The sequence below is a fragment of the Pleurodeles waltl genome, chromosome 7 (genome assembly GCF_031143425.1).
Source record: "Pleurodeles waltl isolate 20211129_DDA chromosome 7, aPleWal1.hap1.20221129, whole genome shotgun sequence".
In the NCBI taxonomy this organism is placed as follows: Eukaryota; Metazoa; Chordata; class Amphibia; order Caudata; family Salamandridae; genus Pleurodeles; species Pleurodeles waltl.
Genome location: NC_090446.1, coordinates 928,161,012 through 928,305,190, shown reverse-complemented (window position 1 = coordinate 928,305,190; position 144,179 = coordinate 928,161,012).

Sequence of the window (144,179 nt, the reverse complement as noted above, 5' to 3'; positions counted from 1 at the left end):
CAGTATATACTGTAACAGTGTATTTGGCACCCAACAAATGATGTCTCCATTCTTTAAAGGCGTCACAAATCGCCAGAAGCTCTTTTTCAGCAATGACATAGTTCTGTTCGGCTTCGTTCAACTTCCGAGACATATAAGCTACAGGATGAAGTTGACCAGTGTCTTTATTTCGTTGTGATAAGACGGCTCCTATTGCTACATCTGAAGCATCAGCTTCCACTATGAAAGGTTGATTCGCATCAGGATGAGTCAAGACTGGGGCAGTGGAGAAAGCTTCCTTCAAAGTCGAGAAGGCTTGATCAGCTTCTGGGGACCATACAAACTTTTCTTTCTTTCTTAGTAGCTTAGTGATTGGAGCCACTGTCTGGGAGAAATGATTTATGAACCTCCGGTAAAAATTTGCAAACCCCAGGAAACATTGTACATCACGAACAGTCTTTGGGGTGGGCCAATCAGATACGGCTTTTACTTTCTTTTCTGCCATCACCATACCTTGAGGGGTAAGAATAACCCCTAAAAGCTCAACTGTGGTAACATGAAACTCACACTTGGTTAGTTTGCAATATAAATGGTGTTTTCGAAGGGCTGCAAGAATTTTCTTGACATGTTGGACATGTTCGTTTTCATTGTCTGAGTAGATCAAAATGTCATCGATGTAGACTATAGCAAACATGTTGAGGTACTCTCTAAGAACATCATTCAAGAAAAATTGAAATGCTGCTGGAGCATTACACAGACCAAAAGGCATGATGGGGTATTCAAAAAGGCCATATCTTGTCTTGAACGCTGTTTTCCATTCGTCACCCTCTCTCATTCTGACCAAATGATAAGCACCTCGAAGGTCAAGCTTCGTGTAGATTTTTGCTTTCTTTACTTGTTCCAATAAGACCGGAATTAGGGGCAAAGGATATTTATTCTTGATGGTGACTTTGTTCAAACCCCTATAGTCGATGCAAGTTTGAAGTTCTCCATTAGCTTTTGGAACAAAAAACAAAGGTGAAGCTGCAGGAGACTTAGAGGGGCGAATGAAGCCATTCTCCAAAAATTTATCTAGGTATTTTAGTAAATGTTGATTTTCTTGTTCTGACAGGGCATAGACACGACAGTTGGGAAGTATTGCACCTGGGGCTAGATCAATTTGACAGTCATAAGATCTATGAGGAGGTAGAGTTTCTGCTTCTTTCTCATCAAATACATCTTTGTAAGATGAATACTGTTTGGGCAGCTGAATTTCTTTCTCCGCGGCAGTAGCTATGTAAGAGTTGCAAACTTTTGGTACTTGAATCTTTTGGAGACATTGTTTGTTACATAGCGCAGATGAGAACACGATTTTTCGTTCTGCCCAATTGATCTCTGGATTGTGATGAGTTAACCATGGCAAGCCGAGTATAATCCCATATTGGGGAGCATGGATCACGTCAAAGATGATTTTCTCTTTATGTTTCTTTCTTTGAATCTTATCTTCACAAATCATCGACAAGGGGATAATCTGAAGAGTTATCGGACCTCCAGTCAAGAGTTTTCCATCGACTGCCTGGATGATTTCTGGGGTCTTCTTTTCAAAACATGGGATCCCCCATGCACTAACCAATTGGACATCAACAAAATTCCCAGTAGCCCCCGAATCGACTAGAGCTTTTTTGAAATAGATCTTTTTCTTGACCTGAACTCTTATTTCCAGTTTAAGATGTCTAGATTGTGAAGGGTCCACGGTGACACCCAAGAGCAACCCTTCTCTGCATCTTGGGTGTTTTAGTTTTCCAACTCGACTGGTGCATTGGCTGCGACCTTCTGAACTGGACCTTGCTTGTTCTTTGGTTTGATTGGACAATCTTTGGCAAAATGACCTTTTCGCCCACAATAAAGACATTGTCCAATTTTTCTGCGCAGGTTCTTTTCATCTTTGGTCAAAGGTCTTCTGATGGTTCCAATTTCCATCGGTTCCGGCGTTCTTTCTTTCGGAGTTCTTGAGTCTCTGTTATCATGAACGCGCCATGAATATTTTTCAATCTTTTTGCGCGTTCCTTTACCTTCTGCTAAACGATGATCAAGTCTCAAGACAAGATTTATTCATTCTTGACAGTCTGTAGGTTGTGGATCGATTTGCGCTAAGATATCTTTTAATTCCTCTTTGAGTCCCTTGTAAAACAAGACCGCTTGTTTTTCTTCAGGCCAGGATGTCTCGGCAACCAGCCGGTTAAAGTTGGCTAAATACGACACTAGGTCTTGATTTCCTTGGCGTAAATCTAATAATTCACGATCTGCTGACTGTGTTACAGTTCTACGATCAAAAACTCTCTCAAATTCACGAACAAAATTTCTCCAGTTATAAAACAAGGGACTATTTTTACGCACAAGAGGAATTGACCAAGTAGCTACATCCCCAGACAGATATGATAATAAGAAAGCTACTTTGGACTGGGCATCGGGAAAAGTATTTGGTCTGCAGGTGAAATGTAGTTCCACTTCAACCAGGAAAGATTACGCTTTCAAAGGGTCACCTTAGAAACGTTCTGGGGGAGCTAAAGGAATTGCAGAAGGAACATTTAGGGAAATCGGATTACTTCCAGAAGCCTGAGAAGAAGTACCTGGCCAAGACACACCTGTGGGACTTTGTTCCTTCTTCTCTACCTTATCTTGCAACTGACTCACTCTCTCTGCTAAGCTAGTTGTCAATTCTTTGGAGGATACCACCTCTGCTTGGAGCTGGGTGATAGCCTTGACTAACTCGTCTAGCGTGGCCATGCTGAGAACATACACAAGCCAGGAGGATAATAATTAGTGGGCTCACTATTCTGTCAGAGTCACCAGATCCTCGGGGTCTGTGCACGTTCCCAACACGTCCACCACTGAACAGCTTCAAGACTCTGATAGATAAATCACAGAGACTGAGAGAGTCCAAGAGGGGAAGAGGGGATTAGGAAGGGAACAGCTGGGAAGGAGACCTGTAGTAAGAAAAAGATTAGAGCACACAATATGAAAATTATATCTCCTGAAATCAATACTAGACTATGATTCTAAGCCTAGTCACTCTGAAAACATGAACAATCTAAGAATTAAGTTTAAAATGACTAAGTTTCAAGATGGCTGGATACCTGTAGGGGAATCAAGATGAATTAAATGAAAACTTTCTTATTCAAGTACCTTCCTTTACATGAGCATCAGAAAAAAACATTCTGACTAAACTTTAAACCAGTCATATAAATCCTGTTTTGAGAATGTATACTAGGACCATACAATATTGCATCTAGAAACTCTGGCCTTCTGTGTACTCTTAAAATGTTTCAACACAAATTGCGCATATTGCAGATATTTATATATATATATAGTAAATATAAAAGGATTGTGCACCATGAATAACACAATATGGATTCAGGAAACAAATCACATAACTTGTCAACTCGAATATTACATAATAAATATCTTAGAATAGTAGCATACAATAAACAACATGAATTAAACTCGAGGAGAGAATCGTGAGTCTTGCCAATTCGAGTGTTACCATGTAAAATACCAAGAAATGGTAGCACGCAATGAATATCAAAGTCAAATCATCATTAATCGAATCGCAAGTCTTGCCGATTCGTAAAACACGATGTAAATGTCAAGGAATAACAGCTCACAATAAATAACAAGATCAAAGTACAATGAAACAAATCTCGCGTCTTGCCGATTCTTAAGCCACCTTGTAAATGTCAAGAAATGGTAGCGCACAATGAATAACAAATTCAAACCTTTATGAAATTAATCGCACGTCTAGCCTATTTGTAAACTACCATATAAATGTCAAGAAATGGTAGCGCGCAAGTAATCTGTTACTCATTTAAGAATTTAAACAAGAATATGAAAATTCTAAATAACGGTGTCGGGACAGTCCAACCACCGTCTTACCGCCTAGAACAATGATCACCAATGAAGGATTAGGGCAGAAGACTGGAAGATCCAAATAGGCCGCCGGGACAGGAGCTCAGGAAGAAGCTGCTGCTCTGCACCGGGACCTCTGAATAGTGAGCACTGGGAGTTGGGCTGGCTCTCTTTTATAGAGTCTTGGCCCAGCCCAGAATCACGCCCAGGCATGTTGCAGGGAAAGTCTCTGAAAACCTGCAGCAATACATTGCAAAGGAACAGTATATGTAAGCATATTAAAAATAAGTTTTCAGCATTGAACTCTGCAATGCAAAAGGTTAAATCACAACATATCAGCACAATGCATAAATTACTTTGTTTTGAGAGTGCTGGGTTTTTGCATTTTTGTCGCCAATAGAGCGCGTGTTGCTCTGGTGTTGACACGGCTGTTCAGTGGTGACAGAGGTGGTGCTGCTGCTGTTGGTGGTGGGGGGAGGCTCCAGCCCATCCCCTACAGCCTTGGATGGTTGCCCACTGCTGCTGCTGGTGGTGGTGGTGGGGGGAAGCTCCAGCCCATCCCCTGCAGCTTCGGATGGCTGCCCACTGGTGCTGGTGGTGCTGGTGGTGGGGGGTGGAGGCTCCAGCTGATCCCCTGCAGCTTCGGACGAATGCACCACCATGGTTAGTGGTGTGGTCTCCGACTGAGTCCCAGCACCAGGCCCCTTGTCCTTACTGCCTGCTGGTGCAGGCCCCTTGCCCTTCCTTCCTGCAGCTGCGGCTGGCTCCTTGCCCTTCCTTCCTGCAGCACTTGGACCTGGCACTTTGCCATTCCTTCCTGCAGCACTTGGGGCTGGCTCCTTGCCCTTCCTTCCTGCAGCACTTGGGGCAGGAACCCTTTTAGTCTGGCTGGTGGCTGGGAACCTCTCCCACCTGGAGTTGCCGGGGACACTACTGTGCCCGTGGACTTGGTGGCTGAGGTGCTTGCCTGGGTTTTGACCACTCTGGCCTGCCGTGAAGGACGGGGGGAGGGGTAGGGAAGAGGTCAATGGTGGAGAGGAAAAGCTTCTTAGGGACATTGGGGTGGGAAGAGGGAGAAGGTTTGGGAGTGGAGGAAGAGGGAGTGGTTGTAGGAGGTGTCAGTCTGCTGTGTTTGGGTGCAGATGCATGGGCTGGATGCTGTTGTGATGTGGATGGCTGTTGGGTGTCTGAGTGCTTGCGTTTGTGTACTTTGGGAGGAGGGGCCACAGACACAGTGGGAGAGGACATAGTGGACGTGTGCATGGATGTAGGGGTGGTGACTGCCAGTGAGGTGTATGTTCTGATAAGTGTGCTGGTGATGGGGGTAGTGGATGAGGATGTAGCGCATGCAGGTGTGAGTGTAGATGCAACTGGGAGGGAGGTGGAGGAGGAGGAGGGGGCCACAGTGGAAGCAGTGGATGTTGGTATGTCTGCATCTGGATGGTGTTTGTGTGAGTGCTTGTGGGATGAAGTGTGGTGCTTGTGTTTGCATGTCCACTCTTGTGTGTTGTCCTGTGTGCATGCTCGTCTGCCTGTGTGCTTGGGATAGGTTGGGGTTGAGGGGAATGGGATTGGGTAGAAGTTGGAGGGTGGAAACAGGGACAATGGCTGTCATCAGAGAGGAAGCCAGAGCCTGGATTGATCTCTGTTGAGCCGCCAAGCCAGTGTGAATGCCATCCAGAAATGCATTGGACTGTTGCATTTGGGATGCCAGCCCCTGGACGGCATTCACAATGGTTGACTGCCCAACAGAGATGGATTGCAGGAGATCAATAGCCTCCTCACTCAGGGCAGCAGGGCTAACTTGGACAGGGCCTGAGGTGCCTGGGGTGAAGGAGATGCCCACCCTCCTGGGTGACCGGGTATGGCAAACTCGCTGAGGGGCTACTGGGAGGGCGGTGCTGGTACGGGGGTGGAGGCTGTACCTGTAGCTGGGGTAGGCACAGAGGTGTCCACCACAACCAGGGAGCTTCCATCGGAGGAGGTATCAGTGTCCGAACTGTCCCCTCCAGTCTCCGCCGTGGTGCTCCCCTCGCCCTCCGTCCCACTGGTGCCCTCACCGTCGGTGGACTCTACCTCCTGGGTCATGTGAGATGCAGCTCCCTCTGTCGCTGGTGCCTCTGTTCCTCTGCCAGATGATGCTAATGCACATAAGGACAGGATGACAAAACAAAAAGGAGGTGGGAGAGACAAAAGATACACTTGGTCAATGGGGGCACCAACACCACGGTTGGCGTACACAACACACTCACACACAGGAAACAGCCCTATGCAGTAGTCAATGCACTACCAGTTACAATGTAAGTCACCAGGCCATGGGTAGGGACACATACCGCCAACTGCAGCATACCTGAGACCCACACAGCCCTGCCCAGTAGTGGATGCCTACTAACTAGGTTGGAGGAATTTCACATCAGAACCCTGCCCAACATGGGACCTACTCTGCAATGTCAGGCCTGGCCTAGGGGCACCCACAGGCCCACATCCCCCACCCGGATACCACCCCACCAGGCCTAAGTAGAAATGAGGGGCACTGTACTCACCGCTTTGTTGCTGCTGTGATGCCCCCAAGTGCCCATCCAGCTCCGGATAGGCCACCACCAGTATGCGGGCCATCAGAGGGGTCAGGGTTCGACGGGCACCCCTTACTCGTTGGGAGGCCATCCCCAGCTGGGCCTCTGCCTCTTCCGTGCCCAGCATCTCAGGTCTTTCCACCATTTCCGACAGTGGGTTCTCCGCCTGCCGTAGACCCCCAGGGTCCATACGTCCATGGCGATGGCACGCCATATACCCTTCTTTTGATGGGCGCTGACCTGCAGAGAAAATACACACAGGGAAAGGTATTAGTCAGACCATCCTGCCTGTTCCACTCATGGCCCACCATGCCCCTTCCCATACCCATTAGCACAAAAATGGCCCAGCATACATGCTGCACGCTGCCCAGGGCCCATCCACCAACCCCCCCTACACGAGGTCTTCCCACACAGCATTCCATGCATTCATGCCCCATGCATCGTACTCACAGTGTACTCATCTGTTGGTCTGGAGACCCATAGAGCAGTCGGTACTGGGGTAGGACCCCATCCACTAATCTCTCTAACTTTGCCGAGGTGAAGGCAGGGGCCCTTTCCCCAGTCACAAGCTCCATGATAGGTTCCAGACATAAGTCACAGCAGCACATGCAGTGTAGGTCCTCTCCTGTTGAAGGTGACATAGCAAGTGAGTGAACAGATAGAAAATGGCGGTCACGTCCACATCGGTGCGTACCGTCACCGCCGGCGTAGATCACCATTGGCCACGGTACCCCTTAGGGCCCAATGATAACCAATGAAGATTTGCACAGTGGTTCCCAACCGCCTCCCGCAAAGGCGCACAACATCAGCGGAATTACCTCATTTCCACCTATCCCTCCATACTGGACAGGCAGGCACCATTTCAGGTGGGGGAAGACCATGTATCCTAACTGCGTCACAGTTCACAATTTCACATTCTGGACATATGCCTCCAAAATATTGTAACAATCACAATATGTATTGAACTGTAGTGGTTGCAATGTACAGATAATGACCAGCTGCTCACTATTTTACCCCATAGATTGCAGCCACTGCGGATGAATAGGAGATGGGGATATCCCCGCTGTGTACATGCCCCTGGTGGACTTGGCAACAATGGAAGACAGGCACATTATCCTCACCTATAGACTTGACAGGGCCACAATCACAGAGCTGTGTGCCCAATTGGAGCCTGACCTGATATTTTCTATCCATCACCCCACTGGGATCCCCCCTCTTGTGTAAGTTCTATAAGTGCTCCATTTTTTGTCAACAGGTTCCTTCCAAGTGACAGTGGGCTTGGCAGCAGGAATGTCACAGCCAGTGTTCTCAATAGTGCTTACCAGAGTGTTGGCTGCCCTGATAAAACACATGTGCAGCTACACTGTTTTCCCCTAAGTGGAGGATTTGGCCACAGTGAAGGCTGACTTCTATGCAATGGGACATATCCCCAAAGTCATTGTTGCGACTGATGGGACGCATATTGCATTTGTTCCCCCCCCCCGGCAAAATGAACAGGTCTTTAGAAATAGTAAAAGTTCACTCGATGAATGAGCAGATGGTGTGTTTGGCGGACCAGTACATCTCTCATGTCAATGCTAAGTATCCAGGCTCAGTGCATAATGCTTTTATCCTGAGGAATAGCAGCATCCCAAATGTGATGACCCAACTCCAGAGGTACAGGATGTGGCTAATAGGTGAGCCATGGTTCCCACCCAGTGGATGTGGGTGCATGTGTATGGTGTGGGCTATAAGGGATAGTGTGTGGCTAACACTTGTCCCTTGATATTTGCAGGTGACAGGTTACCCAAACCTATCATGGCTACTGACCCCTGTGAGGAATCCCTGGACAAGGGCAGAATAACGTTACAATGAGGCACATGGGCGAACAAGAAGGATTATTAAACGTACATTCGGCATCCTGAAGGCCAGGTTTCGGTGCCTCCATCTAACAGGTGGATCCCTGTGCTGCTCACCCAAGAAGGTCTGCCAGATCATTGTGGCATGCTGCATGTTACACAACCTTGCCTTGAGACGCCATGTGCGTTTTCTGCAGGAGGAGGAGGCTGGAGATGGCCGTGTGGCAGCAGTGGACCCTGTGGACAGTAAAAATGAGGAGGCAGAGGATGAGAATGAAGACAACCGAAGTGGTCATTTGTCAAGACTTCCAATGACACACAGGTAAGACAATGTTATTTTACATTTCATTGACAGTTTGATATGTGACCTTGTCACTGGCAGGTTGTGAATTCCTACTTCTATGGCCACTCACTGTACCCGTTGACATCTCTTTTTGCAGATGTTGGTGCCCCACTATTGCTCCTGGTGTGTTCACTGCAGCCAACTACAGGTCTTTCCTATGTAAACATCACTGTACAGTGCAATTGCAATTTTTGAACCTTGTTAAACAAATGCATTTTGAAATAATTTGACATACTCCATACTTTTTTTTTTCTAAGTGTGTTTCTTGCAGTGCTCTGATGAAAAGGGGGAAGTGCAATGGGCTGGGGTGATGATGGAGGAAAGTCCAGGTTAGAGTCCAGTCTATTTGTGGCACAGGTGCATTGTCCAAGAGGGCATAGGAAAGGGAGCAATGGCAGTGCAAGGTGGACAGGGTGACAGAGTGGGACACAAGGGTGACAATCAGGAGAGCCTTATTTTCTGGAGGGGGTCTTGGCAATAGTCTCTGGCTTCTGCCTGGATCGCAGGGAATGTTTGCAGAGTGGTTCTCCTTCTGCAGTAGGAGGGATGCTGGTGACCTGTTGGTCCTGTAGCTAGGCCTCCTGTCCACTAGCGGCAGCAGAGGTGGAGGGCTGTTCAGTAGTCTGGCTAGTGTCAGGAGCCCACTGGTGTGCCACTGCCTCCCTCATACTGTTAGCCATGTCTGCCAGCACCCTTGCAATGGAGACCAGGGTGGTGTTAATCAACTTAAAGTCCTCCCTGATCCCTAGGTACTGTCCCTCCTGCAGCCGCATTTTCTCCTGCATCTTGTCCATGAGCTGGCCCAGCGTATCTGGGGAATGTTGGTATGCTCCCAGGATCTCAGTGAGTGCCTCCTGGAGAGTCGGTTCCCTGGGCCTGTCCTCCCCCTGGTGCACAGCAGTCCTCCCAGCTTCCCTGTTGTCCTGTGCCTCTGTCCCCTGAACCGTGTGCCCACTGCCACTGACCCCAGGTCCCTGATTGTCCTGGGTTTGTGGAATGCCCTGTTGTCCCAGTAGTGGTGGACTCACTGCTGATTGACGTGTCCTGGGGACAGAGGTATGGGCCCACTGGGTGGGAGCAGTGGTGGTGTTTCGTGATGGGGGAAGCTCTGTGGTGGTGTGAGACTGTGCCTGGGTAACCAACTGTCTGGAGGTCCCTGATGTGCCAGGTCGGTCATCCAGATCCAGGCGAGCAGAGTCGCTGTCATCACTGTGGGCCTGGATGTTGCTGGCACCTCTTCTCCGGTGACATTGGCTGGGGTACCTGTGGGGATGTAAATGCAGTGTTATTGTTTCTGTGTGTGACATATTGTGCATGGGTGGGTTGCCCGCTATGGTTGTTATTGCCCTGGCAGCTTTGCCTTGTGTGAGTTGTTATTTGGTGGGCTAGCTGATTGTCTCTAGTATGCATGCTGTAGTGATAGGTGTCCATGTAGGTCTGTGAGTGGTATCCATGCATTGGTATGGCATGCAGGGCTTGGCATTGGGATGAGTGGGTTGTAATGGTGGGGTGTGTGGGAGGTGGTGGAGTGATGGGAGTGAGGGTAAGAGTGGGGGTATGTGATGGCATGCAGGTAAGGGGGGTGATAGTAATAGAGAGTTGACTTACCAGAGACCAGTCCTCCTGCTACTCCTGCAAGGCCCTCAGGATGCATGATTGCTAAGTCTTTCTCCTCCCATGTTGTTAGTCGTGGGGGAGGAGGTGAGGGTCCACCGCCAGTCCTCTGTAGTGCGAGCTGGTGTCTTGCTGCAATGGAACGTACCTTCCCCCGTAGGTCGTTCCACCTCTTCCTGATGTCATCCCTTGTTCTGGGGTGCTATCCCACGGCGTTGACCCTGTCCATGATTCTATGCCATAGCTCCATCTTCCTAGCAGTGGATATCTGCTGCACCTGTGCTCCACATAGCTGTGGCTCTACCTGGATGATTTCCTCCACCATGACCCTCAGCTCCTCCTCAGAGAATCTGGGGTGTCTTTGTGGTGCCATGAGTGTAGTGTGAGGGGTGTGGGTGAGGATGTGTAGGGTGATGTGTTGGGGTGTGTGATGTAAGGTGCGGGGTGGTGTATAGGTAATGGCAGTATGTACCGTTAATAGTTTACCGCCATTGAATGTCCACCATGGTGATTCATGGCTCATAATGTTGTGAGCGTAGTCCTGTTGGCGTAACGGTGTGGGTTTGGATGCCGACAGTTTATCACTGACCTTTGGGCTGGCGGATTTGTGTGTGTGGCTGAATAGTGACGGATTGGTGTGTGTGTGTCACAATATGGTTAGCGGATATCCGCCGTGGCGGTGGTAAGTTGGCGGCAGTCAGCATAGCAGTAAGTGGGATTTACTGCCAATGTCATAATGAGGGCCTATATGTTGCAATGTCTGTTTGAGCAGTACAGACATATCAATGACTATGACATTCAAAGATGAGGGGGAGCAATTGGGAAAGCTACAACCATGGATGCAGACAAATGGGGCCTAGTCAAATTCCTTATGCAGATGTTGCTCCCTTTTGAGGTTTTCACACAGGAAGTTAGCAAGTAGGTCAGTAGGATGGGTCAAGCTATCCCATTGTTCCATCTACTACAAGACCAGCTAAAGAAGATGACTAAAAGATACACTCTCAGAGGTGTGAGCAAAAACCCAGAAGCGCATGCCTTGGTTGAGAGCCTAAACTATTGCTTGACTTGTAATGCAAGGCTGCAAAATGACATTATCAAGTCCAAAGAGTACACCTGTGCCACCCTACTTGATCTACGCTACAAAAAACTGTTCCACTTTCATTCCTTTTTGTGAAGGGAATGTTTCAAAATACAAGAGGTGAATTGTTGAGAAAGCCAGGGAACTGGAAGAAGAATGGCTGGAACTACTCTGCAGTTCTGGGGTGCAGTCTTTAACTGCCAGAGAGGACAGTCTTGTCTCACAGCAGCAACAAGAAAACCGGCTACAACAGCAACAAATGAATCAGACCCAATCTCGGCTTTGGCTTGGTTTCAAGTAGCAGTTCTTAAATCCAGTGCAGAGGCGAAGGCAAAAGAGGTCAAGCAAATGACAGCAACAATGACCATTAAGAGGATGTTGAAGGAGTATCTGGATGACCCAAAAGAGGTGTATGTGGATCAAAACCTATTGGTGTATTGGTATGAAAAGATGCACAAATGACTAGAGCTCAGCAGGCTGGCAATAAAGTATCTGGCTTGTACTGTAACCAGCATGTCTGCTGAATATGTGTTTAGTGCAGCTGATGCAGTTGTTACAGTGAAAAGGACCAGTCTCTCACTGCAGAACTTGAAGAGATCAATCATGATAAAAATGAACCAGAATTTTATACCACTTGATTATACCGTTACTAAAACACCACAGGAGGCGGAAAAGGATGCTTGGTCAGAATCAAGGCCCATATTTATACTTTTTTAGCGCCGCATTTGCGTCGTTTTTTGACGCACAATCGGCACAAACTTACAAAATACAATTGTACAATTGTATTTTGTAAGTTTGCACCGATTGTGCGTCACAAAACGACACAAATGTGGCGCTAAAAAAGTATAAATATGGGCCCAAGTGTGTTAGCTGACCAACTTCTGGGTGAACCATCTGAGTTTGAGGATGAACGCTACTTCCCAGACTAAATATGCCAGTGCCACCAGGGATCTTTTAAATTATTTCTCATTTAACTTCTTTCTTTCTCTGCACAAAAATAAATAAATAGCTAGTGGAACATTATGTTTGTGTCGGATTTATGCTGCCCCACCATTTTTTAGTCACATTCACATTTATGGACGGATTGGAGTTGGACGGGTGTGCAGTGAAGAAGCCCCCACAGACTGCCAGTGCCAATGCCAAATTCCAATGTGTTGCTGCTATCAAAGAGGTAATAATATTTTGTATCAACCACCGTGCTTGGGCTGGGAGAAGTAGCTGCTAACTACTGCACCATTGAGTGGTGATATATTAAGTGATTGTGAGTTATGATTAATGATGTATGTGGTGGCTGACAGTGAGGGAGTGAGTTCAACAAATGTATAACTTGATTTTGATGATTTGCACTATTTGGGGACTGATGGGAGATCATTTTTTCCTGCCAGTGATAGGCCTTTCAAACTTAGCAAAATTTACCTGCAGGGTCCACTCTTTTTTTCTAGTTCCTCAGAGACTTTGTTACCGAACACAAATCTACACAAAATACTCCAATTCTGTTTCTCTATGTGTTCCTCAGCAGCAGTGATATTTGCAGGTCTGCCTTGCTAAGTTTGGTACTGGGACAAAGTTACTCAGAATCAGGAGGAGGAGGATGGAAGGACTCATAGCAGGACTACCTCACCAGCTAGAAAGTTATTGACTTCACAGAGAAATGATGATGATGGCAAAGACTTGGAGGCCTAGTACTCACTCAGCTCCGTGGACTAGAGAGAGGTTCATTAATTTGGGAAATGGCGCTGAGTGTGTGTTTGCTGCATTTGTGGCTCAATGTGAAACTCCTCTTTGTGTTCTTGCTCTGCCTCTTCTTGGTGTACTCCTGACTCCTTGTGAAGCTTACCTTGCTTCCTTTTGTCCTCCTCTACTCTGTAATACAGGTACTGTTTTTCAATATGCAAGCCTTCTCCTAGTTCTCTCCTGCACAAACAAAAGTTGATCAAAGCTCAGCACTCCCGCTTACGTACCGGACAGGTTAAGCCAGGCACCTGAGTGACGGGCATTCCAAGAAGAATGGAGATGCACCACCCAATTTGGCACCACAGTATCATTTTCCTTTTTGAATATCCTAATTCTTAGTCCATGGTGGGTTAACTTCAATCCTCAATAATTTGTATTTTTCAAACCTAGAAGACATAACATTTAGTGATACACTATCTTGGGCAGAAGGACTGCTTGCAATGCATTTAACTGAAATATGTCATACTTAGCCCTTCATTGTTTTCGTCCACAACAGATTGATTATGGTGTGCTGCTCTGTGTCCCAATGAATATTGTTGTGGTTTCTTTTGTGCAGTGTTTGTCTTACCTTTCCCCAAATCCTCTTTCCCATCCATTTATCGAGTATCTAACCCTCTCTCCCTAGGCTGCATGATTTATTGAGCTGTGACTTAATTTTACACCATAAATGGAGCAGACACTTTCTGGGGTGGATGTGGTGAAAGCAACACCAACTCACTGCATGACCTTTCATTACCTGAGCAATATTCCACACCAACCCCATCAACATCATCATTAAGGCCTAAGTTGTGTGTTTGTAAATCCTTGATCTTGTCCATCCACTCCTGACTCTTAACCCACTTCTCCTGACTTAAGGATTTCATTTCCTAGGTTAATTTTTCATTAAACACTAGCTTCCCATTATTCTACAGAAGTTGATATTGCTAGTCTTTATTATCATAACAGGACTTCTTTGTTGTGTGTGAAATACTGTCATTGTGTTATTGTGGTCTCAGCTGTGATATAATATATGACCTTCTAACTCTCTGTTTTCTTTCAATCTAGTTGACAGTGATAGATAACCCTTTGATTAATCCTGCAGTGGGAATTTCCATGGGAGGTTGTGGTATCTTGTGTCTACCCGTGAACGCACTAGCCTGCTACTACTACCACCCTCTTAAGACGAGATACCACCTTGGGAATACCCTGCAGTAAGAAGACTGAGATATCAGCCCTTGCTTCATCTATTTGGGTAAGAAAAGAACTATGGATTGAAGTGAACGTGTTTAGTTAGTAATTAACTTCTATTGTAAAGATGTTTTTTACGTGTATGTTAGACCTGACATGCCTTAGGGTGGTCACCCCTAACTTTTTGCCTGCCTCCCTCCACTTTTTGGACTCTGTTTTTGCTGGCTTTTAGACTCTGTGCACTTTACCACTGCTAACCAGTGCTAAAGTGCATAGGCTCTCTCCCTTTAAAAATGGTAACTTTGGATCATACCCAATTGGACTATTTAATATACTTATAAGTCCCTAGTAATGTGCACTGTATGTGCCTAGGGCCTGTAGATTAAATGCTACTAGTGGGCCTGCAGCACTGGTTGTGCCACCCACTCAAGTAGCCCCTTTACCTTGTCCCAGGCCTGCCATGGCAAGGCCTGTGTGTGCAGTTTCACTGCCACTTCGACTTGGCATTTAAAAGTACTTGCCAAGCCTAAAGCTCCCCTTTTTCTACACATAAGTCACCTCTAATGTGTGCCCTAGGTAACCCCTAGAGCAGGGTGCTGTGTGGGTAAAAGGCAGGACATGTACCTGTGTAGTTTACATGTCCTGGTAGTGTAAAACTCCTAAATTCGTTTTTACACTACTGTGAGGCCTGCTCCCTTCATAGGCTAACATTGGGGCTGCCCTCATACATTGTTGAAGTTGCAGCTGCTGATCTGAAGGGAGTAGGAAGGTCATATTTAGTATGGCCAGAATGGTAATACAAAATCCTGCTGACTGGTGAAGTTGGATTTAATATTACTATTTTAGAAATGCCACTTTTAGAAAGTGAGCATTTCTCTGCACTTAAATCTTTCTGTGCCTTACAATCCACGTCTGGCTAGGTTTAGTTGACAGCTCCTTGTGCATTCACTCAGACACACCCCAAACACAGGGTACTCAGCCTCACTTGCATACATCTGCATTTTGAATGGGTCTTCCTGGGCTGGGAGGGTGGAGGGCCTGCTCTGACACAAAGGACTGCCACACCCCCTACTGGGACCCTGGCAGACAGGATTGAACTGAAAGGGGACCTGGTGCACTTCTAAACCACTCTTTGAAGTCTCCCCCACTTCAAAGGCACATTTGGGTATAAAACAGGGCCTCTGCCCTACCACCTCAGACACTTGCTGGAGAAGAAACCTGAACCAGAACCTGCATCCTGCCAAGAAGAACTGCCTGGCTGCTCAAAGGACTCACCTGTCTGTTTTCTACAAAGGACTGCTGCCTTGCTGTTGGCCTGCTGCCCTGCTGAACTCTTGTCTGGCTGCCAAAGTGCTCTCCAAGGGCTTGGATAGAGCTTGCCTCCTGTTCCCTGAAGTCTCAGGACCAAAAAGACTTCTCTTTTTCATTTGGACTCCCAGTGCGCCGAAAAATGTGACGCACAGCTTGCTCCGCGGTGAGAAAATCGCTGCACGCCGACGCTGCCCGACGCGACGTCTAAGGGGCGACCGGAACTTCGACGCACGGCCTCGCATGGACAACGCCGCCCGGTTTCCAGAGAGAAAATCGACGCGACACCTGCAGTGAGAAAGAAAATTCCACGCACAGCCTCCCAGAACGACGCACAGCCAGATAACAAGCCGAGGAATCCACGCACAGACCCTGGGACATCTGGTAATCCCGCGAACCATAGAAGGAGTCGGCCCGTGTGCCGGAAAATGACGCACGTCTTTCCGAGTGAAAAATAATGACGCAAGTCCGTGTGTGAAGGGGCGAAACCAACGCACACACCACTTTTCCACGCATCTCCTCCTCTGCGGCCCTCTGCGGAGATTTTCCACTCCAAACCAGGTACTTTGTGCTTGAAAGAGACTTTGGCCCTCATTACAACATTAGCCGCCCGCCAAGTTGTAACCGCCGTGCGGCCGCCAATGCGGCCACACTCCCGCGGTGGCCATTTGGACATCCCCGCTGGGCCAGCGGGCGGAAACTGAGTTTCCACCCGCCGGCCCAGCGGGGATCTCGGCCGCAACACAGGAGCCGGCTCCAAATGGAGCCGGCGGTGTTGCGGCTGTGCGACGGGTGCAGTTGCACCCGTCGCACTTTTCACTGTCTGCTATGCAGACAGAGAAAAGCTCCATGGGGCCCTGTCAGGGGGCCCCTGCACTGCCCATGCCGGTGGCCCCGCGACTCCCCTTTCCGCCAGCCTTTTCCTGGCGGTTTAAACCGCCAGGAAAAGGCTGGCGGGAGGGGGACTCGTAATCCCCTGGGCAGCGCTGCCCTGGCGGATTACAACCGCCAGGGCCATTGTGGCAGAAAACCGCAGGCCCCGGCGGTGTGACCGCAGTGCTACCGCCATGGTCGTAATACACCAGGAAGCACCGCCAGCCTGTTGGTCTTGGACTGCCAGGGTTGTAATGAGGGCCTTTGTTTGCTTTTTAAAGACTTAAGACACTTTATATCACTTTTCAGTGATACTTCCACAAATTCTTATTGCATCTTTCATTGTGTTGATCTACAAATATCCAGATAAATATTCTATATTTTTCTAAACACTGTGTGGTGTATTTTTGTGGTGCTATATGGTGTTATTGTATGATTTATTGCACAAATACTTTACACATTGCCTTCTAAGTTAAGCCTGACTGCTCGTGCCAAGCTACCAGAGGGTGGGCCAGGATAATTTGAATTGTGTGTGACTTACCCTGACTAGAGTGAGGGTTCTTGCTTGGACAGAGGGTAACCTGACTGCCAACCAAAAACCCCATTTCTAACAGTGTACGTAGGTTTTTGTAGGCAAAATAGGCAATAGCAATCATTCCCTAGTAGGCAATATAATTACAGAGGGCAGTAGTGCAAGGGTATAAATAAATGACAAACACTTTTTTCAGCAAATTTAAAAAACAGACAACACTTAAAGATAGCAGTGCAAACTAAAACACCAAAATAAACATTTGATGCATAAATGAAGTAAAATTAAATGATCCCTTTTATTTTTTATAAATAGAAAACCCACACTTTCTACCCACAATAGGCCCACCTGTTGGAGTGTAGCTTTTATAATAAAAAATTAACATGAACTGCTTGCAAATTAACGTGTAAAGGAGCTGCATAGAAAATGTGACAGACTAAAATTAATGTACACGTTTGAAATGTGCCCACGGGATGTGGCCACCAATTTATACGTTGATTAATGAATTTGACTAATGACGAATTAATGATGTACTAATGTGTGAATTTATACCAGCTTTATGAATCATGTAGTAAGGATTTGCTAATTTAATCACTAGGCCTTAGTTAGCAAGAGTCTGGGCCTAGCTGCCTGGTCTCATTTTAAGTGTGTTTTTATAATGTGTAATGTGCTGTCTTCCAACAGGACGAGTAGCTGTACTTTTCCTTCAGCTAGAGATGTGTGTGTAACCGTAGTAAATTCTTTCTCATGAGACCCGACTTGCTCAAGGAGACATTCTTGCTGAATGCAACAGTGTAATTCGCAACAGGTACAAGGTTGCCCAAACCGGTAAAGACAATGGAGCTACTGACTGAAGCAAGGAGAGTTACTTTTCCTACCTGACATTCTACCCGTTGAAGACGTAAATCACAGGAGCCAATAAACTGCATGAGAACTGTCTTAAGTGAAACATTCTGGTGAGGCGATCAACGGACCATTGGATAGAGATAATGGTGCACCAAATACTGACCAATGGGAAATTAGAGACTTGTCTGGCAAATTCAATTTAACGTTGTATCGCAAGGAGATATCAGCCATTAGAGGGACACCCCTGCTGTTACTCTGGCATTCCGTCTCCACCTTTGCTGCTTTGATTCTTCAAACCATCCTCACTTTGGCTTGCCCGATATCTATTTCTTCTCCTCCCTATGAGGAAAGAACTTTCTGCCCTAGTTTCTGAGACTTTGTTGCTTACCCCGGCTGATGGCGAATAGACTGATGTCCTGAGGACGAAGACTGACTCTGTATGCTGACCCATTACGGAGGGTAACTAGATAATAATGAAATTGTAATTGTCTGTTTGCCTTTCCTTTCTAGGTACCAACTGCTCTTTCGATAGAGACCCTAGTTAGAAGTTTTCCTAAATTGATGTTGCTAAATTGTTTTGCATGAAGCCCAACATGCTAATGCTACTTCGAGGTTAGTTAAGGAGTTCATTAAGCAAATAGACAAATGACTGAATCTTTGCTGTGTTGAATAGATGTGCAAATGATACTCTGCTAAAGTTAATCCATGTTGAGGTCGTGCTTTGTTCTAATGTTCATGATCTTTGCTTTGATGAAGTCTTATTCAAGTTGTCATATTGTAACTTTATTGATGTGTTTTCTGGTATTGAGACTAATAAACTTGCTAGTAAAGTGTAACTAATAGGGAATACATTTCAGAAATCTTACTAAATCGAGTGTGGTTATTCATGGCTGAAAGGTCATGTTGTGTTTAAATTCTTATTAATGCAATTAACTAATTTGATTGATTAGTTATTGTGAATATTGATGAGATTATTGATCTAGTGATTGATATGCAGAATAGATATCTCGCCTTAAGGTGCTTCCAATCAGGGTCAAAGGGTTCATTGGCCTAAACGAGTCCCAGAGTAAGTAAATTACCTAGGGCGGGACGCGTTATCACACCCTCTCCCCAAACAAGTTGCCCCATCCCTAAAAGTTCAGTTAAAGTCCAAAGTGATAAAAAACCTGATCCCAACTCCCTTCGCACCCTCTTCACGCCACAAGTCCCTCCCACCAAAAGAAAGCCAGAAGAGGGCATATTCTATATGGGTCTGGTGCTGGTCCAGGCTCTGCTCTTTCCCACTAAGCTGGTTCTTCATACTGTTCATCCGTTTCAGAATTCACTCCAGCAATGCCCTGTCAGAGTGGGAGGGGGTGGCAGCAGTTCTAGTCATGGACCCTGACAGCTGGCGGTAATATTAGCGATGTAATGGCCAGGAAGCTGAAGGCTGGGACCGGTGTGCAGAACTGGGGACGGGTCAGAGGCAGCTATTTCCTCCTCTTCTTCCTCCAGGACCACCAGCCATCGGTATTCTGCCTGGATGATCGCCAGCCATTGTGGCTGCAGACGGGCCACTATCTTCTGCCTGGTGGGTGGTGCTGGTAGACCAGCAGGAGTAGGTGTATGGAGAAAAACAAAAATAAAAAAGACAAATTGTAAACAATGCTCTGTGCAAACATGTGTTTACAACTAAGTAGTGGGTGGCACAGTAGCAGTTCATTGCTGGTCCTCCAGAGACATAGAAATTGATGTGATTATGATATGGAGAGTCACAGGACCAATTGTATTTGTTTACCCACACATGTCTCACATATTAAGCACTGAGTGGAAGAAAACAATTAAGATAAAAAAAACTGTGATTTGATTATCTTTCTTTTAAAGGCTTTTCTAGTAACTAAACAGTCACTTTGAAAGGAAAATTAAAAATAAATTACCTCTCATTTATGAGTAAGCCAGTATGCACTATAGAGTACAAGTTGTTGTACTAAATTAATGGATGCATGCCAGCCAGTGCTTTTTGTACTTTGCTACTGTCCGCAGCAGCTGTAGTGGACAATTATCTATCTTTGATTCCAATGGCCCTGCTCTTCTCCAAATGTCTTTCACTTTCTACCCTGACACCAAAGAGACATATGAATAATAAATAATATACTACATTACACACATCAAGTATAAAATGTGGATATTGTTATCCTGTTTGCCATAAGTAGACTGGGGGAATATGGTGCACTGCACTACAGGGAAAGTAAAAAGCTATGTAGATTGCATTTGGCACATTTGTCATAGAATATCCCTTATGCCAAACTTGAAATCAAATCAGGCACTTAATCCCACTTTAGACACTGGCCTGGCTCACCACCACAAATTATTTCCAACAACATAATTTACTGGGCAGTTAGGAAAGGAAACCTGACTTACTCTACAGCTGGGTAAGGTAGAAGGAGTAGGCAGGTAGGAAGAGCTTTTGCTATAGAACAGAGGCGTGTCACTGATCATCGATTCGTCATGTGCCTAAGCTTTGGCTTATTCAGTCACTGTAATAGACGAAAGTCTAAGGGGAAAAATCTGAACAGGCATAAAATAAATCTGTTATGGGAAACCATTCAATATATTTTAGAATCACTTCACATGGCCATAAAAATGTGGCACGAGACAAGAATGGATTTTTAAATTGTTGTGGTAGGATTGGACGGAAGAACTTTGTAAAGAATTAGAGAGTGAAGTACTAGAGTAGACTGAGTGGGTGAAGGAAAACACACCTTGTATGTTCAGTTTGCAAAGCACTGAAAGCTTTGTAAGTGCTGCATTAACTGAAGCAGGTGCACATTGTGCAGTCAACACTACAGTCACAAACTGAACCATATTGCACTTCGGTCATGGGTAGCGAAACACCATGGGCAGGGAGGGGTTAATGAATGATGATGGGTGGGATACATTTCTGCCTCACTAAAAAAATACAGTGAACCAAGGGATTAGAACAATATTAAAATATCCCCCACTTTGAACCACAGCTTTGATAAACATAAAACAAAGTAAGCGAAGTAGGTAAGAAGCATGCCCCTCTCCAGAAGATCTCCCTTGTTTTTTCATCCAAGCAATTATTCAATCATCCTTTCATTCTTTCTACTGCATTCACCCATAGGCACCATGATTTAAGTGTTACTTTCTCTCATCCAGTGTTTCACTAAAATGTTCAATCCATTATCCATCTATTCAGTATCCACCCTTTCTTTCAATCATCCTTTCACCCATCCATCCATTCACCCAGTTCTCACCCACACATCCTTTCACCCACCCAAGCATCCTTTTCTTGCACTCATTTCACCGATCCTTTCTTTTAACCTTGCGTTCTTTCCCGTTTCCATCAAGCCATCACTTGTAGCGTTCAATATGTGAGCTTTTGCTGAGTTTCAGATAGAAGAGGCCATAATTCAGCCACCACTATAACTGATAAAGAGAGGGGTTCATGATCACGAGTCATGACAACGCTCTTGTAGCTAGTGAGTATAATAGTGTGATGCTGCAAAGACCGGCGGCGTCCCACTTGCTGACCGCAGTTGGATCGGTGGTCTGTGTTTTGGGTGGCTGTTCCTGCCACGGGCCGATTTTTGGTTTGCGACCTGTTTTTTGGGCCGCAGCGCGACCTGAAACTCTACCTGTGGGCTCTGTTTCACGCTGCGCCCACCTTTTACCCCCTAGTTTTACTTACCTGTTTCTTACTGTTTTTCTTCTTTTTTCTCTTTTTTTTTTGTTTCTTCTTGGCCATATTTTCTCTTTCCCAGGAGTCTGTGTTTCCTTCCCTGCATGCGTTGCTCCCTACTTTTTATACTACAGCTATCTTTCCATTTACTTAAATGTGGCTTTTCCCAATCCAAGATGGTGTCTTCATTACTTTCAGCATGTCACTTCCTGTTTGTCAGTATATAAGCACAGTTGGTCTTCTGTTCCTTGCGTTGCAAACACTTCCGTTCTGGTTGTGCTCCTTGCTCCTGTATCCTGTGATTTTGGACTTCACCTGCTTTTCCCTGTCTGCAGTTTTTGTTCCAGACATTTTTGCCTCATTTTCTTCTTTTCTTTATATCTTTTTCAGGAGTTCCTTGATCTGAGGTTTTTCCCAAGTTAGGCTTTTTCCTCTGGGACTCCTTCTGGAGGTTACGGCCAGCTTGGTGTTCTATTATTAGCAACACTGTGGCCACTGGAAAAGGTCCCCCTACCAGGGTCAATCCAGAACAAGCAAGAAACCTGGTGGTGCCCAGAGACTGGCAGATTACAGCGGTAAGAAGCGTTCAGGTTGTGACAAATAGAAATTGTCAACAAGCACGCAATATGACTTACCACTGCCCGTCCCTGCTGCTGCTTCTCCCCCTCCAACCAAATCTCCTCTTGCAGTGGCACTTGATCCGGAGGCACTCTGTGTGGCTAGAAAAAACAGTTATATATTTTTTAGATGTCAGATATGCCTCCCCTTATTTTTGTTAATAAGAAAACTACAAGCTCAATACATCAGTGCAGTTTGGTTAGCACTGCAGTATCTTCTATCAAAAATATCACTCTGGGCATTGTGTTGGTTCACAATGTTAGAAAAGCCAGGTAGTCAAGCTGACCAAAAACCTTTTGTAATTGAGAGGCAGAGCTATAGTCTATGATGATGATGATGACTCTGAATCACTAAAGCAGAATGAAGGGGTGGAAAAATAATGGTCAATGAAAGACATATGTGTTGGCTGACAAATGCAATGGGACCTCAAACTTTCCATCCATGCTGCACTGTCATGGGAATTGCTGGTATATTTTATAAATGAATTACACAGCACAACTTTGGGGGTTGGGGGTGGTCCATGACCACCTCTCTTGTTAACTGTTAGAGCATGAGCAGAAAAAAAAAGACTGTTCAGCAAACATACATTGTGGATATTATTTATAATACCAGCTTACTTGGGTCTCCAATCTTCACAGTAGAGTACCAAAAATCTGTTCTTAGTATTACAGTACCACAAGATATTTAGGGGAGAGGGAAAGATTACTTACAAAGCAGAAGAAATCTGCAGATTAGTACAGACCGGAAAAAGCCAGTTACCAAAAAGAAACATGAAATAAGGAAACAAGATAATGCAGGGATAACAGAAATTAAACAAAAATTAGATAGGGGAATTGGAAAAAAGGAGACAGTATTAAAAAAATTAAACAAGGCAAATTTAAAAGTAGTACAATAGTGGGCAGAGATAAAAGTTAGGGAAATACTAATGATGAATAATTCGACTTACAGGGGTGAGAAAAGCCCTCAGCAGTGGTGCTGATGGTCAGCGCCTCCTCCCCAGCTCTTTTTCCGGACCCACCTGGGCGCGCCCCTCTTCTTGCCCTTGGGTGCTGATATAAGAAATAAAAAAGATTAAAAAATAGCTCAGTGGTACAGTTAATCTCCACAGAGTTATTATAACAGCCAAATGTAGTAATATTGTACTTATTTGAATCAGATTGCCTATGGTACTATTATCAACTATCGTTGAGTTGGCTATACTAATCCTAAAATCCCTATTCCAAATTTTCTTAGCAAAACCTACAGTTAGAACTAATGTATTACAATGAATTATCTTTGATTGTATTCTCATTTATCAACCACCTTGATGGAACAACTCAGCCTCCTGTTATTGCAATGCGTACTTGCAAACTAGTACTACACATCACGTGAAATTCCTTGGGTATGTACAGTAAACATAGAGAAAGTTACTTTGAAGGCTAACTCACTGATATCATTAATTCAATATGGTGATAGGAGGACAGAGGAGTCAAAACTTACCTCTGAGTGTGGGCACCATGCTGTTTGGAAAAAAACAATCTCACTGTTGAATACAAACAAAACAACTAATTTAATTAATACTCACAGTGCCCAGGAATTTCAATTGCTAGCAGGTCGAGCAGGTCCTGCTCCCGGTCTAGGATATCCACCCAGTCGTAAGTCAGCTGTTGGGTGGTGTGCTGGACCTGGCTGGTGTGCCACACACACCTGCGCAACCTCCCCCAATGCAGCCGATGCTCCCACTGGGAGTATCGGTTTCCAGGCCTGCCGTCTGCTGCCAGTATGGAGGGAAGGTGATGAAAGGAAGGAAGAAACAAGGAAGTAAAGGGAAAAACAACAAAAATATAAAAAGACACAAAAAATATTAAATAAATGATAAAAATTTAAATAAGCAGACACAAAAACACACACTGATATAATAAATAAAAATGAGGGGTAAATTAATTAGGAGGGTGTAGGATTGAAAAGATTAGGAGGGGATTCAAAAACAAGCCCAGCACCATGAACAGAGTAAGAAAACAAGATGGCCGCGAACCATGCGAACCGCGTGGCACCCTTCGTGTGCGATTTGAACACGTGGGCGTACTCCACATTGCATTTGATGTAAAACTCAATGCGCACGGGTGCAATGGGAAAATCCGCCTGCGAAACTCCGTGCAGCGTGGCAGAGTTTTTTAACCACTTTGCAGATTTCCGCATAATGTGATTACGCAAACTCCCCCCGCCAGGCCTAATCACAACCCAAATGTATTAATTTGCAGTTTCATGGACTGGTTTTGCACTTTCAATTCAGAATTCTCAGTCAGTAGTCAAAGTTACTGCGTACCATAGAATCACTACTGGACAATCGAAGACTGGTATGCGAGGCTTGTGTGGCAGGTACATCCATTGACTTTCTTCCTGTTGATAAACAGAGTGATGATTAATGAAGACTAGAACTCCTCAAGTCAAGTGAGTGTGATGCTGGACCTATTGAATCACATTCTCCCTTGCAACGTATTAGAAAAAACAAGCACAGTAACAAAAGCTGTTCTGTTCAGCTAACTCAGCCATTCGTTTTCTTGTGCCCAATGGTTCACTATCTTTTTGTTTCTTGAGAAAATTCAAAGGGCCCTTATTTTAAAGGAAACCTGGATAGGAAATGCAATATTTCTCAGGGACAGTCATTGTGTCCTGCACAATAGATGGTAGCCTAAGATGTCCTCATCAACCAACTTGCTATTGGAATGAAGAGTAAACTACAGCAGCTACCCATGGACTGATACCTGTTTAATGGTATGTTGTTATAGAACTCCCAAGTTCATGCTGGAGCAACGAAAACTCTCCTTCCTTGTAGCAGGAAAATCATTCATGAAGTCAACCCCATATTAATTCGCTAGCAACCAAAACTTGAACAATGATATTGTTCTGATTAGCAATGGTCTGCTGCTACATTGTGAAGGTCCCTGGGACACTAGCTGAAGCCACTCTCCAGCACATCATCATTACAATAGCCCAGTGTGGGCCCGCTGATTTATTCCTGGATATGTGGAGCTGTGTCATGCCTGCCTTCTCCAGGACTGGACATGCCTGGAGTCCTGCCCAATGCCTTGCTGCCTGCCTCGAGGTTTCTACTGGGATGTTCTATGTGGACCAGGACCACTGCATCTTGACCCAGAGTGTCAAGAAGATGAATGCAACCACACTGCTCGCTATGCAGTGCAGGAGCACCTACTCTGCCTAGTGAGCATGGTTCTCCAGCATTGATACTCACTTGCACCATCACCAGTACAGTTTACACTCCACCCATCATGGCTCGAAGCAGGCCCCATCGTCAGCCTGGAAGACTTAAGAGGTGTTGCATTTCAATGATTGGGGGCTGTTTTTCAGGCAAGAGGACTGCAGGGCAGCAGGGCAGCAGTTCTGCAAAGAAGCAGTCTTGAAGGGCAGCAGTTGAAAAGTGTAGCAGTTGTTCCAGCAGCAAATCAGTCTTCATTCCTGACCAATCCACAGGTCCAGAAGTGTATTGAAGAGTTAGTGTATGAGGCCCCATTTTTATATTCCATGCCCTTTTCTGGAAGGTGGGAGAAGCTTCGAGACAGTAGCCTTTAAGTGTATGGAATTTCTTGACTTGCCTGTCCTGGCTCCATGCCGACTGCAGTGACAATTTGGAAGTGTTAGGCCCTTTGTGTGACTTTCAGAACACTCTTATTCAGTTGCAAGTGGGGCTATGCTCAGGTCCACCCCCTTACCCATCCATGCACACATAATCCCTCCATTGTTTGACTGCCTGGGAGGAATCCTCAAACTATGTCAGTTACATCAAGTTATGTACCCCAAGACTGGGTACAGGCACAAAAGGGTTAAGGGCAGAAAATGTTGACTTTCTAAAAGTGGCATTTTCAAAATTGTAATAAAAAAAATCAAATTTTACTATTAAATAGCATTTTTCACTACAGTCCCACACCCACCAAACATGACTTATTCATCTGCCCCCAATTGGAAATTACAGCTTATTCAATGTACTAAGTAATCTCCAATGTTATCCTATGGGAGGGGTAGGCCTCACAATAATGAAAAATGAATTTAGGGGGTTTTCACTGCCAGCACATGCAAATCAGCACCATGCCCTATTGGTTACTTAGGGCCTACCTTCGGGATTACTTACATGAAATTAAAATGGAGTTTAAAGCTTGGCAAGTGGGTTTAAATGCCAAGTGGTGGTGCCACAGTGACACTGCGTTCAGGTTGCAATGGCAGGCCTGTGGCATGTTTTGGAGGACTGCTTAAGTGGGTGGCACAATAAGTGCTGAAGTCCCACTATTAGCATTCAATTTACAGGCCCTGTGTATATGGTATACCACTCTAAAAGAGACTTATAAGTACAATAAATATGTTGTTTGGGTATAAGCCAATTAAACCATGTTTTAGGGGAGAGAGCCCAATCACTTTACAACTGGTTAGCAATGATAAAGTGTACAGAGTGCTGAGGCCAACAAAAAAGAATTCAACAAATATGTGAGTGTAAAGCCAAACGTTTTGTGGTGACCTCCAAAAAGAGCCAAGGCCAGCATTCTGTATGAAATGGGAAGTCCCTTTGTACACCTTTTCCCAGTGTACATGCAACATGCATCTTCACTGCAAATTCAGAGTCCTTCCTGACTCCTTCCAATTGGAAGGTTGACTCCCCTGATGACTGAAACTGTTGACCCCTTGTTGTTTTCAGAGTTGGAGTTTCTCAAACATGTCTGATAGATGCAGCTATGCAATCAACAGATTCAGTAATCACTGAGGCACTGGTCAATGTTAATCATAGCCACCAGGATATGAGATATTGGGAACAGTTATTATGTTTTAATAAGAATAATCCAATTTCGATTTCACTAGGGTGCATGAGGTTGGTGATTGGACTTGATGCTCAAAAATATGTCAAAAAAGGTTAAATTATGTTAGGAGGATTAGTAGTCGGTTCCAAGGGGGCACTTCTCAAATGTGTGTTCTCTGAAAGATACCAGGGAGGCCCTTCAATAAACACTAATTTTAATACACAAATTGCTTATAGTTCAAATGGATCAAAAATTACTAAAAAGGGACTGACATGTTGCAGAACAGTGGAATGCCATTCATAAAGGGTGAACAGTCACTTTTAAGTTGATTTTTGCTGTATTTGGGGGGACTAGCGGCCCTTGCAGGGCAGCTCCTGCAGCCTGTGCTGCATTCTTTTGCAAATTATTTTTAAAATGTAGAGACCAAATGGCATGAATCCACAGGATTGCATCAGGCCATTACAGAAGTGACTGCCAAACCAACCGATTGGTCAGCAAACCAAGGTTTGGACAAGAACCAAACAATTTATAGTTATAACTAGGGTCACTGGAATTATGCGGCAATTGAGGAACAAATTATGTTGGAGGTGTTACTAAATTATGTGTAAAGAAATGGTAATTATGTAGCATAATGCAGCACATTTTGTGATACTATGGGTTTATTATGTTGATATTTTTAAAAATTTTATCAATTTCTGGGCACATCATTAGTTCCAGTTGTACACTCAAACACTGTCAGACCTCAACATTTTGAACAGGTGCAGCACCAAGCCTGGGATTGCACACAACCTGGTGCACGGGCAGTCAACACCTTTTCAAGAGGTTGACTCGTGTGCTTGTCTAGAGCATAGCAGGATTTTCAAAGGGGTGATGTGGCATATCATCATAGTGAGAATGGTGTCAGAACTTGCTTATTTACTCACTCTTCCACTTTTATATTCCTCTCAGCGAGCAAAGCACCTGTTTCAGACATCTGTGAGAGCAACTTGAAATAATTCAGTTCAGAATGTGCACTGTACCAAACCCTATCTTGTAAATGGTTTAATAGATCATAATGCTGTCCATCTATGGCAGCAGTTAAGGTCTTGTATAGGATGCATAAGACAACCAAGGTACCTAGTTCTGGGCGTTTTGCCTGTTTTCCTTATAGGCCCTAGCAAAACAATATTTGAGATCCCACCCCCCTTCTCAAAGTACCTGGAGGGGGCCCCCTCCCTCCTGAACCCCGACAGGGCCATGCCGCCTGTGCACAGTGCTGAGTGGGGCTGTGGAGCTCGGGCCGACCCCCGCACCACAGAGGCTGCGGGGACCTTTGTTTCGCCTCTACTTGTAGGCAATCGCAAGTTAAACAGCCCAGTGTTTGAGAGGACAGAGATAGCCTTTGAGGCGCAAATACAAGTATGTCGCTGCTAATGGGCTAACCTTAACACTCACTAGAAAGTAAGTTTGCTAAAAGGACCTAGAACTAGTAAAGTGCGAGCATCAACAAGTTAGGTATGTCTAGTGCCACAGAAAAAAGAAAATTAATGACCTTTCACCCAGTCCTCTCCACCTTATGCTCGAGGTTTGTGTGATTTAAGTAACGAGATCACAACACACTGATATGCACCCTGACACAAAAGAGGGCAGCGCAGGCTGCAGGCGATGTACGGCGAGGGCCGCCAGTCCACCCACATACCGCAAAAAGCAGCTCAAAGGTGACCTGACACCCTCTATGGATGGCTTTCCACTGCTCTGCAACACGTCGCTCCATTTTTAGGAAATGTTGATCCATATGAACTATATGCAATGTGCTTATTAAAATCTGTAAATTCTGCAGCAGATGATGCATTGTGTGGGAAAGCTGTAAACGTATAACTGTGCAGAAAACAACACATCCACAGAAACGCATGATTTCAGTGACCCTTGTTATAATACGATAAGTATTCTTACTTTTACCGAGAGACAATGAGCGACTAAGTTAGCTTGGGCGTGAAGGAGGCTTTGGGGCCATATGTCTATGTCAGACTGAGCATCCAGTATCATGGGAAGTGTTGAGCACGCACTGTATCACCTTTGATACAGGTAATACTCCATGGCCTCTCGACTACTCTGGGAAAAAGGCTTTGCACAAAGTGTGAGTAATAACCGCCCTTTGCCTAGGCTATACTGTAACTGCATTATGTAAATCATTTCGGGTTATATCTTGTAGATGTAAGTTCTATTCTTGGCTTTCACAGTTGCGCTTCATCGCAACCGTTCTACATTCCTAGTTGTAGGATGTGCGTTGAAAATGATTCAGGTGACACAAGAACGGGAAGAGAAAGAAGAGGGAACGAGAGAGGACAGGGAGACAGAGACTTGTAGAAATAAGCAGAGATAGGGAATAAATTCAAAGAGGGGCAGCAAGAGACAATGAAAGACATAGAACGAGAGCAGGAGAGAGAGGTAATGAACATATTAACAATGTCTCTTCGTGCTGCATGTATCTTGTTCATAAGCGCTGGATGCAGGGCTGCTGGAGTCCCCCCAAATTAACCAAACTGGAGTTCAGAAGATGAATGAGCAATAGATGCCTTTAAAATGTGTTTTCAACTTGTCACAGTTGTTGCACTTCAAAGACAGAGGGTAAGTGTCAAGCTGTGATTTCTGACATGGTGCTGCTCGTTCTTTTAACATGGATATTGGTGTCTACACTCCCTGACTGGATAGTCGTGGGATTTTGTAAAGAGAATTGTGAGACACTCTTGCTAGGAACCAGGAAGTATGAAAAGAAAGGCTGTAGGATTTTATTATTTGTCTAACAACAAACGTTGAATACCTCTAGATGTACTGTACGAATGCTTCAGAATATACCAGCAGATACAAAAACAAAAATGAAGCACATTTTTTATAATCTCGGAGTGTGATCAAAAGATTTTCATTTGACCAAAACAAATCAAAACACTTTAGCTGGTAATGCATAAATGATAATACTCGCTGAAACTCGATTTTCATACATTATCGTTTGTGCACCATATTTAATTTTATCAGTAAACTGCGTCTTTGTTCAAATGTAGTGGCCATTTCAATGGAAAGTGGGTTGTCTGATAATGAGTGTGCCACTAAATCATGCCTCAGTAATGACTTTGGAATAGTGTGCTCACAAATGTACCACCAGCTACATATTACACCCATATCACTTTTTGCAGAACTTATTTGCTACATTTGTCCTTTGAAAGGTGCGTCGACTTTTCTTAATCCCTATGACTTCATGTGTTGCAACACCACACTCACCTCCAAGGGCCCCAGACTGGATAGGGTACTACCTGGCAGAGCAAGACTCACAGCAGAGGAGCCCAACTGCTGGTAGCAAGATGCAGGTGAAGCCTTTGATATCCGTGAGACTTTAGAAGCTGCTTTTTGCTGAGGTAAGCTCAGTCAGGCCCTTGGAGAAACTTTAGATTGCAGGATGCAGAGAGTCAAATTCTGCCCTCTCACTCCCAGGCAAGAAGTAGCAAGCAACTGGCCACCACAGTAAAGCAAACAGCAAATGGGCAGTCCCTCCTGACAGTACAGTTGTCCTTTTTCCTGGTAGAATGTCCTCAGTTCAGAAATGTTCTGAAAGTATGGTGTCAGAGACCCAGTACTTATATCCAAAAATACCTTTGATGTAGTGATAACTTCAAAATAATTCTCTGAAGTACACCAGGTTCTCTTTCAACCCAGCCCTGGCTCCAGACTGCCAGTAGGGGGTAATCAGCCCTTTGCATGAGGGCAGGACAGAACCTATTCTGAAGTAAGTGTGAACTGCCTCTCCCTCTCCTTGCCCAGGACGACTATAAGTATCTAGATGAATGCAGATGTATCTCCTGTAACACCCACCCCTTCCTCTTTGTGGTTGTCTGGAGAGAAAGAACAAATGTAACTGTCACCTAAACCCTGACTGTAATCAGAGACAGGTTAAGGCACAGAATGGTTGAAGTAAGAAAATGGCAACTTTGTAAAAGTTACATTTTCAGACCCGCAATTTAAAAAAACACCTTCTCCAAAAGATGTATTTTAAAATTATGAGTCCATAGACACCAAACTCCATATTCCTATCTTTCCCAATTGGAAATTATGCTTAAAAGATCTTTTAAGGCAACCCCCAGTGTTAGCCTACGGGAGAGATAGTTGCACTGATGAAAAACTAATTTAAGAGTGTTCCACCATCCTGACAGGATAAACTTAAAAGTACATGTCCAACTTTTTAAACACACTGCACTCTGTCCTTGGGGCTAACTCTGGCCTACCTTAGGTCTGACTAATATGTAATAGAAAGGAAGGGTGGGGCCTGGCATGTGAATACACTTGCCAGGTCAAAAAATGGCAATTTAAACTGCTCACACAGCTCTGCTGTGGCAGGCCTGAGACATGTTTGAAAGGCTACGGTAGTTGGTGGCACAATCAATGCTAGAAGCCCACTAGTAGCTTTTGACTTACAGGCCCTGGGCACACATCATGCATTTTACTAGGGACTTACTAGTAAATCAAATATGCCAACCATGGAGAAGCCAATGTTACCATGTTTTAGACCCAGAGCACATGCACCTTAGCACTGGACAGCAGTGCTAAAGTGCCCAGAGTCCTAAAGCTGACATAAACAGAGCCTGAAAAAGAGGAGGAAGAAGGCAAAAAGTCTGGAGATGACCCTGCAGAAAGGGACATTTCCAACACATACATTAACTACTCTATTTCACACATCCACTGTGACACATCATCACTAAGTACAAGCACTACCACCTGTATATACACACCGCTTTCACACTCACAGGCACTTTTTGACATCATTGAGTCATAGCCAAGGCCAATGGAATAATGCAACATGGGAGGAGCATATTATGGCAGCAGAGTTCAGTAAATCATGCAGCAAGAAAAGGCAAAGAATGCAGTATAATACTGAACATTTTGCTATAGTATTACTTCATTATTTTTTTTATTGTTTTATACTTTTTACCACTGTCTGGGCATTGGTTGCACCTCATTATTTCGAGTTAAGCACCCAAATATATCAATAAGCAACAGAAAGGTAAAGAGTCAAGATTTGGAACAGGCTCTCCACTGTGCGACAAGTGTTGCTGCATTTTTAGTAACTTTTGAATACATTTGATTTAGAAACAAAATTTAGTTTTGGTAAAAATCTGCAGATTATGCAGCAGACAATGGATTATGTGGCAAATGATCAAATCTATAATTATGAGAAAAATGCCCCAGCTGCACAATTGCGTAATCCCAATGGCCCCGGTCATACACTACTAACAAGCTCATTATTGAGACATACAATTCACACAAACTATTTGTATACAAACATCATTCACACTCAGGTATTCATCCATGTAAAGTTCACTGATACTGTCCACACTCCACTTTTACTAACACAAACCACCCTCAAACAGATATCAGACACAAGCACATTATTCATACTCACTTTTTACATGTACAAACCATTAGCACCCATCCACCATTTATTACACATACTTTGCAAACAACGAACACTGACATCACTTGCAAACTGATTTCATACTCGCACCACAAACATACACATACTATGAACCTATACAAATCACACACAAACCCATAAGAATGACACATAACTGTGGACAGGGCTGGACTTGGGCATGAGGGAGCTGGGCTCAGGTTTGGGATGCCTTGTTTCAGAGTGCCAAACAGAGCTGACCTAGTAAACTGCTTTGATCATTGTATTTTATTGTAGGATGCCGAATCTGTTGATTCTTGACGGGTCTCCACAAATTTTCCAGTTCACGTTATTAAAGTTTGTAGCCCGCTGTGTCACCTATACGGGCCTCTCAACGCTGGGCCAAGAGCAGAGGTGTGTAAAATTTGTGTCATTTGCTTTTGCATAGTTACATGAAATTTCAGCAAAATTACAAGAAAAGCATATCTATCATTTTGTGCTATATTTTAATACAAACTGCATCCTCACCTCAATTTGTGTCCAAAGGACGCATTTAAAAAAAGCACCATCAACAACAGCCATTTGCATTCTATTCCATTGAATTAGTTGCAAATTGTTTCCACAAATGGTGCATTCACAGTACATTTTTACCATAAATGGTATGTAGCTATGTGAAGTGGCATAATGGTTTAATTTAAGGAATTTCACATTTTAAGCACAATGCAAAATTCCTGAAATAATGTGAATAACACCGATGTAATACACATTTCGCCCAGGCCTGGCAAGGGGTACTGTAAGACTCCCATGGTTGGACAATGACACCTCAGAAAAGTACGTTTTTTTACTTAAAGGAGGGGTAGGAGCTGGTAAAACGGATTACAGCAAGAGACTGTTCCTGTGGTCGACAGCCAAATAGTTGAAGAACCAGCCACCAGACCTGGAGTGAAGGATGTGACGGATATAGGCTACACGAGTAGCTGAAGAGTGAAGGCGTCACAGAGATCGTACAAAAGAGACTCAATTGCGGAGACAGCGGGGAGCGCTAAGACTCAGGAGTCTGTGAGCATGACAGATCAGTTTGAAAGAGACATTTTCTGCATGAGCAGCCAGTGGAGGGCTTTGCGATGTGGGTTCATGTATTTCCAGGCTGAGAAATAGAGGACCTGGTGAGTGGCCACGTTCTGGGAGACCTAAAGTCTGTTAGTGAGGTAAGTGGAGATACCTATAAATAAGGCATGACAATAGTCCAGGAGGCGGGCTCTAACAGCCTGAATAACAGATGTGTGAGTTCACAGGAAATCGCTGAATTTTTTTTTTAGACATCTTAAAGGTGAGGAAATAGGTGACTGATACTGATGTGATCTTATTAGCCATTGTGAAATTACTGTCTAGAATGATCCCGAGGTTTTTGGCAGAGGAGGTGGATGTGGGAGGAGGCTGAGTTCAGATGGCCACCAGTTGTCATCCCAAATGGAAGAAGAGTTGCCAAAGAGCACATGTTCTGTCTTGTCACTGATCAGCTTCAGACAGTGCTCATGCATCCATTTCACGTCTCCATTTCCCTTTCACCTCACCTTCTTCTTTCTCCCTCTCATCAAATTCCCATGGTCCCACCTGGCCTCTCATCCCCAATTTGGTCATGATTAAAAGGGGCTTGGGTATGCCATATGTGACTCAAGTAAGTGAAATGTGCAGAAATGTGTGTTCACAGAAAGTCACTGCTCTGAGACAGCTGGTCAGGACTGACCTGGAAACATAAAGGATCCCACACTGACACCATCAGCATCAGCAACCTGAAGATGGGCATCAGAAGGGTGTAAAATTTGGTTTCACCCGGGGCACTATCTGAGCAAATGCAGGCCCTAACTGTGGATCTACATATGATTCAAGAACTCAGACTGTCTACACAGCTACACTGTTTACACTCATTTCATAATGATCATTGATGTAGACATCCACGACATTCATACACACAACATTCATGCACTAAACTATTCAAACCAACCCCAGACGCATACACACAATGTCTCTTCCAGATGTCCTTTAAAAGTGCCTTTGGATCCTCAATTTCACTCACAGACACATACCTACACATACACAAAAACACACTTACACACACACTCTCTCTCACATAAACCCACTCTCACCCGCTAGCACGCTCACAACAAACATTTAAAAGCATTTTTACTAACCTCGGTTGCCATGGAAGGGCATATTCACATTTTTCCTATAACAGTGAATGATTTTTTATTCTTCACTATTAGTGTAATTCAAAATTGACAGAAAACAAAGAGAGTGTCGCCCCATTTGACGTCCATAAGGATGAGGTGCCACTGTGTTCTTAGTACCGAATTTTTCCACCTCTGAGGCCAAGGGTTGCAAAGGCAGTGCCAGGGGTCACAAAGGGCAATCCAAGGGTCGCAGCTGAGATCACTGGCAATCCCTAAATGACGTCCATGGCATTCTGTCTCAAATGAACAATCATAACTAGGTCAGTTGCGTTTTAAAACTCACATTTGTACTTAGTAGTTTAATTTCTACGTTTTTTTATAAATGTATTGGCGTCAGAGCCATATACCGCATAGTTTTCATTTCTTCATTTAAATATATCTTCTTTTCAATATATCTTCTTTTGTTAAATTTTCAAGGCGTATTTTCTCAATGCATAACTCTGTTTACTATAAGGGCACATTATTGACGTGGTCAGGGTGAAATTCTTCACCAAACCATCCTATGGAAACAACACGTGACTATAAAATGAAAAATCTTGAGCCATAAGTGTTTACAGATTTGGATACTATCAAACTCACCTTGGAGTTGTTTCAGTTTGGCACTCGAAAATATGTACGTGGGACTTTTACTCCCCATCAACGTCACTTCTTTGACTTGTATTGCACCCCCAAGACTGGAACCAAGTACATGATGTTTAGTTTCACTCAGTCAGCGACTCGTGTCTGCACCACGGCCTCTGACTAATCAGCAAAATGTTTTAAATTAGTTTTTCGTCTCTCTTCCTCTAAGGAAACATATCCAGCTCAACCTCAACTAGACCTGGAGAGTCAAGCAAACTGGGGGAATCCTGGCTAACCTTTTCAAGCATTAGACACCAGTGACAAAGGAAGGATGAACAACAGACAGCCTCTTCTATGATTCTGATCCAGCATCTGGAGTAAAACCCTGGCAATCACTAAATGGTGTGAGTGGTTGCATGCTGCCAAGAACCATGCCTACTCCACTCCCAGCTGATCAATTTACAGGACAAGAAAACAAGAGCTCGCAGCAGCACCCTGGTCTTCTCCCTGGCAGCTTCCTTTCCTGGATGACTGACACTGGTCATACTGTGACACATCCATGCCTTCTCCCACCCCTTAAGGTTCTCACGGCTTTATTTGGTTTGCTTTATTTTTCAAACCTCATGCCACCACTTTACAGATTGAAGATTCTTATAGAGCCATGCTAGAGATGCACTTCAGCTATGCTCAGCCTGTCTTCCGGCTTCCGCCTATGCTCCTGCTCATATTGGCCTGTTTCTTAGCAACCCTTTTTCTATGGTGTGGTTGTTTGGGGAGAGATCCTAATTTTACATTATTTGCTCTAATCAGAACTGAGCATAAATTAATCCAGATTGTGATAAACGAGCTATGGCTCCTCCTGAGTAATCTGTGATATCGAGATGAAGGAATTATGAGCTCTGCTCACACTTGGCCTGGGTACTGATCCTTCCTTTGCTCTCTACATAATGAACTTAAACACCGGCCTCATTACCCATTACTTGCTAGATCATGTAATTACTATTCACAGCAGGTTAACCCTTCACACTGATGCCCCCAAGGGCAGCCACAAAGACAAGCTCAACCCTTGCATTGAAGCTTGTGTGTAGAAGATAACTCTACAGTATCCAAACACAGGAAGGGATAGAGTGGAATTTGGGCAGTCTAGCACACGTCTTCCCCACAATGCTTGATAATAATCAACTAAAGTGTGCCATTTCACTGGTCCACGAACTGTACACTGATGTCAATGGAATTATAAAAAGTCAATGAGTGCATCCTTTGTAGGATGCACTGACACTCACCGGGTCAAGAGCGTTTTTTTAAAAAGTTTTGCCAGGGCTGCTTTAGACTCACAGTCTGGCCCTGCCTTCTACCTAGGGCCCAAATTAGAGTTTGGTGGATAGGGTACTCCATTGCAAAGGTGATGGAGTACCCTCTCTGCCAAACCCTCGGTCCGCCCGCCTCATTTTGAGACAGACATATCTTAAGTTTTCAATTGACAGAGCTCTTATTGGCTCAGTAGACCTAAAACTTCAAACGCAATACACGTCGTCAGAGGGAGGACATTCCAGTGCCCACCCTATTTAGGGTGGATGGTGTGATGACTTTATTTCCTGTGTGTCACTGCCAGGAAAAACCCGGCAGTGAGAGACAGAAAACAAAATAATAAACACCACAGCCTGGGAGAAAAATCGCAGGGAGTGTGGATCATGTTTTTTGCAATTTTTGCTCTTCTGAGACAACTTCGAGTTTTGGGAGTTTGTTTCTGAACCCCCCCAAAATTTAAAAGTTGGTGAACGTCAGTCAAAACCTCCATCAGCCATCCACCAAACCAATGTTTTGTACATTGGAATGAACCTCTGTGACAGCACTTCTTTTCAATGTACGTAGATAATTGCTGGCTCGCAATCACCGCCAAATTTTCCAGATAGTAGTCCATCAGGATAGCTGAGGTAACACCCTGTCTAACATTAAATAAGGCCCACAGGCACTTGGGCCCTGATTTATACTTTTTGACGCAAACCTCCGTTAGCACAGGTTTGGGTCAAAAAGTTTACCGCCAGCTAGTGCTATTCCTGGATGCCAGCAGGGCGTCATATTTACGGAATGACATTCGCCAGTGGTAAGGCCCAGTTAGCGTAAAAATAAATTATGTTAACCGGGTGGGGGAGGCATAGGGGAAACGGGAGGTTGTGAATCAAAGAATGGTGCCAGTCAGGTTGCCCGGGAACGCCTACCTTGCATCTCAAGGTAGGTTTTCATGGAAAGAAATGACGTTAACTCAAATATTTTAACGCTAGACGGGTCTAGCGCCAAAATATAAATATGGAGTTAAGTTTGTAGCAGATTTTGGTCAAAAAAATGACGCAAATCCGACGCAAACAGAGTATAACTATGCCCCTTGCTTTTCAATGATGAACATTTATCTGCGGTTGTGAGTTTAGTCACAGGAGGCACTGAATGAGAGGTGGCCACAAACCATCTCAGACACAGATGAGAGAGCATGGTGTGCACTGGGTTTTCCCCATGGTTGTGTTGTTTAGGTGGGTGGCTCTGGGTGTTTTCAGTGTGCATAATTAGCAAATACTATTTTGAGGGAGAAGTTGCCTTACACATTGGTAAATGAGGTTGAACAAAGGGCACATTTATGTATAGCCTTCTGTGCATCGAAGCACGTGCAACTTCTCCTGTGCTGGAGCATTCAACATGGCTGCAGCCGCGGCCTGGGAAGCGTTGAGATGGGACAGAGGGGGCAGGGAATCGCAGATGCTGCCGCTCCTTCTTTGGAGAATAGGATTCAATTAGCAACCTTGCCTGCTGATAGGGATTCGAGTCTAGAAAAGCTTCGGATATGAAACAAGAGCGATAGCATCAGACACAGTGGGTCACAGAGGCTCTAATTACCAGCAGAACTCATTTCAGATAGCGCCCTGAAATTGAATGTGCTCTTTTATTTGTGTTCTGTTTTAAGAGCCAGGGAACGGAGTAAATGCAGTTTTGTGGAAAAGAGCTCTGAGCTGAGTCAGCTCGTAGAGATCGAAGGTTGTCCCACATCATCATGGCTGGGAAGTTTAGCAATTGCTGACTTTTTAGCACACATCGCTTAAACTAGCAATCCTGGATTAATAGGGAAAAGTGAACATTTTAAGTTTCGGAATGGCAAGTGATAAAAAGATAGGACGCCCTCACTCCTGAGATGGAAATCTTGAGATCGTTGAAGATCCATCAAAGTTAGTGGAGCTGCAAGCCCAAACCTGACCCACTGGTGTAGCTGTGATGGAATAGGTTGAGCTGTCTTGGTCTTTTCTCTCCCCCGCTGTTCTCCTGGGCAGCAGAAATTGTTAATATACGTTGTAGTTAAAGCTACTCAGAGCTGGACAGACCTTTTGTTCCACCAGGCATTTATCCGCTGAGATGGAGCCCTTGAAGACTGTTTTTAAAAGCCCAAGGTGGCTCCTGGTAGCTTGGGCACATTCCCCAGCTTCCCACTGTTACTTGCAGGCTCCAATGGAGAGAGAAAGAAGGGGTAAGGCAGAGAGAAAACTATCTGAGAGCATAGACGTCAATTCACCGAAATGCCAGGGGTAGAGAAAGAGATATCACATGCCCTTTGACCTCCACTTTCACTCACACACATACACACAAATTTACACTTACACACACTCTCACATAAACACATTCTCACCTACAAGCACACACACAACATACATTTAAACGCATTTTTACTTACCTGAGCAGCCATGGAAGGGCATGTTCCAGCTAATTGTACTCCATTTTATTACGCTAATGAAGAATAACATGTTATTTATCACTATTACTATAATAAAATTGACAGAAATCAAAGAGAGTGGAGCTTCAACTGAAGTCCATAAGGACGAGCTGCCACTGTGTTCTGGCACTGAATTTGTCATATCTGAGGCCAGTTGTCACAAAGGCAGTGCCAGGCGTAGCAAAGGGCAAACCAGAGGTGGCAGCTGCAACCCCTGACGACTGATAAATAATGGCCATATCTGAGAGTGAGAGGAGAGAGAAAGAAGAGACAGATGCAGAGAGAGAGAGAGCGAGTGCGAGAGGAGATGAAGGGAGCATGTCTGGTTGGATCATTTTTGCCAGGGCTGATTTTGTTTCCCCAGGCCAACCATGAGTCTTCTCATGAAGAAAGAGATCACCCCTGTATGCAGTGTTAGTAAGCAAATGGAGGATAAACATCAACACTTGAAGCATAACTGGCTTATCAAATGGAAGATTTGTTCACACCAGTGCTAACGTAATTAAAGCAAGTGATGGTGTTTTTCCAAGGTGGAGCGGCAGTGCCTTATTTATGATATGTATCATTGGATTTTATTGCCCCACTCCCCATATATAATTGACCTGGTAACAACATACTCTGACACCCTGTACCTGATAGACATCACGTTTTGGAGGGTATCCAAGGTACTGCTGCGCTCTGGTGGTGAGGAGCCAACAAAATATCAGGGGGAGCCAAGACAGAGCCGAGCCAATGGTGTAGCTAGGCTCTAAAATGTAGTGTCGCAGCCCAGTGACATAACTAGAGCTCCCGACTGTACCATCCGGGATTCACCCATGTGGGTATTTCCTGAAAGACCCCTGCATTTCAATGTCGTAGTGGGACACTCCAAGGTCACCTGAAATAGTCAATAAAAGGTGTAGCGAAAAGGCATGGTGGGGAGTTGGAGGAAGACCGGCCTTATAAGTACACATAACCATGTTAACAGTGTCTTGTGTAATTTATTATAGCGCCCGCCTCACTAAGTGCTAGCTTGATGCCTGCCGTAACCAGGGACACTACACTGGTGACGAGGGACCGCGCTGTGCCCAACAATCAGCTGTAGGTGCCACTCAGAATGCTGGCAGCCATGCCTCTGATATTCGGCACGCCCGTCACACTCACATGCCTGCAGTAATCCAGTGACTGTGCGTAGTGAGACCTACCTGCCCAGCATGCTGGACGGCCGATACCCATCTCGCACTTCAGCCCCAGGCCCCAGCAATGTGACGGAGGCCCCGCCCTGACTGTCAGGAGCCCAAGAAACACAGAGTCTGCCGTCAGGAGCCTGGCACGACAGGCTTTCACACCATGCTACATCATCTTCACTCATCAGGCCAGTGGCATCAGCTGCACTCAGCAATTGGTCTGTGAACTCTGGAGAGCACAACGAAAAGAAAAAACAAACAATACAAAAAAGAAAATAAGGACATAAAAAAATAATAATAATAATACTAGAAACAGTAAATACTAAGACTAGACATGAGCCCATGTGACCAGGGGCACACAAAGGGGCAGACTGGCAAGCCGATACCCCTACAAAGTAGCCTCGCCACTCCCCTGTGCATGCCCAATGCCCCCTGCACCAGTGAAGCAGAACCCCCAAGGCCCTTAGAGCAACAACACCCCAATCCAGGTGCACTGCCTTCAAAATAATAATGTCCACCATACCCGCTCTTGAACCATTCCTGATCGAAGATGTGCCATCAGTTCAAGCGCCAAGATGGAAAGACTGGGTAGAATGAGTCCTGCTCTTCTTTGAGGCCACGAAAGTAGAGAATGCCCAGAAGTGTGCAATGATTCTCCACTTGGGAGGGAAAGATATTAATCGAATATCAAAGACGGTCATTGAAACCACCCCAGAAACTCACCTCATGCTGATCGCCGCCCTCAAAGCCCATTTTGAGCCCATGACCAATACGGACTACGAGAGGTTCGCATTCCGCCAGGTGCGACAGCAATCAGAAGAATTGATAGACACCTTCTACATGAGGCTAAAGGAGTAGGCCAGCACGTGCCAATTCACCAATGAAACTGAAGAAATCAGAGGCCAGATCATACAGGGGTGTATGTCAGAGAAACTGCGAAAGAGAATCCTGGAAGAATCTGGAAGGTCACTAGCTGATATACTAACGATGGGTTGAACGAAAGAGCTGTCCAAAGCCCCGGCGTCCCACACGGAAGCCGCACTGCATGGGCCGATAAAGGTGGAGCCAGTGAATGTTGTCACCTCAACACCCAGCAAGCCGGCACCCAAGAGGAACACCACTTCTCCCAGGACTTGTGGTTACTGTAGAGGGCCCACTTACCACCCTGCAGATTGTCCGGCGAGAGGGAAGAAGTGCGCAGGCTGTGGAAAATTGAACCACTTCATAAAAGTCTGCCGGTCGACAAAAGCCCGCATTTCAAGACCGACAGTCAACAAAGCATTCGAAGCCCAGTCACATCATAGCGGCATGGACGATGATGACGAGATAGAACACTCCAGAAACTCCATTTTCACCATTGGCACAGCTCTCCACACAGCATACCAGGTGCCAAAGTGCAACATCCTGGTGGGAGAACAGTGCACCACTGAGGTGGTAGACACTGGTGCCTCCATAAATATAATGTCCGCAGGCACCTTCCAAGAGATGCAGCCACATCCTATTCTAACCCCCACCTCAGTTAGGGTAATGTGTTTGCATATGGACAGTCAAACCCACTAGCCCTGCGAGGGAGATTAAAGACAACACTCCAATATGGACCACGAGCTATTGAACATCAAGTGTATGTGGCAGAGGATGGCCACGGGATGCTACTGGGATGCAGAGCTGCTGAATCGCTAGGCATTGTGACTTTCGGAGTCCATGAAGAGTCAGTGAGTGAGAGGCTACAGGACTTCCCAGACATTTTGGATGGCATTGGTTGCCTCAAAGACAGAGAAATCCTTCTACACATCGACAAGACTGTCCAGCCGGTGGCGCTCCGACACCGCCGCATTGCATTCCATCTAAGACTCCAGGTAGAGAAGGAGCTTGACAAATTGGAAGCAACCGGCATCATAGAGAATGTGGCAGGGCCCACACCGTGGGTGCCACTGATCGTAGTCACCAGAAAACCCAAACAACACGGTGAAGTACGCATCTACGTCGACATGAGACTGCCCAACACTGTCATCGAAAGAGAACGACACCTCACCCCCACCATAGACGACCTGATAGGGGAGCTGAGCCGGGCTAGGTGGTTCTCCAAGCTGGATCTCAGGTTGGGATACCACCAATTAGTACTAGCAAAAGAATCACGATACATCACCATGTTCTCAACGCATGTGGGGTTGAGGTGTTATCGTAGACTGGACTTTGGGATATCCAGCGCAGCAGAAGTCTTCCAGAACACGATTCACAAGCTCCTTGCTGATCTCCCATGCGTTATGAACATCAGTGACAATATACTTGTCTATGCCCGGACTGTGCCAGAACACCACTTCCTCCTAAAACACGTTCTCCAATGGATACAAGAATCAGGCCTCACACTGCACCACAGCGAATGCGAGTTCCTAAAAGAAAGGATAAAATTATTCGGTTATGTCTTCTCTGCAGCCGGGGTCACCCCTGATCCTACCAAAGTTCAAGACATCAAAGACGCACCCCCTCCGACAACAGTGACAGAAGTCCACAGCTTCCTGGGGATGGTTAACCACTGCAGAAGGTTCATCAAGGACCTTACCCTGGTAACCCAACTCTTTCGTGACACCCTAAATTGGTGCTACCCTGGATGTGGGGCCTGAACACGAAGCAGCGTTTCAAGCCACCAAGGATGCTCTGGCGGATACCACCTTCAGATACTTCAACCCCTGAAAAGACACCACCATAGCAGTCGACGCTGGTGCAAAGGGCTGGAGGGCGGTGTTGCTCCAGCATCAAGGTGAAGCAGAACGGACATCCATTGCATATGCGAGTAGGTCCCTCACCCCAACCGAACAGCACAACTCTCAGATCGACAAAGAAGCGATAGCAATCCACTGGGGTGTAAACACTTTCACCTGTATGTGTGTGGGCACCCCTTCACAGTTGTGACAGACCACAAGCACTTGATACCCATCTTCTGAGGGACTGCATCAAAACCGCCCCCACGAATAGAGAAGTGGATGCTCCAACTGCAGGAATACAACTACCAGATCAAATATCACCCTGGGTCTCACAACCCTGCAGTTTACTTGTCTAGACATCCCAGGGCTGCAACGGAAAAGGAAGAAGAGTAAGCCAGTGAGACAGACGAGTACGTGAGATGGAGTTCCGAGTGATCAAGACCCCTCCCCATATCGACCGAGACCATTCGCTGAGCCATGCAAGACGATGAGTGCCTGCAAAAAGCGCTAAATGCTGTGCAGACCTACCAGTAGCACCCTATAAAGAGCAGTGGTCGCAGCTCGAACCCAACACCAGGCGTATCCTGGAGAGTCTCTATAATGTCCGAAAAGAGCTAACTGCTGACCCAGAAGGATGTTTACTCCGAAGGCACCGTTTGGTTATTCCATTGAGCCTCACTAGTCAAGTCGTCGAGCTCGTCCATGCTGGGCATCAAGGCATGATGAAAACCAAGAGCTGGCTGAGAACCAAAGTGTGGTTCCCCTTAATGAATGAGAAAGTATAATCACTCGTGAGGACCTGTGAGTGGTGGCAAGCAGCAGGGAACTCCAGTCTGCCTGCTCCCGTAGAAACTGAAAAAGGCCCCCGACAGCTATGGGAATCAACCAGCCTCGATTTTGGGAGCCTTCCATATGGCTGCCAGTCATGTTCAACATGCCCGCTCGTTGGCCAACTTTCATAATTTATGAGTCTTGTCATCATCAACAGGGTTCGACTTTCAGGACGGGTGATGCAGGATGGAGTCCATGACAAGATTTATGAATAACGAAAGTTGGCCAATGAGCGGGCAAGTTGAACACGAAGAGCCAAGGCTTCAGACCTCAGGGTTGGTGATCTAGTCTTCATGAAGGATCGAACTCTGGGAAGCAAGTTCCGCCTGCCATTCGAACATAGTCTCTAGACAACAAGTGAGGTGCCATGGTACACTTTTCGTGGCTCACCTGGGTGAAGAAGAAGAAGAAGTCGCCAGAAATGTATCCGTCTTCAAGCGATATCACATTGGGGATGCCACTCCTGTGGCGAGGATCACGGAGGATACCACCAGTGAGGATTTGTCCACATCTAGAGTGAGCTCGCTGGCCATAAAATCTCAGGCCGACGCTGGTAGTCCAATAGCCACTGAAGATTCATTACCTGGTCATTCGTCGAGAGGATTGTTGATAGTACCTCTTCACTGCCAACAGACCGTGCTACCTGCCCCAGGTACTCTTGAGACAAAATCCCACCCCTTTAACCAGACTGCCAGATTACTTCCCTCAAGCCTCTGACGTTCTCCTGCTAAAATGCCCTGATCAGTTGTCATTACGCCTAGGACTTCCTTATGTCCTGTGTTGTTATGTTCTTGTTTAAATGGAAGAAGGAATGTAGTGTTGCAGCCCAGTGACGTAACTGGAGCTTCCGATGCTACCATCCTGGACTCACCCACGTGGGTCTTTCTTGAAAGACCCCTGCATTTCAGTGTCCCAGTGGGACACTCCAGGGTCACCTGATATAGTCAATAAAAGGTGTAACAAAAAGGCGCAGTGGTGAGTTGGAGGAAGACCGGCCTTGTAAGTACACATAACCACATTAATAGTGTCCAGTGTAATTTATTATAGCGTGCCTAACTAAGCGCTAGCGTGCTGCCTGCTATAGCCAGGGACACTACATAAGAGTCCTTGTACCAATCCAGTCCTGAAAATGTTTGGCACGTAAGTAGTGTAACAAACACCATATAAAATATCATAAAGACTGTTGCATCACTGCATTCAGAGGTATTTATTCAAAGTGGCAGTTCTTAAATATGATCATAAAAATATTCATGCCCTTCCACTGTGCTACGAGGACAATGTTATCAGAGTGCAAACCCACACTTTTCTTTACTCCTGTGCGCTCTGAATTTTTCTGGGACTGTGAGCAGTGTAGTCCCTATATGGAATGTGGTGCTCCCCCATGAACCTGTCTCTCCTGCAATGGAAACACTGTAGTGCCTTGTGTCTTAATCACCTTGGAGTCTTCAAGAATGATAGACACGAAGGCCCAGATTCACTTATAATTGTAGCAATGCAGCAAGACAACTTGCTGTGTTGCGCAAAGTCAAATAGAGAAAGACAGAATGTGTCATATTTACTAAGGTATGGTGCATTCCTGATGTCTCTGTCCACACTTGTGCACATAGTGATGCCTAGCAGCAATGCAGGCACCCTGACACCATGCTGCAAGGGTGCCTGCATTAGAGGCAGGATTGTTTTTGTGCAAGAAGGGGCACCTTCCTGCACAAAACAATACTCTGAGGCATTTTCCTCTTTCTATAGAGAGAAAGAGGAAATTATGTGGAGAAATAAACATGTTTCTCCCCATTAAGCCTCTGTTGGAATGGCAAAGCATTTTGACACATTCCCAGGTTAACTAACCTTAGTAAATCTGCAAATGCACCAAAATCCATGGGTGGATGTGTGGGAATGCCCACTCACACCACATGGAACTCCTTCCCAGTGCAGTGTAATTCAAGACAGTGATTTGTGCTGCCTTTCTTTACTCTGGATTTACTAAGAAACATAGAGCCATGCAAGGTGGCTTGCGTGGCTTGGTAACTATCATGTAAGCCCTTGTGTTACCTTGTGTCACTTTGCATGACGCAATGGCAGAGCAGGGAATTAGTAAATTTTGGCTGAAGTTTTAAGTGTAAAGATGTACTTCGAAATTAGAAGTTAATGTATCAAGGCACAAATTGACGTTAGTCAAATAGAAATTCAGTCAAAGTACTAAGCCCAAAATACAGAGAATCATGAACTCAGAAGGGTTCAGAGACAAAACTGACAGAGATTTGCCTTCAAACAACGGGGAAAGGACTTCTTCTATAAATCATAAAAATGACAGACTGAAGCTTGGAGGGTCAAGATAGCAGTCGCGCTCTAAGAGTGTTCCAGACCCCTCCATCATACGCTGCCATCCACTCAAAATTGGGACAACAACCATCCTTCAAACTGATGGGGCAGGCAGGTGCTCCACAGCCTCGTACATCCTGACCAATGCAACTTTATACCAAACAGAACTACAAAGAATTGCCTCTGGGGTTTTCATGTCGACTTGGTACACAGTCACCTCCTTCAACCTTGTATGGCCTTCCTTTTTATAGATTTGGAAAAGGCCTTAGATACAGTGGATTGGTCATATTTGGAATGGGTGCTGTTGTTGTTTTGGACCGCAATTCCAAGGACTCATTTGCGTGCTCTACTCCAACCTCACTGTCTGAGTCCAGGTCAACGGAGTTGTCTCAGATGCCTTCCCATCAGATGGGGGACTTGGCAGGGCTGTCCTTTGTCTCCCTTCTTCTTCGCCTTTGTGACTGAGCTACTCACCTGCCTCCTCCACTGTAATGCCCAGATGCAGGGATGGTGGTGGGATAAAACCCATGAGGACCAAATTGCGCTCTATGCAGACGATGTCCAGATGTCCTGCTTTTCCTATCAGACCCAGCAACGTCTGTTCCCTTGATCCCTCCAGGTTCTCTGGGTCTTTAGAGAGGCCTCTGACTTCCGTGTCAACCCAGCAAAATTGGTCTAAGTGCCTCTGTCTGCATCTCGAAACTGAGTGGTGTGGCAGACAGACATTCCTGTGTGCCATCTCAGTTTTTGCTACCTCGGTATATGGGTAGCACTCCATCCCAAACTCACCGGTTCTCTCAGCCTTTGGTTCCTTGACACGGAAGGCCAAAGACAATCTAATTAGATGGCAGTCCCTCCCACTGAACATAATGGGCAGAATTGTCCAATTCAGAATGATGATGTTAGCAAGGCTCCTAAAGGTCTTTCAGAATCTTCCAATTTTCCTGCCATCCCACTGGTTCTGGATACTGAACAGACTGGCATTAATGTTTCTTTGCTATAACTGAAGACCTCGCCTGGCTTTTACCCACAGTCAACATGCTCCCTATGATGGAAGAATAGGGATGAGGGATGACCAGCCTTCATCTCTACTACCTCGCATCCCAGCACCTGGTTATTAATGGCTGTCTTGCCGGAGGATGGTCAGACCCTCCTGAGCAACTGGAACTACCATCTTTGGGGTTTCCTAGGTCATGGTGATGCTATATGTGTCCCCGATTCTGACCACTATTCCAGTGGTGACTCTGATTGTTTTCTTTGCCTGGAGGACCACCATCTGGCATATGCACTGGGATGCTAAACTTACACCCCAGACCCACTTATGGCATGGCACATGGCTGAGGGAGGTGGCTGTGATAGAGGGCTTTGGGAAATGGGATCTTATTGGCATAAAACAACTGGGCAATATATATTGTACATAACCCAGATACGTTCCTTTCAGGAGCTTTAAGAAACCTATACTGTTACTTCTTCACAAGTCTACAACTACCTTCAATTGAGACAACACTTCATGTCCCCCGTGACACTTCCATCCCAGATTTCAGCCCACTAGAGGCCAAACTCCTAATGTGCGTACTGGGTAAGGGAGACATATCACAGATTTACTGTACTCTTATCATAAATGCCCTTGATACACTGGACCACCTTAGGGTGCAATAGGAGTGCTGGCTGGGTCCTCTGGAGGAATATTATTGGTGAGATGCCATGATGGCCACCCAGGTCATAACCATAACCTCTAAGCTGTGCTTGATCCAAATGTACTGCTTTACCATGCCAATCTCACGCTGGCCGGACTGCACCGAGCAGGCTTCCTCTAGAAATCCACTTGCCCAGGCCCCTCGGATGCCCCTGACGATTTCTACCATATGGTGTGGTCATGTCCCTTAATTTCACAGCTAATGGACAAACGTAACAAGAAAACTCACTGATGTGCTGGGTTAGGAGCTCCAACTCTCCTCTCTGGTGTTGCTGTTGGGGGTTATGGAGGGATCTGAGGGCTCTAGAGGTCTGAGGGATCTAGAGCAGATAAGGCATTCCTGGGCATGGCCACTATGGTGGCTGAACGAGGTATAGCAGTCACATGGAAAAATCCTCCTCCAACAGCAGCACAACGGTGAAAAGGAGTGTACTGCTGTGAAATGCAGGAGAAGCCTGTAAATGAGGCTAGAGGATGCCCGTCAATGCATGAGCATGTCTAGGGAAGATGGTTGGATCACGTGTGATGATCCGCGGACTGCAATGAGTTTCCTGCCTCATCATTACTGTTTTCCTTTTGATTAACCGCCCTGACAGATTTGTGATGCTGCTTGTTTGCCAAGTAATCTATTTGAGATGTGCCCTTTTGTGCTATATTTGTGGTCTTCATTATTGTTGTTAAACTCAATAAAATTGGTTGTAAAAAAATACAGACTATTATAGGACTTTAAACAAAAGGTTCTTATATTCACTATATTAGTACATGATTTTTCAGGCTTATGACCAATATAAGTCAGACAAAGAGAAACATTTGCAACAGAATACATTAGAAAATGTTCTCACTATTGCACTACATGGGATTCTGTGCACAGATGCACATGTGCGTGACATGGTGATAGAACTGTTCCATAGTGTATTATTCAGTCTCAGACCACCAAAGTCAACCTTGAGAAAATCACAGTTTATTCAGATCAGTCAGCAAAGTCTTTAGCTTTCTCTTTAGAGCCTAGTAATTCTTTATTCTAGCAGAGAATGAAAAGGCAAAGTTGATCACTTGGTGTAGTATGACATCATGTTAAGGAAGGACGACGGAGGCTAAGTTGGCCTGGTTCATTTAAGGAACAATTTTAGAAATTACCAATATTTAATATCTGCATTTTAGTGTTTTCTGTGCCATAAATTACTTAAGAGGAAAAGCAGTTGTTATGTGCCCCCTTCATTTGTAGCCTAGATTATTTCATGGAACAACATTGTAGTCTATTCAAATCAGACACAAGACAGGTGTTAGAACAGCTACCTGAACTCACGTATTTCAAGGTGTTTTCAAAAGCAATGATGAGGAAAAAGGAAGCACAGTGAAATAGAATATTTGCCCAAGATCACACAATTTAGCCAGGCAGGAAAATGGCATAAATCCCAGGTGTTCTGGTTTCACATTATGTCATTCAGCCAGTAGCTGGGTATTTCTTTTCGTTCCATGTTTTACGTCAAAGGTTAAAAAGTATTCCTTAACTCTCGGCACATACATGGCAGCAGAAGCCGCATGAGAGATCGACTCGTTTTGGGCTCAAGAGTCCAAGAGGACCTCGAGCAAGGCCAGGCATCTGGCTTGAGTCTGGCTCGAGCTTTCAGTGGCTCACACACCCCCACCGCCATTCAACAAGCCGCGGTTTCATTCCCACTGTTATGTGTTGTGGCGCGTTAGCCAAGGCAACTTCATCTCAACCCGCCACCAGCATTAAACCTGATTCAGAAGCATGATGCAGCCCAGATAGCAGTTAGACCGCCACCACCCCTTCTTTGTTATAGCTCAGGCCACTGGAATTATGCAGCAGGGGAGTATGACATTATGGGTCAAGGACCAAATTATTAATCAATTAATTAGGCCAAAAAGGCAGATTATGCAGCATAATGAGGTACATTTTGTGATAGCATTACTTCATGATTTTGTTATTTTTAAACCTGGTAACACTATCTGGGTAAAGTTTTCACCACTTTAGAACCTATTTAACAGCCAAATACAGCAATAAACAACTGAAAGATGACCAGTCAACAATTGTGAAGTGGCTTACACTGCAAGGGACACAGGTTGCTACATTTTTCATAATCTTTTACCTGGTTGAGAAAGAAACACATTTTTTGTTAAAATCTAACATAATGCAGCAGATTGTGGATTATGCAGCAAATTTGAGAAATCCACAATTATGTGGAAAATGTCATGGGTGCTGAATTTCATACTACCAGTGGCCCTGCATATGGCCTATTTACAATCTGCATTTTGTAGTATGTTTAGCAGTGCTACAACAGCAGTACTAACATACTACAAAATGCTATTCACATATCTATGTGCACAGGTCTACACCTCTGTTTCTCCTATCTTTTCTGTGTGCAGATCTAGGCCCTGACTATAGAGATTTCTGCACACATAAGTATGCATTTAAGCAGTAATTGTGGGGGGGACTGAGGTGAATAGGTAGAGAAAGGGAAATACAACTAAAGGGATGGGCTAAGGGTGGAGTAAGGGGGGCTTTTGTAAGGGTTAGCAAGGGGCAAGAGTGGGACATGCACCCGCCCACAAAAAAGTAAGCCTATTGCTGTTCACAAGCTGCCCTTCTATAGTTACTACAGCCAAAAAGGATCCATAACAGTCGTAAATATACTTCAGCTCAATGCTGCAGCAAGTTCAGAGTCACATCTGGGCAATCACTGGTCCTGCACAAGCCTCCCATAAAAATAATAGAGGTAGAAACTCAAAATGAAGCCCAACACAAATTAATAATAAACTAAATTAAATTAATTAAGCTATTTAAATAAATAAAAAAATATGTAATGTGTTTAGGTTGTTTGAATTGCTCTCTAAATATCTTTGCAAAAATGCCCCCTCCCTTTACACTTGTCTGACTTTTCATTTAAAATGGGCTCTTTACAGTGGTGACCACTGATAACGCGTCCCCTTCTAGATAATTTAACCACTCTGGGACTCGTTTTAGGCCGATGAATCTTTTGACCCTGATAGAAGACACCTTAAGACGAGATAACTAACCAACGTGTCAATCAATACAGTAGATCAATAACCTCATCAATAATCACAAAAGTAAATCAATCAATAACATTAAGAAGAATTGAAGCACACCATGACCCTTCAGTCATGAATAACCACACAGAATTTAGCAAGGTTTATGATATTTATTCCCTATTGATTACAATTCTATCAGTAAGTTTATTAATCTCAATACCAGAAAACTCATCAACAATGTTAATATATGGCAACTAGAATAAGAGTTCATCAAAGCAAAGATCATGAACATTAGAATAAAGCACAAAGTCAACATAGATTAATCTTAGCAGAGTATTAATAGCGCGTTATTCAACAAAGCATGGATTCAGTCATTTGTCTATTTGCGTCATTCAGCGAACTCCTTAACTAACCTCTAATTAGCATTGGCATGTTGGGCTTCATGCAAAACAATTTAGCAACACAAATTTAGAAAACATCTATCTATGGTCTCTATCAAAATTAGCAGTTGGTACCTAGAAGAAAAGGCAAACAGACAATTACAATTTCATCATCATATACTTACCCTCCGTAATTGGTCAGCATTCAGAGTCAGTCTTCGTCCTCAGGACATCAGTTGATTCGCCATCGGACAGGAAACTCAGCAAAGTTCAGCAAGACGGGCAATAGGGACACTCCCCTCATAAGGAGGAAAAGTATAGAACGGGCTAAGCAAAGTGAAGATGGTTCAAAGAATCAAACCACAAAGTCTTTAAGACAGAGTGACAAAGTGGCTGGGTAATAGCAAAAGGCATGTAATGGCAACAGCATAAAGGTGGCTCAGAATGGCTGATTTCTTCTCGTGTCATACGGTTATATCAAAGCTTGTTGTACAGTCCCCTAATTTCCAATTGGACAAGTTTTGGTGCATCATTATCTCCATCCAATGGTCCACTTGTCGCCTCATTAAGATTGTCACCCCATAACAGTTCTCACGTAGTTTATTGGCTCCTCTGATTGACGTCCCCAACGGGTAGAATGTCAGGTGAAAACTTTTAGTTTCTCAGGCTCAGTCAGTAGTTCCATTGTCTAAACCAGTTTAGGCGACCTTGTACCTGTTGCAAGTCTACACTGTTGCGTTCGGCAAGAATGTCTCCTTGAGAAAGTCGAGTCTCATGAGAAAGGATTTACTACGTTTACACACATCTTCTAGCTTCTGGAAAAGTACAGCTTCATGTCCTTCAGCAAGTCAGCACATTGCACGTTACAAAAACACATTTAATATGAAACCGGGCAGATAGGCCCGACTCATGCTAACTAATCATAACATATCATCCTTAATACTAATACAAAATCACACATTAGTACATTAATATTTCATTATTAGTCAATTTCATTAATCATTGTATACATTGGTGGCCACTCCCCATGGGCACATTTCACACGCACGTTTAGTAAAAGCACATTAATACATTTTCTATGCATTTTCTATAATTTTGATTATAAAAGCTACACTCCAACACCCCTCCCTGAGAGTGAAGGAGTGTCGCCCCACCAAAAAATGCCCCCAGAACTGAAACATAAAATGGTAATAAACTTTGTTTATTACCATTTTATTTTTTAGCACCCCCCCCTGAACTGAGTGTCAGGACAGAGTGTGGCAATTGCTGCTAAGTGGCAGCAGGGAGCTGTAAACTATGTTTAAAGCGTGCATGTCCCTTTGACTGGCCGTCTTGCGATGGCCAGCCTGAAGTGCGCACTTTAAACGTTTCTAACCGTTTGAGAAGGCACAGTCCTCCAGTGCTCTTGTGAGCACTGAAGAGGCTGCTCAGTCCAATCCTGATGCTTCTTTCATGCTGGTTACGAGCATGAAAGCAGAGTCAGGATTGGTTAGTGCAGCTTCCCGGGTCCCGCATTGGAGCTTCCAGGAGAGAAGGAGAGGCGATGGGAGGAGAGGAGGATGCCGTAAGGTAAGTGTCATTTTTTGTTAATATTATTATTATTGTACCCCCCCACCCCATTGTAAGTACAAGCCAGCCGCCACTGGCACATTCTGCTGTATGCTAAATGTGAATCACCACAACATCCATGGCATCAGTTTGACATTTCTTTTCAGTTGCCATTTCTTTTCCCTGGTCTTTTTTTTCTTTCCCTTATGTTGTCTTAATTTTCTTTGTAGTTTGCCTCTGTTTTTCTTTAAACCACATTGCACCTCACCACAAGTGGCCTCTTCATTCTGTTGGGGCTGCTAAAAGCAGCCAATGGCCCCATCCGAATTATCATAACTGGAGTAACAGTAGTGGTCCTGAACTGAAAAAGGCCATCAAACCATCCTATCCAAACAGGGCAGATGGTCTAGTACACCTTTGCTGATGGCTGCAACTCCAACGGGCCATCAATGTAGGGTTTCTGACAGTGGAGACAGCAGGGACACCACCGACAGGAGCACGACTATCTGCCTGACTCAAAACAGACTGGGCACTATCGATGTGGAAAGCACTACATTTGTGGCATAATACGCTGTCCTCCAAACTCTAAATCAGGCCCATAGTAGACAGAGCCTACCCAGCCATTATTTCGACAGTGATTAAGGTGATTTCTTAGTTTATCTAAGAATTGACTGATATGAGCTCCTTTATCCATGTCCTTGTGTGAGAGAATGGATTGGTTAATAGACATAATAATAGTAATTTATTATCCCTTCATACCTTTAAACTTTGTGCTTATGGTTATTGAATTTAAATAACTTGCATATTTTTCCAGCAGTAGGCTTCAGGGCTTGAACTCTTCTCTTGGGAGTACCCACCACACCATGAAAGCAACCGTTAATGGTTAACAGTGAAGTTGATATCGTGTGGTGGTCTGGACCGTCGTATCTGGACGATTGACAATGATCTCTCTTCCCCAAAGACAAATGCTTAAAGGTGATATGAGTAATTGGGCACACACTTTCTGATACTTTTGTTATGTTTTCAGTATTGCCCGGCAGTTTTTCTTTGTGTGGCATCTTGAATTTTCTGCCATATTTTGTGAAATGTCATGTCAATGCTAACATTGCATTGGAACTTTGTGGTTCTTGTAGATACCTTTTCCAGTTTGATTTGCAATAGATAGGACCGATCTAAAACCTCATTTGTGCAGTCAGAACAGGCAGAGGGTAGGAAGTGTTAGCAAGTTCGCTGCCGAAAAGCCTTGCGTGCCACCGTCAAGGAGTTGAACAGAAGGTTTTGGCTTCATGGGAGCTACTGATTGCCCGCAGTTATGAAGCTAATAATGTCTCATTGGTTTCAGATACCACTGTTGCTGCTCTCTCAAACCCCAAGGTATTTTGTGCCGTCTGGAGAGTGTGCGAGAGAAGCAGTGAGGCCCCAATGAAGGCTTTAAAGGTAATAATTCCATAACTGCATAACTAGGCTCTCCATGCCGTCGATATGGGAGTTGCACTGAATGAAGAACATTCTGCTTAGCTGCGTTGTGTTTGTTTAGCCCTGTTTTGCATCATTTTTCTAAAACAAACTCTTAAAGTGGGTTTTTGTTTTAGGCAAACAGAAAAAAAGCTATGAATTTAATGCACAGCGTTTTCTTTTTCCTTCGAGTCACTGACACTGTGTTCTTCCCTGCCCTGGGCTGACCGAGTTTTTTCGATGGCCATCCCAGCCTACGCACAGGTAGACAACAAACCCTGTCACGTGGCAATCAAGTAGGAGACAGTTTGCCAGGTAAAGTGTTCCTGCCGCTGGTTCTACTGCCCAAAGAGGATATGAGAGTTATAACACAAGGAGTATATACCAAATAATGAATATTATTACAATGGATTGGCTTGATGTGCTTTCTGAGGGACTCAAAAGTCATCCCATTAGTTTATGGCCCAGTCTAACTTTAAACTCCCAGTTGCCTTAAGCACCAAAAGGTGTCACACGATTTACTAAATCTGCATTATGCAGCAAATGATTTGACTTGTACTCCAATGTCATATATGCTGTGTCCATCACCAAAAAAAAAAGGAAACGTAACTCACGAGCTCTTGGTGAGTAAGGTGAGAGACTGTCTGTGAAAACACGTCTCCCACACTGCTAAATGAGTGGGGAAACTGCGTGGTCACTGGGTGGTGCATCTGTCAACTTTTAAATGGCTCCCATAGCTGCTTTTGTGATCCACACTCACACACATAAATCATGAATGGAATTGATGGCCAAGAATACTGTGTCGCCGTAAGTGATGGCAGTGGTGTCATTTGGGTATGTGCGATGCTTGAATTTGCTATCCTGCTTCTACTCCCTGAGACTCCTATGCCCACCTCTTGCCTGATTTGTGTGATTTTGAAGTTCCTTATTAGTTTTAACTTTATTATAGATATTTAATCTACTTACTGTGGTGTCATCAGTTTAAAAGGCAGTGTAATTTTCTTTTCTAAATGATAATTTGTTTTTGTCTATTGCTTCATATCAGCAAAAGATGTAAACAATAAGGCGCTATTGTTGCTTATTTAAATGACACTTAAGGTATTGCCCTAAGAAAAATAGATGGAACAGTTGACCATGCTGGGATTCTTACTCAGATTTGCAGATGCCAGCGCCCGGTGCTTAAATCACAGAGTCACTCTGCTAGCTTGTGATTACACTATTCTCAAACGTCATGTGATGGCCTTTCCTACAAAGTCATAAAGCGGCAAAGGCATGTAAAGCCACTTCCTCTTTTTGGTGAAATGCCTCTCCAGTGTGCAGAGGGGACAGTAAAGGTCTGTTTCAGCGCCAGCCTATCCTTTCCAAGACGGTGTCCTCATGTGTGTTTGAGGTGTTGGTATGAGCTATGTAATGTCATCATGCCAGTGCCCCTGTGGCCTGCAACTACCGAAAAATATATATATTTGTGGGAGAGGGGCCTCTTTCTTTGAAAGACCACTGAAGAGAAAGTGTTGTGGCTGCTGGATCATGAGAAGCTGACATGTGGGTCCTGGTGTTCATCCAGTGGCATGATTATGAGAACGGGAGTCAGATTGTGGCTGCCTTCATCACATGGTGGAGGCCATTTTAAGGAGTGCTTGCTGCAGGAATTTGGAGTGGATTGAAAACTCTTGCTGGGCAGCAGGAGTGCACACCATGGTTTGAGTTTTGGGTGGTGACCATGGGAGTTGACTGGGCTGCATGGGGGTGAAGTAATTTTAATCTTGCCGTCTAGGCAGCATACAGAAGTGATGAAATGCCAAAAGCAAAAACAACAAGATGATGGATGGATACTCATCCACTGGCGAATGCTGCTTCCCAATCCATCATTTTTCATGCAGAGTTTGGACCCAGCCAAATGAAATCAGTCTAGACTCTGTTCCACATGGGAACAGTCCAGTCCAAACTGCTGGGCAAGATTCTCCATGAACAGGAACACAAGCAGCCTCGGACTGGTTTGGTCCTATTTAGGGATCTTCAGCTATGTATATCTTGGTTCCAGTGGCAAAGTGAGCCCAGCACCCACGTCTGGGCATACACCGCCAGGTCCTTACTAGGGCAAAATCGGTCCTATGTTGCTTGTGGGTAGAAACTGAGGTGGCATGGTGGGCAATAACAATGATTTTTATGCAGCCCAAGCAGTTATGACCGGCTGAGATTAATTCAAGCATTCCATCCATTACCTTGTTGTTTTTGCTTTGCTGCCCTGATTGCACTGTGTATACCCAGACATGGGTGCCGTGCTCACTGTGCCACTATAATCAAGCAATACCTGGATGAAGAGCCCTAACTAGGGAGAAAACAGTCCCATGTTGGTTGTGTTCCAGTTCATGGAGGACATGGCCTGGCAGGTCAGGTTGGACTGTTCCCATGAGGAACAGGGTCAAGATTGATTTGCCTATGGCTGAGTCCAAAATGAGGTGGCATAGTGGGTGAAAATAGATTTTTTTAGTCCAGTTCATTAATGCCCATCATATTCCAGTGAATAGGTGCTCTCCAAATGTTTTAGATTTGGTCTTTTTTTAGAATTCCCCTCTAGAGACCTAGACAAGAGGTTTCATCTCAAAACAGAGATTTCATCAGGGCCTAAAAACATTTGCACAAAATTAGATAAAACCTAATTTATAAAATTTCAATTTTCTATATGTTTGTCCATTATATTCTTTTCTCATACTTTTTTTTATTTTTCTACTTTTCAATCTTTTAAATTTTCTGTTTTTTTACATAAAACCATATATCGGCAGTATACCAACACCCTAGCACATCTTAACCCAACACCCATATTGCCTTGAACTCTTAATATCTCATTTTTTGAAGATCACCCATCACCCCCTAATTAACAAAAATCTTCATACAGTCCCCCAAAATCAAAATATATCCAAAGTCTTATTCCAAACTCTCTTACATTTTTTTTACATTATGCTACTTACTCCAGAATGTATTAACATTCTTCAGCCTAACTCTTTGATGTTCTAATCATTTCAAGATCTTTCATATTAATGCTATAAAAAGGAATGAAAGTATACAATCTCACTGTTTAATTATCCTCATTTGAAGCACAAATTCCATATATATATTCTCTGAAATTCAACACCTTAGAAAAGGAAGTCAGAAATAATCATATTCTTACCATGTATAACTCTGACCACATTGCTATATCATAATTGTTAGACTTGGCATCCTTGGAGTGGTCTCCCCTGTCTTTTATGCCTATGCTTCCCATGTTTGGACAGTGTGCTGGAATCTGTTTCTGCTGTTTTTAGTACTCTGGGCACTTTACAACTGCTGACCAATGCTAAAGTGCAAGTGCGCCTTTGTATGTGTAATTGGCTTTTCCATGATTGACACATTTGATGTACTAGTAAGTCCCTAGTAAAGTGCACTAGAGGTGCCTAGGGCCTGTAAATCAAATGCTACTAGTGGGCCTACAGCACTGGTTGTGCCACCCACATTAGTAGCCATGTGAACATGGCTCAGACATACCACTGGAGTGTCTGTGGGTGCAGTTTTAAACTGCAATTCGACCTAAACCTTCCCTTTTCATACGTATAAGGCACCCCTAAGGTAGGTCCTAGTTAGCCCCATGGGCAGGGTGCAGTGTCTGATAAAGGTGGGGCATGTACTGATGTGTTGTACATGACCGAACAGTGAAATACTGTCAAATTCGGTTCTCACTGTTGCAAGGCCTATCTCTCTCATAGGTTAACGAGAGAGCGGCCTTTAAATATTCTTAAAGTGCAGTTTCCCTTTGAGAGCAGATAGAAAACCGGAGCTTAAGGTCTCTGAACTCACAATTTAAAAATACATATTTTAGTGAAGTTGGTTTTTAGATTGTTAGCTTGAAAATTGCACTTTTAAAAAGTAGGCATGTTCTTGCTTAAACCATTCTGTGACTCTACCTGTTTGTGGATTCCCTGTCTGGGTCAGATTGACAGTTGGGCTGTTTGTGCATTTCTTCTAGGCAGTGAAACAAAGGGAGCTGGGGTGTATCCTGCATATCCTGATGAGCCATCTGAGCTGGAGTGGAGGGAGGAGTGGTCACTTACACCAGAATGGGCTGTGCCTGCCCTCACACAATGCAGTCTCCACCCCCCTGGTGTGTGTCTGGGGCCTGGCCTAGGCAAGTCAGGATCTTGTGAACAACAGAGACTTTCCTTTGAAGTTTGCCTACTTCAAAGGCAGAAAGGGCTATAAGTAGTGAATCCAAAACCCCAGATTTTAGATCACTTCTGGAACCAAGAGGAACCTCTGCCAAGAAGAGCTGAAGAGCTGAGGAGAAGTGCTGCCCCTACCTGTGCTTTGTCGAGCTATCCTGCAGTTGCTGCTTCTGCCTGTGAAAGGGGACAAAGACTGGACTTTGTTGTGCATTCCTGTTTGAGAAGAATCTTCAAGGGCTTGTACTGAGCTTTCCTCCTGTTTTGAAGTCTCAGGGTCATCAAAGACTTCCTTTGCCAGCACCTGGACTCTCTGCTGAGACTCCTGCCCTGCGAAGTGGTGCCCTATTCAGTCCTTGGTCCCTTGAAAGATTAAGTTGGCATAACAAAAGTTGAAATCCACGCACAGAACGTAGTGCATGTAAATATTCGCCGCACCATCTGCAATGCGGCTGATAAACGACACGCCACCTGCTTTGCAGCTGAAATCGACGCTCCACCTGCATCGCAGCTGGGAGAATGACGCCTCACGGCAGGAGAAACAATGCAACACCCGGTTGCGACTGCTGATAATGCGCAAACCCCATGCAGCATGGTTTTCTAACACTGTGCGACCAGATTTCTCACGCATCGTCCCTGTGCGTCAAAGTCATTGTGAACCGCGCAGATCCGAGGTGCCCCGCCCGGAAATCGACACATCGCTCTCTTGCAACGGAGAAAAACGACAAACCGCCTACCCAATCGGAGAAAAAATGACGCACTACCTCACTTGTGAGTAAGGAATCGACGCATCGCTGACTTTTTCGACGAACGTTCGCCTGTGAGGTTTTATTTTTGACGCAAACCAGGTACTTTGTGTAAAATCAATGTTTCCATTGTTTTATTTGGAGTAAGACTCTTAGGCCCTCTTTACAACTGTGGCAGTCGGTGTTAAAGCGGCGGTAATACCGCCAACAGGCCGGCAGTAAAACAAATGGGATCATGACCATGGCGGAAACCGCCAAAACAGCCAGCCACTTTAACACTCCGACCGCCACGGCGGTAGCAACAAACACCGCTGCGGTCACCGTCAACAGCCAGGCGGAGGACAAAGTACCACCCACCACATCACAACCCGCCTATCCGCCAGCTTTTCCGGGGCAGTACCAATGCCATCAAAAGCACAGCGGAAACCGGAATTGGAAGGGAAAACACTCACCTCTCGACACTCAACGAAGAACCAGGACACCATGGAGCCCGAGCTACAGGTCCTGCCAATGCTGGTCTACCTCCTCATCTACCAGGAATACGAAAGGCGGCGGCGATGACCACGGTGAGTGCTGCACCTAGCACATAGGGGAGGGGGGGAGGAAAAAAGAGAGTGACACACACACACGCAATACGCAACACCCAACACCCCCCAACCCACACAAACACATGCAGCAACATTACATTTACACCCTTAACCCCCTGGAAGTACACAAGTACAAAAGGAATTGAGTTAAATCATTGATATTTTAGAAATAGGCAGGTATACGTAACAATTTGAGAAACAGTATTTACAAAAATATTAAATATTTACATAAATCCGTATATAGTCCATGCAAAATGTCCGTGAGCCACTGGCCCAAAATTCAGGGGCCAAGCCCACACTTGACTCCTGCCTCAATATGAAGAGAACACTGCAGGGGTATTGGGTCGTAAACACACAGGCACCTCAGGGGGACGGGGAAGGGGGGGCACCTCAGCCAGAAGATGGAATAATACCACTGCTCCTTGAGGGGGCTCCATGCCCACAGCGATGTCCTGGGGAGTGAGAGGCCACAGTCTCTCAAGTGGGTGGTTTGCCCACTGCTTGGTCCAGGGGAGTGCAAGGCCACAGTCTCGCAAGTGGGTGGTTTGCCCACTGCTTTGTCCTGGGGAGTGCAAAGCCACAGTCTCTCAAGTCTCTCAAGTGGGTGGTTTCCCCACTGCTTGGTCCTGGGGAGTGCAAAGCAACAGTCTCTCAAGTCTCTCAAGTTGGTGGTTTGCCCACTGCTTGGTCCTGGGGAGTGCAAAGCCACAGTCTCTCTAGTGGATGCCTTCTCCACTGGTTCTGGAGGGGGCTTTGTGCCCAGTGTGCTTCATCCTGCCAAGGAAAGGGTGAGTGGATGCCTTTCTCCACTGGTTCTGGAGGGGGCTTTGTGACCAGTGTGCTTCACCCTGCCAAGGAGTGGGTGAGTGGATGCATTTCTCCACTGGTTCTGGAGGGGGGTCTGTGCCCAGTGATGTAACATTTGGGGTGTGGCAGTACCCATGCCCTCACCTGGGTGTCTGAGGCACGAGATTTGCACGGAACAGGTGGCATGAGAGTCCTTGGAGGCATGGCTAGACTCCAACGTGCAGCGGCTAAGGCTGTAAACTGGTGGTAGTGCCTGGGCTGGTGGGGGTGCTGCCAGTGGTGGTGGGAGGCTCCAGCCCATCTCCCGCAGCCTCGGATGGCTGCCCACTGGGGCTGCTGCTGCTGGTAGTGACCCTACAGTCAGCGGGGCAGGTGGCGGTGCTTGCGGCAGGGCCTGCCGCGGTGCTGGCCGTGGTGCAGGTGCCAGTGCTGACAGTGGTGGAGGGAGGCTCCAGCCCTTCTCCTGCAGCCTTGGACAGCTGTCCACTGGAGCTGCTGCTGCTGACAGTCGTGGTGCTTGCGGCGGTGCTGCTGGCGGTGCAGGTGGGAAGGCTGGCGGCTGTGCTGGTAGCCACCAGGCCTTCACCTGCGGCCTCCGACGGCTGAAGTGCCTTGCCTGGTGGGTTCTGCCCCTCACTCACCTTGGCAGATGGTGGTGTGACCTTGGCTCTGGCAGCTGGAGTTTTTGAATAGGCCTTGCTGGGTTGTTCGTGCTCCTTGCCCTTTCTGCATGCTGGCCCCTTCTTCACCTTGGCAGGTGGCAGAATGCTTTTGTCCTTTGCAGGGGTTGGTGGCACACTGGCTGGGCTGACGGGTGCCCCCTTTGAGCCTCTGTGAGTTGCAGGTACCACAGCAGACGGTGACTTGGTGGCTGAGGTGCTGGCCTGGGTTCTGGACACCCTGGCCCGAGGGGAAGGATGGAGGGGAGCGGTAGGGAAGAGGTCAATGTTTTCCAGGAAGAACTTCTTAGACACACTGGGGTGGGAAGAGGGAGAGGGTTTGGGAGTGGAGGAAGAGGGAGTGGTTGTAGGAGGTGTCTGTCTGCTGAGTTTGGGTGCAGGTGCATGGGCTGGATGGCTGTTGGGTGGGTGGGTGCTTATGTTTGTGTACTTTGGGAGCAGGGGTCACAGACACACTGGGAGAGGACACAGGGGATGTGTGCATGGTTGTGGGGGTGGTGACTGCTCGTGAGGGTTGTGTCATGGGCGTGCTGGTTATGGAGGTAGTGGATGAAGATGTTGTGCATGCAGGTGTGAGTGGAGACGCTATTGGAGGGAGGTGGATGAAGAGGAGGAGGGGGACACAGTGGAGGCAGTGGATGTTGGTGTGTCTGCATGGGGATGGTGCTTGTGTGAGTGCCTGTGAGATGAAGTCTGGTGCTTATGTTTACCTGAGCCACTTTTGTGTGGTGATTTGGGTGAATGCTGGTCTGAAGGTGTGCTTGGGATATGCTGGAGTTGATGGGATTGGGACTGGGTAGAGGAAGTTGGAGGTGGTGGCTAGAGACAGGGACAATGGCTACCATCAGTGCGGAGGCCAGAGCCTGAAATGCTCTCTGTTGAATGCCCGCCAGAGTGAATGCCCTCCAGGTATGCATTTGTTTGTTGCAAATGCCTCTCGACACCCTGGATGACATTCAGTATGGTTGACTGCCCAACAGTGAGGGATCTCAGGAGGTCAATAGCCTCCTCACTGTGGGCAGCAGGGCTGACTGGGGCAGGGCTTGAGGTGCCTGGGGCGAAGGAGATGTCCACCCTCCTAGGTGAGCGGGCATGGGAAACACACTGAGGGGCTGCTGGGAGGGTGGTGCTGGTAGGGGGGTGGTGGCTGTACTTGTTGTTGGGGTGGGCACAGAGGTGTCCGCCACCGCCAAAGAGCTTACATCGGAGGAGGAGTCATTGTCTGTGGTCTCCCCTCCTGTCCCCGTCGTGGTGCTCCCTCACCCTCCATCCCACTGGTGCCCTCACCCTCGGCGGATTCGGCCTCCAGGCCCATGTGGGATGCAGCTTCCTCCGGTTCCTCTGCTCCCCTGCCAGATGATGCTAATGCACACAAGGACAGGGTGACAAAACAAAAAGGGAAGGAGGGACAGAGGATACACTTGGTCAGTGCCAGCAACAACACCACTGTTGGCGTACACAACACACAGGGAGCAGCCCTATGCACTAGGCCATGCACTACCAGTTACTAAGATAGTCACCAGCCCACGGGGTACAATGCCTAACTCCATTAGCTGCACACCTGAAACCCACAGGACCCTGCCCAGTAGTAGGTGCCCACTAACACTATTGGGGTAAGAGTGCTTCAGAGCCTGCCCAATAAGGGACCTACCCTGCCATCTGCACCCTGCCCTAGGGGCACCCATAGCCCACATCCCCCACCCAGGTAACTCTTAACGCACTCAAAGTCTGGATTCAGAATCTGTACTCACCCTCTTGTGGTTGCTGTGATGCCCTCAAGCGCCCATCCAAATCCAGATAGGCCACCGCCAGGATGCGGAACATCAGGGGTGTCATGGTGCGACAGGCACCCCTTCCTTGTTGGGAGGCCAGCCCCAGCTGGGCCTCTGCCGTCTTCTTTGCCAAGCGGCGCAGGTCCTCCCACCTTTTGAGGCAGTGGGTGCTCCGCCTGTCAAAGACCCCCAGAGTCCGCACCTCCTTGGCGATGGCACGCAAAATACCCTTTTTCTGATGGACGCTGACCTGCATAGAAAAGACAGCAGAAACGGGAATTAGTCAACCGTCCGGACCGTCAGACTCATGGCCCACCAGATCCCTCCTATCCCCTGACGCACATACATTGACCACCTTACATGCTGCACTCTGGCAAGGACGCCTTGGCCCCCCAAACATGTGGCTTACACACACAGCACTCCATACATTCACGGCCCACGCATCATGCTCACAGTGTACTCACCTGTTTGTCTAGAGGACCATAGAGTAACGTGTACCTGGGTAGGACTCCATCCACCAGTTTCTCCAACTCCTCCGCAGTGAAGGCAGGAGCCCTTTCCCCAGACACATGAGCCATTGTCGCTTCCAGACACAGGTCACAGCAGCACTTGCAGTGTAGGTCCTCTCCTGTTGAAGGTCAGGTAGCAAGTGAGTGAACAGAGAGAAAATGGCGGTGACATCCGCGGCGGTGTGTAGCGTCACGGCCGGCGTACATCGCCATTGGTTCCTGGAACCCATAGGGCCCAATGGTAACCAATGCGAAGTTGCGCAGCAGTCATCGATTGCCTACCGCGACGGCGCACAATGCCAGCGGAATTACCTCATTTCCACTTGTCCCTCCTCACAGGTCCGGCAGCCGCCATTTCAGGGGGGCACAGGCCATGGCACATAACTGCGTCACAGCAGACATTGGCGGTAATTACAACATTGGTGGTAAAAGCCGTTTACCGCCGTGCAGAAGACCGCCAACACACCCCCGCGGCCGCGGAATTCCACCACAGTTATTATGACCCACATGTCGGAATCCGCCAAAATTCAGACACCCAGACAAGTCCGCCACACCAAAGGTCAGTGATAAACTGGCGAAAACAAAACCTCCACCGTCACGCCAACAGAAATACTCCCACACTGTCACGACACACGAATCCATGCTGCGGTCTTTCAACCGCGGTATTCCATTGGCGGTACACACCGCCACGCTCAAAATACACACACTCTTACAAAACACAGCCACATTGGACAATTCGAAATACACACACCTGATACACATACACACACCACTCCCACACACCCATTACAATATAAAACACACACCCACATCACCCACAAACCCCCACAAAAAAAATCCCGAAAGAAGGCCAGAGAGAGCACCATCAAGAACAACAGCATCCCCAGGCACAAAACACCATCACCCACAGAACTTCCATGCACCACACACAACACACCACTACATATCAGCACACTTATCACCACACACTCGACCCCAGACATCACCTACACCACCCCATTGCACGGCAAACACACCCCAGGTTCTCGGAGGAGGAGCTCAGGGTCATGGTGGAGGAAATCGTTCAGGCAGAGCCACAGCTATTCGGAGCACAGGTGCAGCACACCACAATTGCAAGGAAGATGGAGCTATAGCGAAGAATAGTGGACAGGGTCAACGCAGTGGGACAGGACCCAAGAAATCGGGAGGACATCAGGAAGAGGTGGAACGACCTACCGGGGAAGGTGTGTTCCGTGGTCTCAAGACACCACCTGGCGGTTCAGAGGACTGGCGGCGGACCCCCACCTCCTTCCCCACAACTAACAACATGGGAGGAGCAGGTCTTGGTGATTCTGCATCCTGAGGGCCTCGCAGGAGTAGGTGGAGGAATGGACTCTGATAAGACAAATCTTAATTATTACATCCCCCACCCTACCTGCATGCCATCACATACCCCCACCCTCACCCTCACCCCCAGCACCCCAACTCCTCACATATGTTCCCAACATCACAAACCACCCATCCCAACACCAAGCCCTGCATGCAACAACAAAGCATGGACACCCATCACTAAAGCTTGCCCACTGCACATACCCATACAACCCCCTAAACCATCCTCACACAAGATCCCACACAGGAATGCAAGTACTGGGGTACACGGTCACCCACCCATTGCAAACCATGACACACACAGATGTAATAACCATCCTTTTATACCCCTGCAGGACCCCTACCCAACATCACCGAACAGGAGGATCAACACATGTCCACACCACCAACAGAAGAGGCCCACAGTGATGACTGCAGCTCTGTCCAACTGGATCTAGATGACCAGCTCGGCCCATCGGGGACCTATGGACAGTCGGTTCCCCTCACCCAGTCACAGGCCACCACAGACCTTCCCCCCTCTGGAAACACCAGCACAGCACCCACCCAGCGGGCCCATACCTCCGTCCCCAGGACACGTCAATCAGCAGTGTGTCCACCACTACAGGGAACCCAGGATAACCCACCACCCCAACAACAACAGGGACCTGGGGGCAGTGGTAGTGGGCACACGGTCCAGGGGACGGAGGCCCAGGAACAGAGGGGAGCTGGGAGGGCTGCTGTGCGACAGGGGGCGGACAGGCCAAGGGAACCCACTCTCCATGAGGCCCTCTCCTCCATCATGGGAGCATACCACCACTCCCAGGAGACGATGGCAACGGTACTGGCCAAGTTTCAGGAGACCCAGCGGCTGCAGGAGGAACAGTATATGGGTTTCAGGGAGGAACTCAGAACCATCAGCTCCACCCTGGGCACCATCGTAGGGGTGCTGAAGGAAGTACTCAACACCAGGAGCGACACTGTGGCACTACAAGGGGGCCCTGACACTAGCATGGACGATGAACTGCCCACCACCTCCGCCGGCACTAGTGGACAGGACGCCCTGCCACAGGACCACCACACCAGCACCCCACCCCCTGCAGAGAGAGAACCACCCCACAAACGGTCCCTGATATCCAGGACAAAGACAGAGCACAATGCCAACACCCCCGCCAAGAAATGAGACCACCCTGATTGTCATCCTACTGTCCCACTTTGTCACCCTGTCCATACTTTAACTGCCACAGCTCCACTTCCTATGCCCATTTGGGCAATGCACCTGTGAGACTAATAGACTGGACTCTGCCATGGACATTCCTCCGCCATCACCCCTCACTATTTCACTACCCCCTCCAATATTGAGCACTTAAATAAACACACTTGAAGCACAAAACAATCTGGAGTCTGTCTGTGATTTCGAAATAGTGTATTAGCAATTACAGTGACAAAATGCTCTTTCAATTGTAATGTCAACATACCTATGTCACACAGCTCTAGTCCATGAGGAATCTAAGCAGATGTCACACAGTGGGACCCACATCTGTGAAATCGTAAGGGAAAGTGACAACTCAGTGACCATACACTGGGTGAAAACGACACACAGTAGAGAGGTAGTAGTGTTAAAGTACATGTAGTAGGCAGGTCTGTACTCGTACCTGTATCTCAAAGGAAATATTGCCGGATCACTGAGTCCCTGTTGTTCATGTCTTCTTCCTCTGCTTCCTCGTCTTCACTGTCCACAGGCTCCACAGCTGCAACAACACCACCATCTGGACCATCCTCCTGCAGAAAAGGCACCTGTCGTCGCAAAGCCAAGTTATGAAGCATACAGCAGGCCACGATGATCTGACACACCTTCTTTGGTGAGTAGAATAGGGATCCACCTGTCATATGGAGGCACCTGAACCTGGCCTTCAGGAGGCCAAAGGTCCGCTCGATCACCCTCCTAGTTCGCCCATGGGCCTCATTGTAGCGTTCCTCTGCCCTTGTCCTGGGATTCCTCACTGGGGTCAGTAGCCATGACAGGTTGGGGTAACCAGAGTCACCTGCAAATGGTGAGGGACAACTGTTAGACACGCACTAACCTGGAGGGATATCCCCAGACCCAGACAACCATTCCCACTGACTTGCCTCCAGGTGCTCATATAATAGCCACACACGGTGCCTCTGGAGTTGACCCATCACATAAGGGATGCTGCTATTCCGCAGGATGTAGGCGTCATGCACTGAGCCAGGGAACTTGGCATTCACATGGGAGATGTACTGGTCTGCCAAGCATACCATCTGTACATTCATAGAATGATAACTCTTCCGGTTTCTGTACACCTGTTCACTCCTGTGGGGGGGGACCAAAGCCACATGGGTCCCATCAATGGCACCTATGATGTTGGGGATGTGTCCCAGGGCATAGAAATCACCTTTTACTGTAGGCGAATCCTCCACCAGTGGGAAAACAATGTAGCTCCGCATGTGTTTCAGAAGGGCAGACAACACTCTGGATAATACGTTGGAAAACATAGACTGGGACATCCCTGATGCTATGGCCACTGTTGTTTGAAAAGACCCACTTGCAAGGAAATGGAGCACTGACAGCACCTGCACTTGAGGGGGGATTCCTGTGGGATGGCGGATTGCTGACATCAGGTCTGGCTCGACCTGGGTACACAGTTCCTGGATTGTGGCACGGTCAAGCCTGTATGTGATAATCAAATGTCGCTCCTCCATTGTCGACAGGTCCACCAACAGTCAGTACACCGGAGGATGCCGCCATCTCCTCACATGTCCCAGCGGACGGTGCCTATGAAGGACAACAGCGAGCACAGAGTCAAACAACTCAGAGGTACGTACCCACAGTTTACCCAGAACACTAAACATACACAAAAGGTGGCCTGTATGTGTGTTGAGTCTAGGCCTAGGTATGTGTGACGCAGTTGGAAATGAAGCCATGTGGGCCCCTGAAATGGCGGCTGCCTGACCTGTAAAGTGGGACTGTGGGATGTGAGGTAACTGCGCTGGCGTTGTACACCGTCGCAGTAGGCGGTTGAAGACCGCGGCGCAATGCTGCATTGGTTAACATTGGACCCTATGGGTCCCAGGAGCCAATGACGATGTACGCCGGCGGTGACGGTACGCACCGCCGCGGACGTGACCGCCATTTTCTATCTGTTCAATCACTCGATACCTGATCTTCGACAGGAGAGGACCTACACTGCAAGTGCTGCTGTGACCTCGGTCTGGAAGAGACAATGGCTCGAGTGTCTGGGGAAAGGGCCCCTGCCTTAACATCGGAGGAGTTGGAGAAGCTTGTGGATGGGGTCCTCCCCCAGTACACGCTACTCTATGGTCCTCCAGACAAACAGGTAAGTACACAGGGAGCATGTTGAATGGGCTATGCCTGTGTGGAGAGGGATGGATGTTAGAAGGAAGGGGGGAGAGTGCTGCGTGCATGAAAGACGGTGAATACATGTGCCACATGGCAAGGGTAGGGATGGGGGACAATCACTTTGACGGTGCAGTTGGTAATAACTTCTCTTTTTCCCCTGTACATTTCATGTAGGTCAGCGCCCACCAGAAAAAATATATTTGGCGTGCCATCGCCAAGGGCTGGGGGTCTACCACAGACGGAGCACCCACTGCTGGAAAAGATGGGAGGACATTCGCCGCTGGAGCAAGAAGACAGCGGAGGCTCAGTTGGGGATGGCCTCCCAACGTGGGAGGGGTGCCCGTCGCACCATGACCCCCCTGATGTTCAGGATCCTGGCTGTGGCCTACCCGGAGTTCGATGGGCGTTTGAGGGCATCACAGTAGCCACAAGGGGGTGAGTACACTCTCATTCTGCTGACTTTGCGTGCAGTGGAGGTGTCTGGGTGGGGGAGGTGGGCTGTAGGTTTCCCTAGGCCAGGGCGAGTTCCGTAGGCAAGGCCCCTCCATAAGGCAGGCCATGTGGCACCCCAGCCCACCTCTGTAGAGTGCCAAGTACACCTAGTCATTCCGCTGTGTCATCTATGTGTGCAGATGTCGTCCATAGCCTTGTAGGCCATTTCCCAGGAATTGAGCAGAGGAGCCCAAGAGCGCGGCGTAGTGCAGGGGGCTTCTGTGTCTGTCGTGTCCGCCAACTGTAGCGGTAATGCATGCACTCAACATTTCTTTCTTCTGTCTTCCCCCCCTTTTTGTGGTCTCCCTGTTCTTGTGTGCATTAGCAACATCAGGCGGAGGAGCAGTGGCACCGGAGCACGAGGGAGCTGCATCCCACATGGCCCTGGAGGGCGACACTACGGAGTCTGAATTCACCAGTGGGACGGAGTGCGAGGGGAGCTCAACGTCGGGGACTGGAGCTGACACCAGCGACACGGACTCGTCCTCTGATGGGAGCTCTCTTGTGGTGGCGGCAACATCTGTGCCCCCAGCATCTACAGATACAGCCGCCACCCCCCCTACCAGCACCGCCCTCCCAGTAGCCCCTCAGCCTTTGCCCCGTGCCCGCTCACCCAGGAGGGTGGGCATCACCTTCGCCCCAGGCACCTCAGACCCTGCCCCAGTCACCCCTGCTGCCCTCAGTGAGGAGGCCATTGACCTCCTCAGGTCACTCACTGTTGGGCAGTCTACCATTTTGAATACCATCCAGGGTGTAGAGAGGCAGTTGCAACAAACCAATGCATTCCTGGAGGGCATTCATTCTGGTCAGGCGGCCCTTCAGCGAGCTTTTCAGACTCTGGCCTCAGCACTGATGGCAGCCATTGTCCCCGTCTCTAGCCTCCCCCCTCCAACTTCCTCCATCCCGACCCAATCCCCTGTACCTCAGCCTATCCCAAGCACACCTACAGACCAACATGCACACACCTCAACACCAAGGGAAGCTCAGGCAAACATAAGCACCACACATCCCACAGGCACTCACCCAAGCATCACACACATGCAGACACACCAACATCCACTGCCTCCACTGTGTCCCCCTCCTCCTCGTCTCCCTCCTCCCTCCCAGTCTCGTCTACACTCACACCTGCATGCACTACCTCTAGAGCCACTACGTCCCTCTCCAGCACACCCACCATCACACCCGCTCACGTGCAGTCACCACCCCCACTACCATTCACACGTCCCCTGTGTCCTCTCCGAGTGTGTCTGTGATGCCTCCCTCCCAAGATACACAAACGCAGGCACACACCCACCCAACAGTCATCCACCTCACGACAGCCTCCAGCACATGCACCTTCACCCAAAGTCACCAAACGTACACCTCCTACAACCACCACCTCTTCCTCCACTCACAAACCCCCTCCAGCTACCCATCCCAGTGTGTCGAAAAAACTTTTCCTGTCCAACCTTGACTTCTTTCCCACACCTCCCCCACCCCGTCCGTCTCATAGGTCCCGAACTAGCACCTCAGCCACAACATCTCCGGGACCAGTGGTGCCTTTAGTCACCGGAATCTGGAGTGCACCGGCCACCAGGGCAGCCAGTGTGGCACAGAGCCACAGCACAGACAGTCCCCCACCTGTGAAGCATCAGAAGTTGGCCAGTGCCCGGCGGGAGAGGGGGAAGACTCCAGCCACCAAAGGTGCTCCCAGGGGTCCCGTTGGGAGTGTGGAGTCAGCTGTGACACCTTCCAAGGTGGGGAAGGGCCACAAGAAACCCGGCAAGTCTGGGAAGAGCAGCACGGTGGAGAAGACCGCCATCATCCCCGATGCCCAGGAGGCCACTGCCAGCATTATCCCAGCTGCCCAGAAGGCCACCGCCAGCATCAGCCCAGCTGCCCAGGAGGCCACCGCCAGGAGGCCACCGCCAGCATCAGCCCAGCTGCCCAGGAGGCCACCGCCAGCATCAGCCCAGCTGCCCAGGAGGCCACCGCCAGCACCAGCCCAGCTGCCCAGGAGGCCACCGCCAGCATCAGCCCAGCTGCCAAGGAGGCCACCGCCAGCACCAGCCCACCTGGCCAGGAGGCCACCGCCAGCACCAGCCCACCTGGCCAGGAGGCCACTGCCAGCACCAGCCCCGCTGGGCCATGAAGGACCGCCAGCAAAAGCCCCGCTGGGCCATGAAGGACTGCCAGCAAAAGCCCCGCTGGGCCATGAAGGACCGCCAGCAGCTGAGACCCTGCAATGGAGACCGCCATCTCAAGCACCGCTGAACAGGGCACCGCCATCTCAAGCACCGCTGCACAGGGCACTGCCATCTCAAGCATCGCTGAACAGGGCACCGCCATTTCAAGCACCGCTGAACAGGGCATCGCCGTCTCAAGCACCGCTGCACAGGGCACCGCCGTCTCAAGCACCGCTGAACAGGGCACCACCATCTCAAGCACCGCTGAACAGGGCAACGCCGTCTCAAGCACCGCTGAACAGGGCACCACCATCTCAAGCACCGCTGAACAGGGCACCGCCATCTCAAGCACCGCTGAACAGGGCACCACCGTCTCAAGCACCGCTAGCCCATGAGCGGCAGGGGCACTGACGCAACTGAGTCCGTCACGGGGTGAATAATGCACTCTGGGCACCATGCCCCCTCCAGAACCAGTGGACACTGTCATCCACTGCCTCTGTCCTTAACAGGATGAAGCACTCTGGGCACCATGCCCCCTCCAGAACCAGTGGAGAGATCCATCCACTACCTCTGTCCTTAGCAGGATGAAGCACTCTGGGCACCATGCCCCCTCGAGAACCAGTGGAGACTGTCATCCACTACCTCTGTCCTTAGCAGGATGAAGCACTCTGGGCACCATGCCCCCTCCAGAACCAGTGGAGACTGTCATCCACTTGTGAGACTGTGGCTTTGCACTCCCCAGGATTGAACAGTGGGCAACCCACCCACTGTAGAGACTTGAGAGACTGTGGCTTTGCACTCCCCAAGATTGAACAGTGGGCAACCCGCCCACTCTAGAGACTTGTGAGACTGTGGCTTTGGACTCCCCAGGATTGAACAGTGGGCAACCCACCCACTGCAGAGACTTGAGAGACTGTGGCTTTGCACTCCCCAGGATTGAACAGTGGGCAACCCACCCACTGTAGAGACTTGTGAGACTGTGGCTTTGCACTTCCCAGGATTGAACAGTGGGCAACCCACCCACTGTAGAGACTTGAGGGACTGTGGCTTTGCACTCCCCAGGATTGAACAGTGGGCAACCCACCCACTGTAGAGACTTGTGAGACTGTGGCTTTGCACTCCCCAGGATGGAACAGTGGGCATGTGGCCCCCTCGTGGATTTGGCGTCATGCACTCAAGCGGCTGAGGTGCCCCCCCTTTCCCTCCCCCTGAGTTGCCTGTTTAGTTGCTCTCTGATGCCCCTGCAGTGTTCTCTCCGTCATGGTCGGGGATCTTGTGTGGGCCTCGCCCATACCGTGTGGTCCCAGTGTTCCACTGACTTTCTTAGTGCACTACCTGGACTACTATGCTTGGTATATATTTTGTACATGGTCTATATATATATTTCTGCCTACTTGCTTTTAATATATTACAATGGTTACACTCATTTTCTATTGTCTTTGCATTCTTCCTGGGGGGGTTTGGGGGGTGTAACTGTAATGTATTGATATGCATTAGTGTGTGTGTTGTAGTGTGTGAGGGTGGGGGTGTTGCGTGTGTGTCCCTGTTTTTTGCCTCCCCCCTCCCCTGTGTCGTAGGTGCAGTACTCACTGTGGTCTTCACCGCCGGCGTTGGTGCTCCTGGTAGAGGAGCAGGAAGACTATTGCAGGTAGAATTTGGAGTTTCGGGTCCATGGCGTACTCGTTCCTCGTGGGGTGTGTAGAGGTGAGCGTTTTCCCTTCGGGATTCCTGTTTCCGCCGTGTTTTTATCCGCGGTGAATCCACCCCGGAAAAGGAGCCGGATTGGCCTGTCATAATAGTGTGGGCGGTACATTGTCTCCCGCCTGTCTGTTGGCGGTGACCGCCGCGCTGTTTGTTTGTACCGTCGTGGCGGTTGGAGTGTTAAAGTGGCTGTCTTTGTTGGCGGTTTCCGCCACGGTCGTAATTGCAATTTTTTTACCGATGGCCTGTTGGCGGTCTTACCGCCGCTTTAACACCGTCCGCCAGGGTTGTAATGACCACCAGTGTCACAGAAACTGATTGTCGGATTCACATACAGGTTCTGTAAAGGAAGAAATTAATTATTAGTGCAATTGATCTGTGAATATGACCCTCTGCTCACCGTTTTCTTCCATAGGCTTCAACCGCTGAGGCTGAATATGAGATGACGGCATCCTCCGGTGTACAGACCCCTGGTGGACCTTGCGAAAATGGAGGACAGACACATTATCATAAACTACAGACTTGATCTGGCCACAATCCAAGAACTGTGTGCCCAATTGGAGCCAGACCTGATGTTAGTTATCCGCCAGCCCACAGGTATCCCTCCTCTAGTGCAGGTCCTGTCAGTGCTTCATTTCCTGGCAAGTGGTTCCTTTCAAACAACAGTGGCCGTGGCATCAGGGATGTCACAGCCTATGTTCTCCAATGTGTTGATCAGAGTGTTGTCTGCCCTTCTTAAACACATGTGCAGCTACATCTTATTCCCCCAGGTGGAGGAGTTAGCCACAGTGAAAGCTGACTTTTATGCCCTGGGACATATCCCCAACATCACTGGTGCCATTGATGGTACACATGTGGCATTTGTCCCCCCCCCCTCGGAGAAATGAACAAGTGTTGAGGAATAGAAAAAGCTATCATTCTCTGAATGTGCAGATGGTGTGTTTGGCGGACCAGTACATCTCCCATGTTAATGCCAAATACCCTGGCTCTGTGCATGATGCCTTTATCTTGAGGAATAGCAGCATCCCATATGTGATGGTACAACTCCAAAGGCACCGGCTGTGGCTAATAGGTGAGCCCAAGATCCCCACACAGTATATGTTGGTGTCTGGGTATGGGGTTGTCCCTAAGCGTTAGTATGTTTCTAACAGTTGTCCCTCGATATTTGCAGGTGACTCTGGTTACCCCAACCTCTCATGGCTACTGACCCCAGTGAGGAATGCCAGGACAAGGGCAGAGGAACGTTACAATGAGGCACATGGGCGTACAAGGAGGATTAATGAAAGGACCTTCGGCCTCCTGAAGGCCAGGTTCCGGTGTCTCCATCTGACAGGTGGATCCCTGTACTACTCACCCAAGAAGGTGTGCCAGATCATCGTTGCATGTTGCACAACCTGGCCTGGAGACACCAGGTGCCTTTTCTGGAAGAGGATGAGCCTGGAGATGGGCATGTGGCAGCGGTGGAGCCTGTGGACAGTGAGGAGGAGGAGACAGAGGAAGAAGATGTTGACAACAGAAGCAACATAATACAGCAGTACTTCCAGTGACACACAGGTAAGACACTGTAACTTAACATTGTACATGGCAGCCTGATTTCCCTATGTCTATGGCCACTTACTGTACCCTTTGGCATCCCTATTTTCAGAGTGGCCCACTCTGGCTCCTGCTATGTGTACTGCTGCCCACAAAAGGTAATTTCAAAGTATATTTGACTGTACATTTTACTTGCAAGGCTTTGATTATGTTGAACTAATACATATTTGAATCGTTTGATAGACTCCAGATTGGTATTTGTTCCAAGGGTGTTTATTTACATGCTCATAAGTAGAGGGGGATGTGCAATGGGCTGGGGTGATGGTGGAGGAAAGTCCAGGGTAGAGTCCAGTCTCTTGGTATCACAGGTGCATTGCCCAAAAGGGCATAGGAAGGGGAGCAATGGCAGCTCATGGTGGACAACGTGACAGAGTGGGACAGAAGGGTGACAATCAGGAGAGTCTTATTTCCTGGCGGGGGTCTTGGCAATGTTCTTTGGCTTCTGCCTAGATCGCAGGGACTGTTTGTGGGGTGGTTCTCCTTCTGCTGGGGGTAGGGTGCTGGTGGCCTGTTGTTCCTGTGGCAGTGCCTCCTGTCCACTAGCGCCGGCGGAGGTGGAGGGCTGTTCATCGGTTTGGCTAGTGTCAGGGGCCCGTTGGTGTGCCACTGCCTCCCTCATGGTGTTGCCCATGTCAGCCAGCACCCCTGCAATGGTGACCAGGATGGTTTAGATGTGTTTAAGGTCCTCCCTAATCCCCAGGTACTGTCCCTCCTGCAGCCACTGGGTCTCCTGCAACTTGGCCAGCATCTGGCCCATCGTCCCCTGGGAATGGTGGTATGCTCCAGGATGTTGGTGAATGCCTCCTGGAGAGTGGGTTCCCTGGGCACAGCAGTCCTCCCAGCTTCCCTGTTGTCCTGTGCCTCTGTCCCCTGAACCGTGTGCCCACTGCCACTGATCCTAGGTCCCTGATCATCCTGTGTCTGTGGGGTTACCTGGGGTCCCTGTACTGGTGGACACACTGCTGATTGACGTGTCCTGGGGACAGTGGCATGGGCCTGCTGGTTGGGTGCTGTGCTGTGTTTCCTGAGGGGGGAGGCTCTGTGGAGGGTTGGGACTGTGGCAGGGGAACCGACTGTCCAGAGGTCCAGGATGGGCCAGGTTGGTCATCCTGATCCAGGTGTGCAGAGCTGCTGTCGTCACTGTGGGCCTCTTCGGGGGGGACTGGCTGTAGCTGGCACCTCCTCTCCGGTGACATTCAGTATGGGTCCTGTGGGGATGCAAATGCAGTGTTAGTGTATCTGCATGTGCCATCTTGTGCACAGGTGTGTTTCCCTGTATGATTGTGATTTCTCTGTCAGTTTGGCCTTGTGTGAGTGGTGATTTTGTGGGCTGGGTGAGTCTCTCTACTGGGCATGCTGTGGTGATGGGTGTCCATGGAGGTCTGTGATGGGGTCCATGCATTTGTTTCACATGCAGGGCTTGGTATTGGGATGAGTGGGTTGTGATGGTGGGGTATGTGTGAGGTGGTGGAGTGATGGGGTGAGGGCAGAGGTAGGGTTTGTGATGGCATGCAGGTAGGGTGTAAAGGATAAAGGAGTAAAGATTTGACTTACCAGAGTCCAGTCCTCCTGCTACTCCTGCAAGGCCCTCAGGATGCATTATTGCCAAGACTTGCTCCTCCCATGTTGTTAGTTGTGGGGGAGGAGGTGGGGGTCCACCGCCAGTCCTCTGTAAGGCTACCGGGTGTCTTGCTACCACGGAACGCACCTTCCCCAGTAGGTCGTTCCACCTCTTCCTGATTTCATCCCTTCTTCTTGGATGCTGTCCCACGGCATTGATCGTCCACGATCCGCAGCCATAGCTCTATCTTCCTTGCAATACTGCACCTGTGATCCAAATAGCTACGGCTCTACCCGGATGATTTCTTCCACCATGACCCTTAGCTCCTCCTCTGAAAACCTGGGGTGACTTTGGGGTGCATGGATGTGGTCTGAGTGATATGTGTGAAGATGTGTGGGGTGCTGTGTTGAAGTGTGTGGTTTGAGGTGCATGGATGGTGTATGGGTAATGGTGTTCTGTGGCTCGGATTGAGTGGGTGCTCCTGGCTTGTGCCTCTCTCTTTTGGCAATTTTGTTTGTAGAAAGGGTTGTGGGTAATGTGGGTGTGTGTTTTATAGTGGTGTGAGTGTGTGGGTGTGGTGTGTGTATGTGTGTCAGGTGTGTGTAGTTTGAATTGTCCAATCTGGTGGTGTTTTGTATATGTGAGTGTATTATAAGCGCAGCGGTGTGTACCGCCAATGGTTTACCGCGGTTGAAAGACTGCTGCGGTGATTCGTGGGTCGTGATACTGTGGGCGTATTCCTGTTGGCGTAACGGTGTGGGTTTTGGTACCACCAGTTTATCACTGACCTTTGGTCTGGTGGACTTGTGTGGGTGTCTGTGTAGTGGCAGATTTCTCAGTGTGGGTCATAACACCCGTAGTGGAATACTGCTGCGGTCACGGTATGTTGGCAGCCGTCAGCACGGCGGTAAGCAGCATTTACCGCCACGTTGTGATGAGATCCTTATTCTTTTGAAAATTCATATCTTGACTTTTGTATGTTGGATTTTTGTCGTCTTGGTCTTATTTGATTTAGATAAATATTAGCTATTTTTCTAATCTGGTGTGGTGCCCATTTTGTAGTGTTTGCACTGTATTACTGTGTGTGTTGGTACAAATACTTTACACTTTGCTTCTGAGATAAGCCTAACTGCTTGTGCCAAGCTACCCAGCGGGTAGGCAGGGGTTATCTAAGTGTGTTTCTCCAATGCGCTGACTAGAGTGAGGGTCCCTGCTTGGACAGAGTGCACACTGACTGTCAACCAGAGACCCCATTTCTAACAGTAATTCATTAGCTTCAACTTGTAATCAAAGCCAGAGTCCTTTATGCTCATTGCACATTCATTGAAAACATTACCAAAGTGTCTGATGACCGCCCACCCTAACTAAATTCCAGACATCCAGCAGAGGTTTTCCAAAGCTACCACAAATAACCTAGTCATGTAACTCATCACTATCAGTTAGAATGACCGATGCACACCTACCCATATACGTATGCGAACCACTCTAAGACTCATATGGTGAACAAGCTATTTATCATACTCCTTTAGTTAAAATTGTATCAGTTTGAACGACCAATGCGCGCCTCTCTCTGTATACTTACTTCAAACCATCTCTCACCTCTAGTAGTCTTCAGCAATGTGCAACTCCAGGAAAACATAAAGATTTTGACATTTCCAGCGTTCAATGATTTGGATGAAGATCTATAAATAGAATGGAATGGTAATGTGTATGATGCCTCCTTCAATATGATGAAAACATTCATTACGAATTCAGAAGGAAAGTGAAATTGTAGAAAGATGAAATTGGGAAATTGGAACAAGAAATCAGAGGTATGAATTTGAAAGATTTGACAGAAAAACAACTATGAGATTCTCAGCAAAGTGATTAAAGGGTATCAAGAGGACTTAAAAGAGAGAAAACTGAATACAATCAGAAGGGATGAAAGGGATTATAACAGTGGCACAATTATTACTTTTGCAAAAAGGTTTGATGATATCCCATTGGACAGGGTAATAAGGGTGATCAAGATGGGAAAAAGGATCAAAACACAAGCTCAATGAGTATTTTTGATCCATCTGCTTTTGAAGAACCGGGGCTGAGTAATGTGCAAGCAGGGAAGGATCCCATGCATAGCTCTTCTTTTTCTGAAGAAGTGACCAGAATCAGAATAGGCAGGAAAAAGAAAGGAGGAAAACAAAGAGGGGGAGGATAAAGAAGAGACAATCAAGGGGTCCAAAACAGAAACCAGTCAGGGAATCAAGTGTAAATGAAGATCAAAGTGGGGGTGGGTGACCTTCAGGTGATCAATCTTTCCATTCAGATTTTGGAGTTTTGCAAAAAGATTTAGGTTTTTGTATAATGAATAATTGTAACTTTGCAGACTAGAGAATAAATCTGTTCAAGTTTACAAGACAATTGAAGCTGAAACATTTTTTGAAACTTTGGAGAACTCTGGTCTCAGAAGGGACAATAAAGTGCAAGCATTAAGTAAAATGTCTATTTCTGATGTAAAGGATATACACTCCCTGTTAAGTATGAATGATGATGAGATAGGGGTTCTGGAAGTATGTGCTCATTTGGAGATTCTGACTGATGCCACATGGGACAGTGGGCTCAAACCATCTTCCAAGTTTATACCGCAAGGGAAACAGTTTGTTGGGATTGATTTGTTTTCACAAAAAGTCATAGAAGATTTTAACAAATTGGAAGGTAGGAAATTGAAAGGGGAAGGAAAGAGGTCTCACCACTTTAACTTTTCTAAGAAAGAAAAAGAGGTTGTTAGAAGATTACAGAGTGACACTAAACTAGTTATAAGGAAGCAGATAATGGTGGAAACATCGTAGTGATGAATAGATCTGACTATAAAAGGGAGATCGCCAGGAAATTAGGAGAGGCGGCCTGTTATAAAAAACTGTCTAGCAACCCTATTGAGGGGTGTAAAAGAACTTTATCTGCAAAACTACATGATTGGAAGATAAGAATTGTTGAATGATTCCGAGTACAGATATTTGATGGTAACCGAGCCGGTGAGCCCATTTATTTACATTCTACCAAAAATACACAAAGGAGGGAGGGTCCCACTGGGGGAGACCAATTATTGCTGGAATTGGGGCCCCACAGAGAGATTGTCTGAATATGTTGATCATTTTTTGAAACCGTTGGTGGTTAATCTGCCCTCACTTATACAAGAAGCCATGGATGTTCTAAATAAATTGGAAGATGTGGTATGGGATGATAAACTTATGTTTATTTCCTTGGATGTGGTAGGTTTGTACACTTGCATCCAACATGGATTTAGAAAACACACCTAGTGAATTTTTTTTAGTTCCAGGAGCGTTAGCTTTGGGAACATTCAGAGATGACATATTTTATTCTAATGAAAGATTTCTTGCTCTTCAATGGGGAATGCCACAAACAACTGCAAGGGACCATGATGGAATTCAGATTTGTACCCGTCTGCAACAACCTCTTTATGGGGTGGTTTGAGAGGGTGCATGCCTGAGCCCCTTCAGCTAAAGACTGGACCCCATCTATATACTTCTGGAGGCGATTTATTGATGATATCCTGGTGATCTGATCAGGTTCCGTAGCACAGTGGAAAAATTACTTTGAGTATTTGAACAACAACATGTATAATGCACAGTTCACCATGAATTATAGTAGGAAGAAGATCACATTTTTGGATATGAACTGTTCACTGAGGGAGGGAGTATGTGTTGCAGGCTATATAGAAAAAGGACAGCTATGAACAGTGTAGTAAGAGCAGATAGTGCACATCCCAAGTATGTTATCATTAGTATCCCATAATGGGAACTGGTAAGGATACGTCAAAACTGAAGTCAGGGGACAGATTTCTAATGAGAGATAACTGGCTTGAAGAACAGATTGAAAGTGGGAAAATATGGGACAAGAATATTGGATCAGGCTGAGGATTAGATTTTGAGAGTAGATAAAAGATCTACTCCTAAGAAAACGTCTGTGGTGAGATTTGAAATGAAGAACCCTTTTGTATCCACCTATAATGCAGATCATGAAGAAGTGAATAACATCCTATGATGTCACTGGGGTCTCCTGCAGGGGGTCCTGGGTTTGGTTAATTGTCTTAATGACAAACCCATGGTTGCATACAGAAGAGTGATAACCAGAAGAAATTTAGTGGCACGTAGCTATACTGCTCCTGTAGTGTGTAAACAAAATAAAAAATGGCTGCTGACTCCCCTAAATGTAATTATGTTTGTACTGAGTGTAACATATGTCAGTATTTCATTCACAAACTAAAAACTTTCAGTTACAGGTCATTGTTTTATGAATAAAATGAGAAAAGATATGAATATAGCTCAACTCGAGGAATTAATCATTCCTATATTGCACCCATGAAGATCGTAGAGTTTGAATTTTATGCTTGCGATACAACGAAAGGTGTATTAGTATGAATACAGTTGAGTATTTTATAGATGAAGTGAAGGAATACAATTGTATTAAAAGTTAAGAGATAAGTTCTCAGTCTGGAAGTGACAACGTGATTTGCTTACAGGATAAGTATGTGCGGGGTAAGAACAGTAATAAAGTGGAATAGCCTATTACAAGATGGCGCTGAAGAGAAATTAAAGGAATTGATGTTAGCTTTACACAGAAGAATGTATTTATTATTGGTGAAAAGGGTTTGAAAAAAAGTGTGTTTGCCATATGAGCATTAGAGTAGCCGGTTGTGAAGACGCCATGCAGCTGGTCTACCTAAAGCCGCAGAGAAGTGGAGGTGAGAGACGGTTTACTGTATGTATATGGAGGGGCATGCATGGGTTGTTAGAATATTGGCGAAAGGAGTTTGATAAGCAGCACATTCACCATATGATCCTGAAAGTGGCAGGGTTTGGAAAAGCCTTGCAATTGTACTAACAAATGTTGTAGAATGTTAGAGGTGAGAGATGGGCTGGTGTAGGTTTATGGGGAGGTGCTCATTGCCACAGACTACTAGAGGTGAGAGATGGGTTGAAGTATATATACGAGAACCACGCATGGGTCATTTGAATTTAAATAATTTTGACTAAAGGAATATGATAAATAGTGCATTCACCGTATAAGCCTGAGGGTGGTTGGCATACATATACTGGTCGATACGCATCAGTCGTTCTAACTGATACCAATTAATTACATGACTAGGTTATTTGTGGTAACTTTGGAGAACATCTGTTGGATGTCTGGAATTTAGTTAAGGTGGGCGGTAATCAGACACATTGGCAATGTTTTCACTGAATGTGCAATGAGCATAAAGAAAGTACTAAGGCTTTGATTACAAGTTGAAGCTAATGAATTATGATATAAGAATGTGGTAGGAGTTATAATAGTAAGAATATGATTGTTTCTGACTTGATTTACTAAGGTGAGGAATTTTGGAGAATATATATATGGAATTTGTGTTTCAATGAGGATAATTAAACAGTGAGATTGAATATATCCATTCCTTTTTACAGTGTTAATATGAAAGTACATGACATTTTGAGAAAATTAAAGAGTTAGGATGAAGAATGTTAATATATACTGGAATAAGTAACATAATGTAAAATACAATCTTTTTAAGGGGCTTTGAAATACGACTTTGCATATATATTAATTTGGGGGGAATGTCTAAACATTTGTGTTAGTTAGGGGTTGATAGGCGCCCTTTCCAAAAAATGAGATATTTAGAGTTCAAGGTGATATGGGTGTTAGGTTAAGATGTGCAAGAATGTTGGTATACTGAATGTATAGGAGTTTATGTTGAAAACAGAAAATTGAAAAGATTAAAAAAAAGTGGAAAAATAACAAAAAAGTATGAGAAAAGAATTTAATGTACTAAAATTATATATATAAAATTTAAATTGTATATATTAGGTTTGTCTAATTTTGTGCAAATATTATGTTCGGCCCTGATGAAGTCTCTGTTTGGAGATGAAACTGATTGGCTGGGTCTGTAGAGGAGAATTCTAAATAAAGATCATATCTGAAATGTTTGGAGAGCGTCTATTCACTGGAGTATGAGTGACATTAATGAATTGGTCTAAAAAATATTGTCTTGAAATATTTAGCTTTAATTGATATAGAGAGAGCCCCTTGAGAATATTAATTCTGAGATGTTGGTTGCCCTTCCCTTAAAGTAATTGGCAAAGGAGAGTTTTGTGGCAGTCAAAACAGTGGGAGTGAACACCAGATATATTTAGTAAATAATTGCATGAGAAAATGTTGACCTGTGCAGCCTGTCATTTGAGGTACTGTCACCAGGGAGGTTTCGATGAAAAGTGATGAATTGGGATGAGGCCTGAGCGATCACCAGTAGCTGAGGTTAATTCAGGCATTCCATCCATCACCTTGTTGTTTTTGTTTTTAGCACCCTAAGTGAGCTGGGTATGCCCAGACGTGGGTCCCAGAGTCACTGTGCCACTGGAACCAAACTCTACCTGGATAGAGACCTAACTAAGGGGAAACTGGTCCTAGGTTGCTTGTGTTCTGGTTTAGGGAGGACCTGGCCTGGCAGTGCGAGCTGGACTGTTCCCTGGAGGAACAGGGTCAATTCTGATTTGCATATGACAGGGCCCAAACTAAGGTAGCATGGTAGGCAAAAAACAATGGATTGTGATGTGACCTTGAGCGATCACTTGTAGCTGAGGTTAGAAGGGATGTAGGGATGTTACCTGCCAGTGGCCATACAGAGCAGAGGTCAATCAAGAGGTGTGTTGACTATCAGGCTCAGCGGGAGTGGTACTCCTAAGCCTCCAGAGACTTCTGGCTACAGGGAGCAGGGATTCACTTTTTCTGGTGGGCATAACTGATTTAAGGGTTAACCAAAAGGAAGTGAGGAGGCACAGGGCAGCTGTGTGCTTTCAGGGCTTGCAGAAGCACATGGAAAAAATATCAGAGACCCAGTCCCAGACAAAATGAACAATGGTTGCTGAAGGCTAAAGTGACTGAGAGAAGTCCATATGAAGCTAAGGAAGAGCTCTAGCCGCACTGGTTCTGATACATGAAGAAGATGAAGGGGGCAGATTTGAGACAAGAAGTTGGCATTGCAAAGAGGTAGGATGATGGAGAGGGGTAGCAGAAGGGTGGCTCTTGAATAAAGGGGACATTAGAGTGATTTGATACTGAATAGGAAGTGGCAGTAGTTGAATGCCAGGAAAGGGCAGGGGGATGGCTAGAAAGCCACTAGTGGCCGGAATGGTATATGGGCTTCCAAAATAACTCCTATGGTGAAGCAGTCAGAGGAGGGGAATAGAAGAACAAACGTGAGATTAAATGATTTGTATTTGAGATTAGGACCATGGTGCGTTGGGTCGTAGAGCAGGAAGAGACTAAAGGGTGTCAGAGATCCATTTGATGTCCTCAGAGACAGCGGGCAGGTTAACAGCAGCAACAAGTAAGATGAAAATGGGGAGGGGTGATAATGTCAGTAACTGGCCATGGGAGGGGAGGAAATAGGCACAGGAAGGGACCTAATGACTAAAAGTGAAAAATGAGTGGTGGGAACTTTGTGGTGGAACTATGAGGTGGGAAGAAAAGGAAGAGAACAAGAGACAGAATTACTAGTCATCTAAGAGGACAAAGTGTCTAGAGGAGACCAGCTACTTGGGAAGATCCTGGGTATCATATCAAATGAGAAGAAACTTATAAGATGTAAGGTTATACAGGATGGATGTAGATTAAAAGGAGAAGGGACCATGCTAGTGAAGTGATGCCTCTGAGGAGCAGATACAGAGAAGGCAGTAGCTGTGGTTCAGGTAGGGAGGTAAAGTATCAGAACAAAATGAGCATAGAAGGAAAGAAAGAAATACGGGAAGGCAGAGGAAGGGGTTACTTGAGGGGCACAGCAAAGACTATATTGTCAGTGAAGAAGAAAGGAGGGGAATCGAAAGTGCATGGGTCATGCTGGATCTTGCTGGAGATTGCAAATATGAGAAGAAACGGGACATATGAAGTAGGTAAGGATTCCAATGAGGTAAGACTGACATGAGAAAGTTCTCAGGGCAGGGGCAGATGTGAAAGAAGGCATGTTGGACTTTGGAATGTGTCACATGGAGAGAGGTGGAGCCCATGGTAGGTGTGTCCTAAGGAGGGGGTGGAATATATCAGAGCATGTGGTAAAGGACTTGAGAGATTCATTGTTAAGCCTCCAGCATTTCAACACACTAACCTTGTTGACTGTGGAAGGAGAAGAAAAATGCATGTTGGAGTTTGAGATATTTTTTCATTGGGGCACAGCCTTAGCCATCATGAATGTTCTACCTCTACTTTTTAAGAAGCCATACTTGGTGTATGCCTTGCAGAAGTATTCATGGGACTATCAAAAGCCTGGTTCTCCAAAAGTCCAGTGGTGTTGATGAATCCACAAAGAGTAATTTAAAAGACACAAAGAGGAGAATCCTTTTGAGGACTAGGATGAACTTAGACACTGTAGGGGCATATTGCTCATGCAGCTATGCCCTCTCCTGCAGTATACTGCACCCTGCCTTAGGGCTGTAAGGCCTGCTAGAGGGGTGACTTACCTATGCCACAGGCAGTGTTTTGTGGACATTGCACCCTAAGGGGGATGCGATGTCGACTTTGCCTTTTTCTCCTCACCAACAATCTGCTATGGCAGTGTGCATGTGTTGGGTGAGGGGTCCCTTAGGGTAGCACAACACATGCTGCAGCCCTTAGGGACTGTCCCTAGAGATAGTACATCAGCATCAATAAACAAGAAGAGAAAATAATTATGCGGGAGATAAGAATGGGCAGAGATGAGGATGCACAAGATAAGCAGGGCAAGAAGCAAGACTTGTGCGGCAGAGAGGGTTTGTTACCCTCTTCAGTGTGCAGTGATGAGCTAAAGAAGGCTTTACAGTACTTCAACTAACAGGAAGTGGCAGCTGTTTTAGTCAATGTTTTATTGAAGGTTTCAGGATACCCTTCAGTGGATCTCCCACGTTTTCACTGCAGACAACTTCATTGGGGTTCACATGGATCCAGCTAGATATGATCAGGCAGGAATGCAGGTAGCCCTAGAACAACTTCTTTTAAAAGGACATAAAATTGTTGTACGGAATATAAGAGCTAATATTTGGGCAATGTCAGTCGCTGGTTGGATACTGACCTTTATGACATTGTTCATTAGACTGAGTGGAGTGGAACATTCTCAAGGCCTGAAGTGACCTTCTCATTTCAAAAGTTGAGTAATAACATCAAAAGGGACTTCTTGATAGACTTCAATGGAGTATACATTTGGAGGGAACAGGCAAAGCCTAATTGGGAGTTGGGACATTTTTCAGATGTCAAAGGAATCTTTGGCTTTGGGGTTGCACAGGGCAGTAGCTGGTATGATAATGAGATGGCTGGAGTGTGATGAATGCTCAATTATTAAGATCACTAGATTCTTGAAGCTGTTTCCCACCATGATAGTGACTCTAATCCGTGGGTGATAGGGGTGTTTTTAGCCCACAGCAACACAATTTTGTGGTCACATAGTTGGTGCACCCTTCACATGTTTAAGAAATAATTGCCCAGTAGCCCCTATCTTTTGAAACTGCTGAGGGTTTTAATGTTGAAATACCTAAGCCTGAAGAGCAATAATTTCAGGCTTCATTTTCGTTGTGTTGTATTTCAATCCAATTCAATTCAATACTAACTTTATTTTGGAACTAAGCCATAAAACTACATGAATCAGTAAGAACACACGCTTTAACATAAAATAATAAATAAATACAAATTTAAAACAATGAATTAACTGTTCAATCACAACCAAATCAGTTGATAATGGTAAGATTAAAACCAAACAACCCATTCAGAGATAAATTACAGTCATTGGTGTTAATTACAGTCCAATTACATTTAAATGGAACTTGTGACCTGCCCTGGTAATCACAAATGGCTGATATCCTACCCTACTGTATCCGGAGCAGCACATGCCTTTGACCTTAATCTCCACATACCCAATAAAAATCTAGTCAATGCATACACCAACAGCTTACTTGTATCGGTTCTCAAAATCCTGAGGGCCACCTGATGCTCCCTGATACCCATATTCCGACAAATTGGAAAAAGCCAGTTCTTCTTGCTTGCCATGTAAGTCGGGTAGAAAAACAGCACGTGCTCTACAGACTCTGTTGGAGACCTACATGTTGGACAGCATAAATCATTGTCACTACACCTGTTAGACCACCTAACAGTAAACACACGGAAAGCAGAGTTCCATACCTAAACTGTAGGAAAAGCCGCCTGGCGAGTGGAGGCTCAATCTCATCTAACCAGTCCTCCTTCATAAAGGAGTCTCTAACAAGGAGAAATGAATTGGTTAGGGAACCATGATTCATCTGTGAGTAAAGTGAAAGATTTCTATAAGACCAAAAAGTACGTTGATGGTGGACTTGGAAACCAACCTTGCATCGCCTGGGGAAGCCCAAAGATGAGTCATCTCTAGCTCCTGCAAGGAAACCTAACATTCACAAATCTTATCCAGGGGATTCCACTGGAGCTAGCTACGGATAAGATCTCCTGAATGCCCTGATGATAGGAGTTAAGCTCTGGAGCCACCCAAAGCCTCCTCCAATATTGCAGGGTGCATATCCTCACATAATCTGATAAGGGTCTCAAGCTGAGATCCAGCCTCAAAGGGAGCAGTGGGGTACTTAAAGGAGCTCCGACCAACTGGCACATGAACCTATTTTCCACCAGAACTAATGAAAGCACACCCAGGTGCCCCCAAAGCTCCTCACCACAAGTGGCTGCCCCCAAAGCCTGAAATCTCTAAATCTGTAAGGCCGACTGAACTGGACGATACTAGGAGCCACACAATTTCTTGATGATTGTCACCCCATGTAAGGGTTATACCTAGGTATGTAAATGTGGACACTCATTCTAATGGCATGCCAGACAAGTTAGGGTTTGTCCTGATAGTGTGCCCTGGATTTAAAACCATATATTTGGTATTTTCAAGGGCTCTTAACTCCTCCTCTTTCAAAATATTCATCTCTTTGGGATGTAAATGTCATTGTAAAATTTTTAATGGCTTGGCCAGCTAATGAAGCTCTTTCATGAAAGCAACTATCAGCAAAATTGACTATGCTGCTTTGTTTAATCTCATGCAGGTGAGTTTCGGATGTCAAGGCCTTGGACATTGCAGGCAGAGTTTTTACTCCTTCTGGAGTATCTTTTCGCATTTCTAAACGCACACAATCGAATTCTAAATGTATTAGTTATCCAGCCTTCAGCGATAATTCCAAACTTTGTGTAGTAAATTGTTTAAAGTCATATGAAGATGTTACTAGAGAGTTGAGAAGAGATGTACATGGACAATTGTTAATTTCTTTGCAGAAACCTTTTGGCCCAGTTTCTTCAGCAACTCTGGCAAGATGGGTCAGATGGTTGCTGCAAGAAGCAGGCATAGATGTTTCCATTTTTGGAGCTCACTCTGTTCGGGGTGCTATGGCTTCTAAGGCTTTTAATACAGGGTCCAGATTGGAAGATATCATGACAGCAGCTGATTGGTCATCAGATTCCACCTTTAAGATATTCTATCATAAACTGATTGTTGATGTTGTTTCTAATGTGATCACTCAGCTTTGAACTAGCATAATCCGAAAACTCCGGTCCTGACATAGAATCAAACATTTTCTAGCTTATGCAACAAGAATTTTCAATTCTATTAAGGACACGGAGGCGAGGATTATCCCACCCAAGAATGTTGATTATTGTTATCTAAGAATCAAAGTATTTTTCCCACCCAATATGTCATGTATTATGTACTAATAGTCAAGTACAATTTATGGTTCATATGTTTTCAAATCTTGGTATTTTCAGGATTTTACTGTTTGTTTTTTCTTCCTTTAGATGAGAAATTCACCTGATGGATCCCGATTCATTCTGAGAGCTCTGGAAATCTCCCTGAGTTTTTCCTGCACCGTTGTGCATTTCAATCTTGGTTCCAGTTGACTTTATGTTTAATGGACTTGGATTCCGAGGATAATAAGGTTCAGTTATCTGGTTGAGACGTACAAAGAAAGAGGACGGACTTTGCTTGCTTCAGACTTTATGAGTAATAGTGCAGCTTAATTCGAGGGTCATTACGAGGCTGATGTTGATGGGAAATGTAGTTTTCATATTGTTTACTTTGTGATTGGCTGCTGTGTGTTGCAGTAAAGATAAGAGATAAAGCATAATCTGAAGCCTCCGGTCCTGACATAGAATTGTGGTTTCAGACTCCCCCGGTCCCAAGTATGTGCATTCTATGCAGCATGATAGCTGACCTTTATACACCTCTGGGCATGACTCCACATCACTGTGGTCCTCCTGCAGCACCACTGCCTGGGAATTGTGGTTTCAGGTATGCGCGTCCTGCGCAGCGGGATAGTTGAATTGCGTTTATTAGGTGGTGCGCGAGTTCCACACCACTGTAACCGTCCTGCCGCACTGCTGCCGGGGCATTGTGGTTTCAGGCTCCCATGGTCCCAGGTACGTGCACTTCTATGTGTTGTATCTGTATTTGATGTTTATTTAATGTTTAGTGTTTTGTTATTAGCACTTATTGTGCAGTGTACTTACCATGCTGTTTTGCTATTGCCTCCCGTTCTACATTTAGAATGGCACCTTTAAGGGTTTACAGTGACAGGTTTGTCTGATGATGATGGAACTCAGGGCCTGCCAGCTGGGGTATGGTCATGGGAAGATTATCTGGAATACACCTTGTTTCATACAACTTGTGGGAATGTCTTTCTGATTCCACGTATTGGCGATGATCTCCAAGTGCTTTCCTTGCCCACCAGCCAGATATTAGCAGCTCTTCTAGAGTCTTCAATCTTCTTTCATGATCTTAGCTAACATCTAATCCTTTCTCTGGTTCACGTCAGATTAGTTCTGTATTGGTGGTGAAGGTCACAGATGAAGTTTATTGACATCTCATCAGGAGAGTTCATTGGCGCAGCACAATAACAGACCCTGGGTGCATTCGTTACCACCCGCACATGAGTTGTACATATAGCACGAGACAACAGGCATCTGACACCAGAGGAATCTGTGAGCATGTTGGCACACACATCATGACCACACATGTGATGTAGCACGCCTGCGGTCGTACTGTGTGTACTGTGCCAAATCATTGTGAGCAGTTCTGTTATTGCCTCTAACCAAGCGTGTGACATAACACTCCAGAGGCCATTTTGACATGTTTTTTTTTTATCCACTGATGTAAAGCACATTAGGGCTGGAGTCCCCTGTAAGAAATATGGATAAGGTCTTTGCATTTTATTTGTGCTCTAAATATTGGTTCAGACTCTCAGGTGTCATCTTGTGATTTTCATTGAGGTGCTATTAGCCTCGTTTCACTCTGACAGCAGGAAGTGTGTTGTGTTACAAATTTCTTCTACAAAACATTTTCACTTTGTTGACAATGGTCACTTCACAGCAAATCGCTCAATGGCCTTCAGTTTACAGCACCTGGAAAACCAAAAATGAAATGCAGAAAAGGGATAAGGATATTTGAGAATTATTTGGTCGCTATACATTCCACAAAATATGAACCAGCCCAAAAAGCAGAGTTGTTGTTTGGCAGTCATGAGCAAGCAGCACTGTTGGTATTTAATGTTTTACCTGAAATTAGTCCTCCACAAGAGCAGTTCAATGAATAGGATCAGAATCAGAAAGCTTCAGCGAGGCTACAGAAGCAGCATGCAGAGAAGCCTGGTATTATGCTAGAGGGATAATTTCTTCAAAATCAAATTATATTCTGAGGAATGTGTATAGGAATATGTCTCAGCACTGAGGGTTTTAGCTGTGACTAGTACATTTGGAAACAGAATAGACATATTTAATCAGTTTGTATTTAACTGCTATTCAAAGAAGATACAGGAAAGACACGAAGGTGAAGAAATTCCAAACTCGTTGAAACTCTTGATATAGCAAAAGGGATTGAATGTTCTGTGATTTCCTCCACAGCATTAGAAGCTGAAATACTTTAAACAATATGTCTTCCACAGTTGTGATACTGGCAATTAGTCAGTGTGTGTTATCAATGCCCATAGTAAGGTCTGGAAGAACTCAACAAAGAAGAGCATGTTCATCTGTTACACATGTGGCTCAAAAAGTCATTTTGGAAACAGTCTTAATTGACATGCTTTAGGAAACATTGCATCTTATGCAAAAAAACTTGTACTTTCCTGGTGGTTTGTAGGAATGCAAAAAACTCAGTAAAATTAGTACAGTGGATGTTTTTAGAAAATACTTGTAATTAGAAACTTAGCAGTGTAATTTTAATTGTGGAAAGCATTTCTATTTCAAAAGGCCCTTCATGGGAAGCTGTAATTGTTGGTATGAAGATGCATGTCATAGCAGATTCAGAATCCCTTATTCTCATTTTACCAGGCTCAATCTTTTATGACACTTGGAATGAAGAAGTTATTGCGCAAAGAAATTGGTGTAAACCCAAATGTTTTTGGAGAACAAGATATTGATCTGCTTGGATATTTTGCCTCTGTTATTGAATGTTTAGAGTGGTCAATGGCTACCAAATATTTTATATAGTTGTTCAAGGCAAACATATTATTAGCTTGCAGGATTTGACAAGAATGGGTCTTAAACTGGTTAATGAGAATCCTGTAGTCATGAGATATATGTCTGTAACACACTTGAACAGTAATTCCGGCAGCAGTAGTGCAGATGAAACTTTGCATTAATTTAATGATTTGTTTTCTGAATATGTAAGAATGGTAAGGAGACTTGAGCATCACATTAGGCTTCAGACACATGTGTAATCTGTGCTTCACAAAGTTGATCCTGTTTTGCCTAGCATGAGTGACTAACTTAAGCAAGTTCTTATCCATTTAAGTTCAGAAGGGATTATTCAACCTAGAGATTCATCTCAGTGGGTTTCTTCTGTTGTTGTGGAACACTAGACGTTAGGAGAGATTAGGCTTTGCGCCGACTTGCACACATTGAACAGCAATATTTTTATAGATTGTTATCTCATCCCAAAATCCATAATTTATTAGCCAACCTTGGAGGAGCAAAATTCTTCAAAGTTATTGACTTATGAGCTGTGCATCATCAAATAGTTCTCACAGCAGGATTACAAGAGCCAACCTCCTTTGTGACACCTTTTGGTGCCTATTGTTACTTGCTGTTGGCGTTCAGACTTGCTTTGTTGCCCATTATTTTCCAAAAGTTAATGGATAATCTGTTTGGTGGCTTGACAGGTTTTCAGGCATATCAAGACACTACCTTGATTTATGTAGAAAGTATTGAGAGATATAGTTAAATTCTGAAGAGTGTACTTACTTACCATTCTCTTACAAGTCGGTATGACTGTGTGAAGTAGCATGTGTTTGTTTTGCATACAGGAATTCCTATATACTTCTATAGTTATAAAGCTGACATTTTCGTTGATTAAGGTCGCCAGGGAAGCTGCTCCACCTAGAGACAAGGAAGCACCTCATTCATCTTTAGGTTTGTCAGAGTATTATGCTTGCTTTGTACAAAGATATAGTCAAGTGAATGCCCCATTGCTCTATCTGCTTAGTAAAGGAGCAAAATACATTTGGTTGACTGAATTAGATGAAGTATTTGCAAAAGTCCAGAAGTTGATTGAGAAAGCGCATGCTTTGGGTGCCTCCTTAAAAGCAGAGAATAAGTGCATAATCACTGTTGATGCAAGATTTTGGAGCTGTTCTCAGTCAATAGGTATCAGGCAAGGGCAGGTGCTTTGGCCTCCAGGGCCTATATTCATTTGAGGTCCTGAATTTGAACTTTATACTCCCCACAAACCATTACTTTACATTATTACTGGGAGTGGTTCAAATAAGTCTTCTGCCATATTGTTAAGGTTAGTATGAGAACTTCAATAACACAGTTTTACAAATATGTGTAGATTTCCTTTCACGTATGCCACTCAAGGATCAAAGATACATCAATTTATGAATGGCAAAAAGTATGTAATGGCAGTGTTGGATGCTGTCAAAGAATGTGGAACCAAAGTGACTGAAAATAAATGAATTGATGCATATTCTGATGATGATAAGCTTCATAAAGTTAAACAATTCATACAAAATGGTTGGCCTGTTGGTAGATGTTTTGTGAGATAAAAGAGTTTTTGCAAATTTCAGATGAGTTATCTATTGCATGTGACATGTAAGGCATGGCCTTTTTATTCCTCCAGAGATGTTAGGGAAAGATCTTATCTCATTATCCCAACAAGGCCACTTGGTATTACGAAACCTAGGAAACATCTGAAACCATTTTATTGGTGGAGATCATTGTATTAACAAGTTAAGACTGTTATTGATAATTTTCCAAAATGTCTTTATTCACTTTATGCACTGGAAGACCACCGACACAACATTGCATCCAGTTCCATTTCCTTGGAATCAGGTTTGGTTAGGTTTTTCTGGTTCTTATTCAATATTACCTGACAATACGAGGTATTTCATTGATTGCCATTGTTTATAGGTGTATTATTTTTTCTTGATTCTCCTAGTACTGATTCTGCCATTATATTTTTAGAACAATAGAAAATGAGTTTAATATAAAAGAATCTCCAAAAGAATTGTCACTGGTAATGAAACAATTTATTTCTGATTGTATTTGCTAATGGATGTATTTGGTTATTAAACTGGTACTGATGAAGTGTAATAGCTTCCCAGACAGTGTGTAAAAATGTGAAAATAATGAAGTAGTAATATCACAAAATGTGCCACATGACACAGCATACTTGGCATATGTTTTGGTTTTCCCTGCTGCACAATTTGGTCGCCCCTGATGTGTGACCCTGCCTATACTCAATCCATTTAATATAAACAAAAAACTATTTTGACAGTCAATGCTAGTGGCTGAGAGTGGGTCAGTTTTGTCTCTAGAAAGGAGAGCGGAGGTAATTCTATGCTTCTTGAGGGCACTTAAGGAACCTAAGCACATGTATACAGCCATTCAAAGAAAAATGCTGGTCTGCCTTTCGGCCACCAATTACTTTAGGTCTTCTCTAGGGGGGTATCAATTTATGATGCATGGTCACCATGAACTTCCATTCAAAGTTTTAGAACCACACAGAGCAGGCAATTTAACTCCTAGACTTGCATGACTGACATCAACAATGGTGAAGTACTTATTTATATTGGCATACTTTCCAGAGTAGAGAAATCATCTAGCCCTCTACCTAGCACAATTACCCCAGACAACCAACTTATAGTGTAGTACTGAAGCAGGCTATAAAAGCACTTTAGCAAGTTTTGAAGTTATGGAGGAGGGTATGCCACAATCTCCTCAGAAATGTGGAAGTGGAGACAAGCCAAATACAGTACATTAATGGCTGTTAGGCATAAAAGCCAACAAGGAAGAATACAGAGAAAAATAAAAATTGATTTTTGCAAACTTTCTGGGAACTCAAAGAAGAAAAATCAATGGCTAGAAAGAAGTTACTATGCTTAGCATACCAGGGACACTTGGAGAAGACACTCACGAAGTAAATATTAAACAGAGACATACCTGTGGCCTGGAATGTATTTAGAAGTCGATACATGGGTTAAAAGGTGTCATAAATGCTGCTATTTACTAGCAGAACCTTCATGTCAACCATAGAAATCCCACAAGAGGTGTGGAAGAAAATAGATGTAGACTTTATAGGACCAATGTATGCTTTCCCACCAAATAACACGGAACCAATAGTTGTGGTTGACTACAGCAGTAAATGTCTGTAACCATAATAAATAAGTCCACAGGTCATCCCTTTTTGATATAACATGTGGATTAGTGAAGCTCAATGAACTAAATCCGTGGTGGTCTAATATGAATATGAAAGGAAATGAAATTGCTGAAGATACAAGGATAGTACAGGTGGTACAGCATACCAAAAAGTTGAAAAACCTTTAGAGAATGGAGAAAAACAAACAGATAGAAATAATAGAAGGAGATTGGGTAAAATTAAAATTTTAAGGTACATGAATCACCAATAAAATGTTAATCTCCAAACATCTCAAAATTTGAGCACATGATCTTTTTAAACATACTACCATCTCACCTTCCATTCTTTGCAAATTATATATTTGATCTAAATGTGGCCTAGTGACAGCTTTATTTGAAGCTTACTTCACTATTTAGACATTGATAATGATGAACTGTGGCAACCATAGGACTGTGAACTCTGAAGGGAGAGGGTTGTTTGCCATTCCACACAGTGCTTATCATTTTTTTTCAATGAAGGGGAGATCAGTCGAAATTGTCTTCCATACTCTGGTTACTCTGGCTATTTTTCTATGCTTCATAGACACTATTTGACTAGAAGCCTATTCAGCGATAGCCACATGAGTGACACAAACCTGTGCATTAGTGTACACCTACGAGCATTCCATTCCAAGCTGACAGACATCGCCAAGATTATATATTCCCTTTCAATATAACCTTACATTCCAACTTCCATTTAATTTCAGACAGTAGACATTATGTAAATATCACACCAGCATTACAGTCCTTAAAATGTACCCCACTGAAATGCTTAAAAGTGGCCTCCATTTTAGACTCAATCGTTCACTCAAATTACCCAGAGTGCAAAACATCCAATTTGCTGGATGTAATTGCATGATCAAGAACACAAACACTCCTAAAATGAGCACTATCACGTCCCACAAGCCGAACACATACTTTCAATCATTCTGTGACTCTTCTCCTTGCATTTGGAATAATATCCCACCCTGAAATTCATCAAGGAGTCAGCATGTGGCTCCTAAGCCATATGTCTGATTAGATCAGAAAGTAAAGTGAACTATTTATTTGATAGAGACATTCCTACTTGTTATTCTACAGGCATGTATTTAAAGGAGGACCCTTTTGCTAGAAAGAAGGACACCAATGATATACACAATTATTGCTGTTATTTGTAAGATCTTTTATAGGTCCGAAACTGCAATAGCCAATAATCTAGACATTCTTATCTTTATAAAAAAGTCATCTCTGGAGCAATCTGCATACCAGGTCATAGAAATCGCTGAACAGCTGAGTTATATAGAATGTATTCTAAGGGAAAGATGCAGACAATTCTTATGAACTGACTTTATGTATGTATTTACAAAATTATATTTCTACATTGTAAGCCAAGCTGAGAAGCAGCAAAGATCTGTCCAGTGGGTAGAACCAGGGGCACAAAATAAGATCATATAGAAGAAGCAGGTAACAGATAAATTCCTATTGTGTGGGACAATAGTATTTTTTGAAGAGCTATGCCTTTAATTTCTATCTGAAGGAGCGTAGGACCAGTTCTGTTGATCTAAATCCTCGGTTCATAGATTAAGAACACCTATCTTCTTGTAATTTCCTACTCACATTTCTTCATCTCCTCTCTGATAATGTCCTGGCACCTGGTATGGTACTGACCTGATAGGTGATGCAGTTAATCTTGAAGATGATGTGGGACTAGGGGAGTAACCAGCCTAGTTCCTTCAGTGATGGAGTGATGGAGCTGAATTTCTTCAAGCCCTTGATGAGATCTGATGCAGCATATAGCACAGAAGTGCCAATGAGATGTCGAGGTGACAGCTGAGCAGGACATTATTTTCATACAGGTGGGAGAAGCCCAGGGCATATACTGTTAATCTGAATTCAGCTTCTGTTGGGAAGGGTTTCACTTTCCTCAGAAGACAGCCTTGGTTTTCCTAGCCATGTGTTATTTGAAGAAGAGGTCTGCGTCAAGGATTAATTGCAATAAGTTCACATTGTCTGTTTGCTGATTATTTAGCTGTCTACATTCGTGTCCAAATAGCCAAATCTAAATGTGCGGTTATTAGTGCTTTTGGCATACAAAAATAATTCAGTCATTGGAATATTTAAGCTTTAGATAGGTGCATGAAAGAGGTGAGTGCAATAGGTATATTGGTGGATTTAGATGCAGTTGTTGAGTATGGCTCTGAAGGGTTCCATGTAGAGGCTGAAGATGACAGATGAGAGAAGTATCTCCAAAGTGTTTCTCAGGACAGAGGGAGTTTTTTGGATCTTGAACTTCCCGTCTGAATGATCTGATGAAACTCTGTCACGATGTTGATGGATATCCTGTTTGCCGAAATATAAATCCAATTATATACAATGGGATTTATATTTCGACAGATGGGATATCCATCAACTTGTGACAGAATAACTCCTCCGCCAAACTCTAAATCAGTCCCTTAGTTAGGTAGGATGTGAACCATTTCTAGACTGGATCAGAGAAACAAATACATGTTGTGAAAGTATGGATCAGTGCTTTGTAGTTGACTAGGCTAAACTCTACTGAAAGGTCAAACAGGATGAAAAGACAGGGGTTGTTTTTATCCTTGAAGTGAAGGCTGTTGTCAGCTACCTGAAAAGTAGTTGTTTCTTTGCTACATTGTCGTTTGAATATAGAGTGAAAGTCTGACAGAAGATTGTTCTTGCTCCTGTGGTAGGATGTCTAATTTCTTTATGATTTTTCTAATGTAATATATATTTTTGATGAATTTCTTCAACAGGGGGAGATGTGTCTTGCCGTGAAGAGATTTCCTGCCTGACGAATGAGGTGATGATACTGAGTAGAGATGTAAGGACATTTCCCTGAAAACATTTTGAGAAGGATGAGAGTAGAATTTTGTTCTTGTGGGTTGTGGCCTTAGGGAGTATAAGGATGGTAGTGAGTTCATTGTGTGACATGGCTGAACAATTGGGCATGAGCTGCTGAGGGATTGGAAACAGTGTGGAGGCCTGTTTCATGCTGCTGATGTGAAATGTGATTTTGGCAAGCTTCTTGGAAAAAAAGTGATTGATGGTAATAGAGCATAAATTTTAGCTGTCCCTCTTTTCACTAAAGTCATTAGACTGTGAAAAGTTTATGTTTATGAACGTAAATGAGAGAAAAACTATCAATAGAAAGCTGCACGGACACCCATCTTAAATGTGCAATTTTCCTGTATTTCAAAGTTCAACATAGGTGCCTTTTTAATCAAATCACATGCTATAAGATTGAAGTTGATGTTAAAATGTAATGTAGACATTAAACTAGTTGCAAATGTAGAAACACTATTGAATTTCTTGTGTCTAATGAAAGATTGATGACTTTGAAAACGTGCAAGTGAGAAAAAGTCAGTTCTCTGACATACTTAATGTAATGCAATAACAAAGCTTTTCTCATTCAAAATGAAATGTTTGACTTATACTGATGAAAGATTATTGATGACAAATTTATAGGTTTGCCTAATATATGTGGTTTACAAAAAGTATTAATAAAAGTGCATTTTACATGTTCCCTCTGTTAGAGTAATTGAGGCCCACAGAGCTTGAATTTTGCAATCATGTAAAAGTATTGAACTATTATTTCATAATGTAAAGCCTTCTTTCAGATTTAATTCCCATGAGAAGCAATGTCCTTTTTATAATAAATTTATTGTTTAACTGTAGAAAGTTGGGCCCATTTGACCTTGGAAACGTTGTAGTGCAGGAACATTGACTGAGATTGTATACATTTGTTTCAAACCTGCTTGGAGTCAAACAGAAATGAGATGTTCCCACGACAGACTTAGGAAATTGTCAAACTGTTGCAACCTGGCGTATGGAGATCAATTTTAATTGGATGATGCCCCTTCTTTGTAATACGAATGGACACCTTTGACTAATCGGAACCCTTTATGTGAATTGATATACCCATGGACAATTGGAACTTTGAGCAGTCTTGAGGAGTCTTGATCAGCCCTAGATGCTTTCCTAATGCTTACAGATGCCTTGCTGACCAGATGCTTTGCTGATGAAGATTCCCTGAATGCTGTACCATTTGAGAGGTATCTTCCTTTCTGCTATGCGCCATTGCCTCTTGAAATGCCCTTTTAGGTTAGAAACTCCATTATGCGGACCTTTTCTTTTCTTTTTAGTTACTGACCTGAATTCCTTTTCCAAATTATATTTGTCCTTTTTGTAGTTTTGTATTTTGCCCGCATGTGTTCCTCCCTACACATGTATTTCTCTAATTTGGCCAGCTGTATGGTTGACCTGTGCCCAGCCAAAGACTATTGACTTTGTTAAATTTGAACTGACTAATGATTGTGGGATTGTGTTATACATGTTGAGAAGAATGTTAATTTCTGTGGTAAACTGGCAGAAGTGTGCCAGGTTGCTGTGATTTTATTGGAGGGAATTTAGAAGGAGATCTTTGAAGAAATGAAATGTTTATTTTCCCTTGTTGGTTGCCCTTGAAGCATGGGTGTGGTGTGAAGGACGGAGAAAGAGATGGTGAAGTGGTCTGTCCAACACAGGGCATTGGGACATTGCCATTGGTTGAGGTGGGACCATTAGGATGAGGTCTAGTGTTTTGCCATTAGAGTGGTGGGTTTATTGACATTCCGCTCGAATTCTAGAATACTGAGGAGCATGTGGAGCAACCTCTTCATTCTGGTTCAAGTGGTCCCTACACTTACCCCTTTCCTTTTCTTTTTACCTTTTTCTCTGGGACTCAGCTGAAGCAAAGTCCCAAGATGGCTGCCAACACTTCCTGGTCGAAGTGTTGACAGCCAATCAGGTCTCTGCACAAGATCGGGAGGATTTGCGAAGCCTTCATGCCTCTAGATATAAAAAATTGGTTTTCCTTTCATTTCTATTAAACTACTGAACAGATTTACACCAAAAAAAAAGAGAGTGTAATCTGCGTACTGACAGCTACCGTTCTGCCAAATGTGGTTTAATTCTGTCTAGTGGTTCGGGCTGTAGTCGTGTTCAAGGTTCCCTTGGGAATTAACATAGGAGATGCATTTTTTCATGCCCCTTTTCTCGTCTCCCGCTTGACGGAACACTTCCCTTGTACAACAAGATCCTTTTGCACACTTTTTTGTAAAATTTCATGAAGATTTGTCAAACAGCGCCAAAGATATAGGCAAGCCCCAAAAAAGTTTGATCAATGGAAGCTAGGTCCTAACTATAACTACCTACTGGTGACCACCACATATATATATATATATATATATATATATATATATATATATATATATATATATATAAGTCCAACAGGCAAATCCCGAAATACTGAGGCTCAAAAAAGTGGCGGTCCAACCATGGTTTCGGGAAAACCATTAATTACATCAAACAAATTCTTGTTCTGTGAACAAGGCTACGGCTGAAACGCATTGGGAGGAAATATCTGTGTGACAGTAAACTTTTTATCTTCACTGGATGTGTCCTGACCTTTCTTGTGTTACAAGAATTTGTTTGATATATATATATATATATATATATATATATATATATATATATATATATATATATGTGTGGTATATATATATATATTTAAGCCCCCTCTGATAAAATTATAGCAACATAATATGGTATATGCCTTTATGACTCAAGCATAAGCTTGATGTATACACCCACAAACTAATATAAATACTGTGAAAGAATTGTGAATAGTTCCTTCAAAGCACTCTATTTCCCAGAATGCATTTCTTTGGATGCATGGAGTAGCACTGTATCACTTGCTTTAAATTTGATGTCATCTCTTATCATTTAGGCTATATTAGTTAAATATGAGACAATATTTGCGGGTTGAGGCGTTGAGAAAGCCCACAGATGTGGGAGAAAAGTTGGCCTCTGTGTGATTACCATCATCTGCTTATATATTTTGCACACAAGCACTCGTAGTTTAAGAAATACAGGGACATATTTAAGAGCCCCTAGCTCTACCGGAGCGTCACTTTTCATGACACTCCGGTGGCGCTTTGCCCTGCGCCATATTTACAAGGTAGCATTAAGCCACTTTTTGTGGCTTAACGCCACCTTGTAATTACAGCCCCTTCACAAACAACACTTTGCATGGGAGGGGCGTGCAGTGGGTGTTACTGTGGACATGCCACAGCAACACCCATTGCATTTTGACTCTGCCTCAGATTTATGAGGTTTCAGAAATCTGAGGCTGCGCCAAAATGTAACGCCATCCCAGGGGTGGCATTAGAGTGGCACAACCAGGAGAATTGCTTTCATTTCTCCTCATGTTTTGCTCTGTGTGTGCTGCATTTTGCAGCACACAAAGGAAGAGCAATTCGCCATTGAAGATTGTTTTTGTTCATTCCTGCACAAAAACAATCTCCCCTTTAAAGCAGCCATCCTTGCACTACAGTGCAAAGGTGGCTGTATTGGCACACAGCAGCAAATTTAGCACCGGCGCAGGGGGAAACAGAGGGGTGCACTGTATTCTAGTAAATACAGCACATCCCTGCGTTTTGAAAATGACAGTGAACGACACTGACAAATTTGGCGCAGCGCTGTGCACCATCATTTTCCATTAAATCTGGCCCAAACTTTGAACAATAGATGAATTTTCCAATTTTGCATCAAATATGAGACTTTCTGCAAGTTTACAGGGAGTGCAGAATTATTAGGCAAGTTGTATTTTTGAGGATTACTTTTATTATTGAACAACAACCATGTTCTCAATGAACCCAAAAAACTCATTAATATAAAAGCTGAATATTTTTGGAAGTAGTTTTTAGTTTGTTTTTAGTTTTAGCTAAGTTAGGGGGATATCTGTGTGTGCAGGTGACTATTACTGTGCATAATTATTAGGCAACTTAACAAAAAAAAAAAATATACCCATTTCAATTATTTATTATTACCAGTGAAACCAATATAACATCTCAACATTCACAAATATACATTTCTGACATTCAAAAACAAAACAAAAACAAATCAGTGACCAATATAGCCACCTTTCTTTGCAAGGACACTCAAAAGCCTGCCATCCATGGATTCTGTCAGTGTTTTGATCTGTTCACCATCAACATTGCATGCAGCAGCAACCACAGCCTCCCAGACACTGTTCAGAGAGGTGTACTGTTTTCCCTCCTTGTAAATCTCACATTTGATGATGGACCACAGGTTCTCAATGGGGTTCAGATCAGGTGAACAAGGAGGCCATGTCATTAGATTTCCTTCTTTTATACCCTTTCTTGCCAGCCACGCTGTGGAGTACTTGGACGCGTGTGATGGAGCATTGTCCTGCATGAAAATCATGGAAGGATGCAGACTTCTTCCTGTACCACTGCTTGAAGAAGGTGTCTTCCAGGAACTGGCAGTAGGACTGGGAGTTGAGCTTGACTCCATCCTCAACCCGAAAAGGCCCCACAAGCTCATCTTTGATGATACCAGCCCAAACCAGTACTCCACCTCCACCTTTCTGGCGTCTGAGTCGGACTGGAGCTCTCTGCCCTTTACCAATCCAGCCACGGGCCCATCCATCTGGCCCATCAAGACTCACTCTCATTTCATCAGTCCATAAAACCTTAGAAAAATCAGTCTTGAGATATTTATTGGCCCAGTCTTGACGTTTCAGCTTGTGTGTCTTGTTCAGTGGTGGTCGTCTTTCAGCCTTTCTTACCTTGGCCATGTCTCTGAGTATTGCACACCTTGTGCTTTTGGGCACTCCAGTGATGTTGCAGCTCTGAAATATGGCCAAACTGGTGGCAAGTGGCATCGTGGCAGCTGCACGCTTGACTTTTCTCAGTTCATGGGCAGTTATTTTGCGCCTTAGTTTTTCCACACGCTTCTTGCGGCCCTGTTGACTATTTTGAATGAAATGCTTGATTGTTCGATGATCACGCTTCAGAAGCTTTGCAATTTTAAGAGTGCTGCATCCCTCTGCAAGATATCTCACTATTTTTGACTTTTCTGAGCCTGTCAAGTCCTTCTTTTGACCCATTTTGCCAAAGGAAAGGAAGTTGCCTAATAATTATGCACACCTGATATAGGGTGTTGATGTCATTAGACCACACCCCTTCTCATTACAGAGATGCACATCACCTAATATGCTTAATTGGTAGTAGGCTTTCGAGCCTATACAGCTTGGAGTAAGACAACATGCATAAAGAGGATGATGTGGTCAAAATACTCATTTGCCTAATAATTCTGCACTCCCTGTATTTAATTTGGAGCAATACATTTGAACATACCTTCAATTGGCAGTCTGAAAACACTGTTAACACTTTATAAAACTGTACACCAAAAGAGGATGTTTTGACTTACACTTTGAGAAGGGTCACCATTTGAAGAATGGTACGGTCTGTGCCACACACGTACAAATGACATTTATCCTGAAGCCATAAACAACGCCACACACTCTCCTCACTCAGCACATTGCTACGAAAATGCAAAATACTTAATGTACCAACCTTAAAAGAATGCAAACACCTTAAACAAAGGCAGAAGAATTACTAATGCTGCACACTTTAGAGATTAACCCAAATTAAAGTATGCCACACAATTTAAAGATTGGGACATAATTTACAAAATGCCACACACTGGAAATGAATGCTGTTTACAATGTACCATCAACTGAGGAGACCGCAAGGCCCGGGATAATCATTTGCTATCAGGGGCAAACGATAAACTCACAGTATGAAGATTTCTCCATAGAGGACAATTTAGCATAACGAGATTCAGCAAAGGGGATTTACTCGCTATTGGAAAGAAAATCAATTTATTAAGGCAACTTACTTTTGCATTTATTTAACCAGTACATCGATCTAGAGTGACATGGCACTAGTTTTCCCTTTCCATCAATAACCAAAAATAATCATACACCATGACTGCCAATGTCCCTTGATGCTGTAGCTTCTCACCTCTCTTTGTCCCCGAGCTCTCAATGTTGTCTGCCTTTTTCTTGATAGCTAAGTGTAGAAATGCTTAGGTATGGGATGTTATATAAATATAGCTAATCACTTATGTAATAATTTGCTCATTTGAGTTCTCACTCACCAACTCTCCCACTGACCTAAATTTCTTCACTTATTCTTTCTCACACAGACTCACTTCTTCATGTACTCTCTCACACACTCATTGATTCACTCAAGCATGCATTGAAGATCGAACTAAGAGCTCTTGAAGTTCCTAACCTCATGTCGTCCAGGTCTCCTGAACTGCTGGATATACGGGGGACCCTAAGTGAGAGCAAGACGGGACGGTTCTGCCCTAGCTTTTGGGGGCAACAGAGCCCTCAGTGGCTACTAGAGGCAGAGGGCACATGCAGCAGCTTTGAGAAGTTGATAGGGTGTGATGAGGACTACAGAAGCCACCTGCCTGGGGGCTGTAGATATCCACCTCTTTGTTCCCCATTCAGCATTTTTCTGAAGGGTTGATTTTTTTATGTAACTGGGATGTGCCCTCTGGAAAGAGGCTTACCTTATTTGCATGTGGAAGATCCTAAAAATGAGAGAATGCATCTCAACATCAACAAGCCATTCTTGCAACCCATTCTGTAATAAAAAGTGTACTGGATGAATACTTTTAATGATTTCACTTTTTAGCATGTTTGACACAAAATAAACCTAATGGATAACCAGTTTTTACTATGTCTCTTCTTAAACCACACCTTTACTGTGAAAGACAACTGAAAGAATTGAAGGTAGGCAGCTTCTATTTCAAAGAAAAGAAATGTGTAATAAACATCAAACATCTGTCAGTAAGGAGCTCCAGTGGATGAGATTCTCTGCAAACGAAGAACTAGAGTTAATGCAGCAGATTTATGCACTTAAATCACCACGACCACTACAATGACTTTGAGTCAATTGTTGTGTGGATTGTGCTTCTACTTGTGATATTTCACCTTCAGATATCGTGTGTGTCTTTGAACCTTCTATCAGCCGCTGTTGCCATGGTGGTACAAAGCTCACTGAATTAGCGATTTAAAACCACACTGCTCTAGCGACTGAGGATTCACTGCGTAAAACTGCCAACATGTCAGCAATCAATAAACTACACTTTTTGCACCATTAACATAAGGCACCGGGGGCCAAATGTACGACCCCGAGTTTTGCGACTCACAATTTGCGACTCGTTTGCGAGTCCAAATTGCGAGCCACAAAACCTTATGTACAACAGTGTACTTTACACTGTTTGCGATTCGCAAAGGGGTCGCAAATGACCTACCTCATGAATATTCATTAGGTAGGTCGCAATTTGCGACCCCATTGGGAATGGCCGGCCTCACAGGGATGGTGGACTGCTGGAGACAGCAGACCACCATGTCTGTGACTGCTTTTAAATTAAGCAGTTTTTTAAAAAAAAAATGCAGCCTGTTTTCCTTAAAGGAAAAAGAGATATATTTCAAAAACAAAAATGAGAAGTTTTCTTTTCATTTTTTCAGAGCAGGCAGTGGTCAGTCGGACCACTGCCTGCTCTGAAAAAATATTTTTGCTGCCATTCACAAATGGGAAGGGGTCCCGTGGGTAGGCCTAATGCCCGTGGGGACCCCTTCCCATTTGTGAATGGGTTAGCACCAGTTTAAAACTGGTGCTAACTGCGATTGTTTTGTGACCGCATTCACGGTCACAAAACAATGCTACATCACGCTGCGACTCGCAATTAGGAAGGGGACGCCACTTCCTAATTGCGACTCGCAAACCTATTTTGCAATTAGGTAAATAGATTACTGAATCGCAAAATAAGGTCTGTACATACCAAAATGTTTTTTTCCTGTCGCAAACGGTCCGATTCTGCGAATTGGGCTGTTTGCAACAGATAAAAAGGTACGTACATGTGCCCAAGAATCACAAAGGTGTGGTCCTTGCTCCAGTCATACGAATAGCCATAGATTCACCAGAAAAACAAGTGATATGTCCATGAGTTCTCAACTCACATTTTTTGATGCAGAGGAGTAGACCCCCAGAGTGAGTGAGTGGAAAGTGGCACTCAGGATCATGAACAGTAAAGTATATTTAGCGTCCCTACACACCGAATACATAAAAAAAATAGTGTGCTCAAACTACAAGACCCTTTGATAATCTACACAGAAGGAGAAAATCTTGGGTATCATGCACATCAAAGGTTTAATTACATTTAGTCATCGAGAACATTTACATATTGAACACTGACTTCACATTTTTGTATTAAATGCAGATTTAAGTAGTGAATGAATGATGAATGAAATGCCATTTGTACAGCGCAAACAGCTGTCTCCAACGGAGGTGTCCTGCCGCTCAACCAGCATAATGACCCTGTCTACTCCTAAATCTCACTAAAAACTAAGATCTTCAAACCTGATTTAACCCCTTCACTGCCAGGCCTTTTCCCCTCCTGTGCCAAGCCTTTTTTTGGCTACTTGGGGCATATTGCGCTTAGCCCTCATAACTTTTTGTTCGCATAAGCTACCCACGCCAAATTTGCATCCTTTTTTTCCAACATCTTAGGGTTTCTAAAGGTAGCCAGAGTTTGTGGGTTCCCCTGGAGGAGACCAAGAAATTAGCCAAAATACAGCTAAAATTACATTTTTTTGCAAAAATGGAAACAAAACTGCTGCAGAAGAGAGCATGTGTTTTTTTCCCCCTGAAAATGACATCAACAAAGGGTTTGCTGTGCTACCATCATCCTCTTCCCAGTTTTCAGGAACAGGCAGCCTTGAATCAGAAAACTACATTTTCAAAAAAAAATTGTCATTTTACTGGGACATACCCCATTTTACAGTTTTTTGTGTTTTTAGCCTCCTTTCAGTTAGTGACAGAAATGGGTATGAAACCAATGCTGGATCCCAGAAAGCTAAACATTTCTAAAAAATAAACACATTTTTTAATTCAGCAAGGGTTCATTTGTGCAGATCCTACAAGGCTTTCCTACAAAAAATAACAGCTGAAATATTGAAATTGAGGTAAAAACACAGTCATTACTCCCCACGTTTTACTTTGTAACTTTTTCCTGCAATGTCAGATTTTCAAAAGCAATATACTGTTACGTCTGCTGGAACTTCTGGTTCTGGGGAGATATAGGGCGTGTAGGTTCATCAAGAACCCTAGGTACTCAAAGCAAATAAAGTAGCTGCACCTTGCAATGTGTTTTCATTGTGGATCCAGTATACAGCAATTCATTTAGTGAAACATAAAGAGTGAAAAATAGGTATCAAGGGAAACCTTTGTATTTCCAAAATGGGCATAAGATAAGGTGTTGAGAAGCAGGGGTTATTTGCACATTTCTGAATCCTGGGGTCCCCATACAAGCACATGAATTACAGGGCATTTCTCAAATAGACACATTTTTTACACACTGTCATACATTTTTGAAGGAAAAAATGTAGAGAAAGACAAGGGGCAATAACACTTGTACTTCTATTCTGTGTTCCCTCAAGTCTCCTGATAAAAATGGTACCTCACCTGTTTGGGTAGGCCTAATGCCCGTGACAGGAAACGTAACATGGACACAACACATTTTTGCATTGAAATCTGACTTGTTTTTTGGAAAGTGCCTAGCTGTAGATTTTGGCCTCTATCTAAGCTGGCACCTAGGGAAACCTACCAAACCTGTGCATTTTTAAAAACCAGACACCTAGAGAAACCCAGGATGGGGTAGCTTGTGCACTCACCAGGTTCTGTTACCCAGAATACTTTGCAAACCTTGAAATTTGGCAAGAAAACACTTTTTCCTCACATTTTGGTGATAGAAAGTTCTGGAATCTGAGAGGAGGCACAGATTTCCTTCCACCCAGCACTTCCCCAAGTCTCCGGATAAAAATGATACCCCAACTGTGTTGGTAGGCCTAGTGCCCGCGACAGGAAACATTCCAAAACACAACATGGACACATCAAATTTTTACATTGACAACTGACGTGTTTTCTGGAAAGTGCCTAGCTGTGGTTTTTGGTCACTAGCTTAGCTGGATCCTAGGAAAACCTGCCAAACCTGTGTATTTTTCAAAAACAGACACCTAGAGGAACCCAGGATGGGGTAGCTTGTGGTGCACACATCAGGTTCTGTTACCCAGAATACTTTGCAAACCTTGAAATTTGGCAAGAAAACACTTTTTCCTCACATTTCTGTAACAGAAAGTTCTGTAATCTGAGAGGAGCCACTCATTTCCTTCCACCCAGCATTCCCCCAAGTCTCCTGATAAAAATGGTACCTCACTTGTGTGGGTATGCTTAGTGCCGGCAACAGGAAATGCCCCAAAACACAACATGGACAGACCACATTTTCCCAAAGAAAACTGACCTATTTTTTGCAAAGTGCCTAGCTGTGGAATTTGGCCTATAGCTAATCCGGCACCTAGGGAAACCTAGCAAACCTGGACATTTCTGAAAACTAGATACCTAGGGGAACCCAGGATGGGGTAACCTGTGGCGCTCTCACCAGGTTCTGTTACCCAGAATCCTTTGTAAACCCCAAAATCTGGCAAAAATACCCACTTTTTCCTCACATTTCGGTGCTGCAGAGTTTTGGAATTTGAGGGGAGTCGCAAATTTCCTTCCACCCAGCATTCTCCCACATCTCCCGATAAAAATGGTACCTCACTTGTGTGGGTAGGCCTAGTGCCTGTGACAGGAAATGCCCCAAAACATTACGTGGACACATCAAAATGATCAAATACAAAACTACCTGTTTTTGCGGGGGATACCTGTGTTTTTGGTTCTGGGCTCAGCAACGATCTGCCAAGGAAAATTTGAAATAATAAGATCTACCATTTTCCACTGTTTATGTGTAGATTCTACTACTGTTCTATACTTCAAAGATGGAAGCCAAAACAGTGAGTGCTTGGTGTATCCTTCCCAAGCTAAGATGCTGTTCACATAGTGAGAGCTAAATTCCAAACAAGAACAAATGTGAACTAGAATAGATTGACTATCTTTGAAATCTAATCCACCCATACGTTTACCCTCGAGAACCTTGCTTCCTTATGGCCACTTTTGTCTGCTAACTTCTTTTTCAGTTTGAAGACTGAATTGTGCTACAATCATCTCTGGAAAATTCTCTTTGTGATATCAGAATAATTCCTTTAATGTACTGATTGCTGATGAAGTACTACCATCTGTGCTTATATGGACCTGGATATTTCTTCAAAGAAGTTATTGTTTTACAACTGAATGTATTGAAATAATATTAGATTTTTATTTAAAAACTAACAATCTCCCTTTTCCTCTAAGCCTTTCAATCACATACTGTATTTGGTACTCTGAACGGATTAGAAACTGTATTTTATTTTATTCAAAATACGTAAGTGTTTAGGTTCTGCATGCATATGTTATCACACTGTTCACTGTTAAATGTTGCAGGCAAACCATTTTCATTCATGTACAGGCATAGCTGCAGAGTGTTACTCAACTCTAAAAGGTATATCATACACAATATTTTAGATGGAGTGACGTAGTTCAGAAAATTACACAGTAAATATTGTTTGTTCATTATCTGCAGGACTCAAATGTATGAGACAAATACAAACCAGGTCCAAAAAAGGGTGCTATGCATGACGTGTTTTTCCAATTCTACTTTATACCACTGTTCTCATGAGTTACTTCTTAGCCTCTTTAGAGTACAAGGTGGACAAGACACCACAGCATCAAAGTCCAGACATCCCCTCAGTTGAATTGTAAGTCTGGACACCCTGACCTGCACGCTTAAGCAAGAGTAATTGTCTGGCTTCCATTTTATACTCTACATATGCTTTATTAAAAGGGTCATGGTGTATGTCCTCTGGGATTGCCTAAACTCCTTTTCTGCCCTTCCCTTGATCAATCTTATGCATGGTTGATGTCGAAGTATCACTTGCGCCTTTTTGGGATTAAAGCTTGTTTTTATGATTTGTACCAAAAATGCACAGAACTTGAACATGGCATAAATAGTGCTTGTTTTTTTCAAACAAGCATTGTCAAAGCAACAGATCTGGCTTGTAAGGTTGTATGACAGAACCAGGTTTACCGGAACCACGACCGCATCTTTACCACGAATGCCACTATCACGCATGCCTTTACAACAAATTTTGTTGTAAAAGCAATGTTAGTAAAGGCATATGTGGAAACAGCATGCATGGTTATGTCATACAACCCCCCTCTTAACCTAAAAAAGTACCCCAACCCTTCCACCCGCCCTGAGGCCCAAAACTACCGCAAACCCTAATAAGTAAACTACTCAGACATCCCCCACCCACCCTAAGCCCTACAACCTTCCCCCACCCCTATTAAGCAAACTACCCTGACCCCCACACCCACCCTAAGCCCTAAAAAAAACTACTCCAACCCCCAAAAAATAATCTACCGGACCCCCCACCCACCATAAGCACTAAATCCAACCCCACTTATCTCACCAAGTTCGCTCCCAATCCTTCCTCCTCTCCTCCCGCCATTCCTTAAACCTTCCCCACCCTTAAAAAATAAACTACCCAAAACTAAACTTCCCCAAAACCCCCACCCCGCCCCTAAAAAATAAATAGTTTGACCTCCCCACCCACCCTAAGGCCTTCATCCACCACCCCTAAAAACTACCCCCCAACCCTGCACCATCCCCACTTACCTTACTGCGTCCTCTCCCTATCCACTAGACTGCTCTCTGCCTTAACCAAGTATATGTGTAGTTTGGCACAAGCTTGGTTAAGTCAGAGAAAAAGGCATACGTTGTTCCGGCAAGCGTTGTTCCGCTTGCATAGGAAACGTCCGCATTGTTTGCAATGCATTGTTTAGGACGTTTTCCTGCTTGTAATTGAAAAAACAAACCTGACCTATCACCTTGGCTAATTCGTATCACTAAAAAATCAATCGTACCTCTATTAGTCCTTGTTGTCGCAGGTTGCAGCACCTTTGCAGACACACATTCTTTTTGTAGCAGGCTTCCTGGAAGCAGACATAAATCATTTGATATAGCACGCTGCAGTACCCTAGGCCTTTACCAGGGGACCTGGGAGTCAGAGACACAAATCCTTTCTGAAGCAGGGTGCAGTACTTTAGGCTGTCAACAGAGTTCCTTTGAGTCATATACCCCAGGGCCCTTTGTGTAATCAGGCTGCAGTACCTTATCCAGTTACACTAAGTCCCACACGTTTCCACTATTGCCCATTCAATCTCAGTTTGCCAAAGAATTTTGAATAGAGCAGAGTCCCTTGAATGTTTTTTGTTGAAAGTAGAAAGAGAAAATGACAAAAAATTGACAGTCCTTCACATTCACATGTCTATTGATGTTTCCTCATTTTATGGGTTCTAAATAAATATGTGAATCCTGGGTTGTGAAATAGTCATTTTTATGGGCACAAATACATTCCTATATGCTCTGGAAAATATTATCCTAACACTCTTAGCTAGTACCAGGCACTTTCATGTAGAAATAAGAAAGCTCATACAATTATAAGATTTTGTGGGGTTTTATTTTAGAAGGTGGCTCTGAGCTGATCATTGCAGGATGAAAGGATGGCCAGGAAACAGCTAATGAGGGAAAGCAGGGAATTTAGACAAATTGGAAGAGTAGAGCAATTGAAAGCAAAGTTGTTCCCTGGCCTCAGCAATCTGAAAATTCAACTTATTCAATCAAAGCAGTGTGAGACTACATTGCTTTTGGGTAGTGCAAACATAAGATTAGGGAGGAAAGCTATCAAATCAAAAGCAGGGACCTGATATAGACAAAGCTGTACGATGATAAGCCTACGACTATAGATGAAGATTGCAAGAAGTCTCATACGTAAATTTAAGCTGCATGTGGGATACGTTTCTGTGCATCTTTTTACATTTCTTAAGAGTAGTTTGCTCGCTTTCATGTTTGATATCGTTCTATAAACCATTAGTTTACACAGTTTGCAATGCATGTAAAGCGTTTTTTATTCGCACATTGTTAAATTCTTGTACAAAAAAAATTTAGGAATTTGTATTGCTGTAATTTTGACTTATTAACATCCCTGTTATTGTTGTGTTTTCTTATGTGTGTCCCTTCTCTTTTGTTTTACTTTTTATTCATTATTCCTCAGACTACATAGCCTTGAAAACGCCCCATACGAGTCTGCCTTTAAGGGTCAGAACAAATGTCAGCAAAAGTCATTGTTAAAAGTTTTTTTGCTACATACAGGGTTGCAACATGCCGTTTCTGCAAAATATTGCAACAAACACTCTTGGCCTCATTTACTACAAAGTGGTGCAGCGAGGCGGCAAATTTTGCAGAGTGGCGCTGCATCATTTCAGAAATGCAGGGATGTGCTGTGTTTACTCCAATACAGAACACCCTTGTGTTTTCCCTAGCGCAGGTGCTAAAATTAGCTGCCGAGTGCCAACGCAGGCACCTTTGCCCATAGTGCAAAGGTCCCTGTGTTGCAGGGAATGATTGTTTATGTGCAGGAAGGTGTCCATTCCTGCACATAAACAATCATGAATGGCATTTTGCTCTTTTCATTTGTGCTGCATCATGCAGCACACATGGCAAAATAAAAAAAGAGGATCAATAAAATTATTTCTCCTCGTTGCACCACTCTAACACCACCCCTGAGGTGGCGTTAGGTTTTGGTGCTGCCTCAGGTTTACGATTTATTGTAATTCTGAGGTAGCGTCAAAATGCATATGGGTGTTGCAGTGGAACGCACACAGTAACACCCATTTCATGCCCCTTTCACGCAAAGTGATGCTTATAAATGGGCTATATTTACAAAGCAGTGTTAAGCCAAAAAACGTGGGTTAGCACCATCTTGTAAATATGGAAAAGGGAACAGGGCCACCAGAGTGTCACTGAAAGTGATGCTCCAGTGGCACTAGGGGCTTGTAAATTAGCACCTCTGTATTAGTCTGATTGTGCATTCTTTTCATCTTGCTATTAATACTAGAAGATAATGTGTTTGAAATTCGAAAAACAATTACATGTCATTGCTTTGCCCAAGACCTAGTTTACTCCTAATTTATTGAATTAAGAATTGTTTCCATAAATGCTGGTATTACCATTCACCATAATCTAGGTTACCAGTGGTTGCCATTAACCTTCATGGAATGGATAAGCTGTTATTTTTCCACTTTTCTTCTAATTGTTTTGTGATAGTTAAGTAATAAATGCTTCCCTCTGAATGACTCGGACTGAGACATTAAGGTGTAGAGATCGTGTTTATAGTTGCCCATTCTTGCACCCTCCAGTGCTTCCTTCACAGTAAGTTACAGGGTCAGTTCCGGCTTCCCAAGGGTGAGACAAGCATACTTTAGGAGCCTGTGAGTTTCCATTACAAATAGAGAACACAAACATCGTGGGCATATTGGACATCCACATGGAAGATTCCCTCATTCAGAAACAGCAGGCACATCAAGGAGAAGTGCAGAGCAATGTCTACTTAGCATAGAACCATGCGGGCTTCAGATATAAAACAGATATAGCATGGACAATCCTAGGTAATGTTTCACTCTTAGAACATTAATAAAACCGGCTTATGAGGGACATGCTTCCTTGCAAGCGGCATTTAAAAACATCTTAAAAACTGTGGGGCAAATTTACAAGGATTTGGCATAGTGCAGCAAAGCAAGTCTTTCTGCTGTTCTGGCCTACGCCAATTCGAAAGGGTAGTAAAGCACCATATTTCAAAGATATAGAGCATTTCTGTCTTTTTCCCCTGCGCTGAAGCACAAATTGCTGCCTAGCGCCAACCCAGGCACCCTTGAACCATGGTGCAAGGGTGTCTGTGTTGTTGGCAGGATTGCTTTTGTGAAGGAAGGGGCACTTTCCTACACAAAAGCATCCAGGAAGGTATTTTCCTCTTTCTATGTGTGCTGCAGAATACACCACTCACATAAAGTTGAAACAGCAGGAGAAATAAATATATTTCCTCTTGTTGTGCCTCTCCTGGGACGGCATACCGTTTTGACACATTCCCAGGCTTACAGTTTCTTGTAAATGTTGGAATGCGGCAAGCCACATGAGTGTTGGATTGGAACACCACCGCAATGATAATGGTACACCTCCCTGACGTAGTGTATGGCAACGCAGCGACTTGTGCTGCTTTGCCTTACACCACATCTACAAGGCCATGGAAAGGCATGCAAAGTGGCTTTGCGTAACCTTGTAGATATGGGTCTACACTATGTATCACAAAAAGTGATGCATCGGCAGCACATGGGGCTTGTAACTATGCCCCTGCACAACTACAGCACAACCAGCAGCGCAATCCTTGTCATATTCACAGAAGAGGCAGCAGCTGTTTACGCTTACATCACAAACACAAGAAACACAAGTTTCACTCACAGTCAGTGACAGAAGGGTACAACAGTGCCCTTTTCCAATTCAAAGTTCATATTTGTAGGTATGTTGGCCAAGTGATGGCAGTAATAGTGATGATTATGAAGCAATGCCCGATCACCCTATGTCTGGAATGGGAAGTCGACTTCAGATTGCTTACCCAATCCAGTAGCTGCGCTGTTTAATGTGGGCACCAGATAAGCAGAAACTAAACCCAGTGCACAGGTGACATCTAACAGGCCACATAATTACTCTTAGTCTAGTCTCATTTAAGCTACAAGACTGGAAGGGTGACTCTCTCTGAACCTAAACACCTGAACCATCCTCTAACAAGGAGTGTGTGGTCTTCTTCCAATGGATCAGAGCACCATTCGGGGGTACACGCGGGTGGACGGCATACACCCACTATTTTTACAGGGTGAATGATGTTCACCCTGCCAAGAAGTTTGGCCCGAATTTGAATTTGTCCCAGTGTCATTTTCAGACACTGGGACACATTCAGCAGCGCCTGCACATTGTCTGCTTTCGTTCAGACGAGAAGGGGGCTTGTCAGACTCTGGCTGAGCCCATAACAAAGGCTGAAGATTTAGGGGCCATCAGGCCTCCTTTTGTTGGAGTGTCTTTGGCTGGAAGCTATCTGGGACCTCATACCTAGATGAAAAGGCAGTGGAGGTGAAACAAAGGTGCACTGCTTATCAGCACTTTAAACATACTTAAGTGAGGCACCCTTTTGACTTTGATCAGTCCCTGTATGTGAGAGAGATGTATGTACTGTAAGAATATCAGATGTGTTGGTCTGACTTAGTATTTACCCAAAATACCAATTTAAACACTGTTATTTGTATTTCTGTATATAGCACTATTCATCAAAATGCAAGGTGTCAGAGCGCTTTATATCACACATACTCATTACACTGACAATAAATCATACACATTTGTACATCAATGTTCAGGTTATGCTACATAAGGAAGTGAGGGTTTCAAGGTGTAGGAGTCACATGTTGTCCTTCATAGCTCACTGAGCTATATTGAAAGGATAACAATTTATAAACTGCAAGTAAGGAAAAGTATCTAAAGCAGTAACTCACCTATCTATATAAAATATAAATCTGTCATCTGCATTTTACATGATGTGCTTTGCGGGAGACACATTGACCCTCAGTGCTACTTTGAGTCAAAACGGACATTAGTCAAAACACAGATCTTTCCAGAAAATACATTAACCACCAGAGTTATTTTGCCATTATTATTCCCTCAGATTTAATGGGAACCCTAAGCTCTCTGCAGCAGGCACCTTAACCCAATAAGGTGTTTTAAAATTCAGACTTTGCAACCAATTAAGCAGAACAAATTTACTGTCCTGTTTCTCCTTGTTGCCTATTTTTTGTGGCAGAGATTTTACAAAACAAGTCCCTTATTTATGGGCTCTGTGGAACAGAGCAGCGCAGCAAGTCACCTAGAAGTGCTGTGCTGCATCACCGGGAAAGGGCAGGGATGCGTCATAATTATCCAATACAGTGCATCCCTTTCCTTTCCTCCTGTGCTGGCGCCCTTTTGGCAGCCTGGTGCAAATGCAGGCACCCTTGCACATTGGTGGAAGGGTGCCTGCACTGCATGCAGGATTGTTTTCATGTAGGAAGGGACATCTTCCTGCACAAAAATATCCTGAGGGGCTTTTTCCTCTATGTGTACTGCAGCATGCAGCACACATAGAAAGAAGAAAAAGGGAGGAGAAATAAAGATATTTCACCATGTTATGCCTCTCCTGGGTAGGCATAGGTTTTAGACATATTCCCAGGATTACGAGTCCTTGTAGATATAGGAATGCATCAGAATCCATGGGAATTGCATGGGAACACCCACTGCACTACCCATGGAACGTCTACCCAATGGCAGAGTAGGACAACACAGCAATTTGCGCTGCGTTGCCGTCCTCCATATTTTTGAAGCAATTCAAAGCCACATAAAGTGGCTTTGCTTGGCTTCAAAAATAAGACCAAGTAGTTTGCCCCACACATGTACCACATTGCGTGGTGCCAGCATGCGCACAAACCCCTCATAAATGTGCCCCAAAATGTATACGTTGAGGCGCAGGGTTGCAGATTTGTCTAAATCAAGTGTGTTTGCATGTATACTGTGGGTGTGCTCAAATGTACTTATGATAGACCTGCTAAACATATGTGTGAGCTCTTAAGGTCTGATGTTACTTACTGTAAAGTCATGGGTTGTGATGCCACGTGAGATATCACAGGCCGTGATATCACCTGCATACTGCCTACCTTGGTTAGTCCACCCAATTTTTTTTGTTTTAGGACTTGTGCCCTGCAATGGATACATCCATGTTCTTATACGAGACAAAATAAATTAATTCTAATCCCTACGTCCATACGTAATGAAATGGGGAATCGAGGACTTGTAAAAGGGCTGTTATGCGCCATATAATAAACAATATATTTGCATCAGCGCCTTCTATGGCTCCCGCGGGGAAGATGGAGGCACGAATACACAGGTTCTTTGTTTTCTTGGACCAAGGCCTTGTACGTATGCTGTGGTCTCAGAAAAAACATAAAAGAATGGAGCAAACTCCAGTGCGGGGGCAGAAAAAGAGGGCGGAGGAATTCACCTCTCTTCACTCTTTATTGTTCTCCAAAATATTCTGGATGTCTCTGCAGCTGCGATAGAAAAATGTTGCTTAGCAACACTGTAATGGGAGGCAGGAACATGGCTCGTGGAACTACATGACTTTCTGCATGTCTGTGCCTGGTATGGGCGATGCAGCTTCCTCTGAGTCATGATGGCCCAGCCAGCCATGGTAAAGTACCCTATCGAGAGGAAAAGTTACCGGGTAAAGAATGAATGAACACATTGATAAATTAATTAACTAATAGACTGATGAAGGCCAGATCTCTAAACAGAGCCAAACCTGAAGTGTTTAATGATCTGCTCGTCTGGGGAAGAAAGGCATAGAATCGATTCCCAAAAATACCAGGGGAAGTGATGTCATGCACACTCTGACCCACAGGTTTACCCCTCCATCCCTATATCACTCCTCATCCACCAATAGCCTGTTTTTTTGGGGGTTTAGCGATTGCTAGAGCAGCAAGTGCAGTGACATTTGGGTCAAGGGTGTGAAGGGCCCACTGCACCTCAAATACTACTTTTTATTGTACCCAGCCGAAGAGCTAGAGGCCTTGCTTACATTAGGGTCCCTGTCACCCTTGGTATGCCAGTGTCTAAATTGCTACTGCATGGCTCGTGAAAAGGGCAAGGTGAAAAATTAAAAAAGTAAACAGGGTCGTTGGAATTTTCTTTACATTTTGATGCCTAAACCTGGGTGCATTCATACAGAAAATCACAAAAAAGTCTGGCAAATTGAGGCTCCGGTATCCTAACATCGCCGCAAACTGATTATTATTAAACTGAGGGCACGAGTGAAGGCCTAATAGTGTGCCCTTTAACGTCTGGTTTCAGATACTTCATCTCATACGTTTTTCAACGCACTAAAGTGAGAAGTACGAAGATAATGTCTTTTTGATCACGACTCTTCAATTTTTGGCTTTTTCGTGTATTTAACGATTTCCCATTTCTTAAGAGGGCTGTCATTCAATGTTGATTTTTTTAGATGATGGCAAGATTTACCCATTTGCTTTCCTGTTAGCCTTCAGTGACTGGGCACTCAGTAGCTCTTTTGTTAGACTGTAGATGCAACACGACAATGAGCATCAAAATAAAAGCCAATGTGGGTTTTTTGGCATGTTGACTGTGCAGATACAATGACATTTCAATTGTTGGTTTATGGTGTAATTCTTTAGGAAGTGGTTGATATTCTTATGCATAGGCTATCATAAAGACACAGGGCTATTGATTGATCACTCTTGCACATTCAGATGTTTTACTTTGCTGTCATGATAATGTTGTTGAGTTTGTTCGCAAAGCCTTGCATGAATATAGGGCCAGATCTATCAAACGTTTTAGCATTCGCAAACGGTGCGAATCGCGGAAATCGGCCGTTTGCGAATGCAAAAACTTGTTTTGCGATGTATGAAAGACATTCGCAGACCAAAACCAAGGAATCGCAAAAATTGCAAATTTTTGCGAAGCAACATGGCTTTCCGTGTCGCAATCTGCGTATCGCAATTTGCGACATGAAAAAACGAATCACTACTTGCATATCGCAAATTGCGAGCTCGAATAGCGACTCGCAAATAGAGATTCGGTATTTCTTGTCGCAAATTGCAATACGCAGATTGCGACACGCAAAACCATGTTGCTATGCAATGCATCAAAAAATCGCAAATTGCGAATGTTCGCAGAATGGCCTTTTGAACATGCAATTTACCACGGATTGAAACCAGGTGGTAACCAGGTGCAACCTATATAAAGAGGCCCAGAATGCCTCAGCCTCATTTCCACAATGGCTGCACTCTACGTCATGGCGAGGAGAATGAGGATCTTGGCAGGTTTGAGGAGAGGGAGGAGGAGACAGGAGTGCATTTTCAGAATGCGCATTACCCTTTTTGATCAGACTGATGAGGAAATTTTTGATAAGTACAGGTTGAGCTCAGCCATGATACTTGACCTGATAGCTGAGCTACAACCCATACTGCAGCGCACAACACACAGGACCAATATCATACCCACCCATGTGCAGGTATTATGCTCCCTGCACCTCAAGGGGTCATAGCAGAAGCTGGAAGGGTATCACAGAGTGCCCTCTCTAGATTTTTCAATGCATTTCTAAATGCCCTGCTGAGCAGGATACACTAGTACATCAGGTCCCCCCACACCCCACAGGAAATACAGAAGACAAAAATCGATTTCTACCAGATAGCACAGTTCCCCCATGTCCTAGGTGCCATAGATGGGACACATGTTGCAATCTGTCCACCATCGACCACAGAGTATGTGTACCGCAACCATAAAAAACAACATTCAATGAACATACAGGTGATATGCAATGCCTCCTACATCATAACTGATCTCGTGGCCAGGTACCCAGGGAGCACACATGATTCGTACATCTTTTGCCACAGCGGGATTCACACAAGACTGCTAGGTGGGGAATTTGGTGAAGGATATCTACTACGTAATTTCCAACTTTACAATGTTGCATTGATGGCAGTGTGACGTCAGATGGCACAGCTACTCATTATACCCTCTGTTCCTTCCAGGAGACAGTGCCTACGCAGTGCACACCTACATGATGACGCCCTACCTAAATCCTGCAACACCAGCAGAGCGGAGATACAATTCAGCACACAGGGCAACCCGCAATGTGGTGGAGCGCACCTTTGGCCTGCTGAAGAGTCGCTTCCGGTGCATCCACAAAAGTGGAGGGGCACTACAGTACAGCCCGGACACGACCTGTAGAATAGTGGCCACATGTGCGATCTTGCACAATATAGCTACCACCAGGGGCATACCTGTGGAAATATCGGAGCCAGACTCAGATGAGGATGATGATCCCATACCACCCCTACAGTCAGCAGACAGGATCAAGGCAGCAGAGGGCAGGCAAAGGCGTGCTGATATCACGCACAACCATTTCAGATGTAAATAATCACAACACCACCTCACTGACATGTATTACGCTAGTTAGCACCTTTATTACCTTGACTTCAGGTAACATATGTGTCACTAGGACAAAGCAATGCACAATAGGCAGACATGAGCCATTAACAGTGTCACACTATTATCATCATAGTTTTACTGTATTGCTACATGTGAAGGTAGTCCCCTGTAGCCCTCAATGTCACTTCTTACGACCATGCATTCCACTTGAGTGCGCAGTGTCCTCGCCGGCACCTTTTGTATCAGGCTCACAGGCAGTACTGTGCCTGGCACTGCGACGCCTAGGATCCATCGCTGGGACTGCAAGACTGCTGAGGCTAGATGACTCCTTAGTATCCCCAACACCCAGTTCGCTGGGTGTAGCACTGCGTGCTGTCTGCATAGCATCCAGAACGTTGGTTATTTGCACCAATCCCTGTGCAAGGTCCTGACTGCTATGTGCTGCCTCCACCTGTGTGGCCACAGCACGCCGTGATATCAGGGCAGTTGATGTAGCGAGCCGATTTACAGATCTGCAAAAGCCATTGAACATTCCCATGAATTGCCGTTGGCGCCTGCGGTGGCTCACACTCTCGTGTCTGATCTCAGTACAGAGCTCCTTAATGGCATTTGTCAGTTCCTTTGTGTTATCTGCAGCTGTTTGATGTCCCTCATGCAGCTTGCAGATGTTTACATTCAGAGACTCCAACTGCTTGTGCAGTCCTCCCATATTGGCATTGTGTGACTGCAACTGCCTGTGCATTGCCCTCATATTTTTGCATTGCAGGCGCTGCACTTTGAGCATGGACGCTTCAAGGCCACCAAAGATTGATGGGCCCTCGCCTTCATCTGTGTTCTGTGTGCCTGCATCGTGAGGCCTCCTGCGGGGAGTTGAGTGACGCTGGGGCACGGACTGCTGCCTTCCTATGGATCTAGCTTCTGGGGGTGGTGTGTGGCCTTCATCCGGCATTTCATCAGAGTCCAGGTTCAACTCGTGGAGAGGTAACACCCTTGCCCTGCGTCTGATTGGTGCTATACACAATGACTCACTGGTGTTTGAGTCGGACAGTGGCTGTGTTTCTGTTTTGCATCCCCCACATTGGAATATTCTGCTGCTGCTGGGCTTTAGCCATCTGCAACGACAATGTGCAGCATGTCATTTATGAATGTATCACCAAATGTTGCACAATGGTAATAAATGTACACTTACATCGTATCACTGTGAATTGTTTGTGTTGTTCTTCTGTGTGTCTGTATACTTAATTGCTATCTATGTGCTATTTTCATCTCAGGGTTGTGGACTACCACTCCCATAAGGCATTGTTGTGCCACATGTAAGATGTGGAATGGACTTCTTATCACAATGCTTTGCACTAATTGCTATTTTCTAAGGGGCATTTCTACATGCACATATGGGGATACACATCATTATTGGACTTACCTTTGCTGGTGCTGGGTGTGCCGGAAGTGTCAATGTCAGTGACCCCACTGACAGCTTCTGGAAGCAGTGTGGACTCCACCAGGTCTTCCATGGGGGTGGAGGGTGTCTGGGTGGACGGTCCGCCTCCTGTGCTCTTTGCCTCCTTGCCTGCTGGCCACCCTCTCCTTGGCACGGGAATGCAGGTCGTACCACCTCTTGCGTATCTCTTCCACAGAGCGCTGCGCAACCCCCACTACGCAGATTTTGGTCTGGATGTCAGCCCAGAGTTTCCGCTTCTCACTCTCTGGTACCTGGAGTGAGCTCTTCCCAAAGAGCCGGTCATGGCTCCTGACCACCTCCTCAGTGAGCACCTCCAATTCTTGCTCACTGAATTTCAGCTTCCTCTTCCTCACTCCCTTCTCCTTCCCATTGCCAGCATTGGCCATGTTGGTGTTGGGTCCTGGCTTGCTCCCACAATAGCCTCCCTGGGGCTGGTCTGTGACTCTCTGACTGCTCCTGTGGGTTTGGTACCTGGAAACAGCATGGGCTGGCTCACTTCCTACTTGTGATGTCATCTGGCTGTGCCGGGTAACCGTTTTCGCAATTCATGATTTTCAAATACCGAATCGCAATTTTGTTTGCGATTGGGTATTTGGACCTCGCAAATTGCATTAGCGAATTTTAAGAAATCGCTATTTCCGACTCGCAATTTTGATACATCACATTTTGCGTGCCGCAAATAGCGATTTCTTATAATTCGCTATTTGAGACTCACAAAGCAAAATCTTGATACATCTGGCCCAGAGACTCTTAAAGATGCAATTAGTTAGTGTCCCTTTGTCAAAAGTATATGCCATGCTGTAGTTTGCTATGTGTGCCTTTTAATTGCACCAAATACAATACACACTTCATCTTATGGCTCCTTTTCAACATTCTCCTGTGAAGGAGCAGCTTAACCACGGAAATTAAGGGGCACATTATAATCTTGGCAGTAAGTGCCGCCTGCCGCCACAGCCACAGCCACAGCCGCCAAAAGACCGTAACCGCGGCTAACATCCGTCAGCCAAAATATGACCACAGACAGATTTCCGCCACAAGAGTTAAGGTGGCGCTGCTACCACCAGCAGCGCCACACCAGTAGACCAGCGCCAGCCATATTATGTCAAATAATACGGCCTGGCGGTGTTCTGCTGGCTGGCGCTGCTGGCGGTAGCAGCGCCCCGTCCTGTCCCCTGCCAGAAGACCTCCTGGATGCAGGTAAGTTGGGTTCCCGACTAGGGACGGGGTGGGGGGTGTTGTGTGTGTGTGGAGGTGTGTGCATGAATTTGTGAGTGTGTGCGTGAATGCGAATGTGTGTGTAGTGTTGTTTGTGTGTGTCTGAATGTGTGAGAATGTGTGTATGAATGGAAATGTGAATGCGTGTCTGCGTCAGTATGAATGTGTGTACGGATGTGTGCATGAATGAATGGGTGCATGCATGTATGAATACGTGTATGCCTGTGTGAGTGAGTGTGTGAATGTGTAGTGTGTATCTGCGAGTGTGTGTGTATGGTGGGATTAGAAGGGGGGAGTGTGGTTGGAGGGGGGTAGGCAGGGTTAAAATGCCACCGACGGTACAGTAGCGGCCGCAGGGTTGGAGATTGTTATCTCTAGGTCAGGTGGGTGGAATACATACAGAGTTACCTAACAATTACCAGACACATCCTTTAGCAAAACGTCAGGTCTATTGGCTTTACTTATGCTTGCTTACCCTGACTTCAGAAGAGGGGTCAATGCACTTTCTAAGGTAAGCAAAGCTTGGATGTTAGGAGATTTATACTGCCAGCAGCAAATGTGGTCCTGCAACTCATGTCCGGATTGTTCAGCTCGCAGAATTCAGTCTTTATGAAATGGACTTCCTGAAAGCTCATCTGAAGTAACTGACACTGAGCAGTATTTCAGAGTGCTCTACAAAAGATAGGCTGTGGTTACTCATGCTTTGTTTCTTTGTTTATTGTAATGGAGAGGATTAAGCAGTAATTTGACTGATTATAAGTATGTATGATGATGTAACTGGGAGTGATGGACACATTCAATTACATTTCATTTACGTTTGTTCCTTCCACCCAAAAGCAGCTTCAAAGTGTTTTTCCTCTCAAAAGTGTTAAAGACTGAAAGACTGATTCAGCAGTTGGTTGGTGGATTTCAAGTCCACAGTAATGGTGGGTTAATTGCCTCTGCCATTACCTTCTGCAGCTAGTGCCTTGTTACAAGACCTGCAGAAAAATATTGACACAGCTTGGTTTAATTTTTCCAGAATCCATTTATGTCCCAATTCTGAGTTCTGTAGGTTGAGATAGGGGATAATGCGTTATTACCACAATTTCACATGTGGTTAATTTGAAAAATCTTTATGTGGCTAACATGTCAGAAAAGTACAAAATAAACACTATTTGTAATGTTGACTCAAGTTGACTCCTATTCAAAGTCCTCTTTACACCTAAATTGCCATTGCCAGCACTGTTGTAATTAAGGTCTTAAAATCAGCATCATTAGAGCTGAAGGTTGCTAATCAAAGTGGCTATGTCCCCTGTGAAGAAAATCCAATTTGAGTGAAAACCTCTCATAGATTTCCATGTTTGCCTCTCTAAAATGGTAAAATATCTACATCGTGCCAACAAAGTGAATATAAAATGTCAATATCCCCATATCAGGCCTTCTCCATATGCTAGGGGTGTTTCCCAATATCTAAGAGACACTGGACCCAGCTTGCATAGTCATTTAAACTTTTAGATCAGATTTACAAGCTCAAATTGATCAGTTTAAAAATAAAGTTATTCCACAAAACATGACCCATGAGTTTTAAGTTTTAGACCTGTGTGATATTACACTTGGTTCAATTAATATTAAGCTGTGCAAGTAAGAGTTTCAGTGAGTGGCAATCGCAAGAGTTTGTACTTGTCCATAAACATTTAAAATTGTGACACTTCACAAGATCCTTTCCAATCTTCTCCCACCTTGGAAAAGGTAAGCTTTTTATTACAGTCAAGAGCTGAAGTGAATCCCCATCCAGGAGGAGGTACCACCCCCATACACTACTGGAATGCAGGGGAAAGGTTTCTCATGAGGAAATATTTTTCCTATGGGGAAATGAAGACAAAAACAGAGGAAGAACTGTGCTGTTGCACAGAGACGTCCCTTTCTACAAAGGCAATTGTACTATGTGTGCAATTGCGAAATGGGGAAATGTCAATTCCTAAGCATAAAAAAAAAATCACAAGCCTTTTCCAGAATTATACCTGGACACCTGTGGCTGGCACAGAATTCCAAGCAACTCTGGGAAAGACTTGTCATTCTACAGAGTCATAACCTACTCTTTTTCAGCTAGCAGAGATACAGGTGTAGATTTCTGACTTTCTAAATTGATTCTTCTCTACTTTACTTTTATTGTAGGGCTATCATCCTTTCCGTAACAGTTTTTCATTGAGTTACTAATACATAAATGATAGCAGGTTACCACTATTCTAGATGTTATAGGCGGGAAGCATCCTGAAGCACGACTCCCGAACAACGATGCTGTGGAAAACGAAAGCGGAACAACGCTTTCGTTGACCACGACTTCCTTGTTCGGGGCCTTAACCATGCATGTGCTGAACCATGCACATGCGTGGTTAAGGCACAGAAGAAGGGAGTGGGCTGAGGAGGACGATGCGATCAAGGAGGAGGTAAGTGGGGCTGGGACTGGGGCTGTTTTAAGGGCAGGGGGCAGGGGGGCCTGGGTATTTTAAGATTTTGGGGGTGGAGTGGGGGGCTCGGAGTGAGTAAGGTTTAGGGGCGGGGTGGGACATTTTTAGTTTTAGGGGCGGGATGGGGGGTCGCTGTATTTTTAGTTTTTGGGGGTTAGGGTGGTTTAGGTTTAGGGGTGGGGAGGTTGGTGTATTTTTAATTTTAGGGGGGTGGGGGGCCGGGTATTTTTAGTTTTAGGGGCAGGGGCGGGGGGTCCGGGGCATTTTTACTTTTTGGGAGTGAGGGGTTGGGGTAGTTTAGGTTTTAGGGGCGGGTTGGAGTGGCTGGGGTATTTTTACTTTTTGGGAGTGGGGGGTTGGGGTGGTTTAGGTTTCAGGGGTGGGGGTGGGGGGTCGGGTATTTTTAGTTTTGGGGGTTGGGGTGGTATAGGGGAGGGGGTCGGGTTATTCTTAGTTTTAGGGGCGGTTTAGGTTTAGGGATGGGGGTGGGGGGGTTGAGGTATTTTTAGTTTTAGGGGCGGGGGTTGGGCGGTTTAGGTTTGGGGGAGGGGTATTTTTAGTTTTAGGGGTAGGGGTGGGGGGTTGAGGTATTTTTAGTATTTGGGGGTGGGGGTTGGGGTGGTTTAGGTTTTAGGGGTGGCAGTCGCGTGGTTTAGGTTTAGGATTGGGGAGGGGCGGTTGGGGCATTTTTAGTTTTAGGGGCAGGGTGAGGGGGTCGGGTATTTTTAGTATTCGGGGGTGGGGAGTTAGGGTGGTTTAGGTTTTAGGGGTGGGGTGGGGGGTTGGGGTGCTTTAGGTTTTAGGGGTGGGGGTTGGGGTGGTTTTATGTTTTAGGGGTGGGGTGAGGGGTTGTGTAATTTTAGGTGTGGGGTGTTGGGGTGGTTTTAGAGGTGGGGGGGCCATGGGAGACGCATGCTGGAACCATGCATGCCGTTCACTAATGCCTTTACCAGGAATGCCTTTACACCGAAAAATCGTTGTTAAGGCATTCGTGGTGAAGGCATTAGTGGTAACAACGCGATCATTGTTCAGACCTCATTGTTCAGGCATGCGTTGTTCCAGCATGCGTTGTTCCGATTCGTTATAGGCCATCTGCTGCCATGTATTGAATTTAACTCCGTCTCTTTGCATGCTAATGATGGACCTGAGGGGTTGCTATTGATAAGGCCCCAACAGAAATTTAAAATCTAAAAGTACAAATTACTAACATGAGAGTGGATTGCGAGGCCCAGAAGCTGTCCTTGCCTAAGTGTGTAGCATACTCTGCACTTTATGTAACCTGTGTTGCATGATTATCAGATCTCACTAGGCTGGCACATATTTCTATTAAATTTTTTCTATAACCTCTTCTTGACTTGAAAGATGCTAAAAACTTGTCTTAAAACAATAGAACCAGTATTAACTACATCCTTACCCACCCACCAAACTCGTTTGGTATGATGGGACATGTATTTAGAAAATAACAATTGCTCGTGTGACAGAAACATTACGTGAATAATTGCAATTGAGTTGGTGTTACACTTATGTATGTAAAATTGTACTTGCAGAAGTGAAGGAATGCATGTGAAAGGAAGTAAAAGTATCCAATATCTACTGTTTGTCAAGAGAAACATTGTTTAACTTTGCAACATCTCAAGAAATGTATCTCTTTGTTTATAAATGTAACAAACAAAATAAATATAAAAGGTGTCCTAGGGAAAGAGCATTGTTTGAATTGGAGTTTGATTGTGAGTGTGAGCGATGACCACAGTGACTTCTATTTTGGGCCCCTACTTCTTCTTCCCCCTGCTGCTGGCAGAGATGAGAGCCACAGATGAGCAGAGAGAATTATACAGCAAACGAGCTATAGAATGACAGAGACTGTTCTAGAGTGACAGTACTGAGTTGACTGCACTAGCTAAGGAAAACAGATTTTAATGTACAGAATTTCGTGAGAGACGCCCAGCGTCAGATCTACTAGATACAACAGTTATTTATTCCGCTGCAGAAATTGTATTGATACTGGCAGAGTTGATAAATTGTTTCAGAACATTATTGATTCTAGAAAACTGACTTACTAAATAAGTTTGCATTTTGAAATTGTTGTTTGCAGCTTACTACATTTTTCACAGCCACTTTCAGATAAAGATCCATACTGAGGGTCCAGACAAGAGTAAGTGGTAGCAGGAAAATAGAGCAATCTATTAATTACACTGTGATGATGTATTCAATGAGGGAGCAGTGCACCAAGCACTAGCATGGAAGAGGAGGGCATTTGATGAATTCCCAACATTGTGCTGTGATTGCTGGATGAGTGGAAGGAGAATCAATTCTTGGGCAGGCTCTTTGTTACTGCTGTATTCTACACCCTGCTGTGTGTCTCACAAATGTCCCATTATGACATTTCATTCCACAAACATAAGCTCAAGTCCATAGCGTTAGTCTTCCCATTAACTCCTTTCTGTACAATGTCGGTGGACCTTCTGTTTCAGACCTGGATTTGTTGGTTCATGCTACTTAGCAAGAGCAGCAAATATTCAAGAGTCACGCTCTAATCTTGTATTTCTTTTTTCACCACATGCTGCTGTGATGACAGCTTGAAAAGATCATGGAGTTGAGCAGACCAATTACCGCACAGATTTCTGATTCTAAATTCTGTGCACTTTGTTCAGAAAAGTTAGGGTGACCCTAGCACTCAGAAATGCTGGACTCTAGAAGATAAAATACAGTTACCACTGTAGTATACTTTGTGAAATTACAAGCAGGAAGTATGGTGCAGCTCTAGTTACTGCAGAACAAGAGGGTAAAATGAAAATACGGCCACTTTGAACCAAACCTTTGATTTGCACATATGAGTAAAGTTCCAGCCTCAGTTTAAGTATTCTAACTCTATTTTAGTAATCTAGTCATGCATTCTCTCAGTCATCTATACACCCACCCTGTCTTTCACTGATCAGCTAATTCATTTTTCATCCCACACTCCGTTCTTTCTCTATTCCATACCTCTAGTGACCGACCGACCGTCCATCCATCTATCCACCCATCCATTCATTTTTCCTTCCAGGCATTTATCCAGCGTTCTGCCCATTCTTTCACTCCTACATCTACCCTTCATTTCACATTCTCTTCTTCTGTTATTGCACTCTTTCTTCCTTCCTTTCATCTTCATACCCTTCCTCGCTGCGTTTACCCTCCCTTTCTGCTACTCTTCCATTCTGGTTTCCTCCCTTTCAGGTACTCTTGCTTTCTTACCCTTTCATTCCTTTCTTGTTTCTTTCTGACTTCTTTCCCATTTTCTTCCTTTCCCCTCTCCATCAACCCATGATTTCTTTTTTGCCTGCTTATTTTTTCTTCATTACCCTGTCTCCATCCCACTGCTGTTCTCATTCCACCCTTTTCACACATTATCGTTATCTCTCACTCCCTGTATCCTTCACTGGTCTTGCTTCATTTAGTAGCCCGTGACCCTGGCCCTCAGTCTTGCCCTTGCATTTGCTTGGGGGGCTGTGTATGATGTTTTACCTACAGGACTGCAGACACAAGGATCCTTTAAAGAACAAATCAATGTTTTTTCTTGGGACTCAGCTTTCTAGCCTAACGGTGCCACTGGCAAGCACCTCCACTGCAGCAACTAAACTGTGGGCGTCACAACTGTGGCGCTCTAGGACGCTCATCGGTCGCGCTGCGTTGGTTATGTATGCGCATAGGTCAAAAGATAAAACGACACCGGTGAGTGGTGCTTCATAGGGCTTCGGATGCTCGGGCGTGTTCCTGCATTGCCGTCCTAAGGCATACCTGACCACGCCCGAAGGCCGCGCACAATTTATTACCTGGACAGCACATGACCTACGGGTCACTCCATTGCACAAACGTTTCAGGGGTAATATTAAGAAACACCCCACTGAGCTGATCCCACATGGTAGTGATTGCGACACCGTTACGTCACGGGCGCAACACTACAACAACCCACAGCAACTGATATCTGATTGAACACCTTTCATATATGAAAAAAACTTCAGCAGTGTACTCATGGACTGTGACGTGCTTCTGAATATGCTAATGTTTCACAACCATCTCACCAATGAGGGAAAATGACCAATCACCATTGAACCACGGAAGTCCTGTATTTAGACACAACATTAGTGAGAAAGTCGCTGCCTTTACGATTGCTTTGTCTCACTTGGCCCTACATTCCTGGGTCTACCATAGTGGGCCAAATAGAAGTTTCTTTTCTTCAGTTCACCATGTGGTTGGCAACAAACCCACTGTTAATTCTCTGGCCCCAATTCCGCTGAGCTGCCACCACTAATTGGGCTGAGGTTCAGGTTGCTACACCATCATCTGCAGCCAGTGAAATGACAGTGACCTTGTCTAGGATGATTTGCAACTTTTGGAAGCACAAGACCTACAATTTCTCTCTGTGCCTCACACTAGTCCCCTCTGTCTTGCAGGTAAACAACCACCTGTACCTGTTTATATGCCATAATATCGAGTGTTTAACTTCAAACTGCCATAAAAAAAAAAAAAAAAAAATATATATATATATATATATATATATATATATATATATATATATATATATATATATACATATATATATATATATATATATACATATATATATATATATATATATATATATATATATATATATATATATATCCACATGCTCGAAGTAGAACTTCATCGGCCCAAGAGGGGTGGTGCGAGAACCGGCACGAGCAAGCCGGTCAATCATAAATCAAAAAGTAAAAAGATAATACTCGCACACTCAGGACTCAAGGAAAATCAAAAATTAGTTTAATACAAACACAACGCGTTTCGGCTGACACAGCAGCCTTGGTCACGTGATAATTACCACCACTAAGACTCCATATATATACTGTCTCAGCATGAACATAGAAATAAGACAGTACAATAAGGCACATATACAAGTGAGAAAGATATTGCAAAAGAATTGGCACATGTTGAAAAGTGATCCACTGATAGGTGCAGACATGATGAATAGACCTCAGCTAACCTAAAGAATGGGTAAATCCATGAGAGATACATTAGTGAAAAGTGATATCAGAGAGCAAACTAAGATTAACACCTGGCTTAACCCGCAAGATGGATTTTACAAATGTTCAAGATGTAAGGCATGTAAACATGTAGAGAACATTAAAACAGTGGTAATGGGACGTAAAGTAGTCCATAAGATCAGGGGAAAATACACATGTAAAGGTGTTTTTCTGATATACATCTTGAGGTGTAGCTGCCCAAAAATGTATGTAGAAAACACCAAATTACAGGTTCACAAATGGATCCTTCAACATCTTAGAGCTATCCAAAATAAGGATGATACCTATCCGGTTGCTGGCCACATACATACATGATGTTCATGATGGCAGGGCGTAAGAGCTAAGATACAGTGTGCTGGATGGGATAGCCAAATATATTGGAGGAGGTGATAGAGAAAGGAAACTGCGAATGCTAGAGTCAAGGTATATAATAGCATTAGATACTAAAGAACCTAAGGGACTCAATAGTAGTGAAGAGCTATATATACATTTACATTAATATGGATGTTCATAGAAAGATGTTGAGAACCCAAAGAGGAAACCTGAAGAACTTAGGTGAAATATATCAGATTTGTCTATGCCTTTAGGATAGTAATGAATTATAATAGAATATCTGGCAGTGACAAGATGAGCATAACCAGTTAGCTCAGGTGGTACAATATGAAATGGATTTATATTAGTATCATCATAGAGTATAGTTGAAGTTAGATTAGTCAGATAGGCATTTCATTGTCGTAGATACCATGTACACAATTGCGAATTACAATGTATACGTGATAGATTGTATGTTGAATTTTAGGCCTATTAACATCGTTATGCTTTTCTTGGGTGTTTTTTATGGAAGCCACACTCAGGTATAATGTAATGTGAATGAACATTTATGGTATGAGCTATAACAGCGACCAACATGATTTATAGTATGATGAATTGGGTTATTTAGAGATTTTGTTCCAGGTTTGTGCAATGTTTTTTACTGACATGATCATGTGATATATAAGGAAAGCACAAATGGTGATTACCAGGTTTAGAAAGGCGGTGACGCCGAAACACGTTCCTGTGTACAATAAATCGTTATACTATTAAAGCTTGTGGAGTGCCTTACTTCGGGATTCGAGAAGAAAGTGTGGGGATATATATATATATATATATATATATATATATATATATATATATATATATATATATATATATATAAAACATATACAAACACACACACATATTTAACCAACTTGTGGTCATCAGTAAGTGGCTGTAGTTAGGACCTAGTTTCCATAGGAAAATCATTTTTTAACTTGGCTATATCTCTGCCACTGTTTGAGGAATCTTCTTGAAATTTTCACCCAAAAAGTGTCCTATAGGGTCTTGTTGCATATTGTAAGTTTCAGGACGATCCATCAAGCGGAGCCTAGGAAAGGGGGAGGGGCAAAAAATGTGTTTCCCATGTTAATATCCATAGGGTCTTTAGACATGCCTACCGCCCGAACCGCTGCATGGAATTATACCAAATTTGGCAGGAAGCTAGATCTTGGCCAGGCCATCTATTAGGGATTTTCTTATTGCTCCCTGTTTTAAATTTAATTATTCATTTTCATTTCGTATTGGCTCAAAATTATCCTTCATTAATTATACTCTTCTACTAGCACAATATGTGCCTTTTATCTCTTGCTTCTTCATTGAGCAATGTCTACTTTATAAGTGAAGCTTTTGTGTCTGCATTAAAAGGAAGTTCACAAGAGACGTATCCCAATTCCTTCCTACCAAGTCACCTATTCCTCACTGGGTCATTTACCCTCTCTGCTTAGGAGAGTGAGCAGGACATAATATCACTCATCTGCTTAACAGCTAAATGTGTAAAACCCCGTGCAAATCGCTATCAAGGCCAATGGGTGATGATGCTATAGGTGTACCAGTCAATTTAAATAGCCACAATAATCACCAGAAACATTAAAGGGGTTTATCTCAGATTCAGAGATGCACATTTGTAGTTATTGAAATACAGAAATACAGACTATCCACAGTAGGAAAATACTTCTGCATTTAGGATGCAAATGCAAGATCTGGAGATAATTTGGAAACAACATCTACAAGGACCCAAGTTCAGCAGCTAACCTCGGGGGGGGGGTCTAAAAGTCACATTTCTGTGGCTAGAACTGGTAATTTCACAGTTTTGAGCTATTATAATTCTATCCCTGATTTACAATGTATTTATAGTATTAGGTTGTAGGCTAACATCGTACTAACTTTATTAGTTAATTGCAGAATAATGTTTATTATATTACTTTGTTGGAATATAGACACAACTGGATCGGATTCAATTTAACTATCAAATTCTTCTTTTACCAGGTACTGGGGCATTGAGCGGGACGATAATTCTGAACCATCTACAAGGGAAGGCCTGATCAACAAGTAGGAGAGCGAGAGGAGGAGGAGGAGGAACAGGAGCTGGTGCAGGAGGAAGAAGAGGAACAGGACAAGGAGTAGAATATTGTTTCCCCCACAGAGAACATCAAGAAGGCAACTTCACTGCTGGACAGCAGTGTTTCTCCTTAATCACCTTTGAGGATTGCCAGTCTGCAGCATTTAGCTAAGCAACTATGAATGCTTGTTCTCCCTACACAGGTCTCACCTCCACAGAGCCTCCAACTAACAGGAATTGCTGTACAAATTCGTACACAGTCCACCCATGATGGTGTATCTCTGGTATTCTCTCTGGCACCCCTGTTAAGAAAACAGATATCCCTATTCATGAATCCCCCACCACACAGCTACCCAGTTGGCACCCCTTTCCATGCTGAACAACTTGCGAGCTAAGTCAAATGACTATGCATGCAGGAATTGTGTAGAAATGGTGGTTGGCATTGTTAAGAGTCAAAACCATGCCTTGGACAACATTGCAAAATGTTACCAAGACATCACAAACATGTACCAATAGCTTCTTTGAACTTTTAGGGAAGTGAGTGCAAGACAACATGCCTTGACAATGAAGATGATGGGGACAATAAGCAACAAATGTTTATATCACTCTTTCGAGCCAGTGCATACCGCAGATTCTACCGAGGCACCTCAGCGTATAAGGAACCTACAAATTTGGCATCGCTTTGAAAACCAGCTGCCCCACATTCATCAGCACCACGTCCACCATCTCAGCATCCAGCATGACCACCTGAACCCCCACCAACACACCCACCAACAACACAAGCACAGTCTCAGTCATTCTCACCAGCAACATTGTATAGGTGGAATAGTAAGTGAAAGCTCAAAATAACTGTAAATTTATCCCAAAATGCTCTTTTCCTACTAATACATTCACTGTCACCACTTCACAGTGATAAAAAAAAAACGTTTTAGACAAAACAATGCATAAAACCTTCACCTGTGTTGAATGTCTAATGTTTGATGCTGCTTTAACTACATAGGAAAGCATGATATACATTCTGTTCTTCTTTTACCTTTCTTTAACAAAGTATAACACATTTAAAACAAAATAGTGATTTAGAAAGCAACCTCCTCCTAACGAAATGTCACCTCTGGATGGCACACAACACATTATTCTTCAAAATTTGGAAAATCTAGAAAGAGATCAACATTTTGTGTGTACCTGTATGTATGTAAATACATATATATATATATATATATATATATATATATATATATATATATATATATACATACATACATATATATGCATAAATGTGTGTGTGTGTGTATATATATATATATATATATCATATTACTGGGTAACACTCCTCTTGATCGAGTAGTTGCTTTCGATTATCTAGGCATCAGACCTACTCCCAACCTGAGCTTGGCCCCCCAGTCGGAGAGCGCACACATGGCCCTTATCCAGCAGACCGTAAATGTAGTCAAGACTCTGCCCTTGAAATCTATAACGTAAAGGCTTTAGGGATTGTACTGTATGGTGCCGAACTATGGGTCATTTTGAATATTAACAGCTTAAATGTGGTGGAACACAGGTCTTTAAGGACTATGTTAACCCTTTCCCCGAGTACACCACTCATGCCAATATATCTAGACCTAGCACAGAGAAAGATCTCACACAAAATAGAATGCAGACTTCTTACCTTCTGGCATCAGTTATGGACTACCCCTGCACTACAATCATATTGAGAAGGTATAAGTGATCTTATGGCCACACAGTGAGTAGAGAAGATCCCTTGGTTCCAAACACTAAAGTCACTTCTGCAGAAACTGTGATTTATACTTGTCAGACCTGGCATCCTTGGCATGGTCTCCTCTGTCTTTTTTGCCTCTGCTTCTCATGTTTTGTGCTGGACTCTGTTTTTGCTGGTTTTGTTACTCTGGGCAATTTATCACTGTTGACAAGTGCTAAAGTGCAAGTATTCCCTGTGTAAAATGTATATGTAATCAGCTTTTCCATGATTGGCACATTTGATTTACTAGTAAGTCCCTAGTAAAGAGCAGTAGAGGTGCCCAGGGCCTGTAAATCAAATGATACTGCTGGTCCTGCAGCACTGATTATGCCACCCGTATGACTAGCCCTGAAAATCTGGATCAGACCTGACACTGCAGTGTCTATGGGTGCAGTTTTAAACTGCCAATTTGACCTGGCAAGTGCACCCACTTGCCAGGCCCAAACCTTCCCTTTTTATACATATATGGCACCCCTAAGGTAGGCCATAAGTAACCCCATGGGCAGGGAGCAGTGTATGTTAAAGGTGGGACATGTACTAATGTGTTTTACATGTCCTAACAGTGAAATACTGCCAAATTCGGTTTAGTTTTCACTGTTGCAAGGCCTATCACTCTCCTCAGTTAAAATGGGGGCTGCCTTTAAATGTCTTTTAAGTGCAGTTTTCCTTTGGAAGCAGATGGAAATGTGGAGTTTGGTGTCTCTGAACTCACAATTTAAAAATACATCTTTTGGTAAAATTGTTTTTTAAATTGTTAGTTTGAAAATGCCATTTTTAGAAAGTGGACATTTTCTTGCTTCAACCATGTGTGATTCTGCCTGCTTGTGTATTCCCTGTCTGGGTCAGACTGACAGTTGGGCTAGTTTGAAAATGAAGTTACAAATGACAGAATATATATATATATTAATACAGGGATGTTATAGTTAGGCTCACATTTTAAATGTACAAAACCATAGAATTCACCTGTTATATTTAGTGTCCTCTCAAGTAACTATAACTTGTGCCATTAAGTAACTGTAACTCACACCCCTGCCCCCTGTGGGAGCCTGCATTGTCCCCGCAAGCAGGGAGCTGCTTTACATAGTAGCTCCCTGCTAGCAGGAGCAATATTTTTATCTCTTTCCCTGCACACATACTAAGACCTTGGGAGGTGGTGGTCCCCGGGGGAGTCTGCAGGACCCTCCCCCGTACTGTTATAAATTTATTTTGCCCCTGGGAGGTGGTGGCCCCAGGGTGCAGGAAGCTGCACGCCCCACATATTTTTGTATCTCAGCTCCTGGAGGTAGTGATCCCTGGGGCTACTATAAGCCCTGGGGGGGGGGGGGGCATGCACCCCCCTTCTTTTATCAGCCCCCAATGTCCCAGGACCTGGCCAACCCATGGGCAAAATAAAAGAAGATTTAAAAAAAAAAAAAATCTTGGAAAAATGTGCAGATCCATCCATGGATTTTACCAAGATTTGAATAAAATGCTTTTTAGCCCTGGCTTGGCCCCCGGGTACCCCCTGGAACAAGGCTAGGGGCTCAGGGTACCCCTATCCTGGCCCTCTTTTTAAAAAATGTTTTTTAGTGAGAATCAGCTGAAGCAGGGTCTCAAAATGGCTTCCACCACTTACTTGTTTAAGTGTTGGCAGCCAATCAGATATCAGCACTGGGACACTTGGATCTGCGGAAGATCCATGTCCCTAGATATCTATATTTATTTTTCCTTTAATATCTCCAAAACTACTGAACAGATTTACACTAAATCATAAAGAGCATACTTTCTTGACCAAAGGCTAGCTTTCTACCAAATTTGGTGTAATTCCGTTCAACGGTCCGGGCTGTAGCTGTGTTCAAAATCCCCATGGGAATTACTGTGGGGAAAATGTGTTTTGAGACCCCCCCTTTTCCTTGGACCCCACTTAATGGACCACACCAAAACTTTCAAGATAGCAGCAGAACCAACTGTTGTATTAGTTTTGAAAATTGAGTGAAGATTCATCAAGTGGTGTCAAAGTTATTGGAAAAAAACTCTTTTCCTATGGAAACTATTCCTAACTATAACTACTTACTGGCGAACCAGGGAGAAAGTATAGAAACAAATCACAAAAGGGGTCCGGATAGAGGTATCCTGACCCCATAGTAAACATGGAGGAGTTTCTGAGGGACCTCTTATGTTAAAAAAATTGCCCAAATAATATTTCTATGGGCAATCCACGGAGCTACTGCAGAGCTCAGACCAGCACCCAGTTTAAAGTCACTAAGGATCTGCAGATCTGTAAGCCAATGAAACAAAGAAACATGCACCCACTCACACCCACCCACTAATCCTCGCTGCACACAGCCTTTTACAAACACTCGCCATCTAGGAAAGAGGTCTGAAAGGACAGGCCTCTCTTTCTCCACACACTACTATGCACTTGTGTCATTTGAGACAGGGGTCTGAAAGGAAAGGTCAGTCCCTCCCAACATTCTACTACATACAGCCATCATCTGAGAGGGAGGTCTCAGTGGAGAGGCCAGTGTCTTTTCACACACCCTACCATGCACACCCATCATCTGAAAGAGAAGTGTGAGAGGTCTAAAAAGGAGAGGATAGCCCCTGTCCCCACATAATATGCACAGCTGTCATCTGAGAGAGAGGTCTCACAGGAGAGGCCAGTCCCTCCCTAGGCCCTACTACATATTTGTGTCATCTGATGAAAAGGTGGGAAAGGACAGGCTGTTCCCTCTCCACACACTGCTATGCACACCTGGCATCTGAGACAGAGGTCTGAAAGGAAGGGCCAGTCCATCCACATACCCTACTTTGCACACCTGTCATCTGGGAGTGGGGTCTGACAGGAGAGGCCAATCCCCTCCCCACATACTGCTACACACACCCATCAGGATTTCAGTGGAGAGGCTTGTGCTTCCCATATACTTATATTTCACTACAATTGTGTTGCGATACTGCAAGAGTCTCACAAGAGTAGAGTGCAAGCTTCAGGGAGTTGGGCTTTCTGGATGAGGCTTGTGCGATTCCGCGAGTCCCTCACAAGAACCACATGGAAAATCACTGGGCCTGTCACAAGGTGTCTTACAATGCTGTGAGAGTCTTGCAAGATCATATGGGGGAAGTAAAAAAAAAGGAGCCAAGGCACAACCAATAGTCACCATTCATTTTGAAGAAATGCAGTGGTGTGATTGGCTGCAGAACCAGAGATAGCTCAGTTTGTCCTGGGTTTTGGAGTAGAAGGAAGTCTGTTTGAGTTGTGCTTAGCAGAAGTGAATTTATGTGGAGGTGAAAGAGATTGGTTTCTTCATCTACTTTTAAAAAAGACCTTCAAGTTCAAGTGTTTAATGATATATTTTATAAACTTTGTTGTGAAGTGTCAGAAAGTGCACTAATGTTGGTAAACTCGTAGAAAGCTGTTTGGGGAGGTGTAGATGTGTTAATAGAGCTTTTGAGAGGTGCACACTGCAATCTAAAGAGACGTGAGCAAGGTTTGCAGATTGCGCTAAAAATTAAGGGGGTCAATATGACTTCAGTGGACGGAAAAGCCCATCCTCCGAAGTCTAGACGGGCAGGTTGCCACCAGTGCGGCCACCTTCTCGCGGGCCCTATTAGGAGTTCCCCGGTGGATCAGCGGAAATGGTGTTTTCGCCCGCTGCTCCAGTGGGAAACGGCCTACAGCATTGTCTCCGGCTCATAATAGAGCCAGCAGCAATGCTGAGGGGCGTAGGGTGCACAACCACCCGTCGCAATGTTCACTGGCTGCAAAGCAGCCAGTGAACATCACGATGGGGCTGGCCAGGGGGCCCTTGCATTGCCTATGCCAAGTGCATGGACAGAGCAGGGGCCCTCATGGGGCCTCCTGCATCCCGTCTCCGCCAGCCTTTACATGGTGGTGCTACTGCCATGTAATTGCTGGTGGAGAAGGGGCTCGTAATCATGGCAGAACTGCTTGCAGTGCTGCCCTGGAGGATTAGGACCACCAGCACCGCCAGACCGATGAAAACTCTGGCAGTGCTGGCAGTCCGACCATGGTGCTACCACCACGGCCATAATGTGGCGGTCAGACTGAAATATTGGCAGCGGTCCAACCACCACCGCGGCCTGCAATGACTTCCTAAGTGTTTGTACTGTATATACTTGTAAGTAAAGGAAGTACTGCAAAAAGTAAAAAGGGAGCACAAAAGGAGGATACATTGGTGCCTGCTGATTAGTCAAAAAATATTTAAAGTTTTATAGTTGTTTGTTTGTTTAATAGTGGTTGATATAATTTGCTAATACGGTTGTTATAGTTCTGTATTGTTGTTAAACTGTTTTGTTGTAATAAGAGTTTAAAATTACTTATGATTCATTACAGTTTTGTAATATTCACCAAAACTGGCAGTTTCATCTTCAGAGACTGAAAATATTTTACTGCAGATATGTATTTATATGGTAGTATGCACACCTTTTATTCTACAGACACTTGGTAATGGGGAAGCCAATTATTTTGTTCTGTAGCTATGGTGACTTGTCAATTAGGTGTTAGTAGAAAGATCGGTCCTTGTCCATGCTGCAGCATAGGGACCTGTGATAAAAGAGAGAGCTACTGACACAGAGAGCAGTCCAGCTCATACTCTATTATGCACACCTCTCAGATGCCCTGTACACAGTTTTACATATGACTGTTGCCACTGGGCGGTGTCTGGTAGAGTGCTGAGTATGTCTCTATTCATCAATCAACTTGGATTTGAAGAGCATAGCTAATCATCCGCAAAGGTACCCAGGTGGTAGGTTTTTGCTGGAATCAGTCAAAAAGCCAGATCTTGTGTCCCTTTCTGAATTCCAGGAGAGAGGGTGATGTTCAGAGGTGAAAGGGAAGGCTGTTGCAGGACTTGGCGGTGAGGTAGGAGAAGGATCGTCCTCCACTGTATCTTGGGCAGATGAGGGGAGTGTGGGTGAGGGAGGTGGAGCTCACGTGTCTGGACGGTTGATGGAAGTTCAGGCTGAGGTTGATGTATGCTGTTCTAGGTTGTGAAGGACTTTGTAACTGTCTGTCAGAATCTTTAATTTGCATCTTTTCTGGATGGGGATTCCTGGGGTGGGAGATGATGTGGGTCCATTTGGCAAAGTCGAGGATGAGTCTGACAACTGAGTTCTATATCATCCGAGTTTCTTCAGGATTTGGGTATAAATTCCTGCAGAGAGAGCATTCCCATAGTCCAGCCGATTATAATCAAGTTATGAACACCAGTTGTGCAAGACACAGTTTTCAACAGAGAGCATACTCAATTTTACACTCTGCTATGGACATTCATAACTATGGAGAGAGGTATGCGCAGGGAGAACAGTCTCTACCCACAACCTACTTTGCACATACGTTACTCTGGGAGATTTTCAGTTGACAAGGCAGTGTGTTTCCATATTATAGTTTGTATAGTTGTTATGCAAGACAGACTTCTCAGCATAAAGGTAATTTAATCTCTACACATTACTTGTACATCTGCCATCCTGGGGAGAGGTGTGACCAGAGAGGTAAGCCCCTTTTCACAGTTACATTTCACACCCATCACCCACGAACAGGTCACAGGAGAGGAGCCAGTCATTCTCCACACTGTAGTATGCAGACTTACTGTTAGACATGGCCCTTTTTGCAGGGTCATCCCCAAACTTATTACCTCCTTCTGTCTATGTTTTATGACCTTTTGCTGTTGGCTCTAGGACTCTGAGCACTTGATCACTGCTGATCAGTGCTAAAGTGCAGGTGCTCTCTCTTCTAAAGTTGGTATGATTAGCTGACACCTAATTGCCACATTTAATTTACCTGTAAGTCCCTTGTACAGTGGTACCCCTGTACCCAGAGCCTGTAAATTAAATGCTACTAGTGGGCAAGCAGTGCTGCATGCGCCACCCACAGAAGTAGCCTTTCACACCTGTCTCAGGACTGCTAGCGCAGAGCCTGCGTGCATAGTTTGCAGCCACAGGGACCTGGCATCTAAATTTACTTGCCAGGCCCAGAATTCCCTTTTTACTACATGTAAGTCACACCTAAGGTAAGCCCTTGCTAGCCGTATGGGCAGGGTGCTCTGTATGTAGAAGGCAGGACATGTGCCTGGTTGTGTGGCCTGTCCTGATAGTGATAAACAGCCTATTTGGTTTCTCACTGGTGTGAGTGATGTCTTGCTTGTAGGATTGCATTGGACATGACCTGCCTTATGACTAGAGGGTATTGTCTGATTTATGAGGGGTAGCGTAGACATGTTTGGTATGGTTGTAGTGGTAGTGAGAAATGCTGCTTACTGGTGTAGGTGGATTTTTTATTACCGTTATAGAAATGCCACTTCTAGAAAGTGAGCATTTCTCTATGCGTATGACTGTGGTGTTTTGCAGCTTGTTTCTAATCCATGTCTGGGGTAGGGTGACAGCTGAGCTGTGTGCATACTTTTGAGACAGCATGTACACAGGGAGGGTGGCGGTGTCACAGAGGTGCATCTGCATTTTGAATGGTCTTCCTGGGCTGAGAGAAGGGGAGGCGGGGCACACCTGCATTTGTAAAGAGTGTGCCCTGGCCTCACACAAAGGGCTCGTTTACCCCCAACAGATGTCCGGAGCCTCTGCTGGAGGAGAGAGGGGACCCTCCTAGAACCAGTTGTAACTAGTTGAAACATTTTTTACCCCTCTTTGTGAGTGCCTTGCAAAACTGAGTATCAGTACAGGGGATTTTCCCCATGTAAAGGTGCACAGGAAACATCTTAAGGATATGGAAACAGAATGATGCTGGAGAGACTCACCAGGAACTGCCTTGGACTGTGGCTACTGTGCTGACCTCTGACCTGCTGGGTCACTTGGAGGAACTGCTACTGACTGCATCCCCCTTGTGCTGGCCTGTTGCTGGGCCCTGCCTCCCAGTGCTTCCCTTGTGTCCCCAGAGGCTGGGTGCTGTGGCCCCTGCCCTCTGCAACCATTTACTTGCCAGCGTGAGGACAGCACTGGGTTTTGCCGCTCCTGTTCTGGAGCCTAAGCGCCTGAGTAGCACTCTGGTCATTTTCCACAGCACCTTGAGAGTGCCTTTTCTTTTCATTGCTAAAGCGTTTGGAGAGCTTTTCTGGAAATCTACTGCTGAGTGAAGAAATCACCTCTGCGACCCAGGCACTCATGTTTGCCGAGCACCTGAAGCGCGCTGTGTTTTGTGCCCCCTGGGCACAAGAAAACAGGACCTGGAGCGAGCACTCTCCTAGCGGTGACTCCGAGGTGAGACATGCTGGGCAGAATGCCTCTGTGCACCAGCCGGCATCCACTTTGGGCCTGAGAACACCACTGTGGCCTGGAGGAACTCGTGCACCAGGAACCGGTGTGGGCATACTGGGAGAGTGAGGCACCGGGCTCCAGAGGGTGCCCCCTCTCTCTTTCCCTCTAGAGGAGACGAGGACTAGGAGGCCTGGTTCTCAGGGAGGCGAGGTCCCAAGTCCAGGGACCCACTTCCCCCCCAGCCATGTCAGGTAGTGAAATTGAAAGCAGCGCTGTGACCATGCAACCCTCTGGGACCGGACAGGACGGAAGCCTTACTGAGGGTGGTTGTTGAGAGGAAGCCCCTTGTGAGGAGAGGGGTGGCCTCCCACCCTGGGAAGGCTGCCTTCCTTTCTGCTCATCCACCCCTGTAGAGAAAGTACCGGCGGTCACGGGATCCGTAATCGCTGAGGGTAAGTCCCTCTATCTATTTTGGGCAACCATTCATACGACTGCCAGGATTAGGCAGGGAACCCTCGACAGAGGTTCCTGTACCTGCCCAGCCCCCCAGAAATCTACTGCAATTTGTCTAAAAGCAGCGCTACGGCCCAATAACCCTGTTGGTTGTCTTTGGAAATCCATGCATGGGTTCCGTGTATGGGTATTTATGAGGTCATGTGTTGATCCTGACATTCTCTTTCCTTAATGATGTTGCATCTTTTGGGATTCATGTTGGTGTCTTGGCAATCATGGACACATATTACTAGGACTCATGCATTTCTGGTGGTGTCTTGCATGATAATGTTTTGCATTCCTGATGACATGGGTTTCTGAGGGCAAATGCATTTAGGATGATGTGTTTTTCATGACTTGCCATGTGTTTCCCGATGTTGCTTTGAAGGGCATCTATGTTTATTATGACAGGTGCATTTCTTTAGTAATGTTTTCCTGGCTACTGCTTATGTTGCAGAATAATCAGTAACCTATGTGTTCTATGTGACTACTGCTGGCTTTCGCAGAGTAATAGTACTATGTAATGCTCTGACAATTGCTTGGGTAGCAAGATATTACCGACATGCTGGATTTTGTGTAATGATGTTGTGTACAGTTTATCTTTATATCACTTGGTGTTATGTTTCCTTTGTGGTTGGGATAGTGTGTTGTTGTGCTAAAGCTTTACCATTGCCTCTGGGATAAGAGCGACTGTTTGTGCCAAGCTACCAAGGGGGTAAGCAGGGGTTGACTCCCTCGCCCTGGCTAGAGTGGTTGGGTTCTGCCTGGCTTTGGTGCATACCCTAGACAACCAGAAATCCCATTTACAACAATCATATTAAGGTATTTGTTTCCAGCACAGTTCAAAATGAACAAAAAAGTGCTTCATTTGTGTTACTAATTCTGATATATTCTGAAATCCTTGCTCAGTTCATTTAAATGTTGTCATATGATATAAGAAACTCTTTCCTATTCCCAGTATACATTAAGATTGTCACATAAAACTTCTCACTTTGAAGTAAGAGAAAGAAAAGCAATCTCCAAGCTCCCTCTGAAGACAGAGCCAGACATTTGACCTTGTTCTTTGAAAGAACTGCAAATGTGATGACAAAAGAACAAGATTTACAGGCCTGTTTACAGAAAGGGAGCACTCTAAAGGATATTGTAAATATGGTTTGGGCAAGGGAAGGGACAAACACAAGCTGCACAGCCTAAAACAAATAAAGCTGTACAGTCCCGGATGCACACTCTAGTGCTGTGAGACTACAAACACGTTGTGGGTACTTCACATCCTGACATTAGGTGTGAGACTGTCACCCACACCATCTTCTCTGCTTCATTCAAGTTTTTTGAGATTAAAAGTCCGTTGGAGGTTGAGGTGAGACAGATGTTTTAGTTCAACCTTTTTAAACAGGTATACCTTAATGTTTCCCAAATTGTTTGCCATGAGTTTTAAAATGTTTTGAAACATAATCAAAATGTCGGTTTTGCCTTCCCTCCAAGAAAGCTGGAGTAGATTTGGGTAGGGCTGATGGCCTTGACACAGTGCTGAAGGGTATTAATTTACTACTGAGCAAGGTTGTAATGTAGCACCTGAACATAGCGTACCAGAAAGCAATCACAAAGAGACCACAGTGAAAGAGTGAATAAATGCACTGATAACGTAATGGGGTGTGGCTTCTATTGGATGTGTCTGTAAAACTGATGTTTGTTGTTGAATTTTTGTCCTGAATTTGAACCCTTTGCCCTGAATTTTTGTCCTGAATTTTGACTCTTTGTCCTGAAATTTTTACAGTCCTGTGCAGAATTTGCCTCAATGCCAGGTAGTCACCCCAGTGCACTAATGGACGAACTACTCCCTAGCAGTAGGCAACAAATAACACATTATAGATACCTTCATAGGTTATACTGCACCCCTGCGCAGCTACACAAATGAGGATTAAAGAACAACTCAAACTGTGAAAGATGAGAGAAGGAGGGAGCTGACTTAGGTGCACATTTTGACACTGGCGGTATAAACCACATACCGCCGCGGTGACGGCCGCCAAAAGACCATCACCGCGGCTACCATCCGTTCACCAGATTATGACCACAGCCGGACTTCCGCCACAAGAAGGGCAGAAATACAGCCATGGCCATACTGGCAGATGGTGGTAAGGTAGCGCTGCTACCACCAGCACCGCCACGCCAGTAGACCGCCGTCAACCATATCATGACATATGCAGCACCCTGTCCCATTCCCTGATGGAAGATCAGCTGAATTAAGGTAAGTTGGGCTTCCGACAGGGGAGGTGGGTGGGGTGTTGTGTGTGTGTGTGTGTGTGTGGGGTTGTGTGCATGAATGTGTGAGTGTGTGCATGAATGCATCTGTGTGTAGTGTTGTTTGCGTAGATGTATAAATGTGTGTGAATGCGTGTAAGAATGGAAATGTGAATGCATGTCTGCATGTCAGTGTGAATGTGATAATGGATGTGTGCGAGCATGACTGGATGTATGGTTGTATGAATGCGTGTAAGCCAGTGTGAGTGAGTGTATGCGTGGTGCGTGTCTGCAGATGTGTGCGTGTATGGGGGAGCGTGGATGGAGGGGGGGGTGGGTCGGATAGGGAGTGTTTGGGGGGATGGGTGAGCCTCCAACCAGTGAAAGGGAAGGAATTCCCTGTCACTGGTAGGGCCCACTGCCGTGGTTTTATGTGGTGTTGCTAATGCCACAAAAACAATGGCAGTAGGCTGGCTCAAAATACCCGATATCCCCGGAGGCTGCTACCGCCATGGCGGTATGAATTGTAAATTGGCGGGTTGGCTGCAGCCAACCCGCCAATATCATAATGTGGCGGTATGTACTGCCAGCCTGTTGGTGGTACTACCGACACATTATCACCTACCGCCGGGGTCATAATGACCCCCAAAATCCACCGTGGATGGCAGTGTATGCAAATCAAGAACTAGTGGGTTCAAATTCTTTGCTCAGTTTAGGAAATGACTAACACTCCTATTCAACAAAATGTGCTCATTGCATTACTGGGAAGGCTACAACATATCCCACATACACACAGTATGTTTGTTGTCTTAGCCTTGTTACTAGAAGATTCCGACCCCCTTCCCGCCAGCCTGTTCCTGGCGGTTTACACCACCAGGAAGAGGCTGGCGGGAACGGGTGTCGTGGGGCCCCTGGGGGCCCCTGCACTGCCCATGCCACATGCATGGGCAGTGCAGGGGCCCCCTAACAGGGCCCCAGCAAGATTTTCTGTGTCTGCTTGGCAGACACTGAAAATCGCGACGGGTGCCACTGCACCCGTCGCACCTCAGCAAATCCTCCGGCTCCATTCGGAGCCGGCTTCATCTTTGCTGGGGCTTTCCCGCTGGGCCGGCGGGCGATCTTTTGCAGATCGCCCGCCGGCCCAGCGGGAGAGTCGGAATGCCCCCGGCGGTGTTTGGGGGGTTTCCGCCCGGCGGGCGGTGCCCGCCGCCCGCCGGGGTCGGAATGACCCCCAGAGTTTGTAAATAGAGCGCTAATTTCTAAACATTTAATCATTGTCTTGGCCTTAGGCAGGGGGAATGGAGTTAAGTGATGCACGAGAAAATAAAAATCCTTGTGATTCCATAAAGAGAACTCTTTAAGCTGGTATGAAAACAAATAATAATATTTAACAGTTTTGCTTTCTTGTCTGTTTAAAGTTCATGAGAGCCACTATCCTGCATATGTACTGGTGTGCTATTACTGTTCTAACGTACACTAACTCTTTGAGATGTAGGTGTGTACAAAAATAAAGAAAATACTTTTGATGCTGAGAAGAATTAACGGACATTCGCATGGTCTGCATTAGAATCTGAATTTTACTCCCTAGATTATAATGATAATTGCCATTATGTATAAGGGCTCAGTGAATAATACTGAGCAGTGACTCATGAGCTGGAATGGGTATTACAGAGAAAGGTTCTACTGAAGGATGCCCAAAATCATCACCTGTATTTCTTTCTATTAAAGAATAGGGGTATCACACAATCCCTGAGACATGAATGTCAAGAAGTTGTTTCTCTTTCCTAAAGTGAACTTTCTCAAAGCAAACTAAGCGTATGGACGCACCCTCCCAGCAGAAAGGAAGAAAAGTCTACTGTGTGCAAACTTTGGTAAAAAAAGAAGGCCTAAAGTAGTCTTTCTTGCACTGTCCTGTTCAAATACCAGGCATAGAAACAGGAAACATAGGCCCTCATTCCAACCCTGGCGGTCTATGACCGCCAGGGTGGAGGTCGCCGGAAGCACCGCCAACAG